The sequence below is a fragment of the Mya arenaria genome, chromosome 11 (genome assembly GCF_026914265.1).
Source record: "Mya arenaria isolate MELC-2E11 chromosome 11, ASM2691426v1".
Lineage (NCBI taxonomy): Eukaryota > Metazoa > Mollusca > Bivalvia > Myida > Myidae > Mya > Mya arenaria.
In genome coordinates, this window is record NC_069132.1 from 39,723,221 (window position 1) to 39,832,040 (window position 108,820).

Genomic DNA, 108,820 nt, shown 5'->3' on the forward strand with positions numbered 1-108,820 from the left:
AGCAGACACTAAACGAGTGCGTCGTGCGAGAAAAGATAACAAACACGAAATATCGTTATCAATAATTGTTATTGCATCGTCACTGTCAGTTAAAACTGAATAAAAATTATGCGGGATGTTGGCACGATAATATGACAACGAGACACTATACTTCAACAAATCATTCAACAATGCAGTTTCAACATTAAATGAGTAATAGCACAAATATAAAAAGCATGATACACTAAACGCTTCGAGTTTGAATCAGTTTGCGACGATCAAGTCAAATCATAAAATCATGGCCCATTCAACAACGTGTTTCATTTTCAAACTCCAAAAAGCGAATATTAAATGTAATACATACTTCTTAATAATATTCGTTTTAAAAGGGCTGTACTCCGTATGATAAAATAGCGAAAAAAAAAGAAAATTGTCGAAAACTGACATAAACTTGGCATCGATGTGTACAATGCATTGAAACTTACTAACTGAAGTACTACATAGTTTACAATTTATTTAAGTTTAGCAGATATTTCGTTTCCAATAAAATATATTACTGGGTATGTCTACCAGGTAGAATTCTTTCCTTATGCGTGATTGGGAAGTCGATGTTATCACGTGATATTACCGAGGTAGGTGTATAGCTTAATTAAGTCACCCAATAAGAGTAAGCCTTCGTAGCTCAGTGGATACGACGCTGGTCTGCAATTTTGTCGACACGGTTCGAACCCGGTCTCCGATACAATTTATTATTATTATTTTTTTATTTTGGTACTTTTTTTACAATTATGATATCAAAGCGTAACACATTCTATTAGATAATTATCCTGAGATTCTTTACAGAAAAAAACTTTTTTGGTGCCAATCTGGTGTACAGTCCCTTTAATAAGGGTGGGTAGATAACAGCAAAACACATACAGTGAGATTCAAAGTAAATGTTCATCAAGAGGAAATTATTTAACAAAGCAAAGTCTTCATTTGTTAGTCTTTATTATTAAACTCAGCATCGGTTGGGAGTGGTCAAGTGATTAAATTGCCCTTGTCTTACCCAAGAAATTTCTTGTTCAATCCCTATTATGAGTGCCTTCTCAAAGACTCTATAAAGAGACACAAGTGTTGGTATGCTACAAATAAACGGACTCGAGCGGGATAATAATAAGCTGTCAGCTGCTAAAAGAAATAAGTAAACACTACACTCAGATGTCTCCAACTCAGACTCAATACATTTGTGAATGTAAGCGAAGCCTTATTACGAACACATTAGAATTTTTAGATGTCTCAGAATCAACAAGAAAGACAAGAATGGCTCTCCTATTGGTTTCACCTGTTTGATTATCAGGAATGCAAAAAAAAAAACTATTATGAAATTGCAACATTTATTCTGAACGTTCAACGAGATAAACACATCAATCCGTATGTTGACTATTTTCCTGTAGGATTGCCTCTGTCATCGATGATGACGTCGGCACACTGATAGAAGGTCAGGGGAACATTGGGGTTGTTCGTCACATATATAACCTTGAGGGTAAATAAAAACATGTTATTGAATGATGACATAATACAAATATTGCCTCCCTTTAGGGGAACAATGCATCTTGTTTACCTTGGCGTTAACAAACTGAAAAACATTTCTTTATACATTTCTTTAAATATGGGTTGAGTATTTTACTAAAGTTTCTCGATGCCAAACTCGCCATTGCCGTCTGCTACCACTATATAAACTAAGCGCCGTAACTGAATGTGACACTCTTATTCAAAATCAAAACATACACTTGTATAACAAATATAAATTTTGACTGAACTTAAACTTACTTACTAAATAATTCATTTATGGAAAACATTAACTACTGATAACACGATTGTAACCATGTGTTTAATAGCTGAAAACGCAAAAATGTTAAATGTTTGGAGAATGCTAAAAGAGTTAGAGAGATCTACTTTAGATTCATAAGGTAGAACTACTGCGTTTTATGCACATATCTCTCACATTAACTCGGTATCCTTCATAAGATCCAATGTTTTCTAATAATTATCCTATTGGGATATTAAAGCAATAGTATCAATTGTGGTAAATCGTATTTAGGAGTAAAAGTGCATCTTTAAAGATATACCGAATCACTCCATTCTCATACCTGAATTATTGCATGGCCAACCATCCTGCAAAGAAATAAACGATTATGTGTATGAAGATGTATACAGAACTAATGCCGATGTATGTAATGATTTTGGCTAATAAATAACATATCGGGTTTTAAGTTTTTAGTATGGTTTCCGTATTAATTTAAATTATAAATTATTTGATTATGGATAATGCATGGTTATTCCAAATAACGTGCGTATGACGACAAACAATAGGATTATGCAACGCTCTTGTTTTTAACCTTATTATTGTTTTGCAATCATTCGTTTCTTTACTTAAGTGTTTCATATGAATATTGTACACTTAACCTGCACCTGCTGAGTATGGATGAACTACTCACGTTACTGGTAGTGTTACAGTGGGTGTGTAGAGTGTGAGGGAAGGAGCACAGTCATCAGCTATTTGAGCAAGATGATGAACCATGGGCCCGTGCAGCATTGTCACGTTAAAATAGCCCTGCAACGGGAAATAACGCATGCGCATTGTCAATGGAAATACAGTGTGTTTTGTTTGTTATGATGTGAGTTTTTTTCCGGAAAGATGAGTCATCTCATCTACATTCACAATAAATCATTACTTTCAAATCGGATGTCACAGTCGATAAGAATTCGTTTCTGGTTGTGTTCAAATAAATAATTAAGTACGATGTACAGAATAAATCAATTAAATGTATAAACATTAACTTTTAATAATATAAACAATACCATAGTCTCTACACACTCTCTATGCTATTTTTTTTCAACTTAATTACTGGCGTGTTCTTATCGCAGTGGTCCGCGTTCTTCTGGAAGGAAAACTGATAATCCATTCCGTCACTGAAACAGACGGTGATTCCTCAATGACAAAAAAACGTGAGTTCTTTCACACAAAACCTTACCTTTCATGTGTTAGTATAAATAAGCAACCCCAGCTTCATTACAAACGTGCTAAAGGACAATTCTTTATCGTTAAAAATTAGACAGTTGGCAAGTTGCATCAACGTTTTGTTCAACCGTCTCTCTCTATGAAGACACAGGGCAAACTGAACAGTTTCTTGGTATTTCCAAAAGGACATCAGTGGGACTTGTTTCTTCCCGAGATTGAATGATATAAGCTTATAGCTGTCTGAATGATATCAAATTAAACTGTTCGCATCAATCCTCGTCCATATAACGCTCATGATGAAATAATCATTTACTGCCAGTGGATCACTGCCTCCTCGGCCGGTCTCCCTCCACATGGTCCCGAAGTGAGGTAGCAGTCGGCGCTTGCTGAAGTTATTCAAGACAATTTGCCGGCCAATTTATAACATATTTTTCTACGGATCTTTTTCACTCTTCTTGAGTGAAGCATTTTGAAATTTGTGTAAATGTAATTAAGTTGTTGTGAAAATAGCAAAAGAGTTAGGTACGGCTAGATATCACACGTTTGGCTCATTTGTTGTTGTTTTGTTTTATCTAAGGCAGTAATTCCATGATTTTGGTGCGTATTTACTAAACTAATTATGTGTCATTCTGTAATTCTTTATAAGCAATTCATCGAATGATTCTATTGGTTGTTCACGCTGTAGTTATTGGTCTTTTTTATGTCTAAATTATTTCAAGCTTCATAAACCCCCATCCACTTTTTGGGGTAATACTTGTTAAAAAGGAACTACCGAAGCTACATCAGTGCCAAAACATTTAACTGATAGTGCAGAGTTTCTACCGTATTTTTGTCATTATAAAAAAAAAATATTTTCGGATAAAATTTAATCCGAAATGTCATCATTTTTATCATAATGATTAGAAAAAGTTACCACTGACACAAGTATTAACAATAACATATAAGCAAATGTACTATACACGCGCACATTTGTTATGACCAAGAGTGCATCTCTGTGTTTGTGTGCAGTGAGTAAACGATCCAACAACAAAACAAAAAACAGTCATACGTACCAGCCTTGTTGATGCCATCCATAGTACCGCGCTGTCTAGGAGAGAGCATGCAGAGATGGGCAGTGGCGGTGGCCACAAGAGTAACCAGGACGGCTGCTGTCAGTTGCATGGTGTGGTAGTATTGGTTCTCTGGTGGAATTATGTAAATTGAAGACAAATGGAAAGCAATGGTACTTATAACTTGGTTCAGACTAAATGTAGATCACATGTTGTGTGTGACCTCTTACTTCTTTGATAAGGAATTTATGACAGAGCGAGGGTTATTCAAAACGTTGAAGTATGCAATAAATAGCATGCAAAACACAATTTATATACACAATCGCTTTGTTGTAGCCCCACAAGCTATGTTCGCTGCATAAAAGGCATTTCTGTACACTTTCTAACCATTGTCTAAAACCGATAAAGTAGTCTGCTCTTGATATAAGTTTTAGGCACTGGCACATTTATCTTTAATTGTCATTTCTAGTAAAATGTATCCGCTACGAATATACGTTTTTGAGAGAAGGACAAAGAAAAACGCATTTACAACCTAATTTTGTGAAAGTAAGGTTTTAGCCCAATTTCATTTGCTTTTTGTCCACAAAATCACACCACCGCCTTTAAAAGAGAGGGCGGGGGGGGGGGGAGTTCTCAGTCAGATAAATTACATAAGCATATAGTTTACAAAATCGATCCTTTTAATCCAGCTCGAACCAACCAGGATATCTAACAAAGCGTGATCGAGCCAACGGGTTTCGAGAATAATGACCAAATGTCTTTCATCGTTACACAGTCCAAATATTGGCTTGTCCTATAAGAAATATACTTCAGCATACATCCTTTGTATAGAAATGTTTAACAAACATGTTTCAATAGAGATCTGCAGCCATTTGTATGGAAGTGGTCAATTATTTAGTTTTGTCAATGTGAGCCGAAAAGTGTTTTGATAGGTCAGTATGAATCCAAAATATCATATTAACCAATCAAATCACTTAATTGTGTAAACTAACCAAAAGATAACATGTGGACAACTTGACCTAATTCAATACGATTGGCTGCTGGAGTATCAAGTAAATATGATATAAAATTCATATAAGAACTTTTTGAAGCACCCTCATGTTTACGTAAGCAGGAAGGCTGCGTATTCACGTAAGTACTAAGCGCAGAGTTGAAAATGATATGAAACTTTAATTTGAATAATTATTATACATTGTACACACTTGATCGTTATGGTGAGTTGTCGTTATAAACGGCCCGTTTAACAAAGACTAACATGTGCTTCTTTTGACAATGAATGTTTTTAAACTTGTTCCGGGGCGACAATTCCATCATTTATCGATAAAGCTATTTAAACGTGTGTGGTATGTTTATACGTGTCTGGTTTGTTTATACGTGTGTGTGTGTGTGTGTGTGTGTGTGTGTGTGTGTGTGTGCGTGTGTGCGTGTGCGTGCGTGTGTGTGGGGGTGGGTGTGCATGCGTGCGTGCGTGCGTGCGTGCGTGCGTGCGTGCGTGTGTTAATACATTTGTGTTTGTAGTTCATTGTCGTTTGGTCCACTGCTTTGTGCCTCTCAACAGGTTGGGGTTTTATATATATTATGATATTTTACCTACTTTCAGTACAAACAAAGACCACTTCTACCGCTTTTGGTGAAATCGAATACTTTTTTACGCTTTCTTTAAAAATTATAAACAATAGAGCTCAAATTTGAATTTTGGTGGTGTCTTATCATTGTTAAAAGCATTTTATTCACATTTATAAGGACTATTTTTGTCCATGACTGACCCTACAAAACGTGCACGAAACCCTTTAATACAGTGTAAGTTATGCTATAGAACAAGCTTGTGGCAGCATTCAAAAAGCAACTTAGGTTAAAGCTACACTCTCACAGATTGAACGTTTGGACAACTTTTTTTGTCTTGAAACGAGCCATTTTTTTGCGAAAATCAGGATACCAGTTATATAAGACTGCTGACAAATGTTTTATGCATTTTTCTTTAACCGCTAGTTGTAGAAATGGTATATCTGTCAGAGTTTTGCTTTAAATTGTCAACTGAGTCGACAATTGCCTTTTTTTAATCTGAACTGAAAGAAAACTAACCATGTGTGTTCAACAAACACATATACAGATGTAGGAATATACCTTATCATTGTTAGTCAAAACTAATATGTTGACACAGCCCGAACATGGGGCAACATAGTCCATAAAATCATTCAACAACGCAGTTTTAACTATAAATGAATTACACGAACAAACGCTTTGGGTTGGAATCGGTTTGCAACAATCAAGTAATATGCCAAAAATCATGGCCCATATTCACTAATGTAATTCATTATTGGACTCCAAAACGGGAGTTTTAAATGTAATACATACTTATGGATAATATTTATTTTGATAAGGGTCTGGCAATAACAGTAAAACACATACAGTCAGTTTCAAAATGAATGACCGTATAGAGGAAATTTTATAACAAATACAGATTTTTTATTTTGACTCTTGATTATTAAACTCAGGATCGGTTAAAAGTGGTAATGTGGTTAATGTGCCCTCGTCTCACCCAAGAGGTTGCTGGTTCAATCCCAACCATAAGTTTCTTCTCAAGGACTCTACAAATATACACCAGTACTAGTATGTACCCAATAAACGGACTCGAGCGGGATTCTATAAGCTGTCAGCTGCTAAAAGAAATAAGTAAACACTACACTCAGATGTCTCCAACTCAGACTCAGTACATTTGTGAATGTAAGCGAAGCATTATTACGAGCTCATTAGAATTTTTAGATGTCTCAGAATTAACAAGAAAAACAAGAATGGCTGTCCAATTGGTTTTACCTGTTTGATTATCAGTGATGCAAAAAACTCATATGAAATTGTAAAATTTATTCTGAACGTTCAACGAAATAAACACATCAATTCGTATGTTGATTATTTTCCTGCAGGATGGCCTTGGTGATTGATGATGACGTCAGCACACTGATAGAAGGTCAGAGGGACATTGGGGTTGTTCGTCACATATGTCACCTTGAGGTTAAATAACAAAATTTTAATGCCTGATAACATTATATATATATATTGCCTCCCTTGAGGGGAACAGTGCATCTTGTTAACCCGAGGCAACACTGTCGACCGATTCTTTAGCAAACCAAATAAAAATTACTTTATATATTTCTTTAAATATGAACTAATTATTTAACCAAAGTTTCTTGATGCGATATTCGCCATTGTCGTCTGCTACCAAAATATAAACTTAGTTATACCACTCCGTTCTCTTACCTGAATTGTTGCATGGCCAACCACCCTGCAAAGAATTAAACGATTATTTGTATAAAGGTGTATACAGAACAACAAACGCCGATGTAACGAATTTGGCTTATAAATAACATATCGGTTTTTTAGTTGTATGGTTTCCGTATCAACTTAAATTTGAATTACGACTTATTTGATAGATAATGCATGGTTATTCCAAAGAAAAGGGGCGGTCTTCTTATCAACGTGTGTATGACAACATATTGCCAATATCCCATCGAAAACCACATCGGATGTATATGGTCGGTGTACAGTGTCAGAATTCATTACTTTTAACTACCCTCCAAGTAGGTTGCGTAGAAATTTCAATTTAGTTGTGAAACCTAAGGACTTTATTTTTCAGGGGGGGGGGGACGTTACAAGAAAGATCTTAGTCGATTTTAGTCGTAAATTGAAATTATCTTTGTATCATAGTTCCATTACTCTGCTTATCTTAGTATCATAGTTCCATTACTCGGCTTATCTTAGTATCATCATAGTTCCATTACTTTGCTTATCTTAGTATCATAGTTCCATTACTTTGCTTATCTTAGTACCATAGTTCCATTACTCTGCTTATCTTAGTATCATAGGTCCATTACTCGGCTTATCTTAGTATCATAGTTCCATTACTCGGCTTATCTTAGTATCATAGTTCCATTTCTCGGCTTACCTTAGTATCATAGTTCCATTACTCGGCTTATCTTAGTATCATAGTTCCATTTCTCGGCCTACCTTAGTATCATAGTTCCATAACTCGGCTTATCTTAGTATCATAGTTCCATTACTCTGCTTATCCTAGTATCATAGTTCCATTACTCTGATTATCTTAGTATCATAGTTCCATTACTCTGATTACCTTAGTATCATAGTTCCATTACTCGGCTTATCTTAGTATCATAGTTCCATTACTCGGCTTATCTTAGTATCATAGTTCCATTACTCTGATTACCTTAGTATCATAGTTCCATTACTCTGCTTATCCTAGTATCATAGTTCCATTACTCTGCTTATCCTAGTATCATAGTTCCATTACTCGGATTATCTTAGTATCATAGTTCCATTACTCTGCTTATCTTAGTATCATAGTTCCATTACTCGGCTTATCTTAGTAGCATTGTTCCAATACTCTGCTTCAAAATTGAGTGAAATTAGCTTTAACCATTTCTATCGAGCCTGACCCATTTGTCCGATACCCACAATCGACCCGATCCGTTATTCTCGTTTCAATGTTGGGTCAGTCGCGGGTATCGAAAGCAGAGAAACGCAATGGGTGAGTCGTGGGTTTTGAATGACGAGTAACGGAATTGGACATCCGTTGGTATTGAATAACAAGGTGGATGTTATTTTTCTTACCTTTTATTGTATTGGGGTGCTTTAAAGCTGCACTCTCACTCCTAACTTTTTTTGATTTTGAATTAGACAATTTTTGCGTAAATGTCTTGAAACCAGTGATATATGACCGCTGACAAAATATCAGATTGCATTTTTTACATAGTTACGCTTGAACATTGATGTTTTTAAGAAAAAATAGTATTTTGGCAGTTTTCCAAAGAGTTGAGATCTGTTTTATTGTGAGTTATGTTATATGACTGAAATGATTGCACTGATGCCGAAATCACCTGTTCTGAGACAAACAAAAAGTTGTCAAATCGTATAATCTGTGGGAGTGCAGCTTTAATAGTGTGTAGTGATGATTGATATGTGTATGTATGCCGTTTGTTAAGTTGTTGGGCATATTTTTTGCCATAGTTCTTATTTATACTTTAGTGTTGCATATGAAGATTGTACTCCTAACCTGCGCCTGTTGAGTATGAATGAGCTACTCACGATGCTGGTAGGGATACCATGGGTGTGTAGATAGTGAGGGACGGAGCACAATCATCAGCTATCTGGGCAAGATGTTGAACCATGTGCCCATGCATCATTGTCACGTTAAAATAGCCCTATAACGGGAAAGAACGCATGCGCATTGGCAACGGAAGTACAGTTTGATTCATTTGTTTTAATGTGAGTTTTTCCGGAAAGATGAGTCATCTCATCTACATTCACAATAAATCATTAATTTCAAATCGGATGTTGCAGTCGTTAATAATTCGTTTCTGGTCGTGTTTGAATAAATAATTAAGTACGATGCACAGAATGATTAAATTGAATTTCCAAAATAAGTGTTTAAACTTGAAACAATATTGACATAAACAATTCTGTAGTCTATACACACCCTCTATGCAATGGTTCAACTTACTGGCGTGTTCTTGTCGCAATGATCCGCGTTCTTCTGGAAGGACAGCTGATAATCAGTTCCGTCACTGAAAACAGTCGGCGATTCCTCAGTGACAAAACGACGTGTGGAATTTCACACAGAACATTAGCTTTCAGGTGATAGAACAAATAAGCAACCCCAACTTGACAACAAACGGGCTGAAGGACAATTCCTTGCCGTTACAAATTAGTCTGTTGACAAGTTGCATCAACTTTTTTATCAACCCTCATATACGTTATATCGTTTTCTAGTTGAATCTTTGTCCGTCTCCCTCCAGGAGGACACAGGACAAACCGAACAGTTTCTTGACCTCTTAAATAAGGACATCAGTGGGACTTGTTTCTTCTCGCGGTTTACTGATATAGCTGTCTAAATGATATTAACTTTTATTAAGTTTTTGGATCAACCCTCGTTCGTTTAACACTCAGAATGAAATAATCACTTACTGCCAGTGGATCACGGCCTCCTCGGCCGGTCTCCCTCCGCATGGTCCCGTGGTAAGGTAGCAGTCGGCGCTTGCTGAGAATATGCAAGACAATTTTCAGGCCAATTTATAATTTAAAATATTTTTGTATGGATCTTTCTCACTCTTCTTGAGTGTAGTCTTGTGTTGGCATTTAAATTAAGTGTTGACTGCTTTCTTGACATTTGTGTAAAAGTAATTAAGTTGTTGTGAAAATAGCAAAAGAGTTTCGGCTAGATATGACACGATTGGCTCATTTGTGGGTTTTATTGTTTTATCTTATGCAGAAATTTCATGTTTGGTGCGTATTACCTTAACTAATTATGTGTAATTCTGTAATTCTTTATAAGCGATTCATTGAATGTTTCTATTGGTTGTTCACGCTGTATTTATTGGTATTTTTTATGTCTACAATATTTAAAACTTCTTAAACCTCCTTAATCCACTTTTGGGGGTAAAACTTGTTGGTTTTAGGAAATATCGAAGCTACACCAGTGCCAAAGCATTTAACTGATAGTGCAGATTTTCTACCGTATTTTTGTCATTATAAAAAATGTTATTCGAACTGTCATCATTTTTTTCATAATGATAAAAAAAAATTACCACTCACACAAGTATTCACAATTACATATCAAAAACGTACTATACAGCGCACACTTATGACCAAGAGTGCATCTCTCTGTTGGTGTGCAGTGCGTAAACATCGAACAAAAACAAAAAAACAGTCATACGTACCAGCCTTGTTGATGCCATCCATAGTACCGCGCTGTCTAGGAGAGAGCATGCAGAGATGGGCAGTGGCGGTGGCCACAAGAGTAACCAGGACGGCTGCTGTCAGTTGCATGGTGTGGTAGTGTTGGTTCTCTGGCGGAATGATGTGAACTGAAGACAAATGGACAGCAATGGAACTTATAGCATCGGTCAAACAAAATGTAGATCACATTTTGTGTGTGACCTCTTACTTTCTTTGATAAGGAATCCAGGACAGGGTTGGGTGAGGGTTATTCAAAAAGTTGAAGTATGCAATAAATTCCATGCAAAACACAATTTATATACCAAATTGCTTTGTGGTAACACCACAATCTATGTCCGCTGCATACAAAAGCAATTCTGTATACGTTCAAACCATTGTCTAAAACCGTCAGAGAAGTCTCCTCTTGGCATACGTTTTAGGCACTTCGAGTAAAATTTATCCGCTATGAATGTACGTTTTTGAGATAAGGACAAAGATAAACGGTTTGTTTTTGTGTCCAGAAAATAAAAACACCCTCTGATTTTTATGGGCTTGGGAATTGCGAAATAACGTGCTTTATATATAAAGGCTCAGTAATATAAAAGTGGTTAAGTTTTTGGTTTGGTCAAAGTTATCCAAAATGAATATTGATTCGTCCATGTTTATCCAAACATAACTGTCTACCAATCAAATCATTTTGATAAGTCAACTATCCAAAGCTTAACCTGATGAAAATTTATCAAAGTTTTAAACAATTGGCTCCATGTGGATAACGCAGCCAAGTTGTATACGGTTTGGCTGCATGTGGATAACTTCACAAAATTTTATACGATTTGGCTGCATGTGAATAACTTTACCAAGCCTTAAACAATTAGCTACATGTGGATAACTTAACCAAGCTTTAAACAATTGGCTGAATGTGGATAACTTAACCAAGCTTTAAACATTTGGCTGAATGTGGACAACTTAACCAAATTTTAAACAATTTGCTGCATGTGGATAACTTAACCAAGCTTTAAACAATTGGCTGAATGTGGTTTACTTAACCAAGCTTTAAACAATTGGCTGCATGTGGATAACTTAATCAAGTTTTATACGATTTGGCTGCATGTGGATAACTTAACCAAGTTTTATACAATTGGCTGCATGTGGATAACTTAACCAAGCTTTAAACAATTGGTTGCATTTGGATAGCTTAAACAAGTTTTAAACAATTGGCTGCTGGAGTAAAAGGTAAATATGTTATATAATTTAGAACAGAACTTTTTGAAGCACCCTCATATTTACGAAGTACGAAAGCTGCGTATTTACGTAAGTACGAAGTCTACAGTTCAAGTCTTTTGTTTTAATATGATTATGAGTTTATCATCAATGCTTATTTACTGGGCATGTGTTTGTTTCTATTTCAGTTATAAATGATATGACACTATATTTTGAATAATGTTTAGACATTGTACACAGCTTAATCGTTATGGTGAGTTATAAACCCCCTTTAACAAAGACTAACATTTTCTGACAGTGAAAGTTTTTAAACTCGTTCCTGGACGACAATCCCATCATTTATCGATAAAGCTATTTTGATGAGTGTGTGGTCTGTTTATAGTATTTGTATGTGTGTGTGTGGTGTTTATACATTTCTGTTTGTAGTTCATTTAAGGAATGAATTGCGGGCTTGATGTCATTATCGGACTCCACACACTTTGACCAGCCAAACTGCGTCCATATCCCCGATAATTACATCAAGCCCGCGATTCATTACTTATTATTACACCAAGTGTTCATTATTTCATTCAATAATTGTCAAAAAAATACTTCATTTCATTTAAGAAAATCTTTCAGTAACCCTTTCTTACCCATTTTTTTAATAGAACGACCTAACTGTAACCGGAAGCATTTTTTTAAATTGACGTCACAATAACGCGGGAAAAGTTCAACCACTTGAAACTACTTTTAAACGTAAAATTCAAACACTTATGGCAACAATACATTTAAAATTTAAAAAATAAACACTTTCTAAAATGTTGATTTATATTTTACGGGACCTACTGACACAATCCAAACAATTACCAGATCAATATTTTTCATGTATATTGTTATGCAATGAATTGCGATCCGAACATATCCGAATATGCGGCGTTCATCGATTGATTAACGCATTTGCCGAAAAGAAGTTCATTTAAGTAATGGACGTTGAGGTGTAAATATTGTCGTTTGGTTCATTGCTTTGTGCCTCTGGTTGGGTTTTTGTATATATATTATGATATTTTACTTACGTTCAGTATAAACAAAGACCACTTCTAACGCTTTTAGATAAATCGAATAATTTTATTACACTTTCTTTAAACATTATATACAATAGAGCTCTTTTATTCACATTCATAAGGACTTTTTTGTCCATGATTAAACCTATAAAACTCGAACGAAACCCTTTAAAACTGTGTAAGTTATGCTATAGAATAGGACAGTGGCAGCATTCAAAAAGCAACTTAGTTTAAAGCTACACTTTCACAGATTGAACGTTTTGACAACTTTCTTTTATTTTTTGTCTTGGAACGAGCCAAATTTTGCGAAAATCCATGAAACCCAGTTTTATAAGACTGCTGAAAAAAGCAGATCGCAGATTTTTATAACAAAGATCAAAAATTGATGTTTTATGCATTTTTCGTAAACCGTTAGTAACGGTTTAAACCGCTGGTAGCGATTTAAGTCATAAAACATTAACTTTCGAACGGAAATATGAACATCAACGATCTGATTTTTTGTCAGCAATTTTATATCATTGGTTTGCAGATATTTGCGCAAAAATTTGCTTTTCCCAAGACAAAAAAAAAATGTAAAAATGGTATATATTTGAGAGTGCAGCATTAAAATGTCAACTGAGTCGACCATTGCCTTTTCCTAATCTAAACTGAAAGAAAACTAACCATGAGTGTTCAACAAAAACATATACAGATGTAGGAAAGTGGACTTAATTATGAATTCATATGCATAACTTTAATGAAAAATTGAGGGGAGTTAAAATAAACGTTGCCAATTTCAGGAAATTTTCGCTAAGTTGATGTTCATTTTATTTATTCACAATTGGTTGTTGGTGTTCTTGTTTGTATGTATATGAAACACACGCAGTATGGCAAACATGAGAATAGTAAGTCGTGTAAATGTGTTATTAAAGAACTGTATACATGCATAACAACAAACAACTCAGCTAAAAACTAGAGCCTCGTCATGATTATTGATGAGGTAGATGGAGTTAAAAGCGTGATTGAATGGTACGCATGGTAAACAGTTTCCTTAGTACATACATGCCAACTTTGTAATACACTTGAAGATGAATTCCATTTTCTCTTAGAATGTCCTATATACCATGAATTAAGACTCTTATACATAAAGCGATATTATTGGCGCAATCCAAATATTCCTAAATACATCGAACTGAGTTCGAGCGAAAATGTAACTACTATTAGAAAACTACATTGTTTTGTCTATAAAGGCTTTGAAATCCATCAGTATAGACAGTAGACACTTTTCTCCACTAACTCTATTTTTCAGTATTTTAAGCAAATGTGTTATAACTTTACTTTGTTTATACATTATGATTGATTTTGAAAGTTGTTCTATCGGAAATGTTTATATACTGTACATGTTTATATTATATGTAACTCATTGGCTGTAAGCTTATAGTTAATAAAATCTTCTTCTTCATAGATGCCATATCCTCTGGCGGGATGGGGAAATCACACAGAATTCCAACCCATCCCCTGGTCCCCCGTCGGGGGATCCATATCCCCTTGAATTAGCTCAAGGTTGACAGTGGAAAGCATCCTGAATATTATGAGTGTGAAATTCCATGGAGGACCATGATGACTAAGTCAAAAAAATATTGTAATCTGTATTTATTCTTATACTTATAATTGTAGATATTGCGCTAAATTTCGCTGCGTAAAAATCCCCTGTTGTAATATCAAAATGCCCTGGAATTCAGACCAAAATCCACCCTAGGAAGCCTCTCAGAAATATGGCATGTACGCTTTAGGATCATCAACCATCAATCGGTTGGTTAAACATTATTAAAACAGTAAAAATGAAAATAATGCTCAATATAACGCGTTAAGCTTATGATTTAATGATGTTCACCAATGATTTCCCTTATACCCAATGTTGCATGTATACAGATTAAACCCAATGTTGCATGTATACAGATAATACCCAATGCTGCATGTAAACAGATTATACCCAATGCTGCATGTAAACAGATTATACCCAATGTTTCATGTATACAGATTATACCCAATGCTGCATGTATACAGATAATACCCCGATGTTGCATGTATACAGATTATACCCAATGCTGCATGTATACAGATTAAACCCAATGTTGCATGTATACAGATTATACCCAATGTTGCATGTATACAGATAATACCCAATGTTGCATGTATACAGATTATACCCAATGCTGCATGTATACATATTATACCCAATGTTGCATGTATACAGATTAAACCCAATGTTGCATGTATACAGATTAAACCCAATGCTGCATGTATACAGATAATACCCAATACTGCATGTATACAGATTAAACCCAATGCTGCATGTATACAGATAATACCCAATGTTGCATGTATACAGATTATACCCAATGCTGCATGTATACAGATTAAACCCAATGTTGCATGTATACAGATAATACCCATTGCTGCATGTATACAGATAATACCCAATGCTGCATGTATACAGATTATACCCAATTTTCATGTATACAGATAATACCCAATGCTGCATGTATACAGATAATACCCAATGCTGCATGTATACAGATTATACCCAATGTTTCATGTATACAGATTATACCCAATGCTGCATGTATACAGATAATACCCAATGCTGCATGTATACAGATAATACCCAATGCTGCATGTATACAGATTATACCCAATGTTTCATGTATACAGATTATACCCAATGCTGCATGTATACAGATAATACCCAATACTGCATGTATACAGATTATACCCAATGCTGCATGTATACAGATAATACCCAATACTGCATGTATACAGATAATACCCAATGCTGCATGTATACAGATTATACCCAATGATGCATGTATACAGATAATACCCAATGCTGCATGTATACAGATTATACCCAATGCTGCATGTATACAGATAATACCCAATGCTGCATGTATACAGATTATACCCAATGATGCATGTATATAGATAATACCCAATACTGCATGTATACAGATAATACCCAATACTGCATGTATACAGATTATACCCAATGCTGCATGTATACAGATAATACCCAATACTGCATGTATACAGATAATACCCAATGATGCATGTATACAGATTATACCCAATGAAGCATGTATACAGATTCAAACTTTATATAGAACCAAGCAATGCAATCTTGAAGTTGTATAGGTTGTGTGAAATTCAACATATGTTTAATGCACTTAATCAGCAAATATTTATGGGCCTAACGCCTAAATGCATCTGTAATAAACTACAAAGTATGGAATAGCAAAGCTGTAGTAATTTAAAGCTTTGTCGTAGAGTGTTTAAGCTTGGACGTTGATAAAAGGTTTAAGTGAGTTTCTACAGCTTAGAGAATAATTGTTTGCTTCAGTAAGATAGGGATTTCATTTCTGGAGTGATTTGACATGATAAATGATAAATACACCAATTCCAATGAATATTATGTGGATTCTCAAAACTGGCATGCTCTTATAAGTTGTAAGGTTTCAATAATTAATCTTTCAACAAAAACCAACACATAAATAGTATTTGAATAGATTGAGTCTAAAATGTTTTATTAAAAAAAAATCCCAAATTTGTGAAAAACGACGCGAACATTCCCAATTTCATGACTATTGGTGTTTTTTTCCAAAAAGCAGAAGAAAAACATATGACTAAGTGCATATATGACTGCCTATATCGTTATCAGGACGGTCTCGTCCTCTCTGTTTGAATCGTCACACACTAGGGTCATGCTCGGCTATTTCACGGTCCCGGAGATTGTCAAGTGGAACAGTGTTTAATTATCCATGACATCTTTCTCATTACATCCAATAAGTAACCAGGACCAATCGGATCATAATCGGACATTTCACAATCCCTAGCTTGCCGGAGATGGCCGAGTGGTTAGATGTATCCATGACATATTTCTCATTACATCGGATCATGGTCGGCTGTTTCACGATCCATAGCTTTCCGGATATTGTCGGGTAGTAAGATGTTTCTATGACATTCTAGAAACCTTTATACTTTATTTACACAGCAACCGAGGACACACAAACAAAGGCCAAAAGGTCCGTTGTAGTGATGGCGCAATCCTCGTATATAATCGTTGAGCTCAAAATCGGCGAAAATGAATATTAAGCATCCGTAATCACATCACGTGTATAATATTACAGGGCTTTTTACCAATTATGGGGAAGACACCCAAGCCCGTTTTGTGGAAAAAAACGCGTTTTTTTCAGTTTTGGGGGGAAATTCTCAGTGTACTCTTTCAAACAATTTGGATACAAGATACAAGGATCAAGAATTTTTATTTAAAGTCGGGTATATGATAACAAGAAACATTAGCTCAATGATCAATTTTCCGACATCTATAACAAACGTATCAAACCATGACAATGAGCTGGTGACCTGGAAATAAAAGCATATAGTTTAAAATAGGTATACTATTGGAACAAGTATTAACAATAGCCGTTTCTAATTATATTTATGCTGACAATTGCTAAAAGAACGACGAATTAGAGCATTGTAAACAATGATTACATCCACTGGTTTTCGTGGATGTACATCCAGTCCACATGCGTTAGTGTGATTAAGTTTATTGAATTGCTTTATTTCTTTAACAGACTTGGAGCCAACTGAAATTGCTTGAATTTTTGTCAGGGTAAGCCTGCATTTGATTGGAAGTAAATCAGTTTATCAAAATGTAACTTTTTTCTTTAAAGGTGATCTTAACAAAATCAGGATTTGTATCAGACACAGAAGGGGTATTGTCATCTTCAATTATTTTACAAGGCTGCCCTATTGATAAAGAAGAAGATGTTGTTGAAAAGATGGTGAAGACAAGAGGCCCTAATATTGCTCTTTGTGGCCATCCCTTTCAGGATGGAGTCCCACTTACTGGTAAAGCTTGACCCGTTCTTTTTTGTTCGTAAGATAGCTGTTCATCAGTTTAAATACTGGGACTGAGAGACCATATGCAATGAGCTTGTGTAAGTTGAGATCATGGAGCAAGCAGTCGAATGCTTTTGAGAGGTCAATAAGAACTGCACGGACATATTTGTTATCATCAAGGGCTTTTTCCAGTCTTTCACCAGTCTTAACAGGGTAGTTTGTCATCAATATGTTGTTCTGAAAGCAGCCAGGAAAGGATGAAAAAATATATCAAAATAAATTATCAGTTGCTCACTTATGGCTCGTTTATATGATTCGGATTTTGGTGGTAAACTACTGACTTGTTTATAGTTATTTTCTATAAAGGGGTCATATTTCTTGAAAATAGGGGTGGATAACCTGTGCTAGATTAAGACTATTTAGGAATGATCCTTGCCTTACGAATTCGTTGGACATGTTTCTGATGGAGACTTTTAAAGTAGCTTTTCCGGCAATATATAATGACTTTGCGAGGAATTCAGTTGCTTTTTTTGTATTTAACATATCAATAAAGTTTCCACTTTCTTTATCGGTGACGGGATGAAATGTAAATCAGATGACAGTTGGCAATATTCCTGTCTTCCAATGACTAGAGTGTTTATCTTCAAGCTGAGTTCCAGATTATTCAGATATTTTCGGAGATATTTATGTAGAAAGAGTTTACCAGCTTTTGATCAGAAACCAAATTCCCTATGTTGTCTGTGAGAGAAGAGGTATAATAGTCGAACCGGAAGTCTCTTATACGTTTAAGTTGCTATGAGCTTGTGACAGACACTCAGGCCGCAAAAAATTTATCAACATTTTGTCCAAACACTGAGAGGTATAATTTTCAAAGTCTTTATGAGACATCGACGGTTTGCGATTCAAGCACAAAATACAATTAAGGTTTACAAATGGAGCAATATATATAAAGCAGTAAACTTATCACTCAGAAACATTTTTGAATGAATCGTGAAAATCAGAGGCTGTTTGTTTGAGAAACAACATTATTTAGCCCTGGGGAGGTAAGGGCAAAAAGGGTAAAAGGGCCCTGTATAAGTTGCTGGGAGATAACATGATAAATCCAAATTTATTGTATGAATATGAAAAAAGCAGTTTAGCTCTTTAATTATTTCTGAGATTCTCATAATATAAAGATTTAAAACAAAAAATGGGGAATTTTAGAGGCTTTTTTAGAGCAACAACAAAATCTGACCACTGGCAAAGAAGGCTTAAAAGGCCCTGTATATAAGTTGTTGATATATAACATTATACATCCAAATTGATTGGTTGAATATGCCATAAGCAAAGAAATCCTCTTATTTCTTATTTGTTATTTCATATTTTGGGCCAATCAAATTAAACACAGAAACTGTTAAAATAGAGCTAGATAATGTTTTATACATTTTCATTGATATTTTGGAATTATTTCCGATTAGTTGATCGATACTGATCTATTCGATCATCGATTATAAAATGTGTCCGATTATCCAACACTACAACTTTGGAGCATCACCTAAGTTGTTCATTAAGTATTTGCAAGACCTACAAGAATCGCTGAACACTGTCCATGACATCGGTTTCATTACATTTAACGAGGAGCCACGAATATAGCGGTCTTCGTTCAAACTTTTCTACTTTAGTCAAGTTTTCTGCATTGTTCAAACCATCGTATGACATCCGTGCTGCAACCCTCTTCAGGAGAATACCTTTTATTTTATTTTGATCGTTTCCGCCATCTAGTACATGGGGAAGCGCGTAATAGCGACCTACTTCCGGTTTCTCACGGACAAATTTTAGTTTGTTCCTTTTTGCTCGAATTTCTATATCATCGTCCGTTCCTCCCCATCCAAAATATGCGTTTGAAAACCCATTTATTTGTTCATAATGTTCACCTTTTAAACTTATTATACCACCAACGTATGCTGAATATGGGAGCGCTTTCTTTGTCTCCCCTTTCAAGTATTTGGTATTAAACGCTGACATATGGTTTGGAAATTGTCTGCACGTGTACATCAACGCGCCATTGAGGGGCACAAGGTCAACATCATGGAAAATGTAACAGTCATAATTCTCCTCACTTTTGGCTTTCAAAAATCCAACGTTCATAAGAATACCAATGTTGAACTTAGTTGGCATCGCCATTTCCACAACGTAAATTCCATAATGCAGCTGCTGATTTTGAAGCAGAGTGTGAAGCACCTTTAGAATAACTTTTAAATGTGATTCCCTATTTCTGTATGTGATTATTACAGCGACCTTTGCAGCTGGCGTGCATGATTCTGGACTCCAAATGCCTCCGGGTTGGACACTCTGGTAGTTCGTCGCCATATCTATCAGCCTTTCTATATCTATATCCTCCGCTAGGTTTAATTTCGAGGTGTTCAACCAATCAGAATTTAGTGTAGGCTCACACGTGTTCAGTGGTGTATTCCGAGTTACCTGCCCAAGTCCATTTGAATCAATCTGACTCAACCCAGTTGCAAATTGTTTAAATCTCCTAGTCATTGACATCACTGGCACAGAGGAATACGTTATACTAATTGTTGTAATCCCAAAGACTAACAACATTAAAAACACAAGTAACCTTTTCCTTTGACATAAGTTTGTAAAAGTTATCATTGTATAACTTCGTACCCTATCAATTGAGAAATGAGAGAAGAGACGAACGAGTATGTTTGTTTAAGGGTCAGACGCGATAATGGACGATGCATGTACGCTTATAAGGTGTATCTATGTTATCTTTGTAACCTTAAACGTGTTAAACTATGCATTTGTTGCCGTTCCTAAAATGTGTGTATAAAAACAACACTTTAAAAAAGAAATAGATGTTGACGACCAGAGATAGAGAGATAGAGAGAGAGAGAGACAGAGAGAGACAGAGATTCAAACAGACACGTATCAAGAAATTTAAATAGACATTTCGCAGTGAATAATAAGTTTGCAGAGAGCTGGGGATTGAACACGCGTCGCTGGATTGCATGTCCATCGAATAGTGAAAATATGTATGACAATGAGTTGGCAAGCCGGCGCGGGTTCGATCCCCGGCTTCGGCGGTCATAATCGGCTTATTATATTCTACTTATAATCATATTGCTTAACTTAGTCTTAGATCTAAGTAAACTTAAAACCGATCAAGGTATCTCGACAATTTCCAAAAGGGTAATTTAGAAGTGCACTTCGAAATGTTATCATTGTGTGGTACCTAGTGCCGTTTTCTTATTGTTGCGTCCAAATACTTCGAACAATTTTTTTTTAGCTGAACGTGATCAGTGCACATGATTTCAGTCTCAAATCCGAGACTTGGCGCAATCTCAGATAAGCACTTTTATAATATTTCAATCGTTTTACGCAAAATAAACGTAAGAAATTAAGAAATTTGAAATAGAAATAAGATTCATCAAATTTCATCATATTCAATACTTAACCAGAAGCTTAAATGGAATGTAGATGTTGTAGGTTTGATCCCCACCAGGTTATGAGTGCTATAGTGGTAAAGCTGTCTGCCTCTTATCCAAGAAGTTGTTGGTTTGATCCCCCACTAGGGTGAAAGTGGTCTATTGGTGTAATTGTCCGCCTATCACCAAAGAGGTTGTGGGTTCGATCCCCACCAGAGTAAGAGTGGCCGTGTGGTCTAGCTGTCTACCTCTTATTCAAGAGGTTTCCGGTTAAATCAACAACAGGGTGAAAGTGGTATTGTCGAATTCGTGTCCGCCTCTGATTTATGAAGTTGTGGTTTCGATCCCAATTAGGGTGTAAGTTGTCTAATGTCTCGTGTCGCAATGTAATCTCGGAGTACTGCACTACTGTAATGAAACTTCGTAGGAATGTTGTTCAACATGGATCGCTGTGACTTGTTCTCTTGGTCTAACAATAGGTACGTCCTTTGACTTAAACAGTCTAAAATTGTGTTGCATGTACCCAAACATCTATTGCTCCTTCCTGTGCCTATGTGGTGTCCGCGGGTTTTGGGTGGGATGGGTATATTTATCACTTCTGTGTTGGCTGTATTCAATGTCTGCATACATCGTTATCCCTATGTTTGGCTCTTCAGAAAAAACCGCTAGTCCCGAAATATTTTGCATTTCTATCCAAAGCAGGCTGTCCGTTCAAGTTGATTTTTATCGATATTTGTAAGTACTATGTTTTTCTCCAACAAAACTATATACACAATATTTGTCCTTGTCATAAAGTGGTAATCATTAAAGAGTAACTCAATGAAAAGTTTAGTTAAGATAATTCTCGTCAAAGAGAGAAAACACGGGTCATTCTCTCAGACCTTCCTCTGACCTAAATATGTGGCAAAGAGAGAAATCACGGGTCATTTTCCCTGACCGCCCTCTGACCTAAATATGTGACAAAGAGACAAATCACGGGTCATTCTCTCTGATCCAAATATGTGACAAAGAGACAAATCACGGGTCATTCTCTCTGACCTACCTCTGACCTAAATATGTGTTAAAGAGAGGTCATACCTCGTCCATTATCCTACAGATATGACCTCGGAAATAATATGGGTCTTTACGATTTTAGGGCGGGGCGGGTTGGAGGGCGTCCTATACTGGCTTGCACGATCGACCTTAATTAGTGTGGAGTTATGTCCCTTCATCTTGTATCTCCAAAAGGTATTGATATGAGGGTGATGGGGATATAATTTAAAACAAAAACTGTTTATGGACATATTTCTTTTTATTTTCAGTCCAAAATAGTAACAAATAATAACATATGAAATTTAAACTGTAGAAAAACAAGAGCAACGGACAATATAGCAATATTCTACAAGAAAGGAGTAAATTACAATATTGTGCAGATGCCGCTAATGTTAACACATATGCATTAAAGTATACAAAACATAGCCACGTATATCATTAAACAACATTATGACATTGAGCAAATTGTCTGCCAAATCAGTTCCCCTAATGGATCATGATGTCTGAGCACTGATAGAAGACGGCGGGTGCCTGTGGGTTCTTTGGAACGTATTGAACTTGGAGGACGGCCTTGCCCTTCATTCTGAAAACATAGCATAGAGCGACATAAAGAATAAGTAGTACTAATAGGTTAAATGACAAGATGAAATGTGCAAACAAGACAGCTTCGGAGCTTCTGTTTGTGTTGTGTTTGTTAGTCTGTCTGTATGTCTGTATGTATTTCTTTAGACCTTGCGGTCAAGGATAACCCGTGAAAGTGCACGCTGAAGAGACAGTGGTGGGATACAAGGAAGTCCGGGTGCGATACCCTAGCTCTTTTTCGAAGAGACCCCTTGGTTATTTTACGAGCTCGATATATAGCACCGATACACGGGGTACAACTCTCCCTGGGTTGAACCAGTACTGGCTTTCCAAGCACTACCCTTTAAATGCCGAGCAAGGGAGCTACTTGTACCAACTTTTAACGTCTTTTGGTATGACGCGGCCAGGGATCGAACCCACAACCTCCCGCTTCGTAAGCGGATGCTTAACCACTAGGCCACGAAGGCGGAGTCGAAGAAGCAGCATAACTCAATAATTTTTAGATTCAGTGTTATGCGTCTTGCTTTGCATGTGCTATTTTATATCTCGGGTGACATGTGTGCTAAGTTTCTTTTTTAATATCTTAAGCGGTTTTTGAGTTATGACCAACGTATGTGCACGACATTGTCGACTACGACGACACCAAGGCTATCACAACTACCCGATAATATGATTTTTTTTCGAAAACTAGAAACGAGCTAAAAATCGAGTACCTTAACTGTGATCTTTAAAACGAGACGCCTATAATTATAATGATTGTAAAGCTAAGAAGCGCTTGAAAACATGCACGGTTGCTTCCCTTGTTATTCCAGTAGCGGAGGATCAAAACTTGTATCGCGTTGTATACGAAATGTTTTGCAAGTTTTGGTAGCCTAGAGTTGTTAGGCCTAAGGGTCGATTGTTCAGAAATTTGTTAAAGTTAACAACGTTGTTAACGTCATAGTTGTTAACTTTCAAATTAATATTCCTCTATTTCACAGATACACGTATGATCTGCAGTATGGCTAACAAGAATGGAGACAATTGTTTCAGCTGTACTTGGTTTATTTTAATATATGAGCATACCATCAAATAGTTCTCCATTTAAAGTTAACAATGATGTCGTCACTTTCGTTGTTAACTTTAACTATGTTTTGAACAATCGAGCCTTAATAGCAATACGTACCCTAATGGCATTTGTCCACTGGCCGTGTACAGTGTCAAGGAAGGTTCTCCCATGTCAGTTATTTGGTTCAGCGCTTTTACCGTGGGTCCCTGCATCAGGCTGACGGAGAAATAGCCCTGGAAAATGCAAACTGTGATACTTACGCCGCCAGTCAAAAAGTGTCTAGAGGCCATAGATGTATTCCGGTGCGTGAGTAAAAGTAGATCGTAAAATAAATAGCAATGATATTAAGTTATTGTAGTGTTTTCACGTGTATTTTTATAACTCAGTTCAAATTGAATCCCCGTCAAATACATTATTGCATTAATCATAAATAGTCCTAAGAGTAAAGTCTTTAGGCTTTGTCGCTAAAATGATATTACTACGCGATCTACTTGCAGCGAAGAGAAATGAAAAAAAAACCTTGAGAATTGTAAACCGTCCAAATTCCGAAGGAAAATGGCCGAGATACGCCAAAGAAGACCTGTCGGGAAACTTTGTGTGATAACTTAAATGGACTTGTACAAATTCTAAAAGGTCAGACATCGAACAAAATAATTTCGTGTGAAATTTGAAGAAAATACCAGTTGTGGTTAGGTGTTTATTCATAAAAGTAAGTAATGCTAATTTATGTCGGCAAAGTTCGGCAAGTAGGTGGAGCCAAGGCAAAAGAACAGTTTTGAGGATGACTTAAAGGGGTTATACACCGTATGGTGAAATAGCGAAGAAAAAGGAAAATTGTCGAAAATTGACCGTGACATTGACTTTGGTATCGATGTGAACAATGCATTTAAACCAACTAACTGAAGAACTACATAGTTTACAATTAAATTATTTGTTCGCATTTTTTCATAGTTTTCCATTAAAAAAGATTACTATCCAATAGTAGAATTAATTCTTTTGCGTGATTGGCTAGTCGATGTTATCACGTGATATTACCAAGTAAGGTATATAGCTTAGATATTCCAACGGTGAGGTAAGCCAGTAGCACAGTGGATACAAAACCGGACTGCAAATTTGGTGACACCGGTTCGAACCCGGTCTCCGACTCAATGTTTTTTTTTACATTTTGGTATTTTTTTTTACAATTATAATATCAAAGAGTAATACATTTTAATAAATAAATGTCATAAGATTCGTTACAGAAAAAATATCTCAAACAATCGCTTGCGTTACAAGCGTACGTATCTTATTTAATTTAGCCACATGAGTTAGGCCTAAAAAAATAATTGTTTGGTTAGGGTTACATCCTTCTCAAAAATAGGTAGGGTAGGTAGGCTTTTTTTTATTTTTTTTTATTAGGCTTGATATAAGAATATCATTTTCATCATTGGAGAATGGTGTTAAAGCTATCTTCTGTATAAGCATTTAAGGTTTAAAATACATATTGAAAATCAATTAAAAAAACGAAACAAATAATATATTTTTTTGTTGTTTTGTTTAGTTTTTCATTTTTTTTTTAAAACTGACTATAAAAACGGTAGGGTCGGCGCCTATTCCGTAGGTAGGGTCGGGTAACCCGAACCAAATGTATTTTTTTAGGCCTTACTTGAACTTTACATTATAAAAAGTTGATTAATACATGAAGTACGATAAGTTCATTTTAAATGACTCAGAACGATTGTGCGAATATTTATAATACAAATGATACCAAACAAAAAAGTATGCTAAACTCGTTCCTGCTATTAGGGGTCAGTTGAAAAAGTTCGAGAAACTGTGGTGTTATTATGGATACTTCATTTCACGAATTAATTATAAGGTATGATAAGTTAGTTACAAACCGGTGTGGCCTTGACCCAGTGGTCAAGGTTTTTCTGGAAAATCACGGTGTAGTTTCCGCCCTCCCTGAAAGAGAAACGCAACAGTATTCAGTTGCTTGAATGTTCACAAACAAGTCAGGGATTTTAGTATTAATTTTTTAACCTCGATTGTGAGAAAGTTGTTTGCTTAAACGAATCGCTCTCGAGTGTGTTACTTCAGTAGATACCACTCCGGCGAGAGGCCACGGGAAAGTACCCCTGGTGGAGATGGAACCCATGCACACTCTCTTATGTCAGAGGCAGACACCTATACAAATAGACCGCTTCCATCTCAGAACTAGTTTTATATTATAGGTACTAAGATATTAAGTACATGATATTCGAAAACAGGATTATTTCATTGTCTGCGTTTCCCTCTAAAATTGGGGAGATTAGAATCGCACCGTGCATGCGTTTGTGCACACAGCCCGTTTCCACGGCATAAACCAACACCAATGACATTTTAGGGGCCAACTCATGACTCTTAAAGTCATAGACGGACATAATAGTTAATAGATAAAACGCGAAAACAGTCCCTGATATCAACCCAGCATTCGGGTTTTAAAATCTGCTCTCTCACAGATTGAACGTTTTGACAACTTTTTTTATATTTTGTCTAGGAACGAGCCATTTTTGCGAAAATCCATGGAAACCAGTAACATAAGACTACTGACAAAAATAGATCACAGATGTTTATATTTAAGTTCGAAAATTGATGTTTTATGCATTTTTCTAAAACCGTTGGTAACGGTTTAAGCCTTAAAACATTCATTTTCGAACAGAAATATGAAAATCTGCGATCTGATCTTTTGTCAGCAATCTTTTATCGTTGGTATGCAGATATTAACGCAAAAATTTGCTCTTTCCAAGAATATTAAAAAGTTGTTAAAATGGTATATCTGCGAGAGTGCAGCTTTAAAACAGCTGAAGTAAACTTGTTGTATATTGAATACCGACGACGTTGCCGACGAAAATGACTACTTAGGCCTAAAAAAATACATTTGGTTCCGGTAACCCGACCCTACCTACGGAATAGGCGCCGACCCTACCGTTTTTATAGTCAGTTTGAAAAAAAAAAAATTAATTGCTTTTCAATGTGTAGTTTAAAACCTTAAATGCTTATACAGGAGATAACTTTAACGCCATTATCCAATGATGAAAATAACATTCTTATATAAAGCCTAATAAAATAAAAAAAAATAAAAAGCCTACCTACCCTACCTATTTTTGAAAAGGATGTAACGCTAACCAAACATATTTTTTAGGCCTTACTTGAACATGGTTCTTGGTTCTTCCAATGCACGACCTCCGCATGGTCCTTTCAGTAGGATACAGTCGTCAGACCCTGCAATTTAATAACCAATTTATCAGTTCACTCTTTAATTAAGTATAAGTGATCAACATTTAATTTTGTCCAATGAAAAGTCGGTATTTCTCAAGTTTTCCAATACCTTTATTTCAGTAAATAAGCGGTCAGCCGTAATTGGTTTAATTTAGATGAAGAGGTAGATATTAACAGTGGTTGTTATTGAGAAGTTTACATAATATAATGTTTACCACTATTAAGGTTAAAGACTGTTAGTATGTACTTAAACAAAATAAACGTTTATGCGACTGCTCCGCATCAAACCAATCATTTTTGCACGTACATACCTTACAACCTTGAACCATTTCTTAAAGTGACACTCTTTTTCAAAATCAATACATACACAGGTATAACAAACATTATAAAATATTGAGTGATAAACCTTTAACTACTTACTTAATAATGCATTTATGAAAAATACTGATAACAAGACTGTAACCGTGTATTTAATAGCCGAAAACGCAAAAAAAATGTTAAATGATTGGTGAGTGCTAAAATATTTAGAGTGGCCTACTATCGTCGCATAAGTTAGAAATACCGTGTTTTCTGCGCCTTCCTTTCAATTTAGACTTGGTATCCTTCAAAAGAACCATTGTTTTCGGCATTTATTAATCCTTTTTAGTATATTAAGTCATTTGTATTAAGTGTGATAAACCTTATTTGAAAGGAAGAGTGCATCTTTAAGCATTTGATGGTTTAAAATTAATGAAATTTCTGTCTGTTTCTGTTAATTCATAGTTCCTTGATCAAGTGCTAAATAAATAAATACAAATAAAAGAGAATAGTTTGTAGGATAATGCACCAGTCAATTGTAACCACGCCCCCCCCCCCCCCCCCCCCCCCCAGGTCCGGGGAATAGCCGGGACTTTGACTTTCGGTCCAGCCAACCCGATTTTACTCGATTTTACTTCTATACACATACAATCAAACAAACTTTCCACCAACCTGCTTTGTCTAGCCCCATAATGGAGCCTCGCTGTTTCGGTTCCACAAGGCACAAGTGGGCGCTGGCAAGCCCCGCCACCCCGAGAAGGCACGCTAAAACCACAACAGTCTGCATTCTTGACAGTGTATGTGTGTATACTTAATAAGTCAAGATAATCACACTATTCCAACTGCAAGAGAGAGGTCTCTTATATACTAATATTTGAGCCTTTATCAACCGTTGAAGAGTACTTGTATACTGAGTGATAGTCGCTTGCATAAGAAATAGAACATTCACTAGTACCACGCTACACCAGTTGTCCAAACTCACAAGACTCCTAGCTCAGATGAGAAACAGAACAACACTTAACTCCCTTAAAGTAGCCGTGGTGACTGCAAAATAAAATACAGAACACATAAGTCACAAGGAAGTACTGAACTGAATGATCTAAGTTGTACATGTATCTAGTTTTGTCATTTGCATGTATATACGATCGTATAAAGTTTCAAGCGACAACGAAGGTTTAAACGATGAATTATTTACTTGATATTGTATAAACAAAACGGACACACTGAACCACTTCTATTGAATATATTTGCCCACTTGCTTTTGACCGGTCACTGGGAGCGATCAAGTGTCACAACGACTTGGCAAAAATGACATGAGTTTAATGCGAAACGATAAATCAAATTGTTTCAAGTGAGAAACAAATAATGTATCCTTTTGGTTGCGAGTTCATGCATATCATGATATGTCATGGGTGAGATACAGCAAGTTATATTTTAAGTTTAAGTTTGTACACTGTATATGTTAAAAGTTTACCTCTGATGAATAGGCGAGTCCTCAGACTTTAAAGCTGCACTCTCACAGATATACCGTTTTTACAACTTTTTTTATTTTTTTGTCTTGGAAAAAGCAATTTTTTGCGTAAATATCTGCAAACCAATGATGAAAGATTGCTGACAGAAGATCAAATCGCAGATTTTCATATTTTTGTTCGAAAATTGATGTTTTATGGCTTAAATGCATAAAACATCATTTTTCTTAAAAAACTGCGATCTATTTTTTTTGTCACCTGGACACAGATCAGTCTTATATAACTGGTTTCCATAGATTTTCGCAAAAATTGGCTCGTTCCAAGACACACACAAAAAATGTTGTCAAACCGTTCAATCTATGAGAGTGCAGCTTTAATGGATTTTTTTCTTCGATATCAAAGGCTATGAAACAACCAAAAATGCAACTGAAGGCTGACTGGTTTAAATTTGAAATAAACAGCATGACACTTCCTTCATGTGCATGGGGCATCTTATTTCAGAAGGCTTGGGTCAAGTTTGGTACATGGCTTAGAGCCAGTCGAAGTGGGGGCGAAATCGACATCATCCCGAACTACCGGACAAAGGAATTTAAAGGGGCTAGGTACCAGATGGTCTCAAAATCGGCAAATGACATTATTTCCACAAAACAAACCTAGATTCGTCAATACAAGACAGTATGAGGCCGATAATACATCATTTTACATAATTGAAAGAACATGCTATCCCTGTCTCAGCTGCATTTACTCGTTTAAAAATAGCTCTTAATGGTTTCCCATTCCATAGTGTGCCTATATTTAGCATGTGGAAGTCACAGTATAAGTACAGATACTTATACGAACGCTATTTTTAAATTAACTGGGATTTTCCTTGGTAGACAAAACCAGTATATTTCGAATTGGAAAATTACGCAAAAACTGTGAAAGATACATGTGTCGTAAGCGAAGTGATATATCAGTAAGTTAGATTTTATTTGTTGTACAGAACGAATCTATCAATTTTTGGACATTTTATTTCTTGCAATTGTATCATCTGGTGTTTCATCTGGTGTCTAGTCCCTTTAATATTATCATCGAGACTCCTTACGCAAATGTCATCAATGTGATCCTCAAACACTTTGTAACGCAACAATACCACTGACACCTATTGTATACAGGTAGTTCAGTGGCTGCAAACACTGGGGTTTCTCTCGAGTTTTTACCCTATATATGTATTCATTAAATAATCATATAGGGTAAAAATTCGAGAGAAACCTCTGTGGCTGCAAGCGTGAATATGTGTTATCCATGTTTTCACCACCTTTCACAGAATACAATTTCTGTTCCCTGTTCTGTTCTGTCACGAATTTCAGTTATCATGTTGGATATCAAATGTAAATGAAATAGGCATACATCTTAAAAAGACCTGACAAATAGTTCTGACGACAATTGCTTAGAAGTATTTGACCTTGTGACCTAGTTTTCGATTGTAAAACTGTAAGCCCAGTTTCTTACAGACAACCGGTTCGACCAAATCTCATGGGGATGGTGCCTCTAGAATATGATTGTTAACAATGATTATGATTGTTTGCTTTACAGATGACTTAGATTTTCAACCAAGTTTACAAAGGTTAAAACTGGACATAGCTTAGGCAGTTCTTCAAACCACAGTTCATTGAAACTTCATAGTAGCTATGGTCCGGTTTTCAAAATAGAATATTTTCTGTTGAGGCAGGTTTGAACTTGGCCTATAGGTACAGTTTATAAAACCTTGCCTGTAGTGATATTTATTGCATACAAATGTACATATTAGAAATATTTGTATTTCAAATTTTCACATATATATTGGCAGCATACAATGTATTGAACAAGAGCGCCAGGGAGCAAATACAAACTTTTGTCCTTTTTTTAGCCAAATAATTTGCATAACCCAACAATTATTACACCTTGCAAATCATGTGCCTATTTGCTTCAGGAAACTTGTGTACCAAGTTCCATGTAAATAATCTATATATATATTTTTTTTAGTTATGGCAGGTTAGTTTTTGCATCACAATGATGCCAGTGCTGCCGCCAACAACATCAAGGCGACATGCAGGACAATTACTCCCCTTGGATTTAAACAATTGTAGTATAATTGTACTAGAATTGTTATCATGACAAAACAACTTCTTTGATTTGAACATGGTTTAATGTCTAGGAAAATTTATATATTGACCAACGACAGGTTTGAACGAAGAAATCATTCCAAGGCGAACTAATATAGATGAAAAGAAAACACAAACATGTAGTTTGAATGAAAAAAGGGCATTTATCCAAAATGCACCAAAGTGTTATAAGACTAATAAATTTAATGTATGTGTTATGTAGTTTTAATCCAAGAGATCATATCAGGGTGGATAAAATCACTAACATGAAATAGTGTTTATGGAAATAAATACACAAGCCCACTGACAATCTATTTTATTCATCTTCTAATCAATGACATTTACAATTTGAAAAATAAAATTTTCATCATATAATTAACAACAATTAACAACATAATGTCCTATAAATTTTGAACTTGCATTAACTGATATCTGTTTGAAATGAATATAAATTTCATGATTTATCTACATTTTTACTTACAATACAGGATTACACTTTGCAATACAATACTGTTGTATAGTTAACAAAGATATTGGACAAAATATAAATTTATTTGTATTTTACACAAGCTGCAAAACTCCAGAAACACTTGACTACACGTTTGGTGAACTAAGAGTGCACAAGAAGTGCACTTACTGTCAAGTTTGGTCTTAACAGTACTGTATTTCTAGATACTTTTCATTAGAATTCATTAACAATACTGATGTGTGCATCAACAATGAAATTAACAAACAAAGGTATGATAATTAAAGAATTTCCTAAAGTAAAAAAATAACACCTTGTGACAAGACTCCAAAAAGAGAGAAAAAAAACAACACAACCACAAGAACACAAAAGATCAAAAGTCATTTCACCCCGTAATTTTGCAGTCACCAAGAAAAAACAAAGGGTGAAGTAACAAATGAAATACGAAAAAGAATCACATAAGTGTACATTGCACAGAGGTGAAGACAACGGCTAATTCTAGGATGAGGACTTGTCATAAAACTGCATTAATTCTACGTATAAAGTTAGCAGCTAGTGCAGTCTACCGCTCAGCCCTCAATGTGTTAAATTCTACCAAACCATGCAACTAAATATTATTATATAAAGCTTTAGTTACCTCTTTTTTTTAAATGAAATGTTTCTTTACAGTGATATACCAATAAACTGATAATGTGCACAAACAAGAATTTTCCAGTTTAATTCCTGTTTTAAAAATATCAAATGTGAAAAATATTTTTCTGAAATGACAAAATAATAAAAAATAAGTGTCAACTTTTCTATATTAGTTAAGTATACATGCGAAAATTTCTAAATGCAGTCACAATTATAAAAAAAAAATGTACAAAATAAAACATTAATATTCAACATGGCCATGACATACATGTATTAGGAGAATTTTGCATATATCTTAGTTTTCTTTGATTATATTTTTGCATATTATTCAGTTCTTATTCATATACATAAAATAATCATCATTCAATACATTATCAATGATTAACTGAAAAAACAGTCACCAAAATGAGACTTTTGGATGAATAAGCCCGAACTCTTATACCATTGTTTGGCATGTAATTTTTTTAACAAGCCCTGCTATATAAAATTCAGAATTTAAGTAAGCCCGTTAGACATTTTACCAGTGCAGGGCTTGCAGGCTTGTGTTCAATTTTACCACTGACAAAAGATGTTAAAAGGATGAGATAAATAACATCAAAAAATGTTATTAAACTACTTTGTTATCTTTTTCTATCAAGCTAAATTTAAAGCAAACCACTCAATTATAAGACCTGAGATTTAGAAATGTTGCCAGTGAAGTTAGTAAAGTTAGTTCTATTATTTAAACATTTATCTTTGATTTAATGGCAAACAGTGGCTATATATGGCAAAACAAATAGTCAAAAAGCACCTTGAATACCCAGAGATGACTAAGAAAAGTAAGGCCAAATCAAATGACCCTGCTATCTTTAGAGTCATACCCAGATTGAAAAAATAAATCTTGTGGTATGATCCTTTCATCAATAATCCTGGGAATAATTTTGTTCTAAAACAGGATTTCAAACTGGAACTGAACTCCTGAAAACCTTTCTCATGTAAAAATCACTTCTAGGATTTTTGATAAAACCACCCCACTATTGTTCAAATTCTCTCCTGGGCAAAAAATCACTCTTAGCTAGTTTCTGTATAATGAAACTGCTCTAAGATTGGACAAATATTTTTACAGATTCAAAAGAAAAATAACTTAAGTTTCAACTTGATGCAAGCAGATTACTTTATCAGAAGTATTGACATCATTTCATTGACAATTTTAGTTTAAAATATTACTAATTTTTGAATGTTATTGTGAAGATAACTTAATCTAAATAGAAAATGGGGTCAACTTCAATTTACCTTGACTTAAAGATAATAATATATAGAACAGCACTTGAAATATAGTGGAATGTTAAAGGCAATTGTGACATTGCCAAATTCATAAAAAGAAAAATGAACAAGTTTTAACACTATATGAAAATGTTTTCATCAAATTCAACACAACTAAGACTCAAATTGTGTAGTCTTTTTTTAGACTTTAATCAATCTGAGTTAATCAATTCAGGGGCATAGCCAGGCTTTACTGAATGTTACGCATGAGGGTGTGGGAGTGGGAATATCCCTGAAGCCGTAGGGGTGTTCGGAGGGGGATGCTCCCCAGAGAAAAAAAAGGAAACTAACATGTTGAGCACTGATGAGTTTTTGGAGGAATTTATAGGTTCGAGGCTGCCGACTTTGTAGTTATCAAGTGATTGATTTAAGCTCAGTAAGCTATCTAGCACAGAGAAACAATGCCTACTAAAGCTAATCTTATTCTGATATCAATATTTAGCTAAACCCTCGACTTTGATGCAATTTTGCCTTTTTTTTTCATTTTTCAAATTAATGTTACGCACATGCGTAAGTGAGTACCGCTGGCTACGCCCCTGCAATTCTTGAATTGTAATGAAGCATAACAAAAGAATTTAACTATGACAGTAATTTCAATATATAGTGAGGTAATAAACAGTTTGCGTGAAATGATTTTTTTAAAGCAAAGCCCATTTGGGCCCATACAATAATCAAATTCATGGGCCCGAGGGAAATTCTGAAGACCTATACAGTTTCGAAATGTAGACCGCCCAAAAAGGCAAAAGCCCTCAGGTCTTGTACATTTTGCACAGATAGAATTCAACTTAGATTTGACACTTATATAATTGCTATTCCCTAAGCAGAAAGTGATATGGGTACCCTTCAGTTTTAAAGCCAACATGTACATAAAATCTACAAAGAACACAAAATGATGAAATCACAAAAATTATTGTGACCACGTAATGCTGTTATAAGTGACAATGTGAAATTGACATAGCGACTAAAACTGGCATAAGGATCTTCTTAAACATATATATCTTAGCGAGGTTAAAAAAGATTTAAAGCGTCCTGAACATTGGTATACTGTAAAACATAACTTTTACATTACAATTGAGCACAACCAATTTTCTACTTGATATCTTCAAAGGTTTTAAAGCTGCACTCTCACAGATTGAACGCTTTGACAACTTTTTTTATTGTTTGTCTTAGAACGAGCCAATTTTTGCAAAAATCCATGGAAACCAGTTATATAAGACTGCTGACAAAAAATAAGATCGCAAATTTTTATATATGAGTTCAAAATTTAATGTTTTATGCATTTTTCTTAAACTGTTAGTAACGGTTTAAGCCATAAAACATTAACTTTCGAACAGAAATATGCAAATCTGCGATCTGATTTTTGTCAGCAATCTTTTATCATTTGTTTGCAGATATTTATGCAAAAATTTGCTCTTTTCAAGACAAAAAATAAAAAAACTTGTAAAAATGGTTAATCTGTGAGAGTGCAGCTTTAAAGTTACAGCCAACTAGCAAGTTTTGCCTATACCGAGGCAGTGTCAACATCTTTACTCCTAATCTTTTCAAAACAGCTGGACAAGCGAAAACTTTTGAAAGTTCAGAAGCTCACAAAGATTATAAGGACAGACAGTCTGCCTTAATTAAGTCAAGGACTTTATGTTATCAATTTCTTATCAGAATGCTGAAGTTCAAGGCTTACAAACAGTATGACCCTGTAAATTTCTGCATCCAATTATTTAGCTTAAATTTGAGTTTTCCACTCCATTATTCAATTTTATAAGAATGAAATTCAGTATAGATCTCAAGTTATAAAGTAACAGTTAAAAAATGGTAATATTTAAAAAAAATCAATATTTTTTGTTCAGTTTAACCGTAGTTTGTTTTTTATTTATTTACACCATATTTTACACATTTTCGTTTCTAACAGAAAATGTTGAACAACAATTCGTTCAAGAAGTCTTTGAAAAAAGGAACAAAAAAATAAAGCAAAACCTATACCATGAACAGCTCATAAAAAGTTGAAACTATGAAAAACATGCAAACTATATAATTTTCTTAATTACCTAAAACAGTTTGAAAGAATGACTAAATTATTGCTCATAATGTATTATCAATACACAATAAATAATTTCTCCAAATAAGAAATGCTCTGACCTAGTATGGCTATCAATCTCTTGCAACAGATAAGCCATGTAAGTAGTAGCCAGTTCACATTTTAATTAAAGGGGCACTCTATCACGTTGGTAACAGCTTACTTATATTTTAGATTCAAGAAAATCTGACGGTGCAAATGTCGTGGAAAGAGCAAATAGCATCTAGAACAGATGCTGTAATTTTAAGATTTGTTAAAAAAAAATCCATTGTTCAGATGGATATAAAATGATTGAAGTGCCCCTTTCACATCAAACTGTTTACAACTGATCATCATTATAATATTATCACTGGATCCCCATTTCCAGATATATCACACTCATATTTATGGGAATCATATCACTCGATCAGATCATGTGTGATAAATGATCCATTTACCAAAATATCTCACAGATCATGTCACTTCGTTCATGCGATAAATACTCATTTGACTGAATTATCACACTAATGATCATTCAGGGCACATGTGATAAATGCCCCATTTATGGAAATATCACATCATGTGATCATTTAAGTCACATGCGATAAATGCTCAATTTATTGAAATATCACCATCATGTGATAAATCAGGCCACATGTGATAAATGCTCCATTTCTGTAATTATCACAGTAAGAACTGTCATGGCTCCATTTGTCATAAAAATAAGGGAAAATTACTCCCCAAAACTCTGCACCAATACATCCACATGGTCATATCCCATTTAAGGACCACGACCACCATCATTTTACACCATGAATCACACAGAAAGTATCTCCACAGATAGGCTGTCACATTCATGCACTTGTCCATTTTCTATACATCTTCTCCTTGCCTTTCACATCGCAAACTTTCCTGTTACAATTCTGTGACTAAATGCATGTTCACAGTCACTGTCGAATCTGTTAAAACATCCTTTGAGCTACAAACTACACTCATATGCCTCCTCCTCCTTTTTTAACCTTGACAATGTCAAGGTCCTAAGTTTTCATTGTCAAGGTCACAAGCTAACACTGTCAAGGTCACCAGTTTATGATCACATTGATTTCAGACATCTAGAATCTCATTTTTGGACTGCTTCATAACAGCCTCTATCCCAGAAACATGTTCACGCAGGATGTAAAATCACTGTCCGAACTTCCGATATACAATCACAAATGAGCACATGACTTTTAATGGACATTAAATGCGGAGTGGGGCGAAATTGCATTGCCGTTTAGTTGCACATAGTGTAAATATTATGCTTCATTTGGGAACACCAAACTGGCCAGACATGATGTCATCATTTGGTTTTCTTCGTTGACCTGAAAGATATTAAATGAATAATTTGTAGTTCATACTGTTTATACTATATCTGGTACATTAGATTAGTTGCTTAACATGAAGCCATTCAATTCAAACATACAATCCACCCCAGGAAATTCAAGATTTCTTTCAGGGGGAGGTTCCTGTTTATTTTTTGCTTCTAATTACGTCAAATGAACTTCTAAAGTGCCTTCCTGGGGTGGATTGTATGTTTGATTGGAACAGCCAATACATTGTTTGCTATGAATTTTTACAAATTATTTTGCTTACTATGTTACAAAAATTATACTTAAATTTTCTATTGTTCTTAATTTCATTCAATTAAAATTTCAACCTAACTGCAAGAGTTTATTAAATCAGATAAACCAAAATAGAATCATTTCACAGCATAGATTTCTTTCTTTAGTACTTTAATGTTTGTTTCTGATTTTACGACCAAAAATTACATGGTAAGTTTGTTTGAATATATTTCTTTTAATGTCAAGTTGTGTCTCATTATATATTCTTACTAAAAACTGCCCCAATTTGGTCTGGGTTATTTTGTATGTTTTTCCTGTGCAAGAAACTAACAATAATGTATCCAAAAAGGAGAAAAAAATAACAGTCAGAAAAACCTAACCTGTTTAACCGAAAACATATATATTAAAACATTATATATATTTGCGCATTAAAACATCACTCGAAACTCACTTTACAGGAATGCTTCCGTTGCTATTCTTTCGTACGGCACCCTTTTCTGTCACTGTTAGGGGGAAAATTTACACATAAATTGGTGCATGACTTAACAGCAGGAGTGATGTTAATGATAGTTAATAACAATTGTTAATGATTAACATTGATAGAAATCTTTTTGAAGGCATATCAAATTTCCTAAGCAAATATCCTTGTAGAAATGTGACAAATAATTATGTCTGACATTTTGGTATATAAGCCTTGATGAAACTGCCATTACATGTAATATTTTATGACTTTTTTTCTTTTCAAAAACAGACAATTTTTAAAAAAAAAAAAATTAAAAAATAAATTGTAACTTAAACAATGTCTTAACATTTGACCTACCCGAAATGGGGGGACTGCTTATCGAGGCTCGGCGTTGCGCGCCCTCAGACGCTGCCATTTTTGATACTGAGCTCTTTCTGAAATATTAGTTGGGTTAAGGTTAGTTTAAAAAAACACCTTTGTTTCTTTCTGTCAACTATTGACATTTTTTTTTATTTTATTAAAATAAAAGACTTCTTGACGACACAGACAATAAAAAAATTAGTAGATGTATATATATATACACCTTAAGAAACTTTAAACAAAAATGCCTTGGAGCAAATACCAAAGTTCATCTGTTGTTGTTTTATAAGTCAAGTAAGGGGCATAATCCAACAATCACTTAAGTCAGAGTTATGGGCCTTGCTGAACATGTCACATACGTTAAACATGGGTACTGCTGAGCAAACACCAGAGCTCTTCTGTTGTTGTTTTTTAAGTCAAGTAAGGGGCATTACCCAACAATCATTGAAGTAAGAATTATGGGCCTTCCTAAACATGTGTGAATTGTTTCTGGAAACCTGTGTACCAAATTACATTGTAACTGTTTTTGAGTTATGACCAAGTTTTAGCACAACAACGAGGCTGACAACAACACCAATGATTTGACAAAAAAACAACAGAAAAGTAATTTAATGAGTTTCTTATCTTTTATTTGATGTATATTTATTATGAATAATAATGATCAGGAAAAGAGTTAATTTGTTAAAAGGCAAGACTCCATGAAAATAATACTATTTTAAAGTGTTATGCGATTATTATTTACCATTATTCTTGTACATTAACAACACATACCAAAGTGTTACATATCTTTTGAATCTCATGCAGAAGATGAATTGAACTAAAAGTCATATTTCAGAGCACATAAAAATAAAACACAACCGCTAAAAGAGTGAGTTCCAGTGCTTACAATGTCTGTTGCGTTTAAACGAAAAAGAGGCATAACTCAACAATTATTCATCCCAGAGTAACGGGCCTTCCAATACATGTGTGTATTTTCTATGGCAACATGTGTACCAAGTTTCATTTGAATATCTTGATCATTTTTTTTTTAGTTACGCCCAAGGATGCCAAAAACAGCAAGGCCATCACTTATAGCCCAGCTTTATGTTTCATAAACAAGCTCAAAATCTTTTGATTACATAACTAGTTTCATTTAAATTATTTTGATGGAGTCTTATGTTACCAAAAACTGAAGGGTGGTGAATGCATTAGTTCAAGGTTGAATATAACCTACTGACCTTGACCCTGCACTGCTGGGGGTCGGAACCCCACTGACCCCTGACCTACTTGTCTTTGTAGAAGAAAGCTTGCTAGCTGCAGAGTCTGAAATTATGAAGCACAAATTATTATAATAAGATCTATTCAATATAAATGGTTGAAATACCAAAATTTTGACAATGAAATACCAAATGTTGATGTTGAAATACCCAAATCTTGACATTGAAATACCAAAATTTTGACATTAAAATACCAAAAATGTTGACATTAAAATACCAAAATTTTGACGCTGAAACACCAAAATTTTGGACGTTGAAATACCAAAATTTCAAGACAGATGTTACTCTTTAATAAATTGGTTCGATTGTTCAGAACTTTATTAAAGTTAACAACATTGTTTATGTCATAATTGTTAACTTTCAAATCTGTATGGCTGTGAAAGTTTCACGGATACTCTTATGACCTATAGCATTCCTAACAAGATTTGAGAAAATGTTTTAACTGTGGTTGTTTTATTTAGATTTATCTGCACATCATCAAATATGAACAACGATGCTGTTAATGACGTTATTAACTTAAACAAAGTTCTGAGCAATTGGCCCACTGTCCATCCTAAATAATGGTGTATAATATCCATTTCTTATTGTTGGTTCAAGGACATCCAATTCAATAGTCATTATTTGGAACTTAATTTAAATGGGGTTTTCCAGTATTCTAAAAAGGTCTTTCGGTACAAACATATCATTCTTTATAAAGATTCTATAATTTTACCATTTTTTTTTACTATTTTACTTTATGAATGCATAATTTAAATTTCCTACAAAATCTTTAAAATGAAATGACCATTGAAATTTAAGGGAGATATTTCAAGAGTACTGTTGAGAATAATGCACTCACACCAAAATAAATGTTTCCCTAAAAGTAAACTAACATTAAACATGTAGTAATTTAAAAAGTTTGTATCTCATGGCAGTGTGCTGAAAACCTGGAAAAACCAAGAATGCATGACTTCCAAAAAAGTATATTGGTTTACTTTAAACCTTGGACACACAGCAAGGTACCACCCATAGGTCGTAGTATCAATCGTGGATGGTAATTTTCATATAGATATTAATAATAAAATATTTTGGATTGCAGTATTCTGGATCACAGTGTATTAGAAGGCAGATTTTTTTTGTATCTATGAACAATACTGCCACCTATGACTAAACCTTGAGCTGTTACGTCATTTAAAAAACACAATCCTTGGTCACCAACAAATGGTATTGGTATGATAAAATGTACATCAATTTAAGGAAATCTATAATGACATAAAAAAAAATAATATTTGTTCATTAATTTCCAAAAAACTACTATAAATACTTTTAAAAAAGATTGCAAATTGTTTTGTACAGAAACACAGTCTAAGAACAAGCCTGAAAGAATAGTATTGGACAAACAAAAGTCTACAACATTCATATATATATTTTTTACACATAATAGTTAGATGACATGAAGTAAAGTCTTAATGCCTTATGAAGAACGGGTAGAGTGAGTGTAGCTTACAAGCCCGTTCTTAATCATAACGATTTGACTTCAGGCAATCTAACTGACCTAGAATACAACCTCATTGGCTGACACATTGTCAAAGCAAAATCTGAAACAGGATTTGCGTATCAGATGAGTGGCAGTGGGTGGACCTTTAATCCCTCTCGATTAAGACTAGTACTTAATCATTGCTTATCTGCCATTTCATTGGCTGAAAATGAAGGTTGTATTCTAAGTACAGTTACTATAATGTCACTCGAGCTATAAAGGTGAATGTGACATGCACAACATGCGTTATTATTTATAAAACAAACTAATAAAATAATATAATTAATCCATACAATCATGTGAATATTCATAGCTGAAACTTTACACTTTTACTGCCACCTTTGGTAGTATATATATATAATATATATAGCTATACAATACTTCATAGCCACATGCTGTCAATGCATGCATTTGAGTAGATTTAAAGCCACTTTTTCACAGATTTTACGTTGGCAAACAATTTTTTCCAAAGTCTGTTTAATAGTGATTGAATTCTTTATGATACCCCAAAACACCTCAGAGCTACTGATAGATAGTTTTGTTCTCAACCGATATGGTTTTCTTTGCCCCGTATATCCCATTTTGGGTCACTTACTAACCCCGTAATGTACTATATCACGCCTCCAACATAAATGACGCAACATCATTGGTCCAGGACTGGTCACGTGGTGACCCCATATTTTTCCATATTGGGTCACCAAATTGATATCATACCAAAATGGCGTCTATTTTCCAATTCCGATGATGAAATGGAATATTTAAAGATGGAAACAGGTTGTCGACATGATACATATGTTACGGGGTGAGTAGGTGACACGATATGGGATATACGGGGCGCAGGTAACCATATTCGGGTTCAAGCTTCGCTCTCACCCGATATGGTTTCCTTTGCCCCATATATCCCATATTGGGTCACCTACTAACCCCGTTACTTATAATATTGTGCGCCTTTAAAATATGGCCAAGGTTGAAAATCTTGCATGACTGTATGTGACGACACCAAGGCTATGACAGTACCTTATCCTTTTCTTTGACAAATAGATGAGTTAAAAAGCCACCCCTATCCGGCGCTACTCAAAAACATGCTTTGACCTCAAGTTTATATAACAAATATACATGAATATATACTTTTATACAAGGTGGTTAAAACATGACAAAATGGTGAACATGCATTTTTTTCTCTTGGCATAAAATTAAGACTGTTACCTAAAGACTGACAATTTTATTTTTTTAAAAGAGCTTACGACAAAACACCATTAAAATAATAATAAAAAAATAATAATAGTGATAAGTTTCATTTGAAATTTAAACATTTGCCAAGAGAATTTGTGTTGGTACTTTTCGACAATTTACCATTTTTCACTTGAGCGTTCTTAGTTCTCATTCCTACAGTATATAATATGAAGGCATAATTAACATTCAATATGAAAATCAAATGCCTGCAAAGCAATATTTGTCTAAGATTTATTAATCACACTGTAATGAAAATGATATTTAAGTATCACATGCCTGAATCAAAACACATACAACTCATGCTAATGCACTTAAAAAAGAGTGTCAAGGAGCAGTGAACACTTGGGCTCTTCTGTTATTGTTCTTTAAGTAGAACAAGGGGCATTACTCCAATTTTATGAAAGCCAGAGTTATCGGCATCACTATACATGTGAGTATTGTTTCTGGCAAAATATGTACCAAGTTTCATTAAAACATCACTTTTTAATTATATTTTTTAGCTTATAAATCTTTCAGAATATATATACTTTACAATATGTCTGATTTGACATGGACATCTCATTTTAATGAAATGCAAGATTGCGCAAAAAATGGTGCCATTTTTAGGTAGTCCTCATATCTTGTGATTACAAAAATGTGCCATTTTTCAAGTACTAAAATGCTTATAAATTTGCTTCTACTGGGAATTTTTTCACGAAATAAAATTGTTCGTGTTTGTTTAAATGTCTTTTTTTCAGTTTTACAATTTTAAACCATTTTACTATTTTTTTTCATTTTTCACTGAACCCCCTATTATAATGGCCAATATTTAGGTGTTTTGACACATAGACGCTGCCTACAGCTACAAGAAGTCTATGACAATATCCAAACTGTTTTCTGAAAAAATAGACAAGCTAAAAATAATTCAAAATATTGTGATCAAATCATAACATGGGAAGTAATGAAGTTAATATAATAAATACAGCACTGCTTATATATTTCAGGCCATGCTTATATTCTGGCTTACTTTACCTGACTTTGTTCTCGCTAACTTTGAGCGGTTAGCAAGAGGAATCCGTGATTCCGTCTCAGTATTTGCTGAATGAAACATTTCCATTTTTTGATATATTTTACAAAGAAGGCTACTTATATAGCAATTATTATATAAAAATAATGTATAAGACTTTGATAGTGCAAAACTAATCATAAAGTTGAGAATTCTTACCCTTATTTTTCAAAGATAATTGGGCCAATTGTTCAGAATTTTGTAAAAGTTAACAACATTCAGTTAACGTCAATGTTAATTGTTTATTTTCAAATTGTTTCTGCTCTGGAAGTTTCATGGATACACTCGTGATCTGCTGTACTTCTTATAATATTTGAGACAACTGTTTCAGCTGAATTTGTTTATATTTAAATATGAGAGGTCACATCATCAAATATTTCACGTTTAAATCTTAACAACAATGTCCTTGATCACGTTGCTAGCTTTAACAAATTTCTGACCGATCTGCCGTTAACACTATCAATATAATAATTAAGACTTAGATAGTGTGAACCTTACTTAAAAGTTGAAAGTTCTTTCCTAATTTATCAAGCTTATTATATAAGAAAAATAAAGCCCTTTTGTATGTCTTTACAATGACTAGATACGTAAGTGTAAGCAAACAGCAAGAATGTTAGCACTCAAAGAAATGAAAAGTCTATCAAATGGGTATTCCCAAATGTCAAAGTTCACTCCCTGCATCAAATTATTATTAATATAGAGGCATTCATTTACATTAACTTTTTCTTTGTATCTAAACTAAAACTCTAGAATTCAATTGATGTCATGTTCATAATCCAAGCTGCAAACTTAAATTGTATTCTTGCCGTTTTCATTATCTAAACTTCAATTGTTGAATTCAATCACTGCCACATTCTTAATCTAAACTAAACTCTTGAATTCAATCATTGTCATATTAATGAAACTATACTCTACTGTAATATTCATAATCTAACCTAAATTAACTTATATTTCATTCACCATCCTTAAAATCTTAACTCTTGAACTGAATCGTTGCCATATTCATAATCTTAACTATATTTCTTGAACTGAATCGTTGTCGTATTCCTAATCAAAACTTTAATTCTTGGAATGATTTGAACTGAATCATTGACATATTCATAATCTAAATTACAATTCTTCCACTGAATCATTGACATATTCATAATCTTAACTTAAATCTTAAACTGAATCATTGACATATTCTTAATCTAAATTACAATTCTTCCACTGAATCATTGACATACATTCATAATCTAATTTACAATTCTTCCACTGAATCATTGACATATTCATAATCTTAACTAAATTCTTAAACTGAATCATTGACATATCCATAATCTAAATTACAATTCTTCCACTGAATCATTGACATATTCATAATCTTAACTTAATTCTTTCACTGAATCATTGACATATTCATAATCTTAACTTAATTCTTCCACTGAAACATTGACATATTCATAATCTTAACTTAATTCTTAAACTGAATCATTGACATATTCATAATCTTAACTTAATTCTTCCACTGAATCATTGACATATTCATAATCTTAACTTAATTCTTCCACTGAATCATTGACATATTCATAATCTTAACTTAATTCTTCCACTGAATCATTGACATATTCATAATCTTAACTTAATTCTTCCACTGAATCATTGACATATTCATAATCTTAACTTAACCCTTTCCCTGATAGATAAGTGACCATATAAGCTACCACTAGTGCATGCCCTTATCTGTAAAATGCTTATCAGTACCTAATAGGGAGCTGGCCCCTTTCAGAACCCTATCTCCATAGAGGTATTGGAAAATTCAGTAAGAAATTGATACCTGCTCTGCTAAGATCATAATTAGAAGTAGAAGGAATCATTTTATCATTTTGATGTGAATGTATGATTTTTAGAGCATAAAATTATCTTTGTTATGATATAAATTTTATTTCTGTCAGATGTATAGTTCCATAATATCATTTGTTCAAACATATTTTTTAGCCAATTTCTATCACAAATCTGCACTTACAGGCATGTTTGGCTGTATATAACTGCATATTTGATGAATAATTCAGACTAATAAGACTGTAAATATTGCTTTTAAAACATTTTAAAAAACAACTGAGCTGTATTATTTTTGGGGTTTCTTACATAATTGACCATGGGTGAAAAAGAAGGAACAAGACTTTAAAACTATAAAAACGTTTACTACAAGTAAATTCACTGCAGATGCATATTGTCATATCATATATAAGTTTATTATTATCCGTGTATTCACAACAAAATACTAACTTTGATTAGCAGACGTAAGGGGACATTTTTATTACCGGATTAACATTCCATTTTTGGAAACAGAAGTGACAAATGACATGTGTTTATTCAAGCCAGACTCTTGTTTACTACATCGTAAATCAGCCATTTTGACACATTTCTAAACCATGACAGGTGACGTCATTAGCGCGTGATCAATAGGATATATTTATATGATATAAATTATTGGTAGTTTTAAATAGCTAGTGACGTGTATGGGTATTTTCCATTAAAAAAACGAGACAAGCATGCGTCAAGCATGCGCTGTGAACTTTTAAGGCGTGTTTGACCTCTGTCTCTTTTAGTCGCGATTTTCCGAAAATCTTGAATAGTAACATCATCTTTTTTCATTATTTATATGATTAATTACTGTACGTGCTAACATAAATGCATCAGATTATATCAGAATAACAAACAATTAACGGCTTTATCAAGAATAGAAGTTGCCAGCGTATTTTTTTCATTTAGGTCGCTTCTGAAACCCAAAGACACTACCTGTGTCATTATGACCTCGCCACGTGATATATGGTTTCCGCGAATTTTATTGGTCGTTATAAATACGAACAATCTCTTGTACATTATGTTGGTCAAAAATGGGTCAACCATGCGGAAAAGGCACGAGACTGAAAGAAAACATCGATGTTTTAGTGCTGTTGTATGGATTTTACTCATGTCGCGAATGGATTAATTTATTCAACAACTTTACATAATGACAAGGTTATTTTATTGCATAATTCACTTTATTCTGTATCATTAGTGATATAAGTAACATTTAATAGGCGTTTTTGATCGTTGATGATGTTTATTTTGACAATTGAAAATGAGAGTCGTAGAATCGCGTATCTATCGGGTTATCGATAGAGCGTAGAATAGCGTATGTATGAGGCTATCGATAGAGGAGTAGAAAAGCGTATCTATCAGGTTATCGATAGTGGAGTAGAATGGCGTATGTATCAGGGAAAGGGTTCTTCCACTGAATCATTGACATATTCATAATCTTAACTTAATTCTTCCACTGAATCATTGACATATTCATAATCTTAACTTAATTCTTCCACTGAATCATTGACATATTCATAATCTTAACTTAATTCTTCCACTGAATCATTGACATATTCATAATCTTAACTTAATTCTTCCACTGAATCGTTGACATATTCATAATCTTAACTTAATTCTTAAACTGAATCATTGACATATTCATAATCTAATCTTTATCTCATGAATGCAATCACTCTCATATCATAATCTATTTAGCTATAGTTCTTGAATTGAATCACTGCCATATTTATAATCTAAACTATAATTCTTGAACACTAAATCATTGACATATTCATTTACTAAACTACACCATTTGTTAACTCCTCAACATTTAAAACTGAGTCAGTCTGACAACATCAACATTTCCATCCTCACCTTTAACTGTGGTAGAGGTACTGGTTGTGGAATTTGTAGTGCTGGGTGTCCGTTTTATTCCTGCAGACTCGCGCTCGGATTTACCACAGACTGAGCCCTTGCCTGATGCGTAAATGGAAGAATTGTATACCTACCAGTCACATTTTCAAGAGACAACTTTTGCCAAATATTAATCAATTTTTAGACTGTGGTATTAGTTCATGGTAGTGATTTGCACAGGAATGAAAATACAAAAGTGTGTGAGATATCCAGGACTATGTTTCAATAAAGGTGTTAGTAGATGATAGTCGTAAATTGAAATCATCTTAGTTTCGTACGGCCTTTATTGTGCTACACATTTGTGTGAATTTAACTTCAGCCAGTATTGAAAATGAACACTTAGTTAAGGAACTGTTTTTTGTTGTTTTTATCTGTTTGTTGCCATTTGAAGATTTTTGACGTACGACTATGTTCCTTTATATGAAACAGGCTCAGATCGCCTGTCTTGTAAGCCATTGCCCTAGGTTAATTCTATTTTTTTCTCCAACCTGACTTCAAAGACACCTACAAGCCAATGAACCTTGACCTGAGAGAAAGCGTTGGAGTCCTGGTGATATAGAGAGAAAGCGCTCGAGTAATGAATTTTAATGGCATGAAATCTACTTGCATCCTCAATAAGCAACAGAAGATAAAATGTTAAACAAGGAAAAAGATAATAATTAGTCTCTACTAAATTTTAACAAGAGGGCTGCAGAGTTAACACCAATGCTCATATGTTGGTATATTTTTCAGTGGCAAAGGGGCATAATTCAATAAGACAGAGACAGAGTTATGGGCCTTTGCTCCAGCAATATGTGCACCAAGTTTTATGAGAATGGCCTTGATCTATTGTTAAGTTATGGCCAAGTTAGAGTATGCACAGCTGAAATGCCAATACAACCAAGACCATGACAATATCTTATTAATTTTTTTATCCTCAAAAGAACAGACAAGCTAAAAACGGATTGCAATTAAAAGAAAGCATAGGTAATTTAAAAAGAGAGAGTTCTGGTTGTATATTCACTACAAAGCACATCAGTAATTGCTAAGAATCTCTGTGACAAAGTTAGAGGAACCAAAACAACCGCAAACTTACTCTTTTTCGGCGCCGGTATTTTTGAAGCGTTGTCCTTCATGCCCTTTTTGTCAGCTTTTGCCTTGGCTGCCTCCTCTTCCTTTTTTAACTCGCGTTCCTCCTGAAATATCATTTATGTTGAAATCATACCTCTGCTTAAAAAGTTTGGAAGGGGTGTTATGAAGGACAGCGCATTTGCCCAAATGCTTTTGACAGGCTAGTGTGTGAAACGATCCAGTGTCTAATCATTCCCTTTAAAGCAAAAAAAAAAAAAAATGAATAACCAGTCTACATATTTTTGGCAAGAAAGACATGCATACTTTCTAAGTTGTAGTATTGCGATTTAAAACACAGCAATCATTAAAACAAGACTTCTTAATGAACAAGCATGAAATCTTACAATTGACATCAAAATCTTAAAAAAGCCCAGTTGTATAAAAATGATAATTTCAGCAAGCCCAGAAAGCATTCCACCAGTGAAGAGCTTGCAGGCTCATGCTTAAATCTCAACAAATGACATTGCACGAACTAGAGAGTAATTAAACATTTAACAATTTTAGACGGTAACAACTCTTATGACTCAAGCAACATACGCTATTCATAATAGGCTACTTACAAGCTCTATGAGTCGTTTTTCATCTGCTTCTTTTTTCTGGTCTTCAACATCTTCTTCCATCATGATACGCCGAGTTAACTGTAACATAATGCAAGGAAAACGTCACTCAGGAAAAGACAACTCTAAAGTCATTACTACTGCTTACATTTTAGGAGTTAGCTCTCTTTAATACTTAGAAACAAAGGATTCATTTCAAAATCCTCTTGAATGCATCTCTTTTGACTGACATACTTTATAATCAAGACAAGATCATGGTTTATTATGATACAGTCAAGACTCAGTAGGTTATGCTCTGTTATCTTCATGTTCTGGTTATGTCAAACTTTTTTTCGAAACTTTTTTGGGTTCAGTAAGCCATGTTTCATATTTCAGATATATCGAATGTTTGTTATCTCGAAGTATTTCCAGAGGCCCCAATGATTTCTACATAGTGAGTTTTTACTGTATATCCCTTTAGGACCTAATACAAGAATATCGACGCAACGAACTCAACCAAACTCTCACAAGTCCAAGGCAGTCGTTTGTGCAAAACTACTTGAAAACTATGTATCTTGCTGAAGGACAAATTTAGGAAAAACAATGAGAATAGGAAGCAAAATGAATCACTGTAATACATGCAAAATAATAAAAATATATACATGTATATTTACTGATATATCTTATACAATGATATTCATAAGTCTTTCAAATTTGAAAAACTTTCCATTCGATAAGACGAGATAAATATTTGAACAATGTATACCATCCATATAAATAAATTTACAAATAGAAAAACGCAATATTTTAAGGAAATCAAATCAACCCCAAAAGCAATCCCTGTTAGGTATATCTCATTTATAACAAAATGGGCTGATTGTTTAAAACTTTGTTAAAGTTCACACCATAATTAACGACATTGTTGTTAACTTTTAAATGTGAGCTATTTGAAGATGTGCTTACATATTTGAAAACCAACAAGTACAGTTGAAACAGTTGTCTAAAATCTTGGTAATGATAAAGCAGATCACAAATGTATTCAAGAAAATTCCAGAGAGGTAATGATTCAAAAGTTAACAACGATGAGGTTAACAATGATGAGGTTAACAACGATGAGGTTAACAATGATGGGGTTAACAACGATGAGGTTAACAACGATGAGGTTAACAACGATGAGGTAAACAACGTTGTTAACTTTACCAAAGTACTGAACAATGAATGGGAGATACTCACTGCTGATTCCATCTGAACTGGTATTTTGTCCATTTCCTCCACTGCAATTTTCACGGCCAGAGCGACGTCTCTATCTTTCTCTCCTATTAAAAGTCTACGCACACAACTATCCAACAACTGATGGAGCATTTTATCACTAGGTAACTTTATTATTCGTTTCAAATCCGGTAACACTGAACACAACCTATAGCGAATATTCGGTATTGGGTCCGTATGAAGACTCACTAGCGATTCAAAAAACGTTTCTTTAAAATATGCCTTTGAATAATATTCTATAGTCACTCGACAAATGTCTATAAATAAACTCCTATTGCGACAGCTATATCCATGACAGAAATCTGAAATAAAAAAGAGATAATTTGTATTTTACATATTCATTTTTTTCTCTTTCAAAACAGCTTATGTTTGTTCTTATAAACACACATGATATTATACGATTGAAATATTTTATTAAGAAATTTGACAATTTCTAGGGAAACAACATAAGATGCTTACATATATTTCTTTGGTAGGAAAAAAAGATTATTAACAAATAAACTTTCTATATTTTTTGTGTTGCTCACAAGCTGTCCAACCTGTGACTTCCATTCTACATGTAATGTGGTTGAGTGCTATTCTTTATGATGTAAAGTTACTCTATGTACAATTATTAAAATTTTGGATGCCTTGTGACCACACATATTTTCAGTAACATTTTAAATGAACAGACAAGTTTGGTGAAAATTGGTTGAACGTAAGCCAAATTAGGAGCGCGTACACTGTGAATACAGCTTTTACCGATTTGTTGGTCATAAGTCTAGAATGACTTAAACAGCGTGGCTGGTTATTGAACCTGACAGAGATATTCTGTCCATGAACATATTGCCTAAGTTTGGCGATGATCGGAAAAAAGCTTCTAAAGTAATTGATCAGACCAGACCAGTTGTAGGTAATTTCTATATTTAAAGGGAAATAACTCTCAAGTGACTCAACAATATGGCTTGTTAACAAACTTGTCAAAGAAATTATGCCCAAACACATTATGACCAAATTTGAGTATGATTGGACAAATATGGCTATATTTATTGATCTATCAAGACCAATTTAAGGTAATTTCTTTAAATAAAGGGTTATAACTCTCAAGTGCCCAGAGAAATATGGCTGAATATCAAACTTGTCAAAGATATCCATTGACATTCTGACCAAATTTGGTGATATTGCGCAAATGCATTTAAAGTAATTGATTGGACATCATACTGGACCCTGCCTGCCAACCCATACGCTGCCTTTTTAGCCTTGGAAGATTGCAAAATAGGACATTGCACGTCCAATTTCAGTTGAAATACAGAAATATATGTCATGAATAAAGACTTTAAACACATGAGAAATTTAACCTTTAAGCATGAATTCATTTTGAAATATCATAAGTTACCTTCTACAAGTGTACAGAGAATGTTGGAGCGTTGTTCCATTTTCTTGATATTTCTCACCAAGGATAGAGTGGATCGAGTAGCAGCTAGCCGAACTGGCATCGCTCGCTGAAACAGAAACATCAACACTTATAATCATGTAAACAAATATTTGTTATCATATGACATTGCTTTTCGGAGCAATATACAACCATGATTATTTTCATATACACTAGTGCAATATTAATCACCATATTTTAATAATTATTTGAGTGAAAAATTTTACCAAAAATAAATAAATGTCATGTGACAAAATTTCAACTGTTTTACTTCAAAACTAGATCAACTAACTGAGCTTAAAATAATGCCAAAACATAATACAAACATGTTCTATCATTGATATCACAGACTGATTTTCGAACATGTTCAGTTCTATCATTGATATCACAGACTGATTTTCGAACATGTTCAGTTCTATCAATGATATCACAGCCTGATTTTCAAACATGTTCAGTTCTATCATTGATATCACGGACTGATTTTCAAACATGTTCAGTTCTATCATGGACTGCTTTTTTAACATGTTCAGTTCTATCATTGATATCACAGCCTGGTTTTCAAACATGTTCAGTTCTATTATTGACATCACAGACTGATTTTCAAACATGTTCAGCATTGATATCACGGACTGATTTTCAAACATGTTCAGTTCTATAATTGATATCAAATCCTGAATTTCTAGTATCATTACCGCTGTTCTCAATTTTCTCATTAGGACTGGAATGATTTTGTTGTAGATATTCTCGCTGTTTGTGAGGTACTGAAAACAACGAAAGTGCTCGACAATCATCTCCTGAAGACGCCAGTCATTGGATGAGGCTATCACCAACTCAGCGGAAAGAATTGCAGGAATGATGTCCGCTATCTGGTTTTGCTGAAAATTTAAAAAAGGACATGTTTGAAATGTTATTCAAATACATAACATCAATCAAAGGTCTGGGGTGGTATTCAATATTGGTTTTATGTGAATCTAAGGACGATGTAGCTAATCCGATTGCATGATTTAAATAACAGACGTATACAGCGGTCGTCGAAATTAACACAAACCCGCAAGCCCTGCACTGGTAAAATGTCTTCCGGGCTTGCTCGAATTCTGAATTTTATAGAGCAGAGCTTGTTAAGAAATTTGATGATAAGCAATACAATAAGAATTTCAGGCTTGGTCATTGCAAAGTTTTATTTCAATGACTGATACAGTGAATGGAGTCAATGATGTATGACCATAAGATTAACTTAAGTCGCATATTGAATACCATCCCAGGCCATAAAAAACTTGAATTATAGAAATGACAAAAACATGATCCATGTAATAGTGTGGAAGATAAACAGTCTCTTATTTGGCTTCGTTTTTTAATGCAAACTTGCTGTAATAGATATTATAAAAAATCTGGGTAAAAAAATTACAGTGAAGTCCATTTAAAGAGACTCATTCATGTTTACGGGCTAGACATTGAAAAAATATCTTCATGTGAAGTGAAGTAAATCTTGCACAATAAGGGGAATGGCGGACATCTCAACACAAGGCATGTCATTGGCCTGGCAGAAACCATCTCGACGAGGGATAAGGAGCTGCTTTAGGCTCCTAATGGGGGTTAAAAAGGCCACAGAAGCAAATCTGGCTATTTAGAAGCCCCTTTGAGGGCTATCCTTGTTTCAAATTTGATGGAAAATTGAGTGTCAATATTAACAATAAATTAGGTAACAACCAAAAGATACCAGTTTACTTTTTTTAAATCAGTTAATTAGAAAAAATAATATGTTTTAAGTGTTCCAGGAGCCATTAGTTCTGCGGAAATCCATAAGTTCGCAGACAAATCACATCCCTGACCACACAACTCCCTTCTTTTATTCCTGACCACACCCACCTTGGCTTCATGCATGGCCTGGTGAGTGAGGGGCCCACATATTGAGGTGATTGTGTCTGGGAGGTGGGTGACCACGCCCTTGAGGACCTCGGTGTTCTCGTCCTTCAGAAGAACTATCAAGTCACCAAGGAGATTGTTTACGTGGGAGCCCATCATGCCCGATATCTGTAAAGAGAAAGGGAACATTTAAACATCCGCGAAAAATTGAAATTCTTAATGATTAAGCCTAGTACTTAATGATTGCTTATCTGCAATTTCATTGGCTGTAAATGTAGGTTGTATTCTAATTAAGGCTGAGTTCAGACTCAAGACTCAATATTTCAAATCTTCATTTCATTTTAATTTTCCTTCTAGCAAAGTATTGATGGTTAACGCTGCTAAATTATACTTATATATTAATGTTATAAAATCATTTACAGACATTTTTGTGAAAGAAGTGGAATAAAGATGATATTTTTTAGTACATAAAAATGTGTTTCTGAGTCTGAGTCTAGACGCAGACTTGAGACTGTTTGTAATAATGTGACAGCTGTTGAATGTACGCCTTTAAGTGGCCATCATAACAATAAGCGTGTGATCACTCATTTAAATCCTTTATTCTTTGTTGGAATGAGACATATTTTGGCTGGAAATATAACTTGAAGGCCTTTTTTGATAAACAAGTCAGAGTTCTGTCCCTTGCTTATTATTTTAATTCTTATGATGTTTTGTTATATGCAAGTCAATAAAATGCCCTTTAAAAGAATACTCTTCAACAGAAGGGTTTAAAATGTTTGTTTTTTACATTGCTGTTGTTTTCCAGTTTATTATTCAGTTACAAGTAAAAAACCAAAATGTTTTGTGTGTACCTCAAGGTCAACATCTCCAGTATGATCGTGACTAAGTCAAAGACAAATCTGTTGTTACAATAAGTTGAAATGTCTTTATGGTTAAGCTGCAATTTTTCATTTACTGACTAATATTAAAAATTGAACAGCCTTAATCAGTAAGCAAACTTTGTTATATCTTCTTGCGCTATGAACAACAACTTAAAACTGAAATATTACTCGAAAAGGATACTCCAAGGAATTTATATATGAAACCAATAGCCACTTACTTCATGAAACCCTGAGGAGAGCGTTTTACGGACTTCGACGTTTGGATCCTTACACAGGTGAGAGAAACACGTCCCCAGCTCTGCCTTGAAAGACTTCGCCCCAACAAACATAACCATTGCCTGGAAGAGATGATAGTTAATTAAAGCTGCACTCTCACATATTGAACGTTTTGACATTTTTTATTTATTGTCTTGGAGTGAGCCAGCTTTTACGAAAATACATGGAGACTTAAATGACCCCAAGGCCATAAAACTTTGAAATTGAATTCCTCAAAAACACTAGCTAAAAAAAAAAAAAATGAATGAAGAATTACTTCAAGAATAAATAATAATTTTCACCTTGGAAAAATAGTAAAATTATTATAAATCACATTGAGCATAATCATTAATTTATTAAATATCTCAATTTTAAATTAATGTCTCGAAAAAAATACAGAGGAACAGATTCATACTTTTCAATCAATTTTAAAACAAACCATCTTATAATAGTCCAGCCTTTGTAAAAAGACGAGATTCGCAAGCAAAAACTTAAAAGCCAGAAGTATTTTAAGCTGCACTCTCACAGATTGACTGCTTTGACAAATATTTATTTTTTGTCTTGGAATGAGCCATTAATTTTGCATAAATGTCTGGAAACCAGTGATTTAAGACTGTTGTCAAAAGATCAGATCACAGTTTTTCATATTAATGTTTGAAAATTGATGTTATATCGATGTTAAGCATTACTAACCCTTTATTAAAAATGTTTTCTTTCGGCAATTTTCCGAAGGATTGAGATCTGTTCTTTAGTGAGTTATCTTATACGAATAAATTGAAGTCATTGATGCCAAATTAGCTGATTCTGAGATAAAAAAAAATAAAATAAAAGTCAAAACTGTCAATCAGTGAGAGTGCAGCTTTAAGTCCTATGCGAATATCTAAAAATGTAATGTTATTGGCATTATGACAAACAGTTTTTAGAAGGCATAATATTTATGCAAGAGGAAAAACAACATGACTACCATTTCACCTGGACATTTTTTGCTCTTCAATAAAGAGGTAATATTCTAAAAATAATTAATCTGATTGAGTTTCTACTTGCATAAAACAGAAATTGAGATGCTTAATATAATTACTCTGGCTTAGTTTCTTCTTACATAGAACGAGACAAATGTATGATAATAAATCTTGCTACCAACAAAAAAAGCAGACAAACAAGAAGTAAATAAACTGGCTTATTTTTTCTACGTACGAAAAAAAAACCCAGACAATAAGTAAATAAATTTAGCTTGCTTTTTTTGTACACAAAACCTTGAGAAGCTTAAAAAGTTATTATTAATATGGCTAAGTATGTACTTACTGGGAAGTTAAATGCACAGTTTCTTCGAGTTTCTATCACCCTCTCCTCAAGTTCCAGAATGTCTGGTAATACTGGCACCTGTGGTAGACAATGATATAATTATTAGGAAGAATACATGTTTGTCCATCCATAAAATGATGACATACATGAGGGCTACCCCTCCCCCCCTTTTTGATATGCGGTATCCAGGGGCTTTTTAGGGGGTTCTCAGGACTCAAGAGTCGACTCCATATGGTATGTAGCCTCAGAATTTTACATAATAACATTTATATAAATATCATATCAAAGACAGACGGAAGGACTGACGGCGCATTTTTAATATGTCCTTTTTAATCTGGGGAATTGCACACATTTTAAAGCCCACAATTTTCAATGACAGCATATATTTTCATAAATAAATGACCAATTTTGCAATAACAATATTATTTTTTAATCAAGTTATACTCATTTTAAACTGACCTTAATTGTAACAATGAGATCCCAAATTCATTTAGTTTTCTTTAATATTCTTTTGAATTGAAAAGTACAACCATAAAATATTATGTTAGTAGATATATGAATAAACGAGGTACATTCATACGGAAAAGATAGGTTACGGCAGAATACATACTCATAAGATGCACCATACATATACAACTTAAAGCCGCAGGTCGAAATATGACATTTTATTATATGCTTGCCATTGGTTTATAGAATTTTATCAGTGAAAAAAAGAAAAAGATATTTCACTGTTTCATACAGTGAAAATATCAAACTGATATTTTTCTACGTTTTGAAATTTTAGCCCACTCTCAGTTCCAATTTAAACATCAGCACGCACAGGATAGGAAATTTTGGAACTTTAATAACATCATTTCCAAAACAACGTTGTGTGCATACAAATTGGCGCGTTTTTTCTAACTAATGTAATTAAATAACTTTTGATTCCAATTTTAGGCATATAATAAATAGAAAAATTGTTTGTTTCAGAGTAAGATAGCAATATATTTCACCTCGTGAACATCAAAAGTGATTATTTCACACGTATGACTAAGCCAGTAATAAAATAAATATATTGGTGCTCACACAGTGAAATATATTACGATCTTACACTGAAACAAACAATTATCCTCTATGTACATGTTCATCGCAGGCATTGTACAGATAGAACTTAAAGCAGCAGATCATAATATGACAGTGTACATGATAGCGTACTCACAAATAGTTCTACCGAACCCTGTATATTGATAAGGATACAAATTATAGACTAAATCTTTGACAAAAACATATAAAATAACATATCATTAGATTGAGAGTTATGGAACTATACAGAAACAGATATTTATACACATAACTTTGAACATTTTTTATAGCAGAAATGGAACTTGGAATAAAGATAGAGATATTATTACACTTCTTTGAACTCTTTGTATAGAAGTTGCGAAGATTTTTTGTTTTTTTAAATGATCTTGACAAAAAGGCTATGACGGTACCATAACTTCTTTCTTCGAAAAACCTTCGAAAAATTTCTACTCCCAATTCACGAACCCACCTGATCTTTAGTTGGTGAGTCTTTCTCCGCTTCTTTATTCTTGTTCTGTTTGTTTTCCGACAGCCCGACCCGACACATTGACTTGAAGAAATCCACAAACCATAGTTTCTGTTCTTCAGTCAAGTACGCTGAAATAAAATAACAAAAAGATGTAAAAGTTAAGTTCCATTCATAAATCGGCAAGACATGTTTTCAATATATGCTTTTCTGTGGTTTTATAGAAATTTTATCAGTTATATATAATTGATATCCCATTTTCTTAAAACAGGGTCATAACGATTTGTACTCTACTTAAGTTTTGGCCATTTAACCCGTTCAAATAAAAAATCAACTGTCAGCGTGAATAAAATATCAATTTCCGACCATTAATATAAAAAACTGTGAACTGATCTTTTGTCAGCAGTCTTATATTACTTGTTTCCAGATAATTACACAAAAATTGCCTCATTCCAAGACAAATAAATAATAAAAAGTTGTCAAAACAGTCAATGTGTGAGAGTGCAGCTTTAATGTAACACTAGCTGTGGTTGACATTTATTTAAAAAAAAAATCAAAAACTTTTTAAATTATTCAGTCAATTTCCTCCTAAAATAGTGCTAAATAATATGGGGGTTTTATTTTGTGAATGCTCTGAAGAAAACTGATCCATATTTCGTTTCAATTAAGGCAGAATGAAAGCTAATTTCTAAATCAAATCTGTCATTGAACAGTCTGCATTAATTTTAAATGTCAACACAATTGAAGTGAAATTACAGAGCTGATTTTCTTTTTCAATCAATTTTAATGAAAAAGGTTTTCAGTTGGAAATTTTAGACGTATGATGAATACATAAAATACAGAATAAGTGCACCAAATTTAGATTTCAATTCCGATTTCAATGCTCATTGTTTCGCAGATTTAATCAGCGGTAATAACACTCCTGTGAGGTCAATTTTACTTAGTCCTCTTTGAAAAACAAAAGTACTGGGAAGCAAACAGCAATGCTGGTATGTTGTTGTTTTGAAAATTATTCCAAGTAGAGTTATGGGCCTTGATTTGTATGCGCATATTGACTAGGGTAACATGTGTACCAAGTTTCATTTGAATATCTTGAAAGTTTTGTGAGTCATGGCCATGGTTAAAAATTTTCAAGACCACAACACTGACAACAAAAACGCCAAAGAATGTCTTAACATTTTCTGAGTTATTACCTACATATAAGTTTTTGCATGACGATGTTGCCACCAAGTCTAGGACAAAACTTTAATAATTTATTCTTCTAAAACTAAACGAGCTAATAAAATATAATTTCTAAAGTACAAACCAAGAAAGCCGTGTGCCAGTCTGCCGATCTCCTTGGCAACGATAGGAAGCGTGACGTCTTCCGTTTTCATTGCCTGCTGACAGAACTTGCACACCAGAGGTATCAATGTTGCCCTACATGTGTCTGAAATAGACAATATACAAAGTCATGGTTGATTTATCAATGGTTCATGACATGTGTCTGAAATAGACAATATACTCATGGTATATTTATCAATGTTACCCTACATGTGTCTGAAATAGACAATAGACACATGGTAGATTTTTCAATGTTGCCCGACAAATGTCTGAAATAGACAATTTACACATGGTCAACTTTTCAATGTTGCCCATCAAATGTCTGAAATAGACAATTTACACATGGTCAATGGTTCAATGGTGCCCGACAAATGTCTGAAATAGACAATATACACAGTCATGGTTGATTTATCAATGATGCACGACATGTACCTGAAATAGACAAGTATTTCCTGCTCTAGAAGTTTTATGGAAACATCTGTGATCTGCAGTATTTGTAACAAGTTTTGAAACAGCTGTTTGTTTTTCCTTCATTAAATATATAAGCACATCATAAAATATTTCATCTCCAGTCTGCTTGTTAACTCAACCAATCCTGCTGCGTATTTCAGCTATCTAATTAAAATAACTCTCAAATTTACTGCAGAAAAACTATGCCATTTGTCAGCACTAATTTATATTAGCTTGATTGTGAAGAAAGCTATAAAGTCATTTAAGTCATTCTCGGCAGAAACCAGTACTTGGTCCATATCATAGAAGCATTTTAATAAAAAATTTAACATATTTTAACTGAAGTGTAAAATTTGGTATTGTTATATTTCTTTAAATAACTAGTTCTTTAAAATGCAGTTTTCATTTAAAAAAAAAACTAGTCTCCAGATTTTAATTGCAGAATAAACATTAAGTATAAAACTTTCTTCCAGTGAAATAAAACAGTTAAGGAAATTATTGAATTTAAGGAAAAGATACAATTTTAACATAAGATGCTTCTGTAATATGGCCCCGGGTCTCCTTTACAAGAGGCCAAAAAACATACTCCTGGTTGGGCTCAAACAAACAGCTTCATGAGTGAGAGGCAGACAAAAATCATATAATTTGTGTACAGATAAAAAATATTTGCCTTTTTAAATGAGTTTTTTTAATAAAGAGCTAAGAGGCCACTAAATTCCAAGTTAAAAATGTGGCAAAATAAAGCTAATTCTGTACTCAAATCTTATGCTTTTTTATTGTTAAAGTCAAATAAGTATAACAAAATAATGCTTTCTTTTTTTTTGCATCACCTTATATTGTGACGCCTTTAACTACTACACCACTCGCACCTTACTCAAACATCGGCCATTAACCAAACTTTTGTTGCAAAAATATATCCATCACTAATTTTGTTTCAATGTTTGTTGGTCTGTACCCATACCTTCATCGACGAGAGTGAGAATATTGACCACAGTCTGAAGTCCCGCTATGCGAACGTAACTCTCTTCATCATTGGTCAACTCCACCAACTCTGGCAGTATTGCACTTTTAGTTGCCTCTAGCCTGAAGAACAGAACAAGATAATATGGATATTGACCAAAGTATGAAGTCCAGCTATTGGAAGATAGACCTCCACCATTTCTAGCAGTATTGCACTTTAAGTTGCCTCAAGCCCGAAGGAAATGACTTGTTCGTAAGACTATACATTGATTCTTATCGAGTTATCAAAACAAGAGAAAAAGGGAAAAGAGCAATGTCTTCATTCTACAAGACTTTTGTCTGGAAAAGAATTGGAAAAAGATCCCTATCTTTCTGACAAAAGTTGATTAGAATCGCCAATTCATAAAATAAAGCAGGCAACTTAAGGCATATGACAACCAACAAAATGGTCTCTATTTGTCTGCCATGACATTAAACATTGTCAAGAATAGCTTCAATAACCATCGAACGAACTCGGGCTATCACAAGACAACATTCTTCCCAACATTAACATTCATTTGTTACTTAATGGGATTTACGTGGTAGACAACCCAATAAAACTTGGAATTGGAAAAATACAAAAAAAATTGCAAAAGATGCATGCGTCGCAAGCGATGTGATACATCAGTAAGTAAGATTCAATGCGTTGTACACAGCGATGCCAATTCTATATAAGTTTTTGACAAAAAAAATTCTTGCAATCGTATCATCTGGTGTTTGGCCCCTTTAAAGCATTGCACGTTGACACGCATTTAAATGAAATTGCGGATTGTTTTTCACAGTGTCAGTGATTTGACCAGCTAGCATCAATTACTGTCATCAAGAACAATGTCACAAAGTATTCTGTTGAGGGTTTCCGAAATGAATCTACGATTCTCAAATCATCGTCATTGTCAGTTTATATATTGTGTCAAGTTTTTTGACAATTTTCTTCTTTTTCTTGAATTTGTATCATCTGGTGTCTAGTCCCTTTAAACAGTTTTAAGAATAGCCAATGATAGTTGTGGAACAACAGAACTATCTAGGGATATTGCAGACAACACTTAACCTAACATATACGTATATTCCTTACATACCCCACCTCCCTGGACATGGCATCCAGTTGTGGACACATACATTGTCAAGAATAGCCCATGATAGCTGTGGAACAACTGAACTATCTCGTGCTATTGCAGACAACATTCTACCTAACATTTACTATTAACTTCATTAACCCCATCGCCCTAGCACAGCATCCAGCTGTGGACACATACAACCCCGCACTTCAAAGGGATCCATATAAGCCTTAAATATTGTCAAGAATAGCCCATGATAGCTGTGGAACATCAGAACCATATAGGGCTATCAGGGACAATACTCTTACTTTCCCAAGGCCTCTGGAAATGGCATCCATTTGTGGACACAAATAGCTGCAGTACCACAGAATTATTTTGTGCTATAGCATACATTCTACCTAACATATACATTTATTCGTGACATACCCCAACCCTCTGGACACGGGATCCAGTTGTAGACACATACATCCCCGCACTTCATACTCCACGTCCTGACACAGCGACTGAACTACCGGCAGGATCTCTTTCTTTATCCTGAAAAGAAGGAAATTAACTTAATAAATAATCAGAGTTTATTCTAACCTATCTGTGCCCTAAGGGAGATTTGGGAATTTGGACAAAAAATTGTGGGTTTTTTTTTTTTTTTAAAAAGGCTGTTGAAAAGTTGCTAGAATTGCAGCTTTACTTTACTTTAGCTTCATACATATTCTTTGTTAAATTACTACAAAAATTAAAAGAGTCTGTTTACAAAATGATGGAAATATTGATGTAAAACAAAACATTTTTTCAGATTTGTGCTAATTCCTACCAGTTTCGTGAATATTTCAGAATTGTGAATGGAGCCCAATTTTGCTCTCTTTCTTTAGGAAGAGAAAATACACTGCATAATAGTATGTATGTTAATAAGAGTTAAAAACACCCTCAGCATTATTTCCTTTGAAGTTTTTGTTTAAAAAACAAACAAAAACAGAATGTAACAATCACCTACTTAGATTTGATCCACTCATTCTTTGTAGGTAAATAAAAGTCTGAACCATTAATCCGGAAGTCTGGGAATTCAACTTATTCCATGTATACTTTTCACTTTGCCATCTATTTACTCGTTCTCAGAACATTCACTTATTAATTTCAGTTTCTTAATTAAAAAACACACTAAAAAAATAACTTTGCACCATACGTGTCGCCATTCTATTTTTAGTCACAGGAAATGATGTCATATTTACCAAGTAGGTCAAGTTTACTTTATAAAAGACCTATTATTGCTTGTTGCGTCATATAAAATGGACTTTGGTGCCCAACATATGACACATATTTTTGGCATAAGGCTAAGTACTTACACAAAGGGTTCAAATCTTGTAGCGATTTTTCCGAGGATTTTACAGCATGAGAGCCTGGTCTGTACTGGCTGTGACAGCTGGCCCTTCTCTATTGCAATGGTTAGAATCTGAAAATAAATTTAAATTTAAACTACGGTAATTTGTCTAGCTTGATTGAAAGGTCCACAAAGCAATAACTGCAACTTGCCGTGATCATTTTGGGAGATTTTACAATTAATCTATTGGACAATCCAACCATGTGCTTTTATTTATTCAGAAAATGCAGTGTTGTTGTTTTTTTCAATTTCAAGGGAATGGTAGCAAAAAAAAAAATTCAAACCTTTTATTTAACAAACTTATCAACACATTTATGAATGGCACTATATAGTGAAACATTTGCTATATGTCTCGAGGTCAATGCTCTGCAAAAAGGAAAAGAAAAAAAGGGGAATTGTTTTTTTACCTAGAGAGGGGAAAAATATATACTCTTTTAGGAAGGGAATGGGCCTGAATTTCAGTCCCAAAAAGGGCTGAATAAACACACTGAAATATAATTCTGTTAATGGTCGAATGATTGTTTGATTGACAACTGGCCAATGGTCCATTGTGACAAGAGCTGATAGCTGATAACATCACAATGACCAGGGGCAAGTTAAAGACGCTGTTCTATATCGCTGTTCGATATAGAGTGTAATCAACCAGCTTCCTATACAACAGAGAGGTCTATCTATTTTGATTCCGGTCATTGCTTAAGTAAATGATTGACTCTCAAGTAGCGCAAGAGTATTCTCCTCTTACATAACTAACCCCGATCCTGGTGTTCATTTGGAGAGGCAAGGAGGAAACGACCCTGGGGCTTGAAACCAGCTCATTGGTGAAAGGCCAATACCAACATGACTATATTACTTCTCGGACATTAAATAATAAAAGATTTTGTTTCTTTAACAGAAATTAGTGATCCACATTATATTTTGTCCAATGAGAAGGCAGTACTTCTAAAGTTTCCCAATACAATTATTTAAGTAAATCAGCAGTCAGCTGTCATTGAACTTCTTAATAAGGTGAAGCAGTAAAAATAAACAGTGGCTGGCCAAGAAAGTGGGTAGTTTACAAAACATTATGCAGATCACTAAAACAGTTCAAGATTGTCTGTACTTACCAAAAATAAATGGTTCTTAATGTGAATGTGTCCCATTAAACCATTTATTTTTGTAAGAACATACTAACAACCAATAAACATTACCGAATACAATCACATCTGGGATACCAGATACACAAAATTCAGAGCTGCATTAATATAATTTTGAAATTTGGCGAGAAAGCGAAATAAAATTGCATTTTGCAGAAGGGAGCATACTTTTAAATGCTTTTAAATCCGAACAAATTAAGTGAGCATTTATTTCCCATTGAATGATTAAGTAATGAACATATATTTCTAAATTACAACATCTTCGCTGATCCCTAACTTTCCCAGGTGTTCAAATATTTTTAATTGCTTTCCAAAAAAATTAATAAAATGTTCAAGCTCTCTAAAGTTTGTGAAAAATTCCTTTAAACGCATGTGTGCGAGCACTTGGTATTTTTTTTTAGTTTAATTTATACTTTTAGAATATCATTCAAGTTGAATGTATTCATGTCGACAATGTCGTTGATAAACACTGCAGTGTGCATATTTTTTCATGATGAAAGACATCCATTTTACACCTAAACAAACCACTTCAATCAAAATAACATGTTTATTGCATCATCTCAAAACCTTTTAGCCGGAAAATTCATAAATTAAATTCAACGAGCGTCTTTCAAACATGTTTCAAAGACAAGTGCTTTTTGAAACGTGTTTTTAAACTGACAAATTGCGCATTTGGCTAATTTACAATCTGTTATTACCTACCGATACACTTAACACGTAATAATATATATTTTGTCTTTTTAATAGCTATCTGATTCCGTTATCAGCGATAACGTTGCAACTTGAGTTTCTTCAATAACATTTCCTGAATTTCCAAACTGCATTCTTTAAAAAAAATACAACATCTTTAGCTGTATCTTTCACTAAATATGAAATAATTCAAAATGTTAATATTATTGATTCATTGCAAACTGCCTAGAATATTAATTAACATATGTTGTTTCTAAAATCATCTCTAAGATGAATTAAGGGCAGCCACTACTGAATGCTTCGAGTACATATTTCTTTTATAATGCCAGATCCATATCCACAATTTTAGTTTAGCTATCATGTCATTTATGTTAATCACTCCCATTGGCAGTGCAAAACATTAAGAATAATTTTAGAATAAAAATATGGCACGCTGAATTCATGAAGTTTGGATCTATCATATGTGGGAAATCTGATTACCTGCAGGAAATCTACATGTTCGATTTGGTGACCACCAACCAGAATGCTAAATTCATGAAGTTTGGATCTATCTTGTGGGGGAAATCTGATTATCTGCATTAAATCTACATGGACGATTTGGTGACCACCAACCAGACTTACAATTACACTTACATAAAAGACCAAGGCTTGGAATCAATCCCTGGGACACATTGTCATGATGCAAGTATGCTAAATACCTGCAGTCACCCACCTATGCGCACATTGGCACCATCTTATCAATGTATAACAAAACGCTTTTTCGAAATGATACTAATAAGAAGGAATATAATTATTTTGAAAATAATAGTCGTTTAGGCCAGTAAAGGTAGTTTATTTGATTTAGGCTGAAGAACCGTCTATTTCGTTTGTGACTTGTTCACCTTTTATGACTGCTCTGTCCACTATGTCAATGGCAGACACATGGGATTCAAATTTAAGTCATACCTCTTTTTTTATTATATCTTTGGGCAGCAAGTCAATCACATCAAGTAGAGTGTCCAGCCACGCTGTCGCTATCTCTGGAAAATAAAAAAAACATGGGAAATGTTAACCTTCTGAGGATAATTTTGTGATATAAAACCATCTAATACAGACGAAATTCATTTATTTCTGTCTCATCTGCCAGCGCATCATCTGTAATGGACTGAAGCCATTTATACTCCACGTTCAAGATCGCAGAGAAATTACATCTTGAACAAAATTGTGGCAAACCCCTGATAACACTCGTCTGTTGTTTTCAGTCAAAAAAGGGACATAATTTAACAATTATTCCAGCAAGAGTTATTGACCTTGATGTACATCTGAACATTGTCTTAGAGCTGGCAACATGTAAATTAGTACATCTGATTATCTTGAACAGTTTCTGAGCTATTGGTGAAACATTTTGCATTCTGACGTCGACAGTGATGCCAAGTCTATGACCGCTTTGACTGAACTTGAATTTCTGAAACACACAAGCTTAAAAAATTCACTCTGATACAAGAATGCAGTAAGTGGATGACAAAGCTTGTTCAATCTTGATTCTTCAACAGAAGGACGTTACCATGGCTATGACAATACCTCCACATTACCTCCTCTTTTTTTTATTCAAAAAACAGACGAGCATAAAATGAAACCATACACATACAAATTTATAACATAAATCAACTTTAGGTTTGTTTATAGGTATAATTTGGAGACTTAAAAGGGGCCAGACACCAGATGGTCCAAAAATCGGCCAATAAAGTATTTCCTCAAAACAAGCCTAAAATTGTAAATGTGAGCTTAAGCAGGAGGCAGATGATACGTCACTTTACATGGTTTTAAAATAATAAATGAAATAATAATGTTGCTGTCTCATCTGTTTCCCCGTTTAAAATAGCGCATAATGGTTTCCCAGTTTAAATCATATTAATGAGAACAGATATTTTCAAACTTACTGGAAATTGCGTGTTTGACAACCCTTTTAATTTTCAAATTGGAAAAATATCCAAAATCTGCGAAAAAAGCAATTGTGTCGTAAGCCATGTGAAAATTAAGTAAGATAGATTCATTGCGTTGTATGAAATGATGTCAATATCATGTAAGTTTTTGACAATTTTCTTCTTTTATTGTAATTGTATCATCTGGTTTCTAGATCCTTTAATGTTATTTCAGAGAACACTTAAAATTATGATGACATTGTAAATTCTCCGAAAGTATGTGCAAATTGAATTTAAGTTTTAAGTATGTCTGGAACCTTTTGACAAGCTGGTAAAAAGTCTCTAAGCTGACAACGAGGTTCCTAGAATTGCGGATCTAAAAAAAAAGCCTCTAAACCTTTAAAATGCAAAGCACTGCAGAAAAAATCATCTACATTTTTCATGTCACAAAAAAGCGAAAAAGTAAAAACTTCTAATTTTCAAGCTCTGGAGCTCTCACACAGTATTTGTAATTCTGTTAATTGCAGCTATATCTGGATCCCAATTTGACAGGTCTAATATATCAAGAGTTTCCAAGGAAAAACATTGAGGTCCAATTTAGTTCAATAACTATATGGATATTCTGCAGGAAAGATCACTTGAACCACATTTCTCTTTTATAAATCTTGTTGAAAGCAAAAGAAATATGATGAAATATCTTACAAGCAAATTGAAACAGATTTGTGGAACTTTTTAGCCAGAGGTTGAAGGATTTCCATTAATCAGAAAATAACGATCATGTGTATTTAATTAAAAACCCTGTCAAACTTAAAAAATTCAACCAATTTTGAGCCTGGCACCAAAATGAAGTCTTGTTTGCTTTCTCGCTGGTTAAGAGCACAAAAGTTCAATGTATCTGCTGCTTTACTTAAAGTCACTTAAAACGCTTTCACTTAAGTGCAACGATCTGCTTTCTGAGCTTAACCATTTTGAAATTAGAAAGCTAATCTTGATGGAACTTGGCAGAATATTTGACAATGTGCCAATCACATCAGACTGGAACATTATTGCTGAAAGTTGACACCAGGCATCGTTATTGCCAAAGACATAATGAAACCAAGATTAAGCAGAAATATATAACTGTATGTAAAAGATATGACTTCTTAAACGTTACAAAACATCGGAACATTTTGTAATATTTGTCTTATCTTTAACACATGACAATCATTATATTAATATAACATGTAAGGATAATGGCAAAATTATGATATTTTCAAGGACCCAAAGCGCAACTCAATGTGTAACTCTTTCCTTCACATAGCTTCCACAGCCTGACACAATCATTATTATTAAATAGACTCTCTCACAGATTTTGTTGAAACTTGGTTACTTTACTCAAACTCCCATGAACCACCAAACAGCAACTTGATCATACTCATTTGAACAGAATTTTGGTACACAAGCTTAAACTAATTCAATTTTCGATAGCGTTACTTGAATGCTTCTTGGTAAAATAGAGCATTTTCTGTCAATTTTCTAAATAATCAATAACATTATAGAGCACTTAAATGATCTTTTGATGATATTTTATCATCAAAATAAGAATTTAGTTCAAACTTGTATTATTTCAATGTCCAGAAACCAACAACAAAAATGAATGAGTCTCTTTAAAAGATGTTGGCAATAAAACATTTGGCAGCGGCTGAGACAGCGCTTCTAAATCACGGAACCAATTTCATTCTGGCTAAAAATTCAAAGACGAATGTGACAAATGCCAATGTGCAAATTGTCCTAGGAATTTTCTCATTTCCTTGCCAACCTTTCTAAGAATAAAATCACACGATTACCTTCGAAGAATTATTTATACTGCCAGTTTCTGCCAGTCTTCGACATTTTTCGACAGGTTATTCTATATCATCCAATTATCAAATTAACATTTTTGTCATCAATTAACAAGAGCACCCGAAGCAGATCCTAATGCTCATCCGTTTTTTTCTCTCAATACACTCAAACAAGGGAAATAATCCAGAGTTATGGCCCTTGCTACAGGCATGTATGTTGTGTCTGGCAAAATGTGTACCAAGATTCATTTAAATATTTTGAACAGTTTCAGAGTTATAGCCATTTAGGTTTAATTGTGTTGTTTTTTTCAGGCCAACAATGCCAACAGCGACGTCAAGGCTATCACAACTCCATGACTTTTTCAAGAAAGACTGTTGCACAACAACACTAACAACAAATATCACAATACTTTTCTTATTTTCTTTTTCAAAAAGCAGTGGAGCTAAAGACTAGAACTGAATGCTTTTAACAACCTTGAATTTTCTTGCCAAAGATCTGAACATGTTCGACACCAGGTGAAAGCACTTGAGCGTCGACTGCCAGCATCTGGTTTTGTGATGAAAGTCTCATCAAACATTGCCTGAAAACTGCTTTTACTTTCATCCAACCTCGTTTAATACTACAGCTTCATGTTTGCTGTTGAAGATATCCCGGTACATAAAATATAATCACTGAGTTTCACTACACTGTCAACACATCCAGCAATACATTTTATGAACTATGAAGAAATCACTCAACACAAATGTTTAAGTTACAACTTGGACAAATTATTCTATGGCAGTGACAGCAACCGTAGGGTGAATTTAGTACCTTTAATTGTAATGCATGAACTATCCTGGACTTATACTTTATTGTTAAAACTCGGGTCAGTAGGTCGGGTCAGTAGGTCACGACAGAATCCACTCAGTCCTATATTCCTAACAATGGATTACCATGCACAAAATACTCTTATTGGCTTTTTGGAAGTGATGAATAAATTATACTACCAGTGAAATTCTACTAATTCCAAACTTTAAAACCATTTGGCAGGAATGTTCAGCATACTGAGTGCAACAGAACCTACATCAAACAGTATGCTATGTCAACTTCAATGGAATATCCACTTGACTCTAAAGTCCTACTATAAAATAAGAGCCCAGCTGACTGCATAGAACATCAAACTGACTGTGAACCTGTGTTCATTTTTTAGGTAAAAACTACACATTTATAAGCAGTCAGAGTTATGAACATCGATAAACATATGCAAATTGTCTATGGCAACATGTGTACCAAGTTTCATTTGAATATCTTGAGCAATTTTTAATTTTTGGCCAAAGTTAGTTTTTTGCATTACAATACCCTGGAGTTGATCCATTACATCAATGATGGTTTCCTTAATTCTAATCTAATTAAGCATGGGAAGACATCTATAAGCCACTCTGAATCATACTAGGGTAAAAAGTTACTGGTGGCCATTTTAGGAGGCCGTAAGAAAGTAATTCTGGTTGGGCTCAAACTCACGACCCTTTGGATGAGAAGTGGACACCAGGGGGCTGCATTTTATCAAGAATCAAGAAGGCTCTATCTATTTCAAGAAGAGATTTTCTATAAAGTAGGTTTGTAAATAGCAGAGATTTTCAAGTACACTATATGTTACCTATTGCGTTGTTGAAAATCTCCCTCACTTATGAACCTATACTCCTAGAATTCCTAATGAAATATCGCCAGTCCTAATACCACAATACCATAGTAATAGTTAGATGACATGAAGTAAAATCTAAATGATTAAGAATGGGTGGAGTGAGCGTAGATATTACTTCAGGTCATCTAACTGACTTGGAATACAACTTCATTGGCTGACACATTGTAAACGCAAAATCTGATGCAGGGAGTAAGTATCAGATGATTGGCAGTAGACAGACTTTTAAATGCCTGCAAAAGTTGAAATTCTTAACAATTAAGCCTAGTACTTAATGATTACCTGTCTGTAACTAATGCACCAGTCAATTGTAACCAAGGCCTCCCCCCCAAGGTCTGGGAGTATACCGGGGAGAGCCGAGGAAATGGGCCGTGTTTTTACCTTTCAGGTGGCCCCGCAGTGCCGGGTAAATGCAGTGGTTTTGTCTTTTAAACTTACGTACAGGGTCCCTGGGGTGCGTGGGCATTTGGCGGGATTTTAACATCTGTTCGTCCCCGCAGGGCGGGGATTTTAGCCGGGGTTGGCTAGACCGAAAGTCAAAGTCCCCGCTATTCCCCGGACCTGGGGGGGACGTGGTTACAATTGACTGGTGCATAAATCACAGACTGAAAAGGTAGGTTGTTTTCTTAATTATAAAAATGCAATTGGGACAATCGCTTAGTATTTTAATTGTATGCAGAATTGGGAGTATATGTTTAGCTTTTATATAAGTATTGTTCATACATGTAATTTTATTTACTTTAACACTTATCACTTGAAATCACTTTACAATAAGATATCTGAATGCCCAGTAAAAGGCCGAACAAATTGCTAATAAGACTGGCCAATTTAGGCAAATTGCAAAAATTTAGGCAATTGCAAAGTTTTAGGCAATTTAGGCAAAACTAAAACTACCAGGCTGAAGCACAGCATAAAAAGGCAACACCAAAAAAAACCAGGGATTTTTGCTATTATTTCTAGAACCTGTATCTGGACTTCTAAAACAGCTGCCATTCCATTCATCTACAAATATCAATTTCCTGTTATATTAGTAAAAAACAAAACAACAATTTCAACAATGCATCAATTCCCCATCATATATGAAAAGAAAAACAAAAACAATTCAAAAGCATGTATTTTTAGTTTTCCTATATTTATCCCTCAACCGAAACACAAATTATTTCCATGGAAACATTCACCAGTACAACAAGAGTGCCTCAGAGCATTTACCAACTGTTCTCTGGGTTTTTTATCAGTCAAAAAGGGGCATAACTCACCATTATCAAAACAAGAGTTATGGGCCTTGCATTTTTTCAGTTGAAAAAGGGGCATAACTCAGCAATTACCAAAACCATAGTTATGGGCTTGCTTTTTTATCAGTTAAAAAAGGGGCATAACTCAGAAATTATCAAAACCAGAGTTATGGGCCTTGCTTTTTTATCAGTCGAAAAGGGGCATAACTCAGAAATTATCAAAACCAAAGTTATGGCCCTTGCTGTACATGTGGACAAAGTCTCTGGTCACATGTGTATCTGCAGTTTTATTTTGATAATTATCTCTTTCATTTTTGGAGTTTTGGACAATGTTTAAGTTTTTACACGCTGCATGGTGCTGGTTCAAGGCTTATTTACTGCACCAACGTCACCAAGGCTAAAACCAAACTACAACTTTTTCCTTCGAAAATCAGACAAGCTTAAAAGGTAACCTGTAATCTAAACAGCCTCTATTAAACTATGATTAGCTAAATACCACCTCTACAAAAATTTCATTTAAAAAACTAGACGTAAATTTCTATAATTCAAATAAATGTTACCCCAATCTCTCACTGAAAAGAACATCATATTAAATTTACAAGTAAAAAAAAATATCTTCGTAAAATATAACAAGGAAAACTGGATAGATAAAATATCCTAGGGATAGATAAAATATTATACTAGGGATAGATAAAACTTCGAGATGCATTTTCTCCTCGAGATGCATTTTCTCCTCGATCCTAGACATTAGGATAAACAGACAATGAAGGTTATTTCTGGCATGTTACAAGCATGCTTGTAAGAGATGTGGAGTAATGATTAACATATGATTATCTGGATTATCCATCAATGCATTAATTACTAATCAACATTGGTGTTACATTGTTGTTATGCTGTTTCCCAGGCATGTACGTCTCTTATCTTTTCTCATAAAAATTTCAGTACAATCGGCTCAGGCAACATCAAATTTCCGTTTCGTTTGTTAGATTTACCGTTTCATTTGTTAGATTTACCATACCTCTTTTTTCGGAAATTTTTAACCAAGGGATTCTACTCAAAAAAGACCCCCCCCCCCCCAACCCGACCCATGAAAAAAAGGAAGATCAAAAAAATATAATCATTCCATATGATAGGCATATTATTTGAAGGAACAATCCATCCAATTCAGCAAAAAATGTTTTTGGACAAATCTTTTATTATTACCATTTCAAACAACAATGCCTTAATAATAGGTTTTGAAATTGCACCAGAAGCGGACAATATTTCTATGTTTCCATGAAATATATTGGAAAGAGTAAGTATGGTTTCACCCAGTCTTGTTTTTAAGCTGCACTTTCACAGATTGAACGTTTTGACAACTTTTCTATCTTTTGTCTTGGAACGAGCCAATTTATGCGAAAATGCATGTAAACCTGTCACATAAGACTGCTGACAAAAAATCTGATCGCAGATTTTTATATTTAAGTTAATGCATTTTTCTTGGACTTTGTTATGATTTTAGCCATAATTATATATATTAAACATTAATTTTAGAATGGAAATATGAAAACCTGCAATCTGAGTCTTTTATCACTCAGGTTCGCAGATATTTACGCAAAAATTTACTCATTCCAAGACAAAAAAAAGGAAATTGTAAAAACGGTAAATCTGTGAGAGTGTAGCTTTAAAACTAATTGATTAAAACAAAAATTGCCCACATTTGGTTTACCAAAATCTGAAGAACAAAATGTAAAATTGGTGTGGCCTCATAATGATCATCGGTAGGAATTGTTCGTAGAAGAATTCCTGTTCATCACTATCTGCTTACGTCAAACTACTTGTTTTTAATGCATTAGCGATTACGTACATTCTCCTAATTCATATTCCTGTACTTATTATTGCATTAACGTGGCAAAACATTTATAGATTTGCTTATTATAAGCTTTGGATAATATTAAATAAGAAGACAAATATTGGCTCAAAATCGGACTTCTCAAAATAAAAAGTATAATGCAAACAGATTTATTCAACAATGGGATGACTGATGACCTGTCAGGATTTGAATGAAAGTTATTTGAATAGACTAGATTGCAAATAATCCCCCGAAAAATTACCCTCAGCCCTATTTATTGAAGTTTCAATTTCTTCATTTGTAAAAGATATTTCAGAGACAACGATTTTTGAAAACTGAAGCAAAAGATATGATTGAGCCACTGGATTTTGTGGTAATTGTATGTTTGACGCCAGAAAAAAATCGTGCTATAATAAAGATATGGAATCAAGCTATTTAAGACGAAGATAAAAACAAGAAAAATGCAGACAAACTTGACACAAAACATTAACTGTTGTATTTGTTAAAGTTTCCATAAAACTTTTTTCGTTTAGCGACGAAATTATCATATTTAGAGATCACAGAAGCCCACGGAATCGAACATTAACTTGTGGTAAATTCAATTTTTATGACATTAACTTTTTTTGCAGCAATATTGAGTTCAGCCATGATCGATAATAAACAGAATGCAAAAAGTGCCATTCCGGCAAGAACATTTATGGGAGTCATTCTTAATCCACGAGGTTAATCATTAATGGAAGGTATCAGAAAACTTAATATATATGAGTGTCACTGGCTGCCTAGTGAAGTACTTAATACTTTCTACCATTAACCCTAGACACTGTGTTCTCTTTATGTCACACTTCATAATGTCAAGCATTAGCCCCACAAATTATTTTCCGACTTTTAATGTCACTTCATACCTTAAAGCATTTACCCCACAAAATAGGGTCTATATCTTAATGTAACTTCATACCTTATAGCATTAACCCCACAAATTATTTTCCGACTATTAATGTCACTTCATAGCATTCACCCACAAATTATTTTCTGGCTTTTAATGTCACTTTGTAGCATTCACCCACAAATTATTTTCCGACTATTAATGTCACTTCAAAGTATTAACCTCACAAATTATTTTCTGACTTTTAATGTCACTTCATACCTTATAGCAATAACCCCACAAATTATTTTCCGCCTTTTAATGTCACTTCATACCTTATAGCATTAACCCCACAAATTATTTTCCGACTATTAATGTCACTTAATACCTCATACAATTAACCCAACAACCTATGTTCCAGCTCTTTATGTCACTTCATACTTTATACTACTAACCTCACAAATTATGTGTCACCAGGCATCTTTTAGCATTAACCCTCAAATTACATTCCATTACTATTAATGTCACTGGGCACATTACGCCCAAACCCCACAACATTCCATATCACAACCAACCCTGTGTCATACCTGGGTCCTTGTTGTCAACGCTGGAGAGAATGGTCTGTAGAAACGTCTGCGCATAATTCTGCACAGGAACCAGGTCCTTCCGCAAGATCTGGATGAACGCTGACGACGCGGCGAGCTGCATGTCCGCCTGGGCGACATGCAAAACCTCCTGCAGCAGAAGAGGGTAAAGGTCAGATTGTTACAATAAACAGCATTATCTATGACTGTGAATGTTATGACCCAACAAATCATTATCTCCTATTGTGTTCAGGAATCGAATACATCATAATAACATCTGAATCAACTGAAGGGAAACAGTGTACCCTTATTAAATATACCCTTTTCCTTATACTTCTGAAGGGATTTCCTAACTTAAGTCTGAAACTTTCCTAATTTGAGTAGCTCACTTACTGGTCATATGATATATTTTCTGAAATACTAAATGCCATTGACTTTAGAAAAACATCATACTTTTATGTTAAAATTAAACACCTATTTCTTTTCTTTTTACTTGACAAGGAAAATTTTCAGAAACCGATATAACATGGAAATTGACTGATGTTCACAAACACTGGCCTTGGGGCCGTATTCCATGACCAGCTTAGAACTGTAATAAGGTTAAGAGTGTTTTGATTGGATGGTAAAAATAGCTGGCCAATAAACTGATTGAAATCACTGAGGCATATCTAACAATCATAGGATGAAAATTAGTTGATTTCCTGATTTCATCATGTAACTTATAATTACTTACACAGCTTTATACATGTACCTGGAACTAATAATATCTAAAGAAGGGTTTAGTAGTATTAGGGGCAGTCCTGCCCTAGTATACCTCTAATATTATTTACAAAAATATCAGCTATTTCTTTCAGGGAAAATACATTATACATTGTATAATTGGGCCACAAAAAACGTTTCACCTGAAAGATGCCTGCAGACTTTTCTAAACAGTTTATTACATTGTTATCACTAAATATAAGAGCACAACAACTCTAGATCTACCAAATTGAATCTATTTTACTCAAATAATGCATCAGCCTTTGCAAATTTGAGGCTCAGAACAAGATACACATAACTACTTATACATCTGTATGGAGTTATGCATGTATTTCGTTGGGCTCTCAAAGTTCACTTTTTCATTTGAACTGCTTTCGATCTTGATCAGGAAAATAGAAAATTCTTTTCAATAGATACAGTGATAAATGGTTTTCGAAAAGTCATTTTAAGTTTGGAAACTCGCAGATTAATGGGTTAACATCAGTGTGTTGAAAGTCAAAATTTATTGGGCGCAAATCAGAACTATTATTTAATATGATTAATCAGCTATCTGTCAAATATATCAGTCTGAAAAACATATTTCAAAATGAAAGACAGTCTCATCATTATTCAACCCAGCGAATTTGTGACATTGAATTTTTGTGACGAGATTTTATGTTATTCTGTTGAATGGATCTCCAGCGCTTATAAGATTAATTTCACATAACCAAAATAGTTAAAAAAAATAAAAAATAGTTTGTCAAAAATAGGCCTGCTATGAATTTGTTTACATGCATTTCTATTCATTTATTCATTATGAATTGAAAATTAAATCCTCAAAAACTCTTACTGCGACAATTCAACCGAACATATTAAAAATGTTCTATATTCTAAATTTAGGTTTTAAGGACATGCAGAGAATCAATTTACCAAATCAATTTTACAAACATGTTTTACAAGTCTATCAATTAGCAGAGTAAACAACATCGCAGGAAGTGAATACAGCTCTACTGAACTAGATCTAAACGGCCAATTTAGAGTTTCATACAACCATGTTTGGAAATATAAATAATGCCAATAAACCATTGTTTGTCGACACACACATGCCAAAAAGGCTTTTAGAAACCAATAGCACTCTTGATGGGTCTTTTAAAAGGAAGTTGAGATGTTTTCATTCCAAACATAAAAACGTAAAACAAACTAAATATGTTGACAATTGACTGCACTTTTTTTTGGCAAGTCTACAAAAAAATGGATCAAAGATATTTACAAATAAATAAATGCACTTCAACAGGCAGAAATGCATGGTTTAGTTTAAATTTCATTTTCAATCATACAGTCCCCATGTTGTGGATGGACAGTGGCTTCTTGTATTCGAAAAGCTATAATTTAAAAAGGAAGTTATGACCTGTGCAAACAATCTTACACAGGAACCTCTGCTGCCCTTTCCAACAACAACCTTTCACTGTTTAACACTGTGACCTACATCGACTTTTGAAACAAACCTTTCCATGCAGTCTTTATAACAGGAACCTCCGCTGCCCTTTGCAACAACAACCTTTCACTGTTTAACACTGTGACCTACATCGACTTTTGAAACAACCCTTTCCATGCAGTCTTTATAACAGGAACCTCCGCTGCACTTTGCAACAACAACCTTTCACTGTTTAACACTGTGACCTACATCGACTTTTGAAACAACCCTTTCCATGCAGTCTTTATAACAGGAACCTCCGCTGCCCTTTGCAACAACCTTTCACTGTTTAACACTGTGACCTACATCAACTTTTGAAACAAACCTTTCCATGCAGTCTTTATAACAGGAACCTCCGCTGCACTTTGCAACAACCTTTGACTGTTTAATCCTGTGACCTACTTTAACTTTTGAAACAACCCTTTCCATGCAGTCTTTCAAGAGAACCATCCCTACCTTCCAAAATTTAACACTGTGACCTACCGTGACTTTTGGAGAAACCCTTTCTATACAGTCTTACAGGGAACCATCTCTAACTCCCACTGTTTACCAATGTGACCTACCCTGCCTTTCGGAACAACCCCTTCCATGCATTCTTACAAGGGAACCATTCCTACCCTCCCACTGTTTACCAATGTGACCTACCCTGCCTTTCGGAACAACTCCTTCCATGCATTCTTACAAGGGAACCATTCCTACCCTTCCACTGTTTATCAATGTGACCTACCCTGCCTTTCGGAACAACCCCTTCCATGCATTCTTACAAGGGAACCATTCCTACCCTTCCACTGTTTATCAATGTGACCTACCCTACCTTTCGGAACAACCCCTTCCATGCATTCTTACAAGGGAACCATTCCTACCCTCCCACTGTTTACCAATGTGACCTACCCTACCTTTCGGAACAACCCCTTCCATGCATTCTTACAAGGGAACCATTCCTACCCTCCCACTGTTTACCAATGTGACCTACCCTGCCTTTCGGAACAACCCCTTCCATGCATTCTTACAAGGGAACCATTCCTACCCTTCCACTGTTTACCAATGTGACCTACCCTACCTTTCGGAACAACCCCTTCCATGCATTCTTACAAGGGAACCATTCCTACCCTTCCACTGTTTACCAATGTGACCTACCCTGCCTTTCGGATCAACCCCTTCCATGCATTCTTACAAGGGAACCATTCCTACCCTTCCACTGTTTATCAATGTGACCTACCCTGCCTTTCGGAACAACCCCTTCCATGCATTCTTACAAGGGAACCATTCCTACCCTTCCACTGTTTACCAATGTGACCTACCCTGCCTTTCGGAACAACCCCTTCCATGCATTCTTACAAGGGAACCATTCCTACCCTCCCACTGTTTACCAATGTGACCTACCCTACCTTTCGGAACAACCCCTTCCATGCATTCTTACAAGGGAACCATTCCTACCCTTCCACTGTTTATCAATGTGACCTACCCTGCCTTTCGGAACAACCCCTTCCATGCATTCTTACAAGGGAACCATTCCTACCCTTCCACTGTTTATCAATGTGACCTACCCTGCCTTTCGGAACAACTCCTTCCATGCATTCTTACAAGGGAACCATTCCTACCCTTCCACTGTTTACCAATGTGACCTACCCTGCCTTTCGGAACAACCCCTTCCATGCATTCTTACAAGGGAACCATTCCTACCCTTCCACTGTTTACCAATGTGACCTACCCTGCCTTTCGGAACAACCCCTTCCATGCATTCTTACAAGGGAACCATTCCTACCCTTCCACTGTTTACCAATGTGACCTACCCTACCTTTCGGAACAACCCCTTCCATGCATTCTTACAAGGGAACCATTCCTACCCTTCCACTGTTTATCAATGTGACCTACCCTGCCTTTCGGAACAACCCCTTCCATGCATTCTTACAAGGGAACCATTCCTACCCTCCCACTGTTTACCAATGTGACCTACCCTGCCTTTCGGAACAACCCCTTCCATGCATTCTTACAAGGGAACCATTCCTACCCTTCCACTGTTTACCAATGTGACCTACCCTGCCTTTCGGAACAACCCCTTCCATGCATTCTTACAAGGGAACCATTCCTACCCTTCCACTGTTTACCAATGTGACCTACCCTGCCTTTCGGAACAACCCCTTCCATGCATTCTTACAAGGGAACCATTCCTACCCTTCCACTGTTTACCAATGTGACCTACCCTGCCTTTCGGAACAACCCCTTCCATGCATTCTTACAAGGGAACCATTCCTACCCTCCACTGTTTACCAATGTGACCTACCCTACCTTTCGGAACAACCTTTCACCTATTAACACTGTGACTTTACCTCGCTTTTGGAACAACCCCTGCTTTACAGTCTTACAGGGCAACCATCCCTACCCTTCACTGTTTAACACTGTGACCTACCCTCGCTTTTGGAACAACCCCTGCTTTACAGTCTTACAGGGCAACCATCCCCACCCTTCACTGTTTAACACTGTGACCTACCCTGCCTTTTGAAACAACTCTTCACTTACAGTTTTCCAAGGGAACCTGCATCCCTTCCTTTCAATGTTTAGCAATTCAAAAGCTACCCTGACTTTTTGAGCAACCCTTAAATTTCCATACAGTCTTCCAAGGGACGTGACTCCCTTCCTTCCAATGTTTAACACTGTGACCTACTCTGACTTTTGGAGCATCCCTTCCAAAACAGTCAAACAAGGGAGCCTTCACTACCCTGCATTGTCTAACAATGTGACCTACCCTGACTTTTGGAACGACCCTGCGCATACAGTCTGCATGGCTGTCACGTAGCAGGTCTGGCAGATTGTTGATGACACTGATACGCTGTACCTCTTGGCCTGAACTGAAAAACATAACAATAACAGATGCTAAATAAATGCAATGATAAACCAGTCATATCGTTAATCAAATATGTCTTTTTTGCAACATTGTTTGTGAAGTCATGCCCAAAAAAATACGCAGATTTTTAGGTTTTGTACAAGTAATTATTTTTTTCTAAATGCAATTCAGATCTTTTGAAAATTTGATACAACTACAAGGCAAGGAGCGGTTAAAACCTAGACCAAGGTTTTAAAAGCTACTTCTTCAATAGAAAAAGTTGTGAAAAAGACAGACGGATATTTTGCACTGGGGTGCGTCGTCCAGTGTGTCGCTTAGCTTTTTCGCTATCAGGTGCTTTACATCTCCTATACAATGTTAAGTAATAGCAGGGAGTCGCCAGGCCTTGGTCTAACTATCTATTTTGATTCAGGACGTTACTCAAAGGTATGGAGAGCTCTCAGATACCGCTATGCCTACACTATGAACTTGAATGGCATGTTTGTTATCTAGCGATGTACAACCAACTCCTTAATTTGCAGCTGTTTGTAAGCTATATACGGTATATCCTCTTATTTTTATTCAGGTTGTTACTTAGGTAAGGACGGCACTCATCATAGCGCCATGCATACGCAACTTGCCACTGACTTTCCTCGAACAAGGTGTATGCACCTTTTGCTCTTTCACTCTATAACATAATTGACTGAAATTATCCTTACATAATACTTGCGTCAATTACTTATCTTATAACAAACAGTGAAAGATTAAAGGGCAATACCATAGGTGACTTTTATCGACCAACAAATACCTCTTCAAGTGACATTAGCCTTAAAATTATGTTAATCGCCACTTGAGGATGGAATAAATGTTTATGATATTGATAACATTGGATTTGTAAACATTGGAACGAGTGGGCAATGACCTATCTACCAGCTTGAAAATGCTGTAAAATTACAAGGACCAGGCACTTGACATTTCACATTCAAGATCAATTACTGAAACCTTATAACATTTGTTTTTCAATTCAAGCTAGTAGTTTCTGAAAGCAGTTGACAAGCTTGCAAAGCAATAAACGTGGGATTACTGATGCTATATTAGGAAAATAAGAATATTACAACCTCTCCAGTTATAAAATCGATGTAAAATGCTGAAATCTGACACGAAAATGGAAATCGTCCATGGTATTCATTGCCATCCATATAATGCAACAAATTCGGCAAATTCGCTTTTGTTTGAGAACAATGCAACATTCATCAAGTCAAAGAAAACGACCAAAAATAAATAATGGGGCAGTCATATGTCGGCAGTTTTATATATCGCTTTTTTGGTATTTCACAGCACGAAATTGCCACCGAGTAACAATTTGGATTAATGATGATTTCGTAATAATATCATTTCAAGGTCTTAGGGCAACGAAGGCTGTTGCATCAACTTTAATATATACATTTAGTAAAAATATTCTTACTGCACTAAGCCCACTAGTTTAAACACAAAAGCATGAAGCAAGCTGGCGCATTTACATTTTTTTTTGTTTTTCTGAGTTTTTCGAGTGATTTTTTCGCAACAAATATTCAAATCAGAGTGATGGAATTTTCTACACAATTGCACAATGTCATTGTGAACTTGTGTACCAAGTTTCAGACTTAAATCTTGAAAAGTTTCTCTTGTTATGGTCATCATTTAAGAGTATTTCAAAGACGACACAGGTACGTACATCAACAACAACAACAACAGTGACGTCATCAACACCAATATCATATTCTTTTACCGCTGTTTGTAAATTAATTAAGCATTTCAAATTTTTTTGATGCACTGAATGATTGTGGCTATATATAGCTTTAAGTCCACCCAAGTCAGCTAAATAAATTACAAATCAAGTGCAGCATCCATTATGGACTGCAGATAAACTTCCCACATCAATTGACACCCACTGCACTTATTTAAGTGCTGCCACCAGCAACTTGGCATAGTCTTTGATGTTTTACAGAAAGGGGGGCTCAATTAACCCTGCAAAGCATCCATTGTACATGCACATTTTGCATTTCGTTCACATTAAATCATGGGTTTGAATTGCAATCACCAAACAGGATGTTGACAAACAAAACTCTTTGAAGTGCCGAAAACATACTGTTCAAAATCTCTTATGGGGCTGTACAAATTGTCATAAAGGCATTCTGATCTTGCTTTAATTCACTGATTGACTTTAAAGCCGCACTCTCACAGATTGACAGTTTTTTGTCTCAGTCTCAGCTGATTTTGGTATAAATGCCTTCAATTCATACATCAATTGTTTGGAAAACAGATTTTTTTCTTCTTAGAGCGTTAGTACTGCATTTAGCCAAAAAAAATGTCATTTTTTGAACGTACATATGAAAATAGCGATCTGATCTTTTGTCAGCTGGCTGAGTCTTGTATCATTTTTTCCAGACATTTACGTAAAAACTGGCTTGACATTTCAAGGCAAAAAAAAAAGTTTTCAAAATGTTTAAACTGTGAAAGGGCAGCTTTAAATGGGCTTTGCATAGATTATTTGCAAACAATATTATGAATGAGATGCATGACTCATGACCAATTCCAAACTGATGGGGAAAATTGTCCAGTAAATTCGAGGACAGACGGGAATGTGCAAAAGCAATATGAATATAATGGTCCAGTTCACACCTATAATTTAGTTAATGCATTAATTAGGGGCCATGTTTTATCAAGAATCCCAGGAATTTTACAATTTTGTACCTCAGAGACATTTTCGACCACAGGCGTAGAACTGTTGTATTTAATCACATGTGGAATATTACAGTGGATGAAATATAATTATTTCCATTTCAGAATTGTTTTTCTGCTTGAGTAATTTGTCATTTGGCGGAAGAATATTTGAAATGCACGTAAGAGGTTTTCGTGCTTAGGTGAATAAGAAGGTTAATGGTGTGCATGCATGATTTGCAACTCAAGGCTTTTTTTGGCAACGATAACATAATTTCATTTATTTAGTCATATAATGTGTGTTCATTTTAGTTGATTTTCACTCAGTTTTAAAGATGGTGCAAAAAACAATTGATATCTATAAAAAACAATTGATATCTATAAAAACCGTTGTCATTAAAAATAAAAATTGTTACGTTTTTCTTTTCAGCTCAAAATGCAGGAATTCATCTTATTTTTTAAAAAATGTTTTGAGGCGATTTGGAAATTTTAAGGATCTTAAACACTCTTAAGCATGAAGGTTTTTTTACATAAAAGGATAAATGAAATAAGAAACTGGTATAAAATAACTGGACTGAAATAATACAGCCTTGATAAAACGGCCCATTTTGACAGTGCAGTAGAACTGTTAATCGCTCCTAAGAATGGAATCACTCCTCAAACGGCCCCAGGAGAACACTTAAAATGAGGACACATTTCTCTACATCCGAACAACAGGACAAGGAGCTCAATACCAATTAAGAAATTGAAATGGCAATATTAGAAATTATAATATCACTCCCAGTATGAGATAAAAAAAACTTAACTTTATGTATAGTGATCCAATATCATAACAGACTTGTTTTAAAGGGACAAGACACCAGATGTTCCAAATATTGGCATGTACAGTATCAAAAGAAGCCTAGAATCGTCAATGCGAGCTAGCAGGAGGCCGATGATACATCATTTTACATGATTTAAAGAATAAAAGCAACAGTCATGTTGCTGTCTCAAAAAATTCTGTCTGAGTTTCCCCTATTAAAAATAGCACATAATGGTTTCCCAGTTTAAATCATATCAGTCTATGAGCACAGATAAATACAGACCCTATTTTTAAACTTACTGGGATTTACGTAGTAAACAACTCAGGTAAATTTCGAATTATAAAAAATGCACAAGACTGCGACTTAAGGATGTGTCGTCAGCGATGTGATACATCAGTAAGTAAGATTTAATATGGTATACAAAATGATGTCAATATCAAGTATTTTTTTTACAACTTTCTTTTCTTCATGCAAAATTTATCATCTGGTGTCTAGTCCCTTTAAGAAAAACAGAACAACAATGCTGAAGAAACCCATACATAGCTAAGGAAAGATTTATGGAGCAGGAATGATTGGCTGTGTTTCATGACAGCCATGAATAATCACAAAAAATGAATTTGATTTTGTGGTCAGAGACATTGGGCTGTAATTAAACCAGGATTTACAGTTTTCAGGAGACCAGTTAAACAGGCCTTCATTGGGATTTATGTGTTTCTGGGGCATTCTGGAATGTTTGGTACAACAGGGTGTTTTTTTAAAGAAGAGTTTTACAGCAGATTTTTTTTTATAACCAGTTGTTGGTAATATATATGTTCCAAATATAAAAAAAATCTGAAATTTGAAAGAAAATTCTGATTTTTTTTTTTAATAATAATCATTTAAAAAAGATCTCTTAGAATTACTGTACAAGACCATTGCAGACATTTGCAATAACTGTACAACAAATGATGATTGTCGACATTTAAAATTACTGTTCAACACCATTGCCGACATTTGAAATAACTGTACAACACCATTGCCGACATTTAAAATAACTGTACAACACCATTGCTGTCATTTAAAATAACTGTACAACACCATTGCTGTCATTTAAAATAACTGTACAACACCATTGCTGTCATTTAAAATAACTGTTCAACACCATTGCAGACCTTTAAATATAACTGTACAACAATATGGGTTTTTTTACCGTTTTTTTTTTTAAGTTTAATGCAAATAAGTATAATTGCCCAATTTCTGTTGGAAGTTGCAATCAGTGTTTCATCAGATGAATTTTTGCCAATAAATTGCTAGTGTCCTCCAATTTTATGGAAATCGTCCTTATTATTTCCTGACAATTGAAATCCGAGAGGCAATTTATACCCATGCCGCCATAAATGACTCACTCCTGGTTTGAAAAGAAATATATCAACCAATAAAACTTTCCAAGTAGCAAAAACTTGGTCTTAAAGCTTGAATCATTTAGCAGCCAACTGTTATAAACTGTTTAATTCCTGGATTTGATAGGGTTTCATAGAGATAACATACATGTTTTATTTTTTATCTTGTTTCATGTATCTCATTAAAACTTATCATTATCAGAAGCTCGTTTAAAGTTTTACAACTTTGTTGTAAAAACGACTTAGGTATCTCGTTAAACAAATTACATGTCTGGTTTAAAACAGTCAATCAGAATTTAACGAGTTTAAATGCATATGTAAGTGTTTAAAAGGGTTAAGAAGTTGTTTTAGCGACTTATTACGTCCTTAAAATGAGATATATAGGTCGTTTAAACGAGATACATACATCGTTTTAACAAGACACATAAGTTGTTTAAAAAAGATAAAAAAAAATAACACACTTAGTCATTTCCAATGTACATAATTATAGCAGATTTTGAAACTGTACAATCATATGTTGCTTATAAATTATTTCCACTAAATCAGACTAGAATTGTCAATATGAACTAGTAAGAAGCAAATAATACCTAATAAAATACAATTTTGTTGCTGTCTTAGCTAAGTTTATGCATTTACAAAGAGTGTATATTCTTAGCATAAGTCATGTGATTAGTACAGATAAATATGCATAAGCTATTTTTATATTGACTCCAGGGAATTACGTGATAGACAAACCCACTAAATTTCGAATTTATGCAAAAACTTCGAAATTCATAAGTGGTAAGCAATGCAACTAATCAGTAATTTAAAGATTCAATGCGTTGAACACAACGCTATAAATTTTATGTCAGCTTTTGACAATTTAATTTTTTTATGCATTTGTTTCATCTGGTGTCTAGTCCCTTATATGGGTAAGAACAGAGTTATTGCAAAATTCCGACTTAAGTGCCCTAGAGGCCATCATTCCTATTCCCATGACTAGGACAAACTTTTTTCTGATGTCATGGTAATAACAATTTATTGACAAATAATATTGTTCCTATCAAATTATGAAAAATTGCCCCAATGACATGACTGTATGAGTCAGGATAATCATAGCTGCTTTTTTATAATGGGACGAGAAACAATAATCAATATGTATTACAATCTTAACAAGGCTTGTTGCTCGTCATTTCATAAAAGTAAAAAAAATTGTGTGTGTAATATTATTTTTTTACTGAATAATTGCTTGTGTGTTGTTGTTGTTTATTATCTGTTGGCAATAAAAGTACGTTCATGAAAATTAGCAAGTACATTCTTGAAGATTAGTTAAACAAAGCATAATGACCCTATATGCTGTGCTGAAGAAATAGTCAATTTGTACCACTCAAACAGCGACTTGGAAAAGTCAGTTTAATATGACACTTCAAAGAGTTTCGCTTGTCATTCCCATTCTTGGGTGTGTTATTCAAAGCCATGACTTAAATGGTCAGATGCTGCGTGGAACCTGTGAATGCAAACTGGACATGTATGGATGTTTTGTGGGAGTATGAGCCATCTCTTCAGTAGGTAGTTCCACATAATCAACGAAATACATTACTTGTACAACATAATTAGGTCTTTGATTCATGCATTTTACTACAAATACACAGCAACAGTGGCTTCATATAATACCAAAAACATGAAATTTACAAAGCAAAGATAATTATCTATAATTATGATGAAACTTTATCTGATGCTGAGGCTGAAAAAGATCTAACAAAATAATGAGATTCATTCCCAATCACAAAGCAATCACAAGGAGTACAATTTCATTTTTTACTTTTCACTCCATAAATCAGTATTTGAAGGGTTGTTGGTACTTCTCCAGAATAAGTTTTTATAGCAGTTCCCAGAACGTAAGGCCACACAAAATGGATGGCCACACAAAATGGATAAATGGATTAACCAAACAATTTGAATAAGTTATTCACTTGTGATTTATCATCAAGCTCAGAGTGATTTTCGCAAATTCAACAATTGACAATGATCCATCTATACAATGATATTGGATGCAGATTTGAATTATGTAAACATGCATGAATCCATTATGTTTCCCATGAGAATGTAAAATGCATCGCATCTTTCGTTGTTCATTAATTCAAATCATCACAATTGTACACTTGTCCTGGCTGAGCTTGCATAGTGACAATCAACTATTTTAACTTGATTGCACCCAGGACGGATATCAAACTCAAAACATGTACCTTCAGCACTTACTGAACAATGACATCCATTGTTATTCACTGTCACCATAATATAATTATATTTATTATATACCCATCATAAATCCTATACGCAATACATATTGCAAAATACGGTAGTCCATATTCCACACAAGTGCGCAGTTAACGGCCGTGTTCCACTCAGCTGATGTCACGTTATAACAATTATGTATTATTGAGCACTTTAAAAAATTACATTAATGATTAAGAAACAAAAAAGTGTGTCATCAAAATCACATTTATTATGATATTATTATTATTATATTTTAACGTGTAATGTACATAATAAAAGGGTTATTCCTGGGTTATGTTTGCGCTTAGATCTGGATGTCATATTCGACGATTTGAAAATTCCACTAGAGTACTCGAATACATCCTCCCTATAATCAAAACGCATAAGTAATAACCCTAGAATATTCAGACATTTCTTTATTTAAGGCCCAAAAGAATGGTTTAGTCAGGGCTACATCTTTTTCAAAAACAGGTAGGGTAGGTAAGCTTTTTTTTTTAAATTATTGAGATTTATGTAAGAACATTATTGTCATCATTGGAGAATGGTGTTAAAGAAATCTTCTGTTTTAAAAGCTTTAAAGGTTTTAACTGACTATAAAAATGGTTGGGTTAATCAGCACCTATTTTGTAGAAAGGTTCGTGTAACCTGTACCAAATGTTGTCCTTATTGCAAACATACCATCCCTCCCCCTTCCCACCACATCCCCCACCATGACTGATAAAGAATTTCTTATCTTCCCTATTGGTAACCAACATTTCTTTCCACTAGATTCATAATTTGCAGACAATTCCACCTTTATTAAAATTAACCAAATCATGATTAATAAGAATATCTTCCAAATAACTCATTAGACAATAATTTTTGGATACAAATAATGGGATTTTTCTACAGGTTCAGTATCAGCCAATGCCACCCAGTACTTCAGTCTTATCTTGATGAAGGCCATTGAACCGTCCATCGTCACCTTATAGACTATCGGATCACCTTAATTTAAGACTATCGGACGATCTGATATTCATTCATACCCATTGAGGTGTTTAAACTAATGGTATATCACGTCCTCTAATTGTTAAGGATGGGGACAATATTGTGAAATTATGATCTTCTTGACTAGGAAGTGCTTCTAATTTAAGCTTAAAGGGGCTGTACTCCGTATGTAAAAAAGCGAAAAAGAAAAAAAATGTCGAAAACTGTCAATAAACTTGGTATTAATGTGTACAATGCATTGAAACTTACTAACTGAAGTACCACATAGTTTACAATTTATTTAAGTTTAGCAGTTATTTTGTATTTTTCCATTAAAAAAGATTACTGGGTAAGTCTACCTAGTAGAATTCATTCCTTATGTATGATATTGGCTAGTCGGTGTTATCACGTGATATTACCCAGTTAGGTGTATAGCTTAATTATGTCAACCGATTAGAGTAAGCCGTCGTAGTTCAGTGGATACGAAGCTGGACTGCAATTTTGGCGACACAGATTCAAACCCGGTCTCCGACACAATTTTTTTTTTACATTTTGGTACTTTTTTTTACAATTATGATATCAAAGCGTAACACATTCTATTAAATAATTGTCCTGAGATTCGTTACAGAAAAAACTGTTTTCCGTGCCAATCTGGAGTACAGTCCCTTTAAAGCTTAAACATATGTTTTACAACGATTGACAAAAATGTTATGATAACTAAGTCACTCTCATTGGCACGTTGATCCTCGAGAGTGTCATCTTGTGTTGTGGGGAAAACCAGAGTACCCGGAGAAAACCAACTTGTCCATCTAGGTGACCGCACTAACCAAACTCACTTGCGTCCATTAGCCAGGAATTGAACACAGGTTGCCTTGGTGAAAAGCGAGTGGGCTTACCACTGCACTAACCAGACAACCAAATTCAGATCATTTATCGTGATTATACAATACTTTATTATGAATTATACCAACCATAATTTAATGCACTTGTACCGAGTTTAGAGTGTTCCCTCAGCTTTTGTTAGTACTTTAACTCCCATATTGGAATGGCAAAAAGTAGGCGGAGATTAATTGTTCAATAACTAATGTGCAGATATAAATTAGAACACTTTTCACTTACATGTGCCAAGCCTAGCGAATAATTATTAAACAATGTCATAGAGAACATGGTACATAATTAAACAGTTATGTCACCCACTTAGTAACCCTCATGATTTTAATCAAATACTCATGCAGAAGCGCCGTGTATAGTTTCAATACCTCTGGGTGTGGAACCGCAGAAATGATTAATTAAACAACTTTCTGCACATCTAAATATTATCAAATCAGACAGCTGATTCTTGCAAAACAGTAATCATACTACATGCATACATGTAACATGTTGTGGGTTTTATTGTTGTTGCTTTTTGTTATATTTTTTTTCAGATATAATCATAGCCAGAGAAATCATTTTCAGAAATTTCCATCTCCTAGGCCTTGTAACAGTATAACTACAAAAACTTCAACAAAAAAGAAACAGTAGATAAAATCACAAGAGTGTACGATACAGAACTCAGATGAAGAAACCGCGAGAGCCTAGAAGTATTAAACCAATCGTTGTTAACAAAACATACAGAAGAGTGATTCATTGGTCTAATGGTATAGGTTTCAAACATGATAAGAGGGCATATACACTCATGGTAAATTATGGTTAAATGGCAAATACATTAATGGTCAACCATGGTAAGATGCCAGACACATTTATGGTCAACCAATTGGTAAGATGACTGACACATTCATGGTCAACCAAGGAAAGATGGCAGACACATTCATGGTCAACCATTGTAAGATCACAGACACATTCATGGTCAACCAAGGAAAGATGGCAGACACATTCATGGTCAACCATTGTAAGATCACTGACACATTCATGGTCAACCAAGGAAAGATGGCAGACACATTCATGGTCAACCATTGTAAGATCACAGACACATTCATGGTCAACCAAGGAAAGATGGCAGACACATTCATGGTCAACCAAGGAAAGATGGCAGACACATTCATGGTCAAACATGGAAAGTTGGCAAGTTAGTAAGATTGCCAACTCATTCGTACTGTGATGGCAAACACCTTCGCAGTCAACCATGGTAATTCAAGTCCATTTATACTGTGCCAATCCCTAGTCAACCTCCAATACAAAAGACTGCACTCCAAACACAATTTGCCATGGTTTAATATAATATCAACAATGGAGAAAAATACACACCCCACCCCTTTCAACAATCAAGTTAGTTAATTAGACTGAACAAGACTGTATGACCCATACACCTGCCCATGTCCATCCAGCAGATAATAGATGGCTTAGGAGATAATTATGATCTTATTGTGTGGCTGCAAAACAAACTAGACACTTATTATCCAAATAATTCTGCTTACAGCCATCAATTAGCTTTTACAGAAACTATATGGACAACACTGGCGGAACAGCAGATGTACACAATCAGGGCAAGGTTTTTTTCCAGTCTGACATATGGTTCCTTCTCTATTTAAGTTCCTGTGTATGGCAGGAAATTTCTGGCATATGCCAAAAAACAACACATGGAGAATGTGAAATTACGTTTTATCAAGATTAAAACTGGTTGTGGCTTTGGCGTTTACTATAATGCACTGAGGTCAGACCTTTAATCTGCAGGTGGCTGCTGTCAAGGATGTGAAGGAAAAAATTATTTCAAATTTACTAATAGTACCAATTAAAGGTGGTTAACGCAGAGGTGAGCGGATGCTTATTTTAAATAGCTTAGATTAAAACCTACATTTAACATACCCAGCCAATGAAATCACCTATTGGCCTTTCATAAGTAACATGATTAATCATTAAGAATTGCAGTTTCATAACTCAGGTCACATGACGTCACAACTCAGGTCACATGACATCACAACTCAGGTCACATGACATCACAATTCAGGTCACATGACGTCACAACTCAGGTCACATGACGTCACAATTTGGTTCCCTGTCTGCTGAAGACACATTGTAATCTAAGTCATCTAGCAACACCCTTCTTAGGTACTGCTGCCTTTTTACTACACCCTGCTGCCCTTTTCCAGTTACCTGCTTCCTTTTAACTATACCCTGCTGCCTTTTCAAGTAGCCTGCTGCCTTTTTACAAAATAATTAAAGATGCACTCTAAACTACCAAAAAAGATGTACCACAATTAATACAATTGTTTAAATTTACAAAAAAGGTTGAATAAATATCGAAAACAATGGTTCTTATGAAGGATACAGTGTTTAATTTGAAAGAAAGGTGCAGAAAACACATTATTTCTACCTGATGAGACATTATAGTCGATCATTGTAAATCTTAAAGGCCCACCAGTCATTTAAAATTTGTGTGTTTTCAGCTATTAAATATATGGTTACAATCTTGTTATCTGTAATTTAAATTATCCATAAATGCATTACTTAGTAAGATTAGTAAAAGGATTATCACTCAAAATAAATGTTTGTTATACATGCTTATGTATGGATTTTGAATATGAGTGCCACATTGACATTATAATTAGGAACTATTACTTAAACTGCCATTTTTTCTCATTCTGCGTTCAGACCCCCCCCCCCCCCCCCCCCCCCAGCCCAACCCCAACCATCCCACCCTCCCTTCATATTTTTTCAAGGATTTATAGAGTTCTGTACAATTAATTATCATCTGTACAATTATCATAATTAGATTAAAGCCTTTTACTGAATTTTTAACAACATGTCATTTATGATGATAATATGATTATAATAGTTTTATCCTAGATCTTAGAGAAACTGTATACATACATTAACATTGATGAGACAAATGTTCCAATAACAACTTGTGGCATCTCCCTGGGGTGAGGCTAATAATGGCAAAGCCAGTTTTAATGATGTTAAATACCTGTTAATTACCGGGCTTCACGTTCTTTATGGTGATCCATTACTGGGTTTACTACAGGGGGTTTTACAATCATGTAGACTTTGATCAGGTTACCAGTAAGTGGCAAAATGGCTGTGGGTTTGTTTTGTTTTAAGTGTTACCTTAATGGACAGCTGTAAAATTCTTTAACAAGTTTTATAATAAAGGCGAGGATTTTTCTGACAACAATGCCAAGAAGTTTGCCAAAAAGTAACGAGAAACATTAATACATTATTATATGATATAGCTGCGTACCATATTGAATTATCTATCACTTATAACGTAGGGGGCAATATAAGTCTCTAGAAATCTTTGTTTCTACAATATGAAACAACTGTTTGAACTCTTACTCTGGTTTATCAAATTTTAAGTGTTTCACTCTGAGCTGGAAAATCCCAAGCAAAACTAAAATGATTTCCACAAGGAAAAACCAAAATGTTTTTCGGTAATGAGTATAAAAACCTGTACAGAACAATTAAGCTTGTTATCATTTTAATATACTTAAGATTGCCAATTTCATCCTGGAGGATATTTTAGCAGCCCCTCCCACACAATCTTATCATGTTTTAAGTGCTTAAATGTTTCAGTTTTTAGGGGAGGGGCCCATGTCTCAAGTTGTGCCCCAATGTTGCGCCCCCCTCCTAGTCCTGCTTGCTTTCAGAGGGTTACCCTTTATACAAATCATTGTAAACTTTTGATTGTCTTGAAACTACCTCAGTGTAAACCAAATCTGAAACTAACATTTGAAGACCACAAAAACAACAAAAAATCCCCTATGGAGATCTTTGAATGGTCGAAAATTAAGTTAATGAGCGAAAATAACATTTAACCATGACACGATTAACAAACCCAAATGAAATCTTCTCTTCCAAGGGAAAACGCAAACCATAAGGCCACTCAATTAATTAATAGTTTGTTTATGGCCATGCACGACAGTTGACAGACCCACAAAATTAAATATGCCTTGCTCTCAGATGGTCAAAATTTTGTTCTTTCATTTTTCATTACAGTATTGTAAAAGATTGAACATTATTTTTAAAAGGAAAAAAAAATAAAATAATTAAGCGTTCAGGTACCTAATTACCTGGTAAGGCCAATCAATATATTTTTTAATTGTGGCCTAACCTTGCGAACATGGCATGATCATTTTGTAAATTCTAAATCAGATAACGCTAAATGTGATTACAGACGGGTAATTAAAAAACACAATAAGGAAATACCATACTTGTACATGTCTGCGTGTAATCCGAATTTGGTCAAGACGCATGGCATTTTGATCCAAAGTTTAATCCCTGATCACAAAAAAAAGCAATCATGAATGCAACAGCTTAAATTTTAATTCAGTAAGATATCATTGTTGTGAAAACTTTAAACATGATCGAATGGGGGAAAAAATAGAGGACTTTGAATTTTAAACCCCATGTATTTGAATCATTTTCACAAACTGATAAAATATTAGTCAGTTGGTTGAACAAAAAGGCCTCATTTATCAACCAAACTGTTGCTCATTGTATTAACCACAGGAAAGTCATCACTTGAAACGGGAACTTATTCAGTTGCATGTCAGAAGCACATTTAATCATACTGCATACGATTGTTACAAGCTAACATATTAAAGGCTAGATCATCAACTTTCAGCATGGGAAGTAAGAATAAACCCTGTGTTTAAAAAAATTAAAACTGAGATAAAGCCTGCCAAAAAAACCGCTAAATTTGATAAATGAATATGATTGTATACAGTGATAAAAAGCTTGATATCCTGCTTAATTTCAGTCCCAAATAATTTAACCTTATTACAATTGTAATAATTTAACCTTATAATAATTTAACCTTATTACAATTGTAATAATTTAACCTTATAATAATTTAACCTTATTACAATTGTAATAATTTAACCTTATTACAATTGAATGAAATGACTATCATTAAACAATATGTAGAATTTTTTCCCTAAAAGTACATTGCCGAACAAGATGTAACTTACAAAAACAAGGTATTACAAAAATTAAACCCTCATATATTGGTATCAGTTGTATTAAAATGTTTAACAAGACCTTCATACATTATTATATACTTACTGATATTCAACATCAGGGTCAAGTTCAAGGTTGACCATAAAATCAAGGTCAAAGTCAAGGTCACCTGGCCCCACACAGGCCTGCAGGGGAAGCACAGGAAGCCGAGGGGGCATCTCTAAATGTCCAGATCCCCCAGCAACCTCTATCGGCTCTAACTCATCTATGAAGAGCTTTATACGCTCCCCGGTCGGAGAATCCGCGTTTTTAAACACCTCGATTTCCTCCATTGAGCTTCGAGCGATTTTCATGGATTCCGTTTCCACCCCCATTTGGTAATCCTTTGAATTTCCTTATCAGCATATCCGATTCACAATGAGAAATTGAGAGTCACGCTGTTGCATTATCTTGATTACCTCTCCAATAATATGTATAATCCATTCTCTTTCATGTAAAATCCCTTTAAGATCTTGATGAAATTTGGCACGAAAGTCACTTCATATGACAAAATTTTTCAGTTGTTGCGAGGATTAGATGGCTATAGTGATCTCAATTAAATTCCTTATAGTCATGCTTTCATCCGTATAATGATATTCGAGACTATAATACAGCCCTATATATTATTGATCAATAAAAGATGCAATGAAAACATATCTATTGCAATATATAAATGCAGCAGCTGTACCAGTTAATAAACCACACGAGACTACAATGCCTTTATAGGGTAATACTAGTGATTTATGACCTTAACAATTATGAAACCAATAATGTATCCTTTGATCTTTAGAAATAACATTTCCATTAAGTTTAGAGCCCTTCAAGTCTACCATAAATGTTTGTTTATACAAGAAACAATCATGTTTAAATGTCAAAGAACAACATATTGGAAAAAATTGCACAAAATGACACAATTTTATATCACTAAATCCAGAAAAATCCAAGTTCCGATCATGTCATGATGGCTCCCTGAGTCTGGGAAGAGTTACAGGAGAAAAAAATCATTACCCAACAGAATAGAATAAATATTAATCATTATAGTCAATCCCATTTCATATTGCCATAGGAAAAAATATACGTCCACAAATTAAGAAATATTTGCTGTTTATAAACACAATCTCATAATAATCCAAAACTTTTCATAACCGTGATAACTTAAAGTCACCCTCAGGCTTGAATAATAATAAGAAAGGTACTTGACACAAATTTACATATAACTTTCTCCCGGCTCCACAAACACAACCTTTAACTAACAAACTTCTAGATGTTAATTCCCGGAAAATACAGCTGTTTAATCAAAGGAGAAACAACAATTCATATCCACCAGAAATGCTGGCAACACAAACTTGTGAATGTTAAGCACTCCAAGAGAATTGAAAGTCAGAATGTTGGAGAGTTTTCTAGGGCTGATTCCAATAAGTCAGCCAGGCAGTAATGCACTAAGTATAAAACCAGGCGAGGATATTGGGGGGTCTCTGAAATGATTTCTACTGCTGTTGTGGTTAGGTAAGGTCATTTTGAGATAATATTTTATAATATGTGAAGTTACATCCGGTATATTTAAGCCCTGCAGAACAACTATCATTAATTCTTCTTACAAACATCTTAACTTGATACTATGAAGTATAAGACCACAAATAATAAAATGTTTGTTTTACGTTTCTCTATTTATAGTCACATTTTAATGTGTGAGTAAGTGTAAAGTAGGTTTTTTTGTTTTTGTTTTAATTTCTCCCTAAAAAGAAAACTTACCAAAATGAATGAAAAAAAATATGAAAACCTTTAAATAGGCAAAAAAACGAATTGAGAGTATTTTTTGAATTGGTAGGGAAATGCCAATCCACCTTTTATATGATGAACGTTTAAAATGTAAAGAGACTCACTGTCTTTGAAATGTTTATGCATTCCACATTCTTCTAATTTAAATAATGTATGAATACTTTTTGTTTTAAATTAGAAGAATGTGGAATGCATAAACATTTCAAAGACAGTGAGTCTCGTTACATTTTAAACGAACAATAGCAATTTTTTTATGGATGTATTAAAACAGAAATAACCACTAATGCAACGAAAGGACATACAGCAGGGGGAATAACTCAAATCAAACTTGGCTGGATCGAGTGAGGGGAAGGCTAAAACTAAATCATTTTGTAATTAACATCTTGAAGTTATAACAATAAGACAAAGACAATATAAACATAATTCTTATATTGAGATTAAAAAAGACAAAATCTCACGGAAATCATTGAAAATTATCTAAGCTTACTGGAAAATATTAAAAATCATCTAAGCTCACAGAAACCATTAAAAAATTATCAAGATGGCTTAAAGTCCCAAAGCACTTTCACAAGACTTCATGAAAATTCTTAATGCACCATACATGAACCAGGCTGTCAAAGCCTCATCTAGCCCCCTCATTTACACCACAGGCCAGGAAAAAACAGTGTTGGTTTTTCTGGCAATAAATCATTCCTTCTCCAATTACCGTGCTCATAAATAATGTAGATATCTGGAAAATGATATACCCTTGCCATTATTCGGGGCATTCAGGTTATTAAAATGTGCAGGAGAACACAAAACCTCCGCCCATGTGACAATATATGATTCTAATTTTTTCACATCTATTACTAGACGAATTATCATTAATTTAAAGCTGCACTCTCACCTATTGAGTGTTTAGACAACTTTTTTATTTTTTGTCTTGGAATGACCCATTTTTGTGTAAACGTCTGGAAACCAGTGCTATAAGACTGCTGAAAAAAGATCAGATCGCGTTTTTCATATTTACATTCGGACATTGATGTTTCATTGCTTAAAGCATAGCGAATGCTTTAAGAAAAAATGAGTTTATCAGCAGTTACCAAATATTTTAGATCTGTTCTAATTCAAGTTATATTATATGACTGAAATGAAGTCATTGATGCCAAAATCGGCTGATTCTAACACAAAGTTAAAGAAAAGACAAAACTGTCAATCTTTGAGTGTACAGCTTTAAAAAGTGATGAAAACTGCACATTCAAATTATCAACTATTATGTACTTCTATTATTTCTTTAATTATTAATTACTCCAATATATGACAAAATGATATTTGAGCGATGTCATATATAATAAATGCATTTTGTAATGAATACTCACTGGCACATTAACAGTTGATGATTTAGATAAAAATTTGAAAAACGTGCAACACGAGAAGCCTCTATTTTGTGCAGATTTCTGGGAAATTGTTTGTCACCTGATCAGGAACCTCATTTGAATCGGTAAATAAGACATGAAACAGTAAGATTTGTATAACTTGTGTGCTGAAAAAAACAACAGAAGTGGTCGAAATAAGAACAAGCCCGCAAGCCCTGACTGGTAAAATGCTTTCTGGGCTTGCTCATATTTATTCAAGTTTTATACAGCAGGGCTTGTTCAAAAAATGTAATACCATGCACTAGTGTAAGAATTCGGGCTTAAGTTCATCCAAAAGACTAATTTTGCTGACTGCTTATGCTCTAAAGAGCTTTTATAGTGACGAACATTGAGCATAATTTAAAATCTGCTATGTAATAACAATGATTAATTAAGATTTCCTGGGTGATAACCAAAAAAAAATTGGTTCGGGTTACCTGACCCTAACTACAAAATAGGCGCTGACTATATTGTTTTTAAACCAGGTTGATAAAAAAAGAATAGAAATAAAATTGAATAAATATTTTTTTGAATGGGTTTTTTCATACATAATTTTTTTTTTATGTAGTTTAAAGTTTTATATATAGAAAATTATTTGAACACAATATTTCAATGATGACATTCTTATCTAATGTTCTTAATTTCATTAACCCTAATAAATTAAAAAAAGCCTATCTATCCTACCTATTATTGAAAAAGATGTTACCCTAACCAAACAATTTTTTATGAGGGGGGGGGGGTCACAGAATGACCTCCCAGAATACCAGGTCCATAAAAATATCATGACCCAGAGAAACTCAAGAATGTCATCTCCGTATCAACAAGAGCCAAACACTGCTATAACAGGGTTGAAAAGTCCATGAAAGCTTTTAATGAGCTTGGAGTGACCTTAAGAGGTCTGAGACAGCATCAAACACCTCCAGTGGCCACTAACTAAACAATGAGAGAACAATGGGAAACATGATTCATGGGCAATAATCAATTTACTGACCAGGCAGAAAATGAGCTATCATATTGTCACCCTAGTGCAAACACTGACTAACAACATATAGAAATAAAAGCAGTTATTGAGTTCTTGCCTTAAGATGACAATATTTAAATGTCTGGGAAAACTGCAGCAGTTCGGGGTTGAGAGCAAAAGGTTTTAAATGGGTAACTTGTTCAGAACTTGGTTAAAGTTATCAATGTTGTTAACATCATCATTGTTAACTTATAAATCTTTGTAACTGCTCTGAACATTTGATGGATTCAATAATTATTGCAATCTAAAGAAGTTCTAATAAGATTTGAGACAACTGTTTCAGCTAGACTTGTTATATTTAAAATATACAGGGCTTTTTCTGCCCATTTTGGGAAAAAGACCCTAGACATTTTTGGAAATTTTGCGTCGTGAAAATGCCAAAATTGGGAAATTTTATAGTTAAAAGAAAAAGCTGTCTAGTCTCCTGCGAATTAGAAAATGATTAAATATGAGTTTATTTTCCCTTCAAAAGACCCACAATGGCTGAAATATCAATCCTTGGGGTGTAAATATCTATTGCAATAAATCATGACAGATAAATTTTATATTTCAGATCTCTGAAAGTGATGAAAATCAATGATTTCTGAGTTCCATTACCAAAAAAAACTTCACATAACATAATTTATTAGGATGTTGAAAATGAACCAGTACAGGTTAATAGAATTTCTAAAAAAAACAAAAAAAAAAAACATTTTTTTTTTTTTGGATTGGGATTTTTTTCTGAATATTGGAAAAAATATCTTATATTTTGCTTTGGGAATGGGTCCGAGACCCGTGGGTACTATAGAAAAAGCCCTGATATATGATCACATCATAAAATAGTTCACCTTTAAAAGTTAACACTGATGTTGTTAATCATTTTACACAAAGTTCTGAACAATCTGCCCAATACGTTTTCATTGATGTGTTGCTTCACAGAACTGTCAATTTTTCAACAAACATGAGTTATTGACATATTTTTTTAATATCGCATCATAAAAATTTAACATCAATGTCGTTAACCATTTTAACTTAAACAATGTTCTGAAAAATCATTGAATGATGTGTTGCTTCACAGGATTGGCAACAGCATTGAGTTATTGACATATATTTTTTTTTAATATCAATTAGATCAACTTCTGAGATCAACAGTGGAAGCTTTTCTTTATACATGCTGTTGTTGTTGCTATTTTTCAAAATTGAGGCTACCTTCTTTAATGGCCAAAAATCCTGAAATGAAAACAAATGGTCACAATTTCAATGTCACTTAAACCATTTTTGCGATCACCCCTGGAGTCTGCTGTAGTTGGGTGACTGGCCAGCCTAGAACAATGACTGAGTGGGAGGATTTACAAGAGCATCATCAAGGGACTTATGAGCCAAATGACTCCTCTCTGAAAGAATGCGACTCATTAATAAACTTGATCAACAAACACAATCTCATCATTCTTGTCTTCGGATGTATTTGAAGGGGACACCACTACTAGCTGTAAAATTTCATTTTGAACACTTTTTAGCACTCTTTATTTCTTAAATAATTTCTTTTTAGTTAATTTTGCAATTAGAGCTACTAAGGCTATATATACTTTTTAACTGCTTTTCCATTTCCCTTATTTCTTTGCAACTAATATATATAACAATCTTCGGCATTTTAATAAAAAAATAAAATTATTTGATCAAAATAAATGAAATATTACTATTAATTATAAAGTCGGACAGTTTTTATTTTTCTAGTTCTGAATTGTCTCAGAATCAGCTAATTTTGTATCAATGCCTTCAATTTAGTCACGTAAGATAACTCACAATAGAACAGATCTTAATAGTTAGGAAAACTGACAAAAATTTAGTTTTCTTAAATCTTTAGTAACGCTTTTAGCCATAAAACATCATTTTTTAACGTCAATATGAAATAATGCTAAATGTTATTTCGTCCGCAATCTTAAATCACTGGTTTCAAGACATCTATGCCAAAATTGGCTCATTCCAAGACAAAATATAAAAAAGTAGTCAAAATGGTCAATCTGTTAGAGTGCAGCTTTTAGAAAAAAATATTACAGAAAACATTAACCTAATTTCCAACAGAAAAAAATGAATATAATTATTTACTTAAATAGACGTGAATTTTAAATTATTGAATACAATTATGCATACTGCGAAACCTAATCTTATTTAGGTTAAATAAAACAACTCATTGAATAACAAATTCATAAATTATGTCATTGGTTTTGTCCCTAAACACGTAGATACAATATAACTTTATTTCCCATCTATCTTAAACAAATACCATTCACGTCCAGTTGATTGAAAAAAGTGTCATTTTCAGCATGATTATCGCATAGTTGTCACTTGAAAATGTTTGCGACAGTCGGAGAAGTAAACACTTCAAGTCACTGTTATCAAACGTTGACACAAACTTAATCACAAAATAACAAAAATATATCATTGAAGCAAATACTGAAAATCCTTCAACACCACCACGAACAGGCACTAAATATTTGGAAAACTTTGGTTGTGTAATAAAAAATACTGTAAATAGGACATATACGGTACAATTCTTAAATAAGGCCACAATTAATAATAAGTTTACTTGGCATTGCCTGACCAACTCAAAAAAAATACTCCCAACTCAAAAGTTTTTAAGTCTTTAAATGGTCATATTTTTCCATGACAGAATTAAAACGTTACAAGGTAAAAAAAACACCCCCAAAAAACTACCTTACCACATATAAATATGCTGGTAGGGAAAACGACAAACAAATTATTTATTTTTGTGGCCTAAGTTTGCATATAATTATGTCAAGGGTCCTCAAAATCTTGCCCACTAGACAGTATGTAAATTTCTGACCAAGATATGCAAAACACAATAACATAAGAACTTCTATCAACTAATTCATATTCAGAAGACGATAACATTGATCGAAAATGTAAATATAATGTATGTAGATAATGCCCCTGGCAGCGGGTTTTGTTTAATGTCAATACTAATGGATTCCAGTATGGACGACTGAGGGATTTAACCAGACATTGTGGTGATTCCTGCTCTAGAAAGTGAGCCAGCCAAACTAGGCCTAAAAAAGGAATACATTTTGTTAAGATTACACGACCCTGACCTATGAAAGGCGCCTATCGTTTTTATAATCAGTTACAAGTTGAATTTTTTTTTTTTAAATTAAGTCTGTCTTTTATTATGTTATTAAAAACTTTCAAAGCATTATACAGAAGATAATGCTTCATCACGCTTCTCCAATGACGCCAGTAACGTTTTTATATAAATATAATTTAATTTTTGCATGACTGAATTTGACTCCCTAGCTCAAAAATTTGTTTGAAAAATATTCTTAAAGTCTCATTCCCTCAATAGTATTTTACAATAACTAGTATTTATAGATTTTGATTTTTTTAAAAAATAATATAAGTTTGGATCAGTACAATGCAATTAAATTTCAATTCAATTTCCAATAATTTAGCGATGTCACACTTTATGGGGGAAAAAATCTTAATCTGTTTATCCAATCTTAAGCAAAACACTGGTCATTAAAAACAGGAAATAATCAATTGTATCTGATCATGATTCCCTAACCACAAACATAGCTCAGAATAACTGCTGTGCTGAAACAGGCTTCTAAGGTAAGATCATATTTATCATGAGTTAGTCAAGGGAACATATTTGTACGTCCAATACCTTAAATATTTAACGTTATTGTCATCGTTGGGGAATGGTGTTAAAAGGGCTGTCTCACGTATAAAAAAATAGCGAAAAAAAAAAAATTGTCAAAAATTGACATAAACTTGGCATCGATGTGTACAATGCATTGAAACTTACTAACTAAAGTACCACATAGTTTACAATTTCTTGAAGTTTAGCAGTTATTTCGTATTTTTCCATTAAAAAAGATTACTGGGTATGTCTACCAGGTACAATTCATTCCTTATGCGTGATTGGCTAGTCGGTGTTATCACATGATATTACCGAGGTAGGTGTATAGCTTAATTATGTCACCTGATTAGAATAAGCTTTTGTCGCTCAGTGAGTAAGACGCTAGACTTCAATTTTGGCGACACGGGTTCGAACCTGGTCTCCGACACAATTTTTTTTTTACATTTTGGTACTTTTTTTACAATTATGATATCAAAGCGTAACACATTCTATTAGATAATTGTCCTGAGATTCGTTACAGAATAAAACTTTTTTGGTGCCAATCTGTGACACAGTCCCTTTAAAGTGAAATTCAGTGCAAAGCTTTTTTACTGTACATATTCAAACAAACACAGAAAAAAAAATATAAAAAATTAACAGACAGACTATTAAATCTGTAAAGTCACGGCCTATTTTGTACATAAAGTCGGCTTAGAACTTGAACCAGAAGTCTGTTTTTTAGGCCTTATCACTAATGGCATCATGAAACGAATGGCCTATTAGTACATCCAATACCTTAAATATTTAATATTAGAGCACTTGTATTATGACCTACTATTCAACGTGACATTTCATTTCACTTTGCAATTTACACACAGTAAATCCTATTTACAAACAAAAATATTGACTGAAATAAATCTATAAAAGTCCTTGATAAAAGTGTGAACCAACACAGAAATAAGCAGAGTGCCAATTTAACTAATTTTAACAATCCCAAGAGGAATACAAGTGCTTTTATATTTAGATCAAAGCAAATGTCAGCTTCCAATACCCTTTTCAAAAGCGCATAATCGTTAATCTAGCAACAATGTTGCATTGAAGCTTTGAACAATTTTAGTGCATTGTCTTTGTTCTTAAATATCATCAGGCCATTATTTGCAAAGAGAGTTTATTATCAAGAGATCTTGTATGTGAAACAATTATGTTATTGCCATGGTCGCTTGAAAGAAGGGTGTCGTAGAGTGATCACAAAATCCTTGTTTGTTGTTTATTCCATTAAAAAAGGGGCATAACTCAACAACTATTAAAGCAAGAGTTATGCGCCCAAAATAAGTACCAAGCCTCAGTTGAATATTATGGCCATAAAACATTATTTTTTTTAATGTAAATATGAAAACTGTGATCTGTTTTTTTTGTCAGAAGTCTTATATCAATGGTTTCCAGACATTTATGCAAAAATGGCTCATTCCAAGACTAAAAATTAAAAGTTGTTAAAACGGTCAATCTGTGAGAATGCAACCTTCAAGTTGATTACTAAAAAAAAACGTTTTTTGTTTGTTTAATTGTATTCAATGACCATTCGTGTGAGGTCTTTCATGTAACTTATCAAAAGTAATGGTGTTGAAACAAGTTGCATATTTCAGGTAAATGTCATGAACCTTTCTTACATTTGGAAAAAGAAAACCTCAACCAGACTGTTGGAAATTTACCATGTAATTATAATAAAACTAAGATTGACATATTTACAACTCACTTCCAAAAATTCCAATTTGCAGAAAGCTGTATAATTTATATGCTGTAACTTCCAGTGATTTTTTTGGTGCAAATTACTGCCTTCTTAAGGCCGTTTCCCCTAGTGAAATGTGTTCATTTTCCCCGAAAAGTTCATAATGTTTTCCCAATTTATTGAATACAGATCCTGTGAATGAATAAAAAAAAGCCAAGAATTTATTAAAAACAAAATCTTAATAAGACTTGCTATCTGACAGCATAATGTATGCATGAAAACGTTAAAATGTATATTTGCTATTATATTTGCTATTTAAGCATGATTTTGTCATTTTCCCAAAATCGAACAAAATTTCCAATTGTGAAAGAACAGGCGGTGAAAATAATTCCAAAAAACAACAACACTGACTTTAAATAAATAAAAAAAATGGATGGACAGAAGCAAATAATTGGCCCTACTATAGAATTTGGAAAAAAGTAGTTTGTTGAATATCAATATATATAAATATAATGTGTCCACATGTGAGAATGTTTACCTGAGCAGGTAGACAGCTCTTTCGATGTCACTGAGCTGTTCATCGACGGTCAGCTCCTCTAGCTCCTCGGAAGACTGAAAAATGAGAATAAAACTGAAATGTTCTGTCAAAGTATATCATTTTAGTGATTTTTCTTTGTGCAATTTTAAGACTGCCTTCTGAAGCCTGTTTCCCTTGAAAAAAGTGTGCATTTTAACAAAAAAATCTTGATATTTTCCCACTTGATAAGACACAGTTTCTGTAAATGAATAAAAAGCAGTGTATTTCTTGAAAATCACACAAGATCTTTACAACACTAGCTCACGGCCTCTAAATGCCAGCTCCATCACTTATCGGTGGTGCAAAGAAAATGACCTGTTGACACTTCTGTAGTGCAGCTATTCCTAATGTTTAATTATTCACGTGTGAGTATGATCTATATTTTATTTAATAATTCTAACAGATAATTATTTTTGAAAATCGTACAACGTGGTACCATGTAAGAACACTTTTAGTGCAGGTTGGCTATGATTTTGTTTCAATATTGTGAGAACTGTGGTGCAGCTTTTCTCCCAAATCGAACTAGTGCATGTTTTGCTAACATTTCAAGTTCATTTCATTGCTTACCAAACCGTAAGAACATTCGGGTGCATGCAGATATAACTGTTATAGTTCTTACACAACACAACCAAACTAATAAGCACTTCTTAAAAAAGGAAATATGCACATCATAATTTATAAAAGTGGTGGTGCTGTTGCTCAAGTGATGGTGCTGTTGAGTAAGAAGCGGCGCTGTCGATTATGTTTTGCACCCAAAGTAACATATTTAGATTTAACGCTTTTGGAATGAATAGAAAATAAAGGTGGCTGTGTTTATCATACATTGTTATGCCTGTTATCCCCACCAGTTGTGGAAACAATACTCTATGCGAACTACCTTAACCAAAGTGAGAACATCCTGAAAAACAGTAGGCTTAGTGCCGTAAATTTTACCATAAAACTTCCTCTTTCATAATGTAAGCCATAGAAACAACGACTGAGACCGGTGTGTTGGAAAGTTTGGTGTAGGGGCGCTATAAAAAGTTAACTTACATGTCCAGCCAAAAAAATGCAGATAGGCAATCATTAAGTACTATGCGAAGTTATACTAGGTTGTACTCCAGTAAAAAAAATGCAGATAGGCAATCATTAAGTACTAGACTGAAGTAATACTAGGTTGTATTCTAAGAAGTTAACTTAACCTGCTATTTAGGCCTCGCTCAGAGCCCTGCTATATAAAATAATGAATTGGAGGAAGCCCTGAATTTAATTTACATTTTTTGTTCATTCATTTATTAAATTACCAGTTTTCTATTAAGCAAACAGCGACCTTGACAAAAACTGATTTTAGTTTGAAATATGTAATTTGCATTGAATCAAATGCATCACTTAATTCATATCAACACTTTAAACTGTGAAACCAATGATACAGTCTTTTTTCATCTACTTAGAACTCTTCAAGTGTATAACAGACCAATTTAATGTTTGCAGCACTCTCTCCTTGATTGTATTGAAAATCTATATAAAAAAAAAAAAAAATGAAATCAATACAAAGCACAAATTGGTGCAATTAACATGTCAATAAATAGTTTATGGCTGGAATCAAATATCCACACTAGAGATATTCCCCTATGCCAATTTCCCCAACTCGACAGTATTTAAAGGCACAATCTAATGGGTTAATTCATGTCAGAAAGTTGTAGAATGAGCAGTTTTAATTATTGACAGAAAGGTTCTTGTTTGAAAAACAATTGAGCATATTAATTATAACTGTTTTTTTTTTAAATATTGAAAGGGCTATAGTGCACTTAGACCTAAAAAAGGTTTGACTTTGGTTTCCTCTTCCACCACAGTGTTTTTTGCACAATCCTTTTAGTATATATATATATATATACAATTCCAATTTATAAACAACTAGTACAGATATGTTTAAATGCAATCAGGCTCTTCAAATGGTTCAAACCCAGTCACTTAAAGGGAGCTTTGCCCTACCAGCATGCTAGGTTATTTCACAATTTAAGGCATGTTGACACTAATTTAACACTAAAAAGGGCCCTCGAGTCCCATTTACAAAAAAACACTGCACTACTATAATTTTTTACTTTTGCACTTGCGTTTTGCAATTGTCATTACTTTGGACACCACATAACTGAATACCTGATACTTATTATTTTAAATCTAAAACTAATAAAAAGTGCTGTTCTTTTAATTTAAAAACTGTTCTTTTATATCTTCGACAGATCAAGTGTTTTTTGGTACAAGATTATAGTCTCCCTTTTATCTTGTAAATTTCAAACACAAATGAAAAACAGATGCCTTGTCAGCATGTCTGCACTGCAGATTTGAAACAAAGACATCATTGAATTAAAGCTATTTGAAATAACAACATATTTATTATGTTTTTGTATAGACCTGACTTTTGCTTCAGAAGCAATTGCCACATCTTGAGTAAATTCTGATAGTTTTTCTTTTTTGAAATGTTGCATCATAAATGGTTTATGGTACAAATAATGTGTACATGTGTAGCATACTGCACAAATTGCTACATGTATGTGCAGCTGTCAGTGGTTGAACCCACAATCTCTCGCTCGAAAGGCGGATGCCCCACCACACTGCTGTAAAAGCTACATTGTTGCTCAATAGAGAGACAGTGTTAAGTGCGAGTATTCTGTCTGTTACGAGTAAAACTTCACACTTGGCGCATTAGACAGTCTAACAGTTATATGATTATTTAGGCCTGTTCAAGAAAATTAGAATTAAGATGACAGTAGAATTGCTAAGAAAGGTAAGGCAAGAATGGATTATAAGAAGAGATAACAAGTTTGCCAAATATGGTACAACTTTGTCTCTGTACCCCTAGACATGTGACAGCTGTGGGCTCAAGCCCAGAATTATTCAGGCCTGTTCAAGAAAATCAGAATTAAGATGACAGTAGAATTGCTAAGAAAGGTAAGGCAAGAATGGATTAATAGAAGAGATAAAAAGTTTGCCAAATATGGTAAAACTTTATCTCTGTACCCCTAGAGGGAAGACATGTGATGTGCAGCTGTATGATCAGGCCCAGAACAACTCCCACATCTTCTTCAGTTTAATTTTAAAGACAAAACTGCAAATGAGTATGTAGATATGCCTGATGAACTTTAGGGTTTAAGCTTATAAGGGTTGCAACCTGTCCTTTTTGTTACACTCTTCATCCCTCTTGGAGACCAGCATATGCACTCTTCTGCCGTCAGAGAATGAAATGCTAAAGATAATCATTTAATTACATTTATATTTCTTTCATTTTGATTGAAACTGATACTATGACTTTAATTGCATACAATCTTAATATATTTGGCAATTGAAAACCAAAAATTCAAGTAAACCCAATTCTTGATTTTATACCTACCTTCTGTTCAATACCTTGCCCTTTTTAAAATAAAATGTATATCTAAACCCCTATGAACTTTAAATTTGATAGCTTAAATGCTTCCCTCAAAATTAATAGTAAAATGAGCTGGCATATTTGTAAACATGAAGAAGAAGTGAAAATGCAAAAAAAAATATTTAGTTATATTATCAGAAGAAAAATAGTGATTGCTTGTTTAATATAGAAAACTTTCATTTTCTACCTTTAAAGCCTTGGTGACAGGTCTTTCTATAGTTAACTCTTTCAAATCGTCAGCCAGTGACGTACTGGCATCTTTCACTTCCATCATGAAATATCACCGCACCATTTTCTTCTCCTTAATCCAGTTCAACAAATTTAATGCTCAGGTTTACCTGTCAGCGTTTCTTAATAGCATTTACTTAAAATAAAAACGTGTGACAAACTGTTGGCTTTACTTGACAACACAGGCCGCCATGATGCTCTTTCTAAATCTCCAGACAGGTGCGCGCTCTCGCGGGATTTTGCGGTTACAGAAGACTAGAATATTGCAAATAAAGGGAAGCAGTTATTACTTCAAATCAGAGCAAATATTAACATATTTACTTCCCTTGCAATACTCTGATTTGTTATTTTGAAAAAAACTCACTGTTCTTAATAGGATGGGATTTATTTGGAACCAATAATATACATCATACTTGCAGCGTTTAGACAAAAAAATTGCAGTTTGTATTAATTAAGTGTGCATAAACGTGCTTGTGTAACGATTTGAATGTAAATGTATTTATTATATCGAACTGCGTTTTATGATTATATTTTTTTTTAAAACGGTACTATTTTGAGAATTCGTGCGTAAATAAGGAATTTTCCTCGTGCATCTCGAGTATTGAACTGTTAATTCGCCGCTCAGACGGGATAGCATAAACTTCTTTCAAAATTGTCAAAAATAACATTGTCTTTTTAATATAATCCATACTGTACATAGAGTACATGTTGTGTACAATATTTTTTTCAATTTAATCACATGCTCTTTAATCTATCCAGCTTGCTAATTTTCTGTTACCATGGAAGTGCAAGTGATGTTGAGTCTAAGAGTAGTTTTGGAAACTTTATGATTGCTCACAAAAAGTGTTTGTTTTGTCTATAAAATTTGTAGCCATTAAAGCCAGGCATATGTTGCTGGTGCTTATTTTCTTCTTGGAAGCACTTGCTTTGAATGTGAGAGTGTATTTCTGAGTGTATCCCGTCTGTGGCACATCTATATTTCTCTTCATCTTATTATCCTTTAAGTTAACTATAAACATTTATATTTAATATGTCATGTAATGAAAAAGAAAACATAAAAAGGAAATATTAAAAAATAACCACACCTGAAGGTTAATATCCCTGGTGTTATAAGGAATTAGGACACACACCTGAAAGTAAATATCCATAATGTTACAACGAATTAGGACCAACACCTGATGGAAAATATCCCTGTTGTAACAAGGAATTAGGACACACACCTGAAGGTAACTATCCCTGTTGTTACAAGGAATTAGGACCTACACCTGAAGGTAACTATCCCTGTTGTTTCAATGAATTAGGACCTACACCTGAAGGTAACTATCCCTGTTGTTACAAGGAATTAGGACCTACACCTGAAGGTAACTATCCCTGTTGTTACAAGGAATTAGGACCTACACCTGAAGGTAACTATCCCTGTTGTTACAAGGAATTAGGACCTACACCTGAAGGTAACTATCCCTGTTGTTACAAGGAATTAGGACCTACACCTGAAGGTAACTATCCCTGTTGTTACAAAGAATTAGGACCCAAACATGAAGGTAAATATCCATGTTGTTACAAGGAATTAGGACCTACACCTGAAGGTAACTATCCCTGTTGTTACAAGGAATTAGGACCTACACCTGAAGGTAACTATCCCTGTTGTTACAAGGAATTAGGACCTACACCTGAAGGTAACTATCCCTGTTGTTACAAAGAATTAGGACCCAAACATGAAGGTAAATATCCATGTTGTTAAAGGGAATTAGGATCCATACCTGAAGGAAAGTATCCCTGTTGTTACAAGGAATAAGGACACACACCTGAAGGAAGGTATCCCTCTTGTTACAAGAAATAAGGACACACACCTGAAGGAAAGTATCCCTGTTGTTATAAGGAATAAGGACACACATCTGAAGGAAAGTACTAGTATCCCTTTTGTAATAAGGAATAAGGACACACTCCTGAAGGTTAATATCCCTGTTGTTACAAGGAATTAGGACACACACCTTAAGGTAAATATCACTGTTGTTACAATAAGTTAGGACACACATGAAGGAAAATATCCATGTTGTTACAAGGAATTTGGACGCACAGTTGAAGGTAAATATCCCTGTTGTTACAAGGAATAATGACCCACACCTAAAGGAAAGTATCCCTG

At 34.2% G+C, this 108,820-nt stretch overlaps 3 protein-coding genes and 1 long non-coding RNA gene across 10 annotated transcripts; all 4 read right to left on the bottom strand.

Annotated features, from left to right (window-relative positions):
• Nucleotides 1–1,392: 1,392 nt before the first annotated feature.
• Nucleotides 1,393–2,575, bottom strand: LOC128207951 (uncharacterized). The gene is made up of 3 exons (XR_008256785.1): nucleotides 2,460–2,575; nucleotides 2,112–2,136; nucleotides 1,393–1,497 (listed from the first exon to the last, which is right to left on the bottom strand). It is a non-coding gene; the product is annotated as an uncharacterized LOC128207951 (long non-coding RNA).
• A 4,347-nt stretch (nucleotides 2,576–6,922) lies between these two features.
• On the bottom strand, nucleotides 6,923–28,619 carry LOC128208531 (uncharacterized). The gene is made up of 12 exons (XM_052912089.1): nucleotides 28,188–28,619; nucleotides 27,149–27,221; nucleotides 25,859–25,922; nucleotides 24,099–24,214; nucleotides 22,840–22,934; nucleotides 19,471–20,437; nucleotides 10,761–10,951; nucleotides 10,009–10,081; nucleotides 9,545–9,608; nucleotides 9,130–9,245; nucleotides 7,288–7,312; nucleotides 6,923–7,035 (listed from the first exon to the last, which is right to left on the bottom strand). Exons 1-12 carry the CDS (start codon nucleotides 28,300–28,302, stop codon nucleotides 6,940–6,942), a joined length of 1,995 nt encoding a protein of 664 aa, XP_052768049.1. The 5' UTR covers nucleotides 28,303–28,619; the 3' UTR covers nucleotides 6,923–6,939.
• On the bottom strand, nucleotides 17,311–20,538 carry LOC128207659 (beta-1,4-galactosyltransferase 4-like). Its single transcript, XM_052910715.1, has 2 exons — nucleotides 19,471–20,538; nucleotides 17,311–17,420 (listed from the first exon to the last, which is right to left on the bottom strand). Exons 1-2 carry the CDS (start codon nucleotides 20,490–20,492, stop codon nucleotides 17,381–17,383), a joined length of 1,062 nt encoding a protein of 353 aa, XP_052766675.1. The 5' UTR covers nucleotides 20,493–20,538; the 3' UTR covers nucleotides 17,311–17,380.
• Nucleotides 28,620–31,408: 2,789 nt separating the features above from the next.
• Nucleotides 31,409–106,861, bottom strand: LOC128208775 (serine/threonine-protein phosphatase 4 regulatory subunit 4-like). Of its 7 annotated transcripts, none has more exons than XM_052912372.1 (26): nucleotides 106,637–106,861; nucleotides 103,008–103,081; nucleotides 78,818–78,920; nucleotides 73,863–74,010; nucleotides 64,896–64,969; nucleotides 62,093–62,199; nucleotides 61,182–61,289; nucleotides 59,663–59,784; nucleotides 58,235–58,357; nucleotides 56,932–57,059; nucleotides 56,599–56,616; nucleotides 55,401–55,478; nucleotides 54,062–54,181; nucleotides 52,966–53,130; nucleotides 51,792–51,974; nucleotides 51,064–51,169; nucleotides 49,653–49,990; nucleotides 48,444–48,521; nucleotides 47,849–47,948; nucleotides 46,735–46,836; nucleotides 42,999–43,064; nucleotides 42,108–42,140; nucleotides 39,200–39,284; nucleotides 37,980–38,056; nucleotides 37,611–37,662; nucleotides 31,409–36,919 (listed from the first exon to the last, which is right to left on the bottom strand). In XM_052912372.1, the coding sequence occupies exons 1-26, from the start codon at nucleotides 106,721–106,723 to the stop codon at nucleotides 36,898–36,900; spliced, it is 2,697 nt and encodes an 898-aa protein (XP_052768332.1). In that variant the 5' UTR covers nucleotides 106,724–106,861; the 3' UTR covers nucleotides 31,409–36,897. The 7 variants fall into 7 exon arrangements, with proteins under 7 accessions (XP_052768332.1, XP_052768327.1, XP_052768328.1 ...); XM_052912367.1 differs by lacking the exons at nucleotides 103,008–103,081; nucleotides 106,637–106,861 and adding exons at nucleotides 71,143–71,154; nucleotides 93,000–94,098; XM_052912368.1 differs by lacking the exons at nucleotides 42,108–42,140; nucleotides 103,008–103,081; nucleotides 106,637–106,861 and adding exons at nucleotides 70,314–70,352; nucleotides 93,000–94,097.
• Between the last annotated feature and the right edge of the window lie 1,959 nt (nucleotides 106,862–108,820).

What these genes read in the sequence shown, in the direction of transcription:
- LOC128207659 (XM_052910715.1), bottom strand. Translation starts at nt 20,492, where the DNA reads ATGTTGTTAGTCTTTGGGATTACAACAATTAGTATAACGTATTCCTCT. An exon ending in GACAGTGTTCAGCGATTCTT is followed by an intron (nt 17,421 to 19,470) that starts GTAGGTCTTGCA and finishes TTTTATTTCCAG; the next exon opens with GTCACCAGCTCATTGTCATG.
- LOC128208531 (XM_052912089.1), bottom strand. Translation starts at nt 28,302, where the DNA reads ATGCAGACTGTTGTGGTTTTAGCGTGCCTTCTCGGGGTGGCGGGGCTT. An exon ending in ATGGTATCCCTACCAGCATC is followed by an intron (nt 7,313 to 9,129) that starts GTGAGTAGCTCA and finishes AATTCTTTGCAG; the next exon opens with GGTGGTTGGCCATGCAACAA. An exon ending in TTGGCCATGCAACAATTCAG is followed by an intron (nt 7,036 to 7,287) that starts GTAAGAGAACGG and finishes TTTAACCTCAAG; the next exon opens with GTGACATATGTGACGAACAA.
- LOC128208775 (XM_052912367.1), bottom strand. Translation starts at nt 93,268, where the DNA reads ATGGGGGTGGAAACGGAATCCATGAAAATCGCTCGAAGCTCAATGGAG. An exon ending in CCCGTGTCCAGAGGGTTGGG is followed by an intron (nt 59,785 to 61,181) that starts GTATGTCACGAA and finishes TCTGTTCTTCAG; the next exon opens with GCTAGAGGCAACTAAAAGTG. An exon ending in AACGGAAGCATTCCTGTAAA is followed by an intron (nt 36,920 to 37,610) that starts GTGAGTTTCGAG and finishes AATATCTTTCAG; the next exon opens with GTCAACGAAGAAAACCAAAT.